Source organism: Perca fluviatilis, chromosome 23 (assembly GCF_010015445.1).
Source record: "Perca fluviatilis chromosome 23, GENO_Pfluv_1.0, whole genome shotgun sequence".
NCBI classification, from domain to species: Eukaryota; Metazoa; Chordata; class Actinopteri; order Perciformes; family Percidae; genus Perca; species Perca fluviatilis.
Window position 1 is genome coordinate 21,208,381 of NC_053134.1, and position 124,613 is coordinate 21,332,993.

Consider the following 124,613-nt stretch of genomic DNA (forward strand, 5'->3'; position numbering starts at 1 on the left):
AGCTAACATATGAAAGGGGAGAGACATGCAGGAAAAAAATCACAGGTCAGACTCGAACCCTGGACCTTCTGCTTCAAGGAATAAACCTCTACATATTTGCACCCGCTCTACCAACTGAGCTAACCCAGCCACAGAACAAGACATTTTTGGGCGACCAAAATGTTCCAATCAACTGTGAAGTGAAAACACAAAGTGAGAGGGTCAAAGTTTAAGACGAAAACACGGACAACACCCAAAAACAAGTTCAGGTCTATTTTAATGTACACAGCGCCATGGTTGGTGATTGCTAAGCCTCTGTTATGATTGACAAGTCGGTGTGTAGCCACGCCCCTAAAGCATCCTCTGCTTTATTGTCAATTTTATTGTCAAAAAAAGAAATGGGACCATAATTTACAAAATGAACATCATGCTGTACTGAAGAAGACTTGAAACTAGCAATTGAGACTATAAACTCAAAATGTTTATTGAGGTGATAAATCAAGTGAGAATTAGGGACATTTTCTCATTAGAAATGGACTTCTTTTTGCAACCAGTGGAGATTACCCCTGCTGGAAGTTAGATAGAATGCAGGTTAAAGGCACTTCCGCATTGGCTTCACTTTTCAGACCCTGAAGCTTCGGCCATTATTTTTTACAGTCTATGAACTTGACCCATAAGGCTAGAAGTCATGATATCTCAGCCTCTGCTAATTGGAATTGTTTGATAACGGCAAGGCATGAATAATGTAATGATCAGTTTATAGGATAAGGTTTTAAATTTGGGGTTCATGAAGTTGAAAAGTATATAGAGTGAATAAAGGTCTTTGCGAGTATGCCAATACTAATGTGTGTGTTAGAGCCTGGTAGCATGACACTGTACAGAACATGATGTCTTCATGTGTGCATGCCATGGGTGCATCTAGCGAGTGTGTGTTTGTTCTGTTCACTCATTCTGTGCATGAGAATGTGTATGTGTGTTTGAATCTTTAATGCAGAGAGTCTAATCTTTATTTAATCACAAACTATTCCAAGTGCTTCCCTGACAGAGACAAGTGGGAAGGGTTTTAGAGAAGAATACAGCAGAGAGGATGTTTGGTTGGTGGTGTCGGGTTGCCAGGTTTGGGGCTCCAGAAGTGTATTAGGGCTCCGCTGGCTGCTGGACGCTTTGATTGGCATCCCACAGTTTCCACGATGACAGAGAAGCTTTCTGAATGGGACCGAATCAACAGGAAAGAGCAAACAGAGCGCAGAGTCAAAACACACACACACACACACACACACACACACACACCTAATGTAGCCTCACTGTTTGTGGGATAACAACTGCATAAATTTCATACAACTACACACCTACAAATAATCTCAAAAACACAAAAACACACTTTAATTCCAGTTTTTTTTTTATTGAATCTGGGTTCCACTGGGGGGGGGCACTGGCATCATTGTTCCACCTCTCTGTTTACTATAGCGTGTCGACTCACAGGGAGGTCTGTGTTACTTCAGTGTCTCAGGATTGGAAGGGATGGCAAAAAAACACCTCAGCTAGAATCTTAAAACACACACTGTCACATAATATGTTCAATATTTTATATGCCTTTATAGAGGTAAAGGCTTTTCCTTTGGCAAGCGTGCATGCATGCGTGCGTGAGTTTAGAAAGTGCATTCCTGTAAGTTTCCAGAACACATAGGCCTACTGTGCTTGTACAGTACATATATCAGCTAACGTGCTAATGGTGTTTTAACAGGAGTTCGTTAGCTAGCTAACAAGCTAATGTACTGTAATATAAACATTAAATTATTTATATAGATGGTAAGAGAATTATCACCCAACTCTGCAATTGCCCCTCAGCCATACTGAGTGTTTTTGCATCTTCTAGCTGTTGTCGTGGTACTGCAGCACGCAACTTTACTGTTCTGGTTCATGATCACAACTCCTCAATTTGTAGCTGTAACACACAGCTGTTTTCAGTGAAAAGGTTCCAATACACCCACAGTACACTACCTGCTCAGCACCAAACAGCAAACAGACAAGGTTACTGGCTAGCTGGTGAACATATGGAGCATGTAGCAGCTAAAGAGATAGATATTATTATCAGGAGTTTGGTGGAGACCAAAACGGAGGTAAAATGAGAGTGAATATTGAACTTTGGGCGGTCAGAAATACAATGAATGCTGATGTTGCTCCATGTCGGCTGGATGTTTAAATAGACAACTGCTTGCTAGCGTGTTCGCCATAACAACTTAATAAAAATAAACATGACAATATGTTCTCCAAAAACATCAACTAATAGCCTACTGCTTTACATTTAAAGTTCAACTAAGCTTTTTACATATCTGCTCTGTAAATCACTTGTCCTGTTTTCTTCTTTGAGAAAATAATTAGGAACCAGAAGCTTAGCTATAAAGCCCAACAAAGTCTCAATAATAACGAGATTGAAAGTTAATTTACCTTACCATCTAATAATCAATATCGCCATGTATACAAATAGATAACTGGGTTATTCTGCACCATGTATAAGTCCTTATGAAAGCTCCTGCTACTAAAAATGAGGTCCAATAAATCAACCAGATGAATCTCAGATGATAATTAAAACCACCTCATTTTAATCAAATATCAAATTGCTTTCATTCAAATGCAAATTGTACTCCTTAGTATTCTTTCCCCGAGAGATTTGCATCTCTCAAACACAAATAACAGGATTATATGATTTTCAAACCGCAACAGTTTTGATGAAAACAAAGAGAGGGGTCTGGCATCGGCCAATGACATAAATTCATAGTTCTATATTCAATCCTAATTAAAAGTCCAATTTTAATTGTTCCCCTTTCTCTTGCACCGTGCAAGCCGTTTTATCATTTTGTATACATCTAGGTGTGAGCAGATGTGGTAAAAGTAAGTGACATGTAGGTGATGTCATTGTAATACATGCTTACACCAGAACTTGTGAAATAACATATTGACATGTTGTGAGAGAGACGTTTTGAATGGAATCGTATGCAGATATCAGCTACTGGTACAACTAAATCTTTCTTTAGCTTTTAGTTACGTGGTGGCCAAACACACACACACACACACACACACACACACACACACAACCCCACACACACACACACACACACACACACACACACACACACACACACACACACACACACACACAGAGTTATATCAGTAAAAGGTATCTTAGGGGAAACAGAATAGCTTTTAGTTTCCCTTTTAAAGTCAGCTTGTCCTTGTTTCCCTGTACTGTACCCATTACGTGTGTGTGTGTGTGTGTGTGTGTGTGTGTGTGTGTGTGTGTGTGCAGATGCTGTCATCATTACACAGGATCCTCTTCCTTTCTGTCTCTACTGCTGCAGAAATCCTCCCATCTGTCGTTCCTAATCAGCAGAGAGCAGCTTGCATGTTCACAGGGTCTTATTGTTGGATGACAACACACGCACGCACATACGCACGCACACACACACACACACACACACACACACACACACACTCCCAATTACTCATTTACACAAGAGTTTTCGTTCTTGAACAAAGTTTCTAATGTAATGTGTAGTGTTTTGCAGGAAGTGTGTTGCAGCATTGCAAACAAAGTTTGTACTTTTGGTGCCTTTGTTTACGACATGGTTACCAAAGGTTAGGGTTTTGATGCTTTTGTCGAACCATTCACTTTTAGTGTGTAAGCAATCGGCAAAAACTGTAACGCAGCTTAAAAACTATTCATTTTTACAACTGGAATCTGTTGTAGCATAGTGTATCTTAATAGTATCTTAATTTGTTTGGGTGATGCTTGTTTCTGTTAGTTATTCAGGTGAAGATGCATTTTTATCAAATCACTCGTTTAATTAGAAAAGGAGCAACATACTTCCTCCTGTAATGAAGCCGGTTGGGGTTTGTGTGGTTTCTATCAGGCAGCTATCTGTCGTCATTATAGCCAGTAAAAACATGACATTTCTCTGCAGTTCATTCATTCATTGTAGATAACAAATCTAATCATCTGGTATTTATTACCCTTGTGATTTTCTGGACAAGTATTTTTTTAATGTAACTTAATGTCTAACACACTGGCCATAAAGTATGAGTCAGTGAAATGAGCTTTAAAAGCCAGAAAGCCCAGCAGCTGGCCAAATAATTGCTGAGTCACCCAGCATTGATCAATACCCCTGTCAACCCACTGCATGCATCAAATGGTCATTTCGTGGTATTGTGCAGAAATAAACCATACTTATTCTCCATTTGAGTAAGATCTTTGATAAAAATATGGCCCGTTTTGTGACGTAGGTTTACACGAGATTTCCTGACAGCCTCAAAAATCCCTGCAGCACAATCTAATAATATCTGCTGTATCACGAGACCTCTCAGAGGTATTTGCGTATTGTAGCATAAGGAAGATAAAAATAGTACTTTCTCTCTCTCTCTCTCTCTCTCTCTCTCTCTCTCTCTGTCTATGTCTATCCATCTATCCAGTGGAACTGCTAATGTCAGGCTCCCCGGCTGAGATAACAGACCCATTTTGGACCGAGCTGTGTCTGTTTGACGAGAGAGTGGAGACAAAAGAGATACAAAGAGGAGGGATAGAAGTGCATCGAGGCAGACAAAGGGAAAGTTGCAGTTAGATAGAGGTACTGGGACAGAGTCAACAATCATACAAAGTCCAGGATGTGACTAAAATTAAATTAAGCAAGTTTTTTTGACTAGGGAAAGTGATTTTTGCTATTTCCGGAGTGATAAAAATGGACTGCATTTATACAGCACTTTCAAACAAAGCACTTTACACACTACAGGCACCGATTAATCAATCAGTCAATTTTACTTCAAAAAGTGATAGTGATAGTGGTAGCTCACTTGGTAGAGCGGGCGCCCATATGCAGGCTCAGTCCTTAATGCAGCGGCTCAGGGTTTGAGTCCGACCTACGGCCATTTGCTGCGTGTCTTCCCCTTCTCTCTCTCCCCTCTGTCCTGTCTATTAAAGATTAAAATGCCCCAAAAAATATCTTAGAAAAATTGAATAAAAAGGTAGCACATCTCAAGTTAAGGAGGACAACACACTGTCATTTCACTTGACATTTTACAGGATTTTGTCCAGATTTGCTACCTTTTCTTAACTTTTTGGAACATGCCTAATGGATTTTGAGTTTAGCACTCCAACAAGAATCTCCGTTGTTGAAGCGCAACCTACATTTTAAACTCAATTTTATTTGTCACATGAAATGTAATGTAACTATTCACACACACACACACACGTCGAGGCTGCCATACAAAGTGCCACGTGCTCATCAAATTCACGCACATGTCATTCATACAGTTCAGTGTCTTGCCTAAGGAAACTTTGACATGTAGACTGCAGGGGCCAGGGATCGAACTACCGACTTTCCGATTGGTAGACGACCGCGCTACGTCCTGAGCCACAGCCGTCCGCAGTCTGAGCCAGGACGTGACCAAAATTAAATGAAGCAAGTTTTTTGACTAAGGAAAGAGACATTTTCTATTTCTGGAGTGATAAAAAAAAAATGGACTGCATTTATGTAACGCTTTCCTAGTCTTAACGACCACTCAAAGCGCTTTACACACTTCTGTTTTGTCCCCTCTCTCCTCAGGTCTTTCCTGTATCCCTGTCCTGCCGCCACGTCGGGGCTCCTTCTACGTAGAGAGTGGCACAGGCGTGTCCATCGGCAGCGTGTTGGCCTTCTGGTGCAGGGAGGGATACCAGCTGGTCGGCAGCGACAAACTCTACTGCAACGTCAGGAACGGCAAAGCGCAGTGGAGCAACTACCTGCCTGTCTGCGAAGGTAAGCAGGTTGATTTGGCCAATAACTGAACACCCACAGCCATTTCATGGGGATTTGCTGATCAGATAAATCTTTTAAAATCTAATCGGTCCCCCCCCCCCCCCCACCCCCCACACTCCACAGCGATCCCCAGGCCTGAGGACCGCGGTCTGAGAGTAGCTGTGTTGGCTTCAGTGGTGAGTGGCGTAGTCATCCTCACCATGTCCCTGTCCTTCCTCATCTGCTGCCTGCAGGAACGATCCAGTCGGGACCGAGCCAAGAAAGAGGGACGGAGCAGGTAGGACTAGAGAGAGGGGCGCCAAAGCTTGTCTATATTGTCGAGGTTTCATTTCCGGGATTGTTCATGTGCCGCCGGAAATTCCGCCCGATGTCCCTCATGTCGGCCGGATGTCCGTTACCTCCCGCTTTCTTTGTGTTGTATTTCCAAACTCCGGTCGATTGATGAGGACTATGGTTAACTGCTCCTCAGATCTCAGCAGGGTAAATATGTTGCAAGACTTAAACAATCTTTGACAGTACAACACGTTACACCAAAATAATTTCCTTCCCGAGGCTATTTTGCAGCGGTGCCGCTGCTCCGTCCGGCGCTTAGTGCCACCCAAGACGATTGTATGTAAAAAAAATAAATAAATAAAAAAGAAATGCCAATAAACCTGAGCATGTTTTTCTCCCATCCCGGAAGCCAGATGTGAGACTATAACAAAGCTAACCCGCAATGCAGACTGGATCAACGGAAGTACATTTCCAGGATAAAGCCTGACATCCATGTCCCTCACCGTCCGCTCTCTGTGTGTTGCCGTTCTCAAAGAAAGCTAGATGCTGAAAATGGCAAGTTTTGAAGAAAATTTGGATCGTGCAATAAGGCAGGCCTGCTTGGCTCTTTCAGGGAATGATAGTAAAGATATGCAAAGAATGTGTTTACGGCATTTACCAACAGGGAGGTTTTGGGAGCGATTGGTGGGGATTGTTGTGGACGAAGTACACACGGCCATACACTGGTGAGAGCAAATTACGTTTAACCATGTATCCAGCTAAGTTAAATAGCTCAAGTTACTGTATTGTGTGAACAGTTAACTTCATTTAATATCGTATGTGGCATTTTCTTTTGCGGAGTGCAAATGTTTCACCAAAAGTTCCTTCCGGAGACTATTTTGCAGAGCCACCGTCACTGCATCAGGAGCTTAGCGCCGCTAGATAGCCAAGATGATAATATATGAGGACTACTAACCTGATAAAGTGGTCTCCTCCTCAGGCGCAGAGACAAGCGCTCGGCCCGTCGCAGCGAGTGTTGGCTGGAGAGAGAAGAGGGTGAATGGGAAAATTTTCCTCCTCCCAAAGTCTTCCATCTCTCCCAGAGGATGAACCCTCATCTGGCTCCAGACAGCCCCCTGTACCTGACTGGAGGGCTGAGTGGATATGAGAACAGAGGTTACCAGAGGTAAGCTGGCAGCACACTCACATCACACAGAAGCAAATACAGTACATCACCAAGGTGTGTGCTTTGATTTTAAGAAAGGCAGTAAAAATAGAAGTCATTTAGAAAGCACAAAGCTGTGCAGCCTACTGTTATCCTCAACGCATTTGACATTTCTTCCTAAAAATCTGACTGGGACCAATATCAAATGCTCAAATCCGTTCAGATCCCATCATGAATTTACCTTCAGAAGTTTTCGAGCTAAGACAGTCATCAGGGCAAATGTTTGACACAAGCTGATCCAGCACCTTATAAGGAGGGCAAATAGAGCACACCTGTGCTAAAGTCATGCAAGTGCACATGGGAAATGCAGCCCAACACATTTCTAATTAACCAGGGGCACGTTCAGCCCCGACAAAACATAGCAAAGCGTTTATTTGAACTGAAACGGTGGTGTGTTGAAAACGAGAGAAAACTAACTTCAAAGCTCGTTTCACACCGTTCCAAGGAAACATGTCATTCAACCCAGAAACGGTAGCAAAGCGATGCACGCCGTTTTGAGATTGAACATGCCCCAGATCCAAGTACAAAAACATCAACATAAAATCAGGATAACGATAAGATGGATAATTATAAGAAACAATAGAGAAATTCCTCTGTGCCATGGAGCTCCATTGTTCAATCAATCAATCACCATTTATTTATTTAGCGCTTTACAGCAACCAGCAGATATCCAAAGTGCTTTACATCCAGGACAAGAATAAAACAACATGCCCTACAATAAAAAAGAATAAAGCAAAATCTGAATAAAATATTAAAAGAAATACTCCGGGGCAAGGCCATTTAAGGCCTTGAAAAAAACGTTAAAATCTTAAAATGAAGGGGTGCCGTCAATCCAGGAGTGGGCTTGTGAGATGGCTAGGGTGGCGGCGATTGAAAGAAATGAATGTCATATAAACAGTTTGCCAGATTGGATGTCTACACTAGAAAATGGGGAAAGTACCTGAACTTTCTGGAGGACTCCTAGGAAGCTTTGTGCTGGGGAGAGACGTATACGATGGGCTATTGGTGTTGTCATTGATACAGATGTTTATTTGGTTTATGGTTAAATGTCTATTTTGTTACTATTTAGTTGCTGTCATCTTTTCTTGATTTTTGTCTGAGTGGGTGGTGATGACGGAAGCGGTGGGATTTGTTCATGTTGCGAGTTGTATGTTTTGTTTAAAGGTCCCAAGGCATGAACATTTCACTTTAGGAGGTTTTTTTTAGCATTAATATGAGTTCCCCCAGCCTGCCTATGGTCCCCCAGTGGCAGTTGGTCAAGGCCACACCCCCACCCTCCACCTTGCCCCCCCCACAGTATTAGGGGACCACTAAGGTCTATATAAAAGAGACTTCAGATACAGTATTAGGGGACCACTAAGGTCTATATAAAAGAGACTTCAGATACAGTATTAGGGGACCACTAAGGCCTATATAAAAGAGACTTCAGATACAGTATTAGGGGACCACTAAGGTCTATATAAAAGAGACTTCAGATACAGTATTAGGGGACCACTAAGGCCTATATAAAAGAGACTTCAGATACAGTATTAGGGGACCACTAAGGCCTATATAAAATCATCCAAAGAGCACCATGTCATGGGACCTTTAAGAAAAAAAAGAAAAAAAATGTTAATCACAAAAAATATATTTCTTAAAATCCATTCTAAAATGCACCAGGAGCCAATGGGGGGTGTAGAGAATGGGGGTAATACTGTATGTGTGCATTGTTGTCCAAAAAGGATTCAAAACACACTGTTGCAAGTCCTAACGTTGCTGATATGACTCTCTTCCTGTCTTTCACACAGGAGTCAGGAGAGTTTGCTGAAGGCCTCCCTGCCCGGACTCTACCGCTCCGAGTCTCAGCTTTACCCGCACGTGGTCCTGCAGAGGGTCCCGACTCCAACGGCCCCCTCCGCCCCTCTCGCTCCATCCGCCCCCCTCTACCTCCACCTCCCCTCTTCCTCTGCCTCCTCCCCCGCCCACACAACTGCCCACGCTCAGCCTCACATCATGGCGCAGTATCCCACCCCGACGTACCCACCCCACCCCAACACGGCTGTGCCCGCCTACCGCCCAACACCGGCGCCTATCTACCCCAACCCCAACCCGACACCACAGCGGCCATGGCAGTAGCTACGGCATGTTGTCCACAGTTTGGGGGCGCTGTGCCGTCCCTGCTGAAGAAGTTAAAGGGGACAGCTTCACAGGCTCGTTTTTGGAGACACATGAAGTCTTTTTCCTCATCCCTGTTTTCTCCCACCGAAGGCTGCAGATGCAAAGTTCCAAAGCAAGAAAAGGTGTCCAACTGGAGATGCAGCCAGTGTAGAAGCTCCCTCTTTTACTGCATGCTTGCTTGAACTTCTGCATTTTGGACTAAACAGGAACTGAACACATTTTTCTTGTCCTTAATTCTTGCTGAACTGCTGCTGCTGCTGCTACACTCTGCAAGAGGAGTGGAATAACTTTAGCTTTCCTTAAACCGTCAGAAATTACAAGAAAGCTTCAAGTAGTCGGTCGACAAGGGAACACAGGAAGTTCTACTTTAAGGTGTGCTAGTTCGGTTCAACCGTTGACGTTTTTTGAAGGATCTGAAGCATCATCAAGTACTCGGTCATGGCTGCCACTGTTTAGGCAGCTCAAATCTCTCAGCAGTTTGTTTTTTAATCGCTTATTGTTAAGAAAAGGATCCCTATCAGCCTTCCTGAGGTCCACATAATATACCATAATCTAATCTAGACAGATACAGTATATATAGAGATTTTAACATGAATTTCTGAATTTCTGAAATCTGATGTGTGATGTAACCAAAGGTTTCAGGTCACTTTCCAGTTCTCATTAATATGTCCTGGTATTTCCCCACACTGCATGGAGAACACGGACCGACACTGGGGCTTTAGGGGTAGCAAACACACTGTGATTAAAACGCTGCTGTTGCTGGAGCCAACTTTGTGCTGTTTGTATGGATTCAAGATACAGTGATCGTTTTAGATTGATCTTTTCTTTCTCACCAGAAGCGTTGACTGGAGTTTACTTTTCCCTGTCTGTACTGCCCATAGACTGTATGCTCCATCCGTCACAGTTATTTATGACGAAGGCTTGTTTTATGGACGGCAGTTTGACTCGAAAAGTATTTCAGCGAAGTCATTCAGGGCCCCTGATGGATTTTAGGAACATGTAGAACAGGAGCGGAGCCAGACGTTGTAAACAGTCAGGGCTCAGCACAAACTTTGGGGTTGGGGGTCCGGGGGCACTGCAGGCTTATTTGACGGCAGCTATGTGCACTATTTTTCAAGCCATTTGATAATAGAATGAGTAAAAATGTGTAAAAAAAACCTGATAGTTGCCCAGGAAAAGAATCCTAGAGCCAATTTCCTATTTTGTATGTAAATGTCTCCACAACTAATGTTGGGGATAACTACTGCCACCTAAAGAGAGGCAACAAAGTCTGATGTTTCTATTTTTAAGTTACATAACATAGATAGGGAAGGAATTTGGCGTAAACAGCATTACTAATCTTGAAACATATTGTTAGTAGGGTTCACAGAATAAATTGCCGATGTTTCCCCAGTACTATGGACCTTCCATTGTGTCCTGAATAAAGTCGTTATTATTGGCTCCATTGATTTGTCAGTCCAGTCAGAGCGACTGAGGGGGGAAATGACGCAAAGTCGAAGCTATTTTAAAACCTTAAAAGATTCCAGGCTTTTGAGAAAACATGCAGGGCTCCCAGAGCCCCAGATGCCACAACCTTGCTCCGCCCCTGATGTAGAATATACATGCCTAATATACATGACTGGATATCTGAGATGGGTCGATTAATAATTGCAAATAATTATCACAAGTTGAATTAATTAAAAGCTGGTTTGAGCTCTACATAATGTAGGTTCAAATCAGGGATGGGCAACATTGATTATAGACAGGGCCACAAAAATGTTATCCTCACTACCTGAGGGCCAGACTGTGACTGTGCACTTCCACCAGTACGATACCGTAACCCTTATCGTTCAGTTAGCCAAGTATAGCTACTAAATTAATGAAAACAACAACCAACAATTTGATATTTGGAAATTGATTCGTGCACCGCACTGAGTGAGGATGCGGGCCACATGCGGCCCAGATGATAAGTTGAAAATCATGCAAAAGTGATTTTTAATTTCAGGAAGAGCTCTTGTTGTGTTGTAACTAATGTTCTCTGTGTAAGTCATAGCAAACAGAAGGAGGGCGGACACACTGTGAGACGGCTGTTTTGTCCTCGATACACTGGACACTGCACAGAAATGCACAGATATGTCATGTTTGAGCAGCGAGATGGAGAAACTTCTGAACCATGAATAATTCCTCGTTAATATTCCCTTGGTCTACTGTATGTACATGCATTTCTATCATACACTGTGTCCAAGAGCCCCTTCACTGTTGCTTTAGTTACACTATAGCTGTGGGGCTGTCTTCATTTATAATAGAAGGACTCGAGTAGACACACTAACAAATCTGCACTTTACATTTTTGAAGGGGCTGAGTATTTCTTTTACTGTAAACTATTTGTTGTATAATAGTAAGACTGCCATAAAAGCTGAATAAAGAGACTTTTGTTTAGTTGAACAGGTCAAGGGTTCAGCATGTGATTTGTGCTATTCAGGAAGAGGAGAGCAATAGATGAAGAAAGGAAGGAAGGAAAGAAAGAAAGAGAGAAAAGATGGAGAAAGAGCGACAGTCAGGCAGCGGTGGAAGGAGTATTCAGATCCTTTACTTAAGTAAAAGTACTTATACCACACTAGAGAAAAACAAAAACTCTGTTACACGTACAAGTCCTGCATTGAAAATGTTACTTAAGCAAAAGTATGTAAGTATCATCAAGGAAATGTACTTAAAAAGTATTAAAAGTAAAATGACTTAATGCAGAAAAATCCTCACAGTATAGAAACTGGAAATTATTCTAACTGTTCTGTGTTTAATGGTCTAATCTAATCATTTCAGCAGGACTTGTAGGCCGTTATATTGTTGGGTAGTTTAATTTATAATAAGACATCAGATTTGATAAACTACACGTGTTTTGTGTGCGACAAATCTGAATTTGTAAAGTAACTAGTAACTAAAGCCGTCAGATTAATGTAGTGGCGCAAAAAGTCAGGGTTTTTCCTGCATAGTGGAATTTCTGGCACCCCCACCCCCAAAGAGGTTTTAGACAGCACCAAAAGAAAATTACCAGTGCCAAAAATGATAAGAATTAAGAATAAAAATAGCGATTCAAATCCTCTCCGAATGCGTTTCATAGAAATTTACCAAACAAACGTTGAACACATCAATTTGAATATGAGCGCTGATCTCAGTTTTACTGTCCAGAGTCAGGCTGTACCGGACTCTCCCAGTCTGTTTAAATATGAATATAAACTTGTGTAACCAGTTTTGTTAATTGTAGTTTTATTTATTCAAGCATAATATACATTTTCGCTTATCAAATTGTCAGAAATAGGAAAGCAGGGAATAAAATGTATAGATTTTTGTCAAACAAGGTAACAGACTCATGATCGGTCTGCATACACTCATCAAGTGTATGCAGACCTATCATGCTTACTGTTGTGCATAGTCACTTTTTCTCCCTGAAAATGTAGTGGAGTAGAAGTAGAAAGTGGCATGAAAAGAAAAGACTCAAGTACAAGTACCTCAACATTTGTACTTACCTCCATTCCACCACTGCAGTCAGGAAATTGAGAAGAAGATGGACCTAATTCATCACATCGTCCTGACAGGTGGAAATGAGGACACAACCTCATTTGCCTGCGGAGCGAGCGGCACCGACACATGAGGAAGAGGGAGCGTTCGTCTGTCCACACTGGACTTAAATGACAGAAAAGGGAATTTCAGATGGCATTGGCAGCCATGTCTCATATTTACACCTAAATAAAAGATGTGTGATGCTGCTCTGTGGGTTGGAAAGTTGATGTAGCAGCAAACAGATCAGTCTATAAATGATGCTGGCTTTAGTTTACCAGACAGATATGCTCATTGCATGCCACTGATCCCAAGTGAGAAACAGACACATAAACAGGCCAGGTCTAAAATCAAGTTATTTCAAAAGGAGGAGGAACTAAAGCAGGGGTCTTCAACGTTTTTTAGGCCAGGGACCCCTTAGCTGAAAGAGAGACCCCCTACTGCATACATTGTATACAATTGAGTTGCATAATAAACCGAATTAATGAAAATAAATGGTTATTATTTAAACATAATATTTTAATGTTAAACATGCATGTGGAAGGCCCAGTGAATCCTTGAGGTTAACTGTTTGGCTACCTAGCCTATAATAAGCTTATCTTCAATGCGTAAATACGTTTTTCACATATACGCCAATTTATCTTTGCTATTAATATGTTGGATTCATATTTCAGACATTTAAATTTTTGAACAAAAACTTTCAAAAAACTATTTTTTAACATCATTTGGCACTTGCACTAACTCTGAGGACCCCCTAAGGGTCACGGACCACCTGTTGAAGATCTTTGGTCTAAAGCATGCTAGACTCAGATTGGGCTCCAACTGTCTGGTATTACAGTTGAAATATGCAATCCGGCCACAGACACAATGTCAGCGAGCACTTTGTACTATGAATTCTTCAGGACAAGTAATAAGTTCAAGAATGTGAACATTTCCATTTCATGCTTAAAGCAAATGATATGACCTAATTTGATCCTATAGTGTGTTACTCTGCACTTTTGATTATTACACATAATAAAGCAAAATGATCATCTTAAAGTAGAAGATATACTGTCTCTGATGGCGATTTTAGACCCTTTTAGGGGGCTCAAAATTATAATAATAAACTTTTTTTTTTTTTTTTTTAAACAATTATAGGTTCAAACGGCTTAAAACAGTTTAATATCTTGTGTCCTTGAGTCTAGCTCTATCTAATAAATCAGAGGTAGAGCTGGAGTGCGGTTGTGTTTAACGTTGGTAGTCCCCAGAGAAGAAGTTGGTCATTTAATGGCGCAGATTAGAACCCAAATTGAAATGTAAGCAACTAAAATTGCTGAATGTTAGAACACTGTGTCAAACTGGTCGTTATTACTGTGACTTATAAAGTGTCAGGTTTAGTTCCATCATAGTGTCAAAAAACGTTAGCTGACAGTAGCTAGCTCAGAGATTATCGGCTAATGAAATTACTAACACTTTTGCAAGGCATTGTATCCGTGTCACATTCTCATTAGGGGCTGAGCCTCCCTAAAGGTCTGATCCTAGAATCGCCCCTGCTGTCTCTCACGTCACATAAATTATGAACAGGTAAGTAAGTGGTCTTGAAGTGGATTCTTTTTTTTTTTCCTTTCTCGGTCTTGACTGTCTCTCATTTGGACTCGGCCTTGACTCGTTCTCGACTAGTCCTGGTCTTGGAATTGTCTTGGACTCGACAAAGGCGGACTTGACTACAGCCCTGATTACAGCTGCCTTTAAGGAGTCACACTTTTAAACGTTGACAATGAGAACTGTCCCCATATAGAAAGAATAGGTGACCACTAGCGTGGTCTGCATGCAAAGGAAAACTGGCAGTGAAATCAGGCAGTAAACAGACTGCAGGCAATGGAAATCACCTGTACCACAAAGACATAAATGCCTCTTTGCATTCAAGGGTGTAAAAATCAACACTAAACACCTGGTCATTTGTTTTGTCTGCCCTATTGATGTATGTTTGCATGTTTCGGGGATTTCAGTCGCAAGTGAGCAAGAACTGCAAGAGAGACGAGAGAAGGAAGGAGACATACGGAGAGGTAAGTTGGAGTTTTGTGTTTAGCTTCTCACACCTTAATAATGAAAATAGAATTAAGGATAATTAAAGTGAGGAAAGGGTAAAAATCGTAAATTGTGCAGGTGAAAAATCTTACTGGCTAAAAGGGAATTTTTCCCTTAAAATTTTAACAGAAAGGAGCATTTAAGATAAGATACATAAACAGTATCTAAAATTAGTTAAAGTTGCAATGGAGTTCAGTCTATGTAGAATTCAAACCTTTAAATACCTTTATATTCAACACCCTTCCTTTTTTTATATATACGTAAATAGGACAAACTTAAAAGGTAAGTTCACCCAAATAAAACATTTCTTTCTCACCTACTTTACTTGTATCCATGCAGATGGTTGTGGTTGTATTTCTCCAGGTTTGGAGATATCACCCTCTGATATCTACAGCCTCCACACCCTAAAACACAGGAGGTAAAGTGGATTTCATTTGTGCTCATAGTTTTGAAAAATGACCTTAAAGGAACTGAACGGCAATATTTCTTTCCAGAAACAGTCTTCACTTGAATTAGTGTGCTGATTTCACCTCCGTGGTGCAAATGAGGCCCTGAGAGCAAAGAACTAAACAGGCATCTGGTGAAAGTCTGAAAATACCCTCAAAACGTAGCAGGGATGCTCCACAGTGTCTACTTCCAAAAATAATCCTCTCATTGTGTTTGATAGCCTAATGCAAATCAGAAACAATAGTCTGAGTAAGTTTTAAGGACGCATCATTTTCCACCTTCTTAATTCTACCTTCTCATTTGTAACTATTTATATACAGTTACAGGGGTCATAAGTAACAAATCTATTAAAAAACATCTTCTCTGACATTGAACCGAACACAGGATGAAGTTTCATGCTGATAATCCCTCTCTCTTTGACTTGGCAGAAATCATTTAGGTGTGACACTATCAGAGATTGCCAGCATGTCTAAACCTGGGATATTCAGCAACAACTATATTTTTGCTATCTTCGATCAGTGTCGCACTGTCGCGCAGTGGCATACAATCTTTCTGGTCACTGACGCTTTCATCCTGGTCACAGGAGTGGCGGCTAATGTTGCCCTGCTTTGGCTATTTATGAAAGAAAGGAAAGCACTGTCAGCCTCACAGGTACAGTAGATATTCATTTATTTATGTTAAGCAACAGGTAGTTTCAGCTGGGTTAGGGTTAGGGGCATCTGCTTGGCATTGGAGAAATTCTATAAGACACTGTTTTCTTGTTAAACTTTAACCTACACGTGTTGAACCTTTGTCTCTCAGGTTCTAGGTGTGAATCTTGTTGCGATGGATCTTCTCTACGTGTCTTTAAAGCCTGTCAGCTTGATTTTCGACGCTAAGAGTCCAGACAACAGAAATAATTCAGGTGAACACTGCCGGAGACTGGTTACGAGCTTACCGTTGCAGTGGCAGACGAAAATGTTTTGGAATGAAATTAATTACTTTAGTGAATTGCCACCATTTTTCTTTAAGTCTGACTCTATCTGCTCCCTCATCTGTGTTTTTCAAGTGGAAACACCCAGTCAGCCTTAGCAAAAAGCAGTGACGTGGGTTACCACAGTAAGCTAAAAAATTTAGTAAAATGCTAACACCAACATATAGGCCTGTTTGGGAACCAATATGACATCAGAAAAATTGAAGCTCCTTCGATGTCAATCCTGTCCAAATGGTTTTAGAAAGCCTTTAAATTTGTCTGCAAAAGCCAAGTTCTAACCCTGAAATCGTCTATTATTCACCATATTTTTCAGCCACTGCCTGGCAACAACCCTTCCCACCACCTCCAATAGATAGGGTGAAAGACGTCTTCAGTATGTTCAACGTGATTGGCTGCCCCCTGCTGCTAGCCTGTATGTGCATTGAGCGCTACCTGGCGGTGGTTAGACCTGTGCTGTACCTGAGAGTGAGGAAGTGGGAGTACAGAATGGCTGTTTCTGCTGTAGTGTGGGCCATCACCTTGTCCTTCTGTCTGGTTACTGGTAAGTGCTGGCTAAGAGTTCAGCACAGAAACTCTGTATTGACCTCTGCATCATGTTTGAGGATTGATGATTGATGAATTTCAGAAAGCATCTTCCCTCCCAAGTGGAATTTAAAGAGCTCCCATTATACTCCTTTTCAGCATCATATTTGTACTCTCGGGGTCTACTAGAAGAGGTTTACTGTACATGCTTTGATGTTCAACAAATGTATTATGTTTCTCACACTGCCCATTGTATTGCAGCGCCTCTGCCTGAAACACTCTGTCTGATATCTTGGCCCCGCCTACCCGAAAAGCCCAGTCTGCTCTGATTGGTCAACCAAATTCAAACTAGCCACTGGGTGGTCTGTGTGTGCTCAGGCAGCACTTATTGACCCTTTGCACGTGACGTCACACTCTGCTCCCGCGAATTATGAACGCCATGACGGACGGCGGAAGAGCTATTCTGTAGACGGATGGCAAGTCAAACGAGTACGTGTTCGCTGTTCGTGTTCTCACATACACAATCTGCAGAGTAATCCTCACCAACACAAGCATGTGTATGTATTGCCTTTCTGTTTTAAATGACTGATAAATAATAATAATAAAACTTCCTCACCCAGCTAACTGCTGTGCTAACCAGCTGTTCCTGCTAACAGGTCCCACATAACTATCATTGGTTATTCACTGACCTACATATCCCAAAAAGAAAGCCGTTCCCTTGATCATTTAACTTAACACACATACAAAAAATATTGGTTAAATTAAAGATGACATGGCACAGAAACTAGCTTCAAAAAGCGCAAACAACCAAATTAAATGCGGGTCTGCCGGTTAGCCGACCAGCTAGCTGCAGCCAGAGCCATATCACTCTGGCTGCAGCGAGCCGACCAGCTAGCTGCAGCTAGGTATGGACTGCTCGCTAGCTGCAGCTAATATAATCACAGATAAAAAGATGGCTAGATGTTACATTATGTGTGGTTACTACTGATCATATACACTCCGTGATTTACTGCATGGATTAACGTGTGATGAATGTGAATGACTGCACTTCCCAGAGCTGGGATGCGTTCAGGCATCCATTAGAAAGTTGCATTGGCTCAGCCAGTGAACAACGGTACGTGGGTAGCCACGACCGACCGTGTCCCCTAAAAACATAGACTACTTGTTATATAACTCTTTACTTAAGTAAAGAATAGATGTTAATACAAAATAAACCCTAGATTGATGTCTTATCTTTGCCATTATGAGGTACCTCCCCCCGCCGTTAGCGTATCATCGTGTCCCTGAAACTTTCCGCTCGTCTACTACACTGTTTAGCTTGTGCTTCCAGTGATTCTACCGTCCGTCATGCCGTCGTCAAGTGGTCGTGGTCACGTGTTTACAAAGGGTGAATGGGCAGCACATATAAAAAACTGGGCTGGCATTCTCAATCAGTGACATCACTAGTTGAGCAATTTCAAACAGGAATGGGGGCAAGGCGTTTCAGGCAGTTGAGAAAAAGTGCTCTCTGTAGGAGAGAAAGTTCCATTTGTCAAATGTGTTTTTTTGTACTGTATATATCTGTTACATACACAAAAACTAAATAACACACTAAAAGATGGGTTTAAAAAAAGCATAATAGGGGCTTTTTAATGTTTTAAACTGACATTTTAATTTCCTTGTGTTTTACAGGTTTAGTGAATAACGTAGCTTTCATTCTGGTGCCTGTTTCCACCATCGTCTCCTGCCTCTTCCTCCTAATGCTCGCCTGCCTTGGGAGTGTGGTGTGGTCACTGCAGCAGCAAAGTCCTGCCCACACCACATGTGGTAACCAAGCCCACTCTGCATCACCCTTAAAGAGGCGGGCAGTGGCTAATGTGTTGGTTGTGGTCGTGCCTGCAATGATGGCTTACCTCCCAGTCCTGCTGATGCTTCCCGTAGTCTTATACATAATCTATTGCGTTGATTATTTTGATCCGGGAATTTGTAATGTTCTTGAATTATCTTCGTTATTCCCCAGGTTTGGTGTATACATAGGTCCTCTGTTCTATCTCTCTAAGGCACGTCAAATGTGCTGCCTAAGTGAAACAGGAAAGACACTTAATGAATAGAGACCATAGTGAACAGTGAATGTGTGACTTAGTGTATCTTTTTGGTAGTCTTGCATTGCCAGACCTATCTACACAGCACTGCGGAGTAGTGTCTGACCCCTCCACACATACATCTCCACACATACATTTTGGGATAGGAGAAAAAAAATGCTCTAGGTTGTTTGCATTTCTTTAAACCAATCACAATCGTCTTGGGCAAAGAAGACGCCACATACGATACTAAATTAAGTTAACTTTTTATACAATACAGTAACGTGAGCTATTTAAATTAGCTGGATACATGGTTAAATCTTATTTGCTCTTACCAGTGTGTCATCGTGTGTGCGACTCCGTGCCAGTCGGTGCCAAAACGTCCCAGTTACAGAGTAAATACAGTAAAGATAATCTTTATAAAACTTTAAAGGGGTGATAGAATGATTATATAGGGTATTTCACGCTGTTCCTTGAGGTCTCCTAATAGGGTATGTAACATTGGTTGGGCTGAAAATTGCCCAAATGCTATTTTATGGGCCCATAACTACCCTGTGAATATGGCCCTATTTGTAACAAGAGCTTTTCTTCCAAATATGGTATGAACATGAATATTTAGATGAGCTGCGCGCTGATTGGTTTGAGCGAACCACATAGAAACACATTGGAGACTAGACAGCAGGTCTCATATTTCAGACATCGCAATGTTTCGTTACTAAATTCACTTCTGAGACTTTTTTATGCGAGAAATCATCTATATAAAGCTCAAAATGTTTGGCTAATTGCAAATTTGGTAAGATGTGTTGGATTTCAGGAGGTCCACACAGTCTGACGAGACAGCGGCAGCCCCGCTGCGCTCCATACCCAGGAGAAAGTCACTGTTTCTGGGTTCGCTACTGGACAACCGGGGCTCAGGGCTCCGCGGAGCTGTCCGGCTGCCGGCATAATTATAATATATTTACAGTTTGAATTTTGTCACGCCACTTATATAACAGCTACCCTAAGGTCATACAAAGCTAAAGCTTGTGTCCGATTTCAATTTAATGCATTTTTGTGAATAGGAGGGGTTTCGTTAGCTGCTAGTGTCCATTCAATCCTATGGGTGGCTAAAGATCGAGGCTAGCTACCTAACTACACTTTCGGCATAACTATAATATATTTACAGTTTGAATTTCGTCAAGCCATTTATAGAACAGCTACCCTAAGGTCTTACAAAGCTAACGCTTGTGTCTGATTTCATTTTAATGCATTTTTGCAGGCCCTGGAGCTCCGTCAGGAAGGAGATCCATCTAGCTCGCAGCGAGCTGGGGTCTATGAATGAGGACACGCCGGATGGCGAGGCAGCACCGGCCGCTGTCACATTAGCCTGCTTAGCTCCTGCTGAACTGCGACACACAGTCTGACAAAATTTACTATTAGCCATCAACTTTCATAAAACGGCCCATATTTTATTTTTATTTTTTTTAATAATTTTTTTGGGGCTTTTCCCTTTATTAAGTAGCGACAGTGGATAGACATGAAAGGGGGAGAGAGATGGGGGATGACACGCAGCAAAGGGCAGCAGGTCGGATTCGAACCCGCGCTACTGCAGGACTCAGCCAACATGGGGCGAATGCTCTTTCTGGGTGAGCTAGAGGACGCCCCAAAACGGCCCATATTTGACCTCTACATAGTTGATTTCTTGCATAAAAAAGTCTCGGAACTGAATTTAGTAATTAAATAGCTAGATTCAGAAGACTAAGCTGACTTCAGGTCAGTGGTGTAGCCTATGCAAATGTTGGGGCGTGACAAAGACTAGGAGTTGAGAAGTTGACTTTAACTTTTAGCTTTGTTGAGATTCGCCCGTTTTCAGCAGCAGTTTCAAATTGTGAGATTTGCAGAGGAAAGGGGTGTCAATGGGATTTTGAGGTTCTATGTATACTATTTTCCCTCCAAACTGTCGTTTTTCAACTATGACAAGGTAAAATCGGTTTTGCATTCCATCACCCCTTTAAAATCATTCCCAGAAAGAGCCAAGCAGGCCTGTCTTGTTGTACAATCAAAATGTTCTTCAAAACTTGCCATTATTTACCGTGTAGTTTGCTAGCTCAAAGTTTGTTGTTGTTTCCCGAAGCAAGAGTTAGATAACAGCCAAACACATTGCTGGAACACCTGGTGCCAATTATCCTGGAAATGAACTGTCGTTGATCCAGACTATCTTTTTGCAAGCTGTTATATTATCAACATGCATTAAATAAGGAAATCCAAATTTACAATCAGTGTCCAATTTCATCAGGCCAACGTTTCAAATAATGATATAAATGTATGTAAAAGTAACAGGCATTTCTGTCTTGTGTCTTGTGTTGCATTGTAAACTTTACACCTATATGTGTAAATATGTTTTTCATATATTAAATATTGTGAGTACAAATGGTTTCAACCTTTAGGAGAAGGATAGTAGATTTGGTTTAATCAATTTTCATTTCATTCATTTGTAAGTGGCAACGCACATTTATCACTATTTCTGTAAACTTGCCCGGCTGGCTCATTTTCAATGTAAATCCTTTAGCAAGATGTTTTGAAACCAATGAGGTTATTTTAGGTATTAGAAGTATGGAGCATTTTAAATCTGAGGAAATTAGTAGAATATCCTCAGCATAATGTCAAATCTTAGACTCAAAAACTGGTATTATGACCAATTTAGATTATTCCTAATGGCTATGGCTTTTATATTGTTAGTACAAATATTAGCCCCTTGAGAAGATAGGTACTTTCTTGTTTGCAATGAATCCAAAATGCTTGGTCTCTTAAGGCACAAGGCAACATTGTGGAACAGCCTGCAAGCTGACACGGTTCAGTGACTTCTTTAACAGATTTGCTTTAAAAGCATTTACTTACGTGTTCTGATCCTGCTTTGTTGCCTTCATTTTCTGTGAGTTTGTATAATAAGAAATAAAGAATGACTATTCCTATTTATTCCAGGATTTAACACACCATATAGTGATACCAATATGGATGGACATGAAAATCATTAATTTACATTAAAATAAAAAGTTGCAAATGCATCGTAGCATTTAAATGTTCTTCGTTTCATTTCCTTCTTTCCTGTGATGGTCCTGCCCCAGTATCAGCCATAACTACAGCAGATAGCTTCTAAAATAACATTAGAATACAATTAGGCCTACATAAAGAAATCTCCTGCTTCCTTTTACCTGGCTGGATACAATAACACTGTCTTTTCCGGTGTTACGCCAAAATCTGTGACCCTTCAGAGTGTGTGCTCTGTAGCGCCGTCTACCTGGCGAAAATCATTTTGTGACTTCACGGGGAATATCGGAGCTGGGCCAAGGCATTAATAAAAACTATATAAAACTAGCGTTCTTTTCACTGTTAGTCTCGTTTGCTGTTACTAGTCATTTATGATCATCAAATGAAAAATTACACAGTTTCCGAAACATTTAAAAGTTACATATAGTTAATTCATGTATTTAGTTGATTCGAAAATGAGTTATGCGTGAGATTCCTGCCTCTGGCTAATTTAACAGCTACTCACAAGGACATAACAAAATTTAAATTAGACAAAATAGAATAGGAGACCATTTATGAAAATTTGTTTTACTTTCAAAGACCTCCGTTCCTTGTTACAGCAGATACACCAACGACAATGTGCACATACATATATCAGACATTTTGTCTTTCGATAGCAGGACATGTTCAACACGCTTTAGTGTCCATTTCAAATGGCACTGATGGCAACAGCAAATATTGTCCAACAGTTTTGCTCATAAAGCGAGAGCACACAACGGTTGATTTACAATTGCACCTGTTCAGAAACAGCATGTGTTCAAGGCAACACAAGCACACAATGTGCTTTCAAGATTAGAGGAACCAGTGATATAACTTTACAGGTGCAGTACGAAGGCCAGTCTAAAAGTCACTCTTCAGTACATTTCAGGGGTTATTCTGGAATAAAATGTCTTTTACTTTTTTAATGAACTCACTTTCCCCTCAGCCTGCCAACCCAAGATGATTAACATGTTCTAATTAATCTGTTCATATGTGGTCATTCACGATCGTGGCCACACATGCTCAGACCTCAACCTGTCTTGTGGCAGCATTGCATTCTGGACTTTCTTTTTGGCTAATTAGGGCATTAAAATTGGTCTCTCAATTTGCCTCTCCACTGATGAGTTTTAATCTAGGCGCTTTGATTTTGGAATGACACCAAATCTAAAAAGCCACCAAAAAAATTAATTAATTCAGAATAGCTGTTGAGATGCTTCCAGGTTATTTTTTTCCTTTTTAAGAGGCTGCTGTGGTAATGGGACATTCAGAAATAGATAAACTACAAAAGTACTGTCTCCCTACCAAGACGCACACTATGGCTAATTTCTGTGCAGTGTTAAGTGCGATTTATGCTTCTGCATTAAATCAACGCCGTGGCTACGTAAGTGGGTACGTGGAGATACTGCGTAGCCTGACGTGCCCCTCTTAAAAAATGTTACACATTTACACGTCGCTCGGCCGTGGCTTGGTAGCATTGCATTTCCCCCGACTCATTTCCTGGTTCTCCTTCTCCATAAACCAAATCAAGGAGAGGGTTAACTTTTCCTGGTACAGGTTTCCCAGCTTGGTCAGAAAGTCACAGGGGAGACACTTTGTTTCTCCCACTATGACTCTAGAGTCGACAAATACACACACATGGTTCTCTGCTATTCTCTTAAAGAGATCGACACACACACACACACACCAACGCACAAGTATAAACTTCAGGCCACCTACGTAGGCTACGGCAAAAGCTCTGTGTAAAGCCTCCGCAGAACCATAAATCACTCTTTAGGCTGTTCAAATACTATTTTGGGGCAACAGGAAGGATAAGAAGAAGAGGTATGCTGTATAAGACATGACAAAACAGTAATACATTGGCCTAAATACATGATGGCTTGTCCCTTGTCCACTGGAAAACATTCTCCCATCCGCGGTGGGCCTTCCATATTGTCCCAAGAGTTCAGTATACAGTGGAGTACCTTCACAGAACTCTCTGGAGTCCAATAAAATACTGTTTGTGGAGGCACAGCAGACACAGTATAGGCATACTGGGGCTCAGTTCGTTAGTACACATTCAATATGAAAACAGACACTTTAGAAAGACCCGCTCTGCTCAAAGATGTGTTTTCTCTACTGATATTGATAGCATGATTTGTGACATCACAACTGAAAAACCCTTCGATATACAGTATAAACAAAAAAAATGACTTTTCAGTGAAGGTTGCATCGAGTGGTTAAACTTTTGAAACTAGAGATGTATTGTTCAGTTTCAGCTTCATTGATTCTATTTTCCGAGGAACCTCACGGACAGAATTTGGTTGTATTTATGTTGGTTTTTATTTTTTTAAGTTGAATGTAGAGCCTGTTTTCTTAAATAGACAGTCCCAAAGGAAAGCTTTCGCCATGAAACACAATTCCATGGTAGTATTTTAATAGCGTTAGCTCTAATTGCTAATAGCTGTTATTAGCTAGCTTGTAAAATTGGACATTGTTTGTTGGTGGTGCCAGATGTTGGTCTCTTGTAATTTAGTTGTAAAAACATTTGCCCACATCATTCTCTAATGGTTCAAAGTCTAATAATTCTTTCATAATTTATTCTGAGCGTGCACGTATTGTTAGACTCAGTTGGGCTGATGTTCTCAGATCATATGGTAATTCAACACGGTCTCACGGCAGTTCGTGAAATGGTCACGTTATTTTTAATCTATTGATTCGTGTACCCGGACACGTTTCTCTCGTTTTTTACGTGGTGGTGAGTACGTAATGTGAAGCATCTATATGGAGGTTGGGTTTAGGAAAAGAAGAACGGGGAAAAGGACACGCCACACGTCGGGACACGAGCCGGGGTCTCTGGGGGACTCGCGGAAAAGAACAACGGGGAAATTAAACGTCACACGCCAGGACACGATCCCCGGTCTCCGGGGTGCAAGTCCTGTGTTGTTTGACCCACACACCACCCCAACCAATCTCCCTGTGCGGATTTTCGGCATTTCATACTACTCGCTACCGTAGTCGTGCTGTGATCACAAAAGAGGCTCTCATTTAGTTTAAAAATCATGTAAAAAACAATAGAAACGTGTCCGGGTACACGAATCAATAGATTTAAATAATGTGACCATTTCACAAACTGCCGTGAGACTGGGTTGGATAATTCTACACCACTCAGTGGCGTATGAGAGTTGTAATAGTACCCAGGGTACGATTTGTTGATCATGCACAACAAAACAAAACATGCAAGAATTAAATCCCCACTTTCAATACCATGGATATAGAGCCACTCGGCCAGCCATGCCGAAACACTTATTAATGCACTTCAATACCCAATGGAATATAATCTCAGAATGAAATAGCACATAAAATACAGGTCTTTCAAGCCGGAGAGCAGAGTTCACTTTGCAGCGAAAACAAAGTACTTTCACCCAGGAAACGCTCGTTTGTTCTGCGGGAGTTTTTTAATCCAAACCACGATCTTTTTCCTAAACTTAACTAGTCGTTTTGGTGCCTAAACTTAACTGTCAGCACTGCATGACGCTCCCTTTTTCTGGCTAAACTCCACGACCACGATCCCTGAAAGGAGCGTCATCTGGCGATGCCTGTAGCCGGCTCGCAGTCACCTATTGGCGGCTAAACAAGTGCTGCAGGTAGCCGGCGTCCTGGAGCTCTGTAGTGGCTAAATACAACCAGCAACTGCTGCTCGGATTTTATCGTTCACGTTACAGCGCTTTACTTAGTTAAAAATACTTCAATTTTAGGTATATAATATATGGTCTATTGGTGAAGTAGCATTGATTACTTTGAGGGGGTACATTTTGTTGTAAAAATAATTCAGCAGAGGCAAGGATATGTAGACCAGAAAGGGGAAATATAATATAAAAATACCAGTATAATGCAATTCTCAATTAAGGGAGGAAAGCATTGACGTTCTTTTTAGCCTTCTTCAGTACTTACTGGAAACAATATCGGCACAACACTTCTCAACAGAGTATTTTTTACATGACTTAAAATGGGTCTGGAGGGGATCTTCTAAAAACTGAGTAAAAAAAACAAAAAAAACATGGAACAATCACACCGTGTTATGAAAAACATGTATGTCATCACCGGGTACCGAAGGTTTTAGTAGTCTCTCTAGCAACACTGCACATGGCAGGAGTCTGATTCCCCCCCCGGGGCCTCGGTCACTCATTGGGGGACCGAGCAGAGCGAATAGCTCAATCGTTCTGCAGTGGAAAGTCTGGGTTTAAGAGGAAGTGTCACAGAGGAAGACACTGAATCTCCACAGGCTCCGGGGAACCCTTGAACCTCACATTCAGGTGCCTGGGTAGCTCACCTGGCAGAGCACGCGCCAATGTGCAGAGAGGCTCGGTCCTGGACGCAGCAGCCACGGGTTTGGTTCTGAACTGCGGCCCTTTGCTGCATGTCATTCCCCCTCTCTCTCCCCTTTCATGTCTAAGCTGTCCTGTCACAAATAAAAGGCCTAAAATGGCAAAAAAAAATGTATCTTAAATAAAACAAACTTGAACCTAACAGTCCTTCATGCGAGAGCCAGGGGGGACCAACAAGTTAATCACAGTAACAATTATTTCTATTAACTTTTTCTATTTGTCCGGCTTCCTCAAGTACGACTTGTTCATTGGGTTCAAATGTGTAAGGGCAGCTCAGCCGGCCACAGAGCAAACCAGTGAACGAGTTCTCTGCGTGAGAGCTTAATGTCTGCGCGTCCTCTAGAAAGGCCAGTGTAAGTCTTCAAAGTCCCCCGACTGACCCATGTTCACATCCGTCTCCAGCAAGCTCATGATGACCGCCATGGCTGCCTCGTCGCTGCTGAAGCTGCTCAGGCCCGGCACCAAGTCCAAGTCCAGCTGGGACGTCTCGCCTGGATGACACACAGCAAAGAAAAAAAAAAAAAGACCTTTTTTATTGGGAAATAACTGACGTTGTGGAATATCGGGACTGTCCTTCTCCATAAGGCTGCATTCACACAGCCTGTGTTGGCCGTCCGACGGTTGGGCAAAAATGCAGGTCTTTACATTCAGGCAAAACAAAAAAAAAAACCACAACAGGCCTGCGGCAAAAAGTTGAGACTGACTAAACTTTTGGAGAATCGCAACCCCACGTCATGCTGCGCTGGCTTATCATGTAACCGGCGATCAGACTTGTCAGTGTGTTTGGAGCTCTGGTTTGAGGCGGTGTGAGAAACGTGTACAGTAAACGGGACGTATCACGGCCTTTATCGCTTCCACAAGAAAGTTTGAAAACACTACGAGGGTAAAAAAAGACGAAACGTCTCTCTCTCTCTCTCTCCCTATACATATATATATACATATATATATATATATATATATATATATATATATATATATATATATATATATATATATTATATATAAAAATAAAGCTGCCTTCAAGTGCGGTCGGAAAAGTCGAGGTCTATAAACGATCTGATGGAAAACAGTCGTTGTGAAATATGAAGTCTGCTTGTGCTACGTTGGGGGGTTAAAGAACACAACAGGACGTTACACAAATGGGCCTGCGTCAAATCGTTGGATCTCTTCTTTTGGTCTGAAGTAAAACGACCCCATAGGTTGTTTGTACATGCTATTAGGACCCATATTTACGTTTATAGTTGCGGCGACCTCTAGTGCCCGTAGTACTTATGACAGAAGCAAAGTAGGAAGTCAGGTGACGTAGTTTAAAGAGCGAGAAAGTCCGCGTAGGGAGGTGGTCAGAGTGGGCAGTGGTGGAAAAGTATTCAGATCCTTTACTTAAGTAAAAGTACTAATACCACACTGTAAAAATATTCTGTTATAAGTAAGAGTCCTGCACTGAAAATAAATTTAAGTAAAAGTATGTACGTATTCATATCAGGAAAATGTACTTAAAAGTATTAAAAGTAAAAGTACTCAATGCTGTACAGTTGTGTGTTTAATGGTCTAATCATTTGAGCTGGACTTGTAGGCCGTTAGGGGTTGGGTTAGTTTAATTTATAATAAAACCTTGTCTTTTTTAAACTACATGTGTTTTGTGTACCAAAAATCTTAAGCTGTAAAGTAATTAGTACATTGTTCATTGATGGAATCGGATTGATTTGTACAGGATTGTGTTTTATTAGATTTTTTTTCTCTTAAAGTGTGTTGATTGTTGACATAAATTAAAAATTAAAAAAGAAACTATTTGGGTGTAGCTACGATGTACCCTACATTTTGCTCCCGCATACCACAATGCAACGCGGCCGTGTTTTCCCGGAGGGGAGGAAGAAGCAGAAGCAACCGCGAAAACTGAAAGAGGAAAAATGGAGCGGACTTTCGTTTCTAAACATTGGAAATGTAACACATATACAACCTTTGGTTACACTTTACTTGAAGGTAGCTACATAAGAGTGACGTGACACTGTCATATACGTGTCATAAACATTATAAACAAGTCATAAACGTTTATGACATAACGCTTCTGTCATTAAGTGTCATTCGGTTTTTGTTATGACAAGTTAGGGTTAGGGTTAGGGGGTTTATGTGTCATGACTGTGTCATGTGTTCATGACAGTGTCATGTCACTCTTATGTAGATACCTTCAAGTAAAGTGTTACCCAACCTAGAAGTATTTTTGTTTCGGTTTGTTGATGATGATGATGCTGCTGGGCGCTATATGGGGAATAGTGAGTGAGTGAATGAGGGAACGGATTCCGACACAGCTAAAGACTGCTGTGAGTTCTTTGTCAATATAACTTGTCAAAAGCTTTTTTTGAAGCCTTTGGACAGAGTTTTGTGAGTGTGGCTCATTTCCTCTTCTTTTTGCAGAGAAGTAGAGAAAAAACTGATAATACCTTGGATTGGGTTAATGTTTATCCTGCTGACAGCAGCCAAGCTTTCAGAAGTTGCACTGCTCGCGCCCGCTGCTGTCCTCGAGTCACACTGGGACTGGGATGAACTGCCTGATGCCTCCTCTCTGCTGGACGCCTGCAACAAGTCACGGTCAACGTTAAAACACCACACATGACCTCATGTTTCATATTTCCTCCACCGAAGTGGAGTAATTAAACTCAGGAAGACAAGTTGCTGAAGTGTCTTAATATACACATTTGTCTTCAGAGGGTGATAAAGAATAATATAAGTACCTGCCTGTCAATGACAAAGAAGTATCACAGGTCACGTTTGAATAAAACTTACATTGGAATGAGACTTACACACTATAAGGACGTGTGAGCATGCTGTCGTGGAAATACAAGTCAATATAAGTCAAGTTGTGACTTTAGTTAAATGTGATGGAATCATTCTATTACAAGTAACACTACTTTATATTTTTGTAACATGAGGTTGTGAATTCATTGAATTGTCTGGTCACGACCTGCGCGAGCTGCTTCCAAATGGTGTGCCCACATCACCACAACTTCCCATGTCACCATTCAGTTGCTTGAAAAGGTGCTGTATGCTAGAGACACGCTTTCATTTGCATACATGCATATGACATTTGGCAAGATACATTCCCATATAAACTCCCTAGACATGCATTAGAATTAAACCTTCATTTGTGGCATAATTGAAATTCAAAATTGAAAATAAAAGACGAAAAAGCTAAGACCAGGTAAAAGTTTTGAAATCTCAAAAAAAGTGTAACTAAATATTACAGTTAAGTTTATACTAGAGCTGGGCGATATGGAGAAAATCAAATATCACGATATTTTTGACCAAATACCTCGATGTCGATACCGCAACGATATTGTAGTGTTGACTATTGGTGCTTTCACAAAATATTTACACAATGAGATTTTTGATAAATAATCATCAGTTATGTGGATATAATGAATAAGTGGGTAAAGGCAAATAATAGAACAGTTACAACAGTCTGGTAAGTTCAGAAAATGACATCACTTTACTATAATGCAGCCTTTAAAACCAGGAAAAGACACTTATGCTATATTACGATATCCAAAATCTAAGACGATATCTAGTCTCATATCACGATATTGATATAATATCGATATATTGCCCAGCTCTAGTTTATACCTCGATCAGAAGGTCAACAAGCACACTGATTGACTGACTGTGACATCCTGCAGTGCCTTGCTACACCATGAACTACTAGGACTACTATTTCTAGTCACTGATCCATTATCTTTATTGTGACTATTATTGCCACTGTTCATCACACCCCCAACAGGCACCGTCAGACACCGCCTACCAAGAGCCTGGGTCTGCCGAGGTTTCTTCCTGAGAGGGAGTTTTTCCTCGCCACTGTCGCACTGCTTGCTCTTGGGTGGTCTAGACCTACTCTATCTGTAAAGTGTCTTGAGATAACTCTTGTTATGATTTGATACTATAACATTGAATTGAATTGAATTGATTATGGCTTGACTTCATAAATGCTAAGAAAAAGAATTGAATTTGCCTCCAAGTAAATAATGATACGTAACGATGAGGTCACCCACACTGGTGCTGGTTAGTGGGGAAACCACTGGACACTTCTCCTGGGCCGGGCCAAACGGACTGCAAGCCCCGCTGGATGGAGACGAGTTCATCCTGCTTAAAAAGGAACACAGCAGGAGATAAAATGACTTGAAAACATTTGAATTATCATAAATATTCTTATAGGCTTGTTATAAATGTTTATATGTGTATCCTATTTGATGTGTCCCACCCCTACATGGTACTGCATTTACAAATGGCACTTTTTTTTTTTACCCATTTCTCCGGAGGGTCTACATAATCTAAGGGTGCGTTCCAATCGCCTAGCAGTTCCCTGCCCAGTAGACTGCACGGGGTATTCAGCCACGTTACGTAAGATTCCAAACTGTAATCAGCGGTGATCAGCGGTAAAAACGCTTTGCGCTGGCCATTCCATTGTTTTCCTATGGGGAGAGCGGTGACGCCTAACTAGGCGAAGCGCTACCCTTGGCCACTGAGTTCAAATTATTTCAACTTTGACGTTGTTGCCGGGCACCTTTCAAGGCACAAACAATTCCAGAAGGTTCCTGCGCTGCGCTTTGCCTCTCTGCTCTGCGCCATACCTCGCGGTTTTGCCAGGGATCATAGGCCGCTTAAGGAGCAAAAATGCTCAGTTTCAAAGGGAACCGTGTAGGAAAGAACTGAACAACGGTTCATCACTTCGTCAGAAGTGGACAAGCAAGATTACCCATAAAGTCATTGCGCCTCGCTGGAATGACTAGTAACATCTGGTAAATTTATTAAATGACATTTATTCACTCAAGTTACAGACATTTCAGTAGAATACGTTTTGTATTGGTATCAGTTTTTGTTTCAACATTTCGACAGTAGCAGCAACGTATCCAAGGTGTTACCAGGGTAACGGATAGAGGAAGTGATATCTGTGTTGGTGACATCGCAGGGTGTTCCGAATGGAGGAATTTTGTCAAGGGAAGTTTACTTAATTAACCGACATTCCCTGAACAGGGAGGAGGGAGTGCTGTTTATGTACACATAAGTGTTACACTTAGCTTAATACATATACACACACACACAACGCACCTGTAGGAGTCCATGAGCTCGTTTGCGATCTGGGTCCCTATGCTGCCTGCGTAGATCATTGTGCCCAAACCACTGGAAAGGCCAGGAATTATGGGTATTTGCTTTGTGTCTTCTGTGAAAGCAGAGTAGAGTAAAATCAATATTCAAAAATCCCACACAAGAGATGAATGCCTATATGAATACACAGCGTGTTTTTCTTACCCTGAAGTGCTTTTGAGTTGCCTGCCTCCTCATCTTTTGTGTGACCAGGCCCCCTGCTGGTGCAAAGGAGTATTTATGCTGCTATATTCATGGTGAAACTGTATATTTTTAAAGCTGTGTTATGGCACAATACGAAATCAACACAGTAACAGAAACATTTTGGATCAGATTCTGGTGCTGTAAAACATGAGTGAATGGGTTTGTAACACCTCCTAATAGCGACATTGTATCTGACACAGGTAACTAAGGTCCTATAATATGCTGCTTTTTGGATGCTTTTATATAGGCCTCAGAGGTCACCTAATACTGTATCTGAAGTCTCTTTTATATAGACCTTAGTGGTCCCCTAATACTGTATCTGAAGTCTCTTTTATATAGACCTTAGTGGCCCCCTAATACTGTATCTGAAGTCTCTTTTATATAGACCTCAGTGGTCCCCTAATACTGTATCTGAAGTCTCTTTTATATAGACCTTAGTGGTCCCCTAATACTGTATCTGAAGTCTCTTTTATATAGACCTTAGTGGTCCCCTAATACTGTATCTGAATTCTCTTTTATATAGACCTTAGTGGTCCCCTAATACTGTATCTGAATTCTCTTTTATATAGACCTTAGTGGTCCCCTAATACTGTATCTGAAGTCTCTTTTATATAGACCTTAGTGGTCCCCTAATACTGTATCTGAAGTCTCTTTTATATAGGCCTTAGTGGTCCCCTAATACTGTATCTGAAGTCTCTTTTATATAGGCCTTAGTGGTCCCCTAATACTGTATCTGAAGTCTCTTTTATATAGGCCTTAGTGGTCCCCTAATACTGTATCTGAAGTCTCTTTCCCGAAATTCAGCCTTGGTGCAGAATTACAGCCACTAGAGCCAGTCCCACAATGAGCTTTCCTTAGGATGTGCCATTTCTGTGTCTGTAGCTATTGAGGAGGAGTGACTGGGGGACCATAGGCAGGCTGGAGGAACTAATATTAATGTTAAAAAACCTCATAAAGTGAAATCTTTATGCCATGGGACCTTTAATATCCACATCTTCATAAATGAATCAATACTTACGAGATAACCTGGTTTGAAGACACGATGAACTCGACTTCTTTGGTCCATGGATTTGTGAAACTAAACCACTGACTTTGGAGTGAAACGTAGGAGCCGTATTTTGTCTTGAACTTGTAGCACCGTGTCTCGATCTTCTCTTTGCTTCGCAGAACTGCCAAGAGATTGGACACCAGTGTTATCACAGAGCTCAGTTGAAAAGTCAAATTTCTTGAACTTCTACTCAACACAAGTGTTGCATTTTGGAAACATAGATATCTTGATTTGGGGTTCAAATGTCTCAGTTAAGTTCTTGATTTAATCAGATAAAGGGTTAACGTTTCCATCCGTGGCTGCTTTGCTCCATCACCTTGCCTGTGTTTGTCTGCGAGGTGCAGCAGGTCGTCCTGGTGGAAGTACTCATAGCACGACGTGCCGAGAACTTCCTGCGGCAAGTAACCGATAATTGTCGTGGCTCTGGGAAAAGAGAGAGGATGCAAAAGGAGTTTAGTTACTCTGGTGTCTTTCGCCGTCTCTCGGGATGCATAGGTCCTTCTGAGAACCAATGGCAAAGACAGAAAGGATTGTCTAAACTGATAGTTGAAGAGAATAAAACTGTGCTCAGAGGCCTCCTCCCATCAACTTTACCATTTATTTTCAGCTAAACTATGTGCTAGGGCTGCTCGATTATGGAAAAAATCTTAATCACGATTATTTAACCCGATTACGCATTGACTTTTGGAAAGATGTTGCATTTAGTGAACTTAAAAAAACAGTGAAACCGTTAAACAAATCAACAGTGAAAACACCTTGAACTGTGAAATGAACACTTTTCCCGTTTGAGAACGCAGGACAGAATAAGAGTTTACTTGCAAAACGTAATGTGCAAAATCATTTTTCAGTGTCTTGCAGATAGGAGTTGAAATCAGGAAACTCACTGCTGTTCTACAAAAGTGAACTTGCCGTCGATGGCCCAGCGGGTCACAAACTCAGAGGGCCTGATGGTGAGCTCTTTGGGAGGCTGGTGGGACACGGGAGTGAGCAGGCGGCACACCGTCACCAGGCAGCTTAGGTCAGAGCTTTCCATCTCGCCGTCGCACTCTGAGTCCAGCTGGCTGCTCGGACAACTGCGCATGTATCCAGTGCAGTGGAGGGTACAGTATCTGGAAGAGTCTGCGGGCACAAAAAGTAGTTTGTAATTTTTTTTTTAAACAATTTCTTTAATAAATTGGGAAACCTCTGTATGTGTTTGTGTGCGTATGTCTTTGAAATATCTCGTGAATCGTTCACCCAATCTACTTCACACTTGGTTTCCTGGGTACCAAATGAACTTGGGGTTTGGAGCAGTTTGGACAGCATTTGATATTGGTTATTAATAAAGCTTTTTGCTGATTGGCTCTCATAACAGCCTGGAGGGATGGCGCACTGCCATGAGTCCATGAGGCAAATGTCTGATTACTCCACATTTTAATTGGGATATTTTGTGATTAAATTCGGAATCGCCAACGTTCTCTGTCAGGTAAATGTAGTAGTAGCCTACATGTAGTAGTAGCCTACAATGTTTTCCTAGTGACTTAAGTACACTGTAAGTCAGTAGTAGGCTGGTTGCGTATTAAGAGCGTTGGGTTCCTTCTGTAAGTAATTTTGGGGTACACTTTGGTTCTGGAGAATGCTACAAGAAGCAATACCACAAACCAAGCAGTCAGCCCATTCCAAACTGACACATTATGAACCAGGGGCGATTCTAGGATCAGACCTTTAGGGGGGCTCAGCCCCTAATAAGAACGTGACAGGGATACAGTGCCTTGCAAAAGTGTTAACCCCTGCTAAATCAGTAATTTCCTTATCCTAACCCTCTTAGTCTGGACTCCGGTCTGTACTGACCTTTCTTTTTGGAAGTACAGGGCAGAAAGTGTTTGTCCTGCTTCCCCACCACCCGACTGTGCTTCAACCGGCAGAAGAAGGATCTCCGGGCTCCGGTGGACAAGAGGGGCGGCCTGGCGGGGGCGTCCACCTGCACCTGAACCCCGGCTGCACACAGAAAGACAGCATTGGTGGCGTTTACATATAAGTGTTAATTGTCAGCTTGCTTGATTTTCATTTCAGATATAGCCACAATTAGGCCTGTAACAATTATTTAATAATTGTCTAATTGCAATCCTTTTGAAGTAATTGCCGTTTCTTTGTTTAACCCTGATTAATTGCTAACATTAGCTAAGGTCTTAAGGGGTATGACTGTCGATGGTAACTATCAATTTTATGTTCATTTAAGAAAAAAAAAGCGTTTCATGATTTTTTTAAAAGAGGTGTGGTTTACTTCATAAGCTGTGTACTTGAATTATTACATCATCTGCATCACATAACAGTCATAAAACCAAAAGATGTACCCCGGGATTCATTCAAAACTTTATTTTTTTGAAAAATACATAAATACATAGTTTTTTTATATTGACTGAAAGAGACAATTATATCATTGATCACAATTATTTCTGAAACAATCAATTGTGTAGCAAAAATTTGAATTGTTACAGCTCTAGCTACAATGTGGATCAGTTGTCTTCTACTTCCATGTTAGGTTACAATTTAAAGGTGCTGTAGGTAGGATTGTGAAGATCCAGGACTTAGCCACAAAAAAAAAATTACATCGACAACTTCTCAGTCCCTCCCCCTTTTCCGCCAAAGCCCAAAAGTGTCTCCTAAGCCCCTCCCCCCGCAAGGGAGAATGAATGCGAATGCATGGGCAGCGATTGACACGCAGTTAGACACCCCCCCTGGCCGTGATTGGTGCATCTGAACAGAGAGCGGAGGATTTTTGCAAATCGCACTACAGGCTGTAGGTGGTGCCAGAGGAGCCGGATTTTTTTTTTTTTTTTTAATGACCTGCTTCATGTAGTTCTACTGGAACATAGGGTCAGTTTCAGCAAATTTGACAGAAAGTTAGTTTTATAAGTCTTACCTACTGTACCTTTAAGTTGTTTCTCAGATCTGACATCTCTCCAATGTTTGGTAGGAAAAGGGTTGTTGAGGCAGTGTTCATGTCGGTCCTGGACTACGGTGATGCGATTTATAGACACGCATCATCTTCAACTCAGTCTACCACTCTGCCTTGAGATTCATAACCGGTCATGTCTATGGTACGCATCATTGTGTTTTATATGAAAGTGTTGGGTGGTCTTCTCTCCAAGAGAGACATGATACTCACTGGTATCTCTTTATCTATAAGGTTCTTATTGGAAAACTACCACACTACCTTACGGAACTTCTCTGTTACTCAGAGGGACATTATCAGCCTCCCTCTGCTGACGGGCTTTTGCTTCATGTTCCACGAGCTCGCTCTGAACTTGGAAAAACTGTTTTTTAACTTTAGTGCACCGGACTCCTGGAACAAATTCCAACACTTCCTCAAAATCAACTCAATTGTGGCTTTTGGACAATTTAGAAATCAGAGGAAAGGGAAGTTTGGGGTCCCCTGCTGCAGAGGCACGTTCAATATCAAAAACGGTGTGTACCGTTTTGCTACGGTTTCCTGGTTGAATGAGTGTGGAACTCGGTGTCCCACTCGTTTGGTGGGTGTGTCTGTCGTTAATTGGCTGTGTTACAGGTGATAACCAATCAGCAGAGACATGTCTGTAAACTCGTGGTAATAAAAAGGCAGAGCGCATGCGCACACGACAATGTTTTCAACACACCCGTTTCAGGTTTTTTTTAAACGTGTTGCTACATACGTTGTGTCGGGGCTGAACATGGCCCTGGTTTTAAACCTGCAAACTTCTACTTGTAATTGCTTTACATATTTGTACTTGCTTTTGCATCCTTATTATCCTGATTTATTTATCAAATCATTTTTCCAACTCAGAAGGTTTTAGTGTCTTTCTATTTTTCTTATGATGGTATTGTTATTTGGTTTTTGTCTTTGTAATTTTACTCAATGTCATTGTAAATGAGGGTCACCCCTCAATGATTTCTCAAGTATAAATATTGAATGAATGAATAAATGATTGAACGAACATGGCTACAGACTTACTTGCAGCGTCAATGAGGCACTGGCGAGGATACTCCGAAGACGACAGCTGTTCCTTCACCTTGTTGATGTCTTTGGGATGGATGAAATCGAACAAGCTCTGCCCAGTCAGCTCCAACTATGAACCCATATGACATACATCCATTTATTCAAATTTACTATCTTTGTTTTATTCAACTCACTTTGTTCATAAACTGCAACCTGATGCTTGATTGTTGTGTTGTTTGTTCAGTTGTGTATCCTTTCCGGTCCTTCTACGGCCCTGATCATGCAGCTCATTGGATCAAAACTTGTATAGGAAGACATCAGCTCACTGTTTGCAGCTCTACATACAGTCAATGTATCTGGTTTATAAGAGAATTGCTGCAGCATGTATCTAGTCATGGTTTACTGGTTATCCCCAAAATAACACATGCTGCCCTGCAGACATGGTGTCAGATTACTTTAGAAGCTTTTGTTTACATCCCTCCTAATCTCCATTCCTTTCTGCTTGCCCACAGTCTGTGTCAAAGCTGGAAAATGTGGTCAAGAATGTAGAGCAGGTGTGGTTGTCACTCTGGATGCCAAGCCCTATAAACAGACTTTCATTTTTATATATATATATATATATATATATATATAAAGCTCAGAGATTGCTGGCCCTGCAGAAAAAAAATTGGTTTGGCCTTAATTATGAAGTTTAACTTGTGTGTTTTTGTTTGCTCATTTTGTGTTGTAGACTTCGGTTGTAAAGATCCGGTTCCTCCACTATATGAGGAATATATATATATAATATAATATGGCGGCAGCACAAATCCAGCATGCTGAGAGTAGATGAAGTTGAGACCTTTACATGGGGGCCCAAACTGACACAATGCTGTGCAATTTTCCCACCAATCGGTTAGTAAAAAGGTATAATGCTTCTTTACTTTAACATCAACAATTTGATTAAAGGCTCTGAACATCTACACAGGTGTATTCAGTTCATCTGTCTGTTTTAGTCTCGCCTTGCCAGACCTTCCTCCACAGCACTGCGGAGGAGAGTCTGGCTAGTCCACACAGCATTCCAGGATGGGAGGAAAACATGCTCTGGTTTATTGGCATTTCTTTAAACAAATCCCAATGGTCTAAGTGCTGCACGGAGCCCCAGTCCCGCTGCAAAATGGCCTCGGGAAGGAACTTGTTTTGGTGGAACATGTGTACGTTCAAAAGTAGTTTTACTCGTGAAACAGAAAACTCCGATTGGACAGATAGTCTAGCTAGCTGTCTGGATTTACCCTGCAGAGATCTGAGGAGCAGTTAACCATAGTCCTCATGAATGTATTTAAAATGCCAACACAAAGGTTCATAATTGTATTTAGAGGTTGTACCAGAATAGGTTTACGTGGTTTAATTTTCAGAAAACACCATATTTTTGTTGTACTGCACATTGCTGCAGCTCCTCTTTTCGCCCTGTGTGTTGAGCTCTCTGTTTTAGCTACAGAGTGAGGCATCTCACTTCTGTTCCATCTTTGTTTGGAGTCGCACATGAGCAGTAAGTACTGCTAGCTAGTCAGTTGCAGAGTATGAGGGCGTGCCATGCTAGCAGCTAGGCGAGCATTATAACGTGTGTTACAAAGTGATGCACGTTTGTCTCTGAAGTAAATGCTGGACTACAATAGAGCTGTTTGGAGCAGGTTGTGAACAGTGTTTTCTGTTGGAGATGGTAAGTCCCTTTGGGGTGGACTTTGGGCTTTTTCACCAAGATATATACCACAATAAAGGGAAAAAGCCAAAAAGCATAATATGAGCACTTTAATATATAAAAAATACAAATGGTTTAAGTATAAAGCTATAATTGATTTTTTTCACTTACTGTTATTTGATATTTTCAGTTAGACTGTTGACTACTCTGGTAAAATGTTACTACATTTTGTCACTTTTGTGGCTCCGTATTTTTATGCTATTTTGCCTCATTTTGACAACATAAAAAAAAAACAAAGCAAAAAGAAAAGGTACGTTAAATGTTGAGCATCTAAGCCAGCTGAACCAGCAGAATGACCTGCAACGTTTAATATTTAAAGCTGATGGCTACAGCAAAATGAGTGTGTGGTGTAGAAGTGCCACACCCACCCGGCTAAGGTTGAGGATCTTGGAGACGGACTCGGAGATGAACAGGATTTTGGCCCGGTCACAACTTACAACTAACAGGAAACCGTCCACAGCCTGATAGAAAGAGATAAAAAGACATAGATAGATAGATAGATAGATAGATAGATAGATAGATAGATAGATAGATAGATAGATAGATAGGTAGGTAGGTAGGTAGGTAGGTAGGTAGGTAGGTAGGTAGGTAGGTAGGTAGGTAGGTAGATAGATAGATAGATAGATAGATAGATAGAGTGCTAGCATTAGTCAACTCGGTCAAAGACGTGACGTGCCGACGTGTAAGGTGAGCGTATTGTGTCACTTCCGGTGTTCCCGTGTTACAAACGCTAGTTTGCTGCTCCGGCAAAAACTTACTGAACTCTGCTTCACTGTTTAAATTAGCAGCTATTTGCCTGGATTGCATTTGAATTACAATTGTTTTACTCAAGCACTTATACTTAGCTTCACTTACAGCGACTGACTCGCTGAATTTACAATTGTTAAAACACTGTTAGCTACTTTAGCTTAGCCATTAGCAATGGCTAATTCCTCTCCCTCTCCTGCTCTCTCTTGCTCTGTGTGTCAAATGTTTAGCTATTCCTCTGCCTCCTTTAGTGATAACGATACATGTAATAAATGTAGTATATTCGCTGTTTTGGAGGCAAGGCTTAGTGAATTTGAGTCACGGCTCCGCACCATGGAATCAGAATCGTATGCTTCCGTAGCTAGCCAGCACCATGTAGTTAATGCGGGCCAACATACTGTAGCTTCTGTAGCTTCTGCTAGCTGTCCCCCGGCAGACCCCGAGCAGCCGGGCGAGTGGGTGACTGTCCGAGGGAAGCGTAGCGTTAGATCTAGACCAGGGAGTGCACATGATGACGGTCGCTCTAAACCGGAGCGTCTTCGCCTCTCTAACAGGTTCTCCCTACTCAGCGATACACCCGCTGAGAAGCCAGTTCTGGTTATTGGGAGCTCTATACTGCGATATGTGAAGCCAGCGGCCCCGGCGGCTACAGTAGGCCTACCTACGGTCATATGTGCCCCCGGGGCTGGAGCGGGCGATATAGAAACCCATCTAAAGCTGCTGGCAAAAAAGAACCGTAAATACAGTAAGATCATACTTCACGTAGGTGGTAATGGTCGTAAATCGGAGATCACTAAAATGAATGTTGAGTCACTTTGTGCATACGCAAAGACAATGTCGGACTCAGTAGTTTTCTCTGGACCCCTGCCAAACCTGACCAATGATGAAATGTACAGCCGTACGTCATCCTTCCACCGCTGGTTGTCGGGGTGGTGCCCAGCTAATGATGTGGGCTATGTGAATAACTGGAGGGCGTTCTGGGGAAAGCCTGGTCTGATTGAGAGAGACGGCATTCATCCCACCTGGGACGGTGCCGCTCTCATATCAAAAAATCTGAACGAGTTTATCAGACATAAACCATGACAACCCAAGTTTGATATTAGTAATCAGAGGTGCAGTGCTACGCGCCCCTCTGTGCTTCCGTTGGAGCAGTCGCCCACTCATAGTCTAATAAGCACGGTGTCTGTCCCCCGGCTCAGATCGGTTAAATCAAAGGTAAACAAAAGATGCGCTATACTTAACAACCTAATTGGAATTAAAACTACTGCAATAGAACAAAATAGGAAAATTAGATGTGGACTATTAAATATTAGATCTCTGTCTTCTAAAGCAGTACTGGTAAACGAGTTGATATCAGACAATAAAATTGATTTATTTTGTCTTACTGAAACCTGGCTGGGCCATGAAGACTATGTTAGTCTAAATGAAGCCACTCCTCCCAGCCATATTAATACTCAAATTCCTAGAGGCTCAGGCCGAGGAGGGGGAGTTGCAGCCATCTTTGATGCAAGCCTGCTAATTACTCCTAAACCTAAATTACATTATAACTCATTTGAAAGTCTTGTTCTTAATCTTCAACATCCAAAATGGAAAACATTACAGCCAATTATATTCGTTGTTATTTACAGGGCTCCAGGTCCCGTATTCTGAATTTTTATCTGAATTCTCAGAGTTTTTATCATGTTTAGTCCTTAAATCAGACCAAGTACTTCTTGTAGGTGATTTTAATATCCATGTGGACGTTGACAATGACAGCCTTAGTACTGCTTTCAACTCATTACTGGATTCAATCGGTTTCAGTCAGAGTGTGCACAAGGCGGCGCACTGTTTTAACCACACCCTCGACCTTGTGCTGGCATATGGTATTGAAATTGAGGATTTAATAATATTTTCGCAAAATTCGGTATTATCAGATCATTCTTTAATCACTTCGAATTCTTACTACCTGATTATATTAAATTAGGATAAGCTCCTACACCAGATGCTTATCTGACAGTGCTATAGCTAAATTTAAAGAAGATATTCCAACAGCATTCGACTCTATGTCATGCCTTAACATAACAGAGGACCTGTATGTTAACCTCAGTCCCTCTCAAATTGATGCATTTGTAGACGGTGTTACGACATGCCTACGGACCGACCTTAGACTCCGTGGCTCCCTGAAAAGAAGATGATGAAGCAAAGGAAACTAGCACCTTGGTATAACTCCCAAACTCGCGAATTAAAACAAATCTCGCAAACCTCGAATGGGTGTAGGCGTTCCACCAAGGTGGAAGAATCTCGTTTTGGATTGGCAAGAAAGTCTCAAAACCTATAGGAAGGCCCTAAGAAAGGCCAGATCAGACTATTACTCATCACTAATAGAAGAAAACAAGAACAACCGTTTCTCTTTTTCAGCACTGTCGCCAGGCTGACAGATAGCCACAGCTCTACTGAGCCATCTATTCCTCTAGCTCTGAGTAGTGATGACTTCATGAGCTTCTTCAATGATAAAATTACAACAATTAGAGATAAAATTCATCACCTTTTACACTCAACTTCTAACGGTTCACCTTTAAACGCAGAGTCGTTGAAATAAAGACTAGTCTCGACATATACTTAGACTGCTTTTATCCTATAGATCTTCAACAATTATTGTTAAAGATATCCTCAGCTAAGCCATCTACCTGTCTCTTGGACCCCATCCCAACGGAGACTACTCAAAGAAGCATTACCTGTGGTTAACACCTCATTACTAGATATGATCAATATGTCTCTATTAACAGGTTATGTACCACAGTCATTTAAAGTAGCTGTGATAAAACCTCTTCTGAAAAAACCCCACCCTGGATCCTGAGGTCTTAGCAAACTTTAGACCTATATCTAACCTTCCTTTTCTATCCAAGATCCTTGAGAAAGTGGTTGCTAATCAGTTATGTGATTTTCTACATAGCAACAGTTTATTTGATGACTTTCAATCAGGATTTAGAAAGAATCATAGCACAGAGATGGCACTGGTGAAAATTACTAACGACCTTTTAACTGCTGCAGACAAAGGTCTTGTCTCCATTCTTGTTTTACTAGATCTTAGTGCTGCATTTGACACAATTGACCATTCAATCCTGTTACAGAGATTGGAACACTTGGTTGGCATTAAAGGAATTGCTCTGAGTTGGTTTAGGTCCTATTTCTCTGATCGATCTCAATTTGTGAATGTTAATGATAAATCCTCCAAGCTAAAGTTAGCCATGGGGTTCCTTAAGGCTCAGTGCTTGGACCAATTCTATTCTCCTTATATATGCTTCCTCTAGGCAATATTATTAGAAAACACTCAATTAACTTTCACTGTTATGCGGATGACACCCAATTATACTTGTCAATCAAACCAGACGAAACCAGTCAGCTAGCAAAATTTCAAGAGTGCATTAAGGATATAAAATCCTGGATGACCTATAATTTTCTGATGTTAAACCCTAACAAAACTGAAGTTATTGTGCTGGGCCCTAAACACCTCGAACTTCATTATCTAGAGATATAGCTACTCTGGATGGTGTTGCCCTGGCCTCCAGCACCACTGTTAGAAATTTAGGAGTTATCTTTGATCAGGATATATCCTTTAATGCCAATCTAAAACAAACCTCAAGAACAGCCTTTTTTCATCTTCGTAACATTGCCAAAATTAGGAATATCCTGTCTCAAAACGACGCTGAAAAACTAGTCCATGCATTTGTTACTTCCAGGCTGGACTATTGTAATTCCCTACTGTCAGGTTGCTCAAATAAGTCTCTTAAGACGAGCCCGCTTGCTGATCCAGAATGCTGCAGCGTGTTCTCACAAGAACTAAGAAAAGAGATCATATTTCTCCTGTATTGGCTTCTCTGCATTGGCTTCCTGTTGAATCCAGGATTGAGTTTAAAGTCCTTCTCTTGACCTACAAAGCTCTAAATGGTCTAGCACCATCATATCTAGAAGAGCTCCTAATACCCTATTGTCCTACTAGAGCACTGCGCGTCCCAGAATGCAGAGTTACTGGTGGTACCTAGAGTCTCTAAAAGTAGAATGGGAGCTAGAGCCTTCAGTTATCAGGCTGCTCTCCTATGGAACCAGCTTCCGATCTGGGTTCGGGGCAGAAACTGTCACCTCATTCAAGAATGAACTTAAAACTCTCCCTATTTGATAAAGCTTATAGTTAGGGAGTTGAGGAGTTGCAGTGTTCACCTAACTGGCCCAACTGCTTCTCTTCATAATTGTTAGATTAATAATACATAACAAAGTAGAGGGAGGCAGGCCAGCCAAGCCAGATCCGCAGGGGAGAGTTCTAAGCCCGAAAAAGCTACCTCTCCTTATGACCTGTCTCTCTTAGTTACCTGTTATAGTTACGCTGTTATGCTTTAGTCCTAGACTGCCGGGGACTTCCTTCCTTTGACACACTGAGCTGCTCTCTCTTCTCCTTCTCTTTCCTGTTTCTATTACTGTTACTATTACTATTACTATTTGTGTGCAGCCCGTCCCAGAAATGCTTGTTACTAATCCTAGCTTCTGGGGAGTTTACTCCCCGGAGTCCTTATGCTTTTTTTTCCCCCAGCGTATTTCCTTGGAGAACGTTGGTACCAAGACCCTGGTTGCAGCTGTCGCCGTGGTCCTGCTGCACTCCCTGCTGAGCTCAGCGATGCCCTGCAATGTCATGCTGCATCCTGCTGAACCCTGCAGCTTCCCGCTACATCCAGTCACTGTTCCATTATTAATGTGACTACTATCGCCACTGTTCATCACACCCCCAACCGGCTCGTCAGACACCGCCTACCAAGAGCCTGGGTCTGTCCGAGGTTTCTTCCCAAGAGGGAGTTTTTCCTCGCCACTGTCGCACTGCTTGCTCTTGAGGGAATTACTGGAATTGTTGGAATTGTTGGGTCTTTGTAAAATATAGAGTGTGGTCTAGACCTACTCTATCTGTAAAGTGTCTCGAGATAACTTATGTTATGATTTGATACTATAAATAAAATTGAATTGAATTGAATTGAATAGATAGATAGATAGATAGATAGATAGATAGATAGATAGATAGATAGATAGCTGTAATAATGAAATAGGAACTGGTTGGGGTCTTACATGAGTACCTACCCTGAGGAGAAGGTGCTTGAGGTCATCGTGAGACAGGATTGAAGGCTTGGAGGTGGTGTCTGTAAAGGCGCTGCCTGTCCCAACTGGAAACACAGCAGACACCATTTTTTAAATGGAACAGAATAGACGTCGCTGGCATTCTAAGTTACCACGTGGGTTCAGATCAGCGGTGGAAGAAGTATTCAGATCCTTTTCTTAAGTAAGTAAGTACTCATACCACATTGTAAAAAAACACTCTGTTACAAGTAAAAGCCTGGCATTGAAAATGTTACTTAAGTAAAAGTATGTACGTATCATCAGGTAAATGTACTTAAAGTATTAAAACTAAAAGTAGAAGAAAAATCCTCACATTTTCGAAAATGGAGGCGATCAAAACAGTCAATCAACTAAGTCTTTAAACAGCTAATCATTTCAGCTGGACTTGTAGGTCTATATATTGTTGGGTAGTTTGATCTATAAAAAAAACATTGTATTTTATAAACTACATGTGTTTTGTGTGCAAAAATCTTCATTTGCAAGGTAACTACTGTAGTATCTTAAGCCATCAGATGAATGTAGTGGAGTAAAAAGTACAATATTTCTCTCTGAAATGTAGTGGAGTAGAAGTAGAAAGTTGCACGAAAAGAAGAGACTCAGGTAAAGTACAAGTACCTGAAATTAGTACTTAAGTAGAGCACTTGAGTAAATGTACTTAGTTACATTCCACTCGGTTTCAGAGTTACCTTTGAGGGCTTTCAGGTGTTGCACAGCCTTCCGCAGCACAGTGAGTTTGTCGAGTTTTCGTGCCATGGGCTGACAGGCGGGGATCATGGCCGCCAGCTCGTCAATGAGGGTGTTCATTTTATCCCTCCGCCGCTTCTCAATCTGTCGGTGAGGCTCCCTGCAGACGCAGTCAGAAAGACATCTCTATCTATAGTATTTTATTTTGGGTAGAGATCATTATTTGGAGTTCATAATGCAATTATTTAAAAAAAATGGTGACATGAGACCAATCAAAGCCACAAACGGCTTTACAAGACACAGATTACCCCACTGTAATTTGCTATGAAAAAATAGGTTCACCTGAAGCATTTCATTTTGACTTGCTGATCCTCTCCTTCAGATCTGCAAATAAAAGGGAACAACAAATTCAATTCTTTGCCAGTGTTCTCCTATAAAACGTGTGTGAACAAAGCCAACAAGTCTGTGTACCTGCTGAGGTCATCGTCCATTTGAAAGTCAACACTTTGCCTGTAAGATCGAATGGACATACTGTGGGTCGTTTGCTAATGAAATGAGAATATAGGGCTGGGCGATATGGAGAAAACCAGATGTTCTTGACCAAATACATGGATGTCGATATTGTAGGGGTTGACAATTGGTGCTTTCACAAAATATTTTGTACAATGAGATTTTAGATAAATAATCACTAAAATGTGGTAAACAGTTTCATGTGAAATTATAGAGAACATTTCTTTTTTCCCAGCTGTATACTGACTATGTTTCCATGCATGCACTAAAAATAGTGTGATGTTAAAACTAATCTGCAATTCTTCAAATGACATTCCCTCAAAATGTTTCACAACAGATTTTCGGAGAAAGTGGAGTTAGTATGTGCTTGTTATGATCAATTTAGACAACGTAATAGTGAATCACGGTTAGAGCCGGACCGATATATCGGCGCGGACGATTTTATTGGCTGATATTAGGCATTTTCCAAACAATCGGTATCAGCATTTATAATGGCCGATAAATGAATATTTAAAAAATAAAATAAAAACGGACGAAACCCCCTTCCACCATGTTCTGAGTGTTGGCGTTGCATAGTGTGTCCATCAGAGGACGCTCTACAACGCCCCTGTTGGCAGCACTCGTGTTTAACCCTTTAAGTTTCATATCTTAAGTTTGTATTTTTATACATTTTATTCATCAGAACTTTAATATATTTTGATGTCCCTCTGTTCTGTTGTGACAATAAAACAAGTTTATTTTTAAACTGCATTATCATATTATTTTAGTGAGGACTCATAAATAACTACAAATAGCTAATGTTAGGGAAATCGGTTTATGTTTTGTTACACGTTTCTGGATTTTTAAAAGAGATATATATATATATATATATATATATCGGCCGATAAATCGGAATATCGGATTTTCTATGTCACAATAGAAACAGAAAAAAAAAGTATAGAAAGTAAAAAAATAAATCAAAGGTAGCCTACATAAACTAACATAGAATAAAAAAGAAACTACACAGAGTATTTGGAGACAAATGTTCTGCTTTTTTGACCTAATTGTGAATCACCAAATATTTGTATTGATATCGGCCTTAAAAATCCTTTATTGGTCGGGCTCTAATCATGATATCTCGATATGTGATTTCATCACGGTATGATTCCACTGAAAGACAATAAATGATGATAAAGAATTATTGCCCAGCCCTATGAGAATACATGCATTGTGCAGTACAGTGTGTTTTCATATAATCAACATAACACTCCTCTTACTGTCCATGGGTGCCTGACCTCTCCTCCACGTCTCCCTTTCGTTTCCTCGGCAGCTCGGCAGCTGGCAGCGAGGAGCCTGCTTGCTCTGGGCATTCCCCGTCTGCAGCGAGATCTGTAACATGGAATCAAGACTGCAAATGAGAACGTAAAACCCTTGAAAGCTCTGTAGGGCTGGCTTGTCAGATGCCCTATTAATAATTCACCATTAATGGATGACTAAGACTCTGCCACTAGGGTTTGTTGGGTTTTTGTGGTTCATATCAAGCATAGCAGCGAATAAAAATAATCAATCAAGAAGATTGAAGCTGATTAGACTCCATTATGAGGTTTAGGTGCAACACCCGGGGGTGTTTTGGGCAGCACCCAATTCATGAATGTACCTAAAAGACTTTTCTCAGATATAATGATTGTAGTTGGACTTCTTTAGCAAGTTTTGTCTTTAAGCATTTTGGAGTGTTATTTATTTATTATCTGCTTTAGCTTTTCCAACATTTTGCACACAGATATGGTTATAATAATGCTACAAAATGATCTAAAAAAAAGAGACGCAAAACTACCACAAAGGGATACAAACAGACTACAAAGAGACGCCAAAGAGATAGAAAATGTATGGGGGAATTCTTTTTTTTTTTTTTTATTACTGAAAAACGTCACATTTTCTTGAGGAAGGACGCCTAAACCCCCTAATTTTGATTGGTTGACATCAAATATTTTAATTGCCAGTTACAAACGCAGTTGTGGGAGCGCCTCGGTAGCCGAGTGGTTACAGCGCATGCCACATTACCGCCGCGCCCCAGGTCCTTTGTTGCATGTAATAACCCTCATGTCATCTATCGAATAAAGGTGTAAAATGCAGTGAAGTGAATGAAAAGACATAAAATGACTATTGATACAAATCAACAAGGCGGCACCTGGATTGGATAACAGAACGCTAACATGGGAAACTGTTTGACAATGCACCTATGGGCTATGCAAGGTATATTGGGACAATTACTGGCAGTTCAGCTGTATTTACATATGCCTTTATCCACAAGTTAAGTATTTGCAAAGAAAGGCCAGAGTAATTTTAACTATGACCGATAATAATTGTGAAATTTAACTATGACTGAAATGCTTTATTTTAATCTTATAAGCAACCGAATACCTGTCTAAGTCTCAGTTGGTATTTCTTTTAGTTTTGTCCAACAGACCTGTGTTTTTGTTTTTTACTATTGACAATTACCTTAGCATTGACCATACTACTATTATCTATTATGGCCTTTCTTTGCTTCCATAAAAGTCCTACACAGCAGACATGTAGATCTGTATTTGGCAACCATAAAGTAGCCCATCTTGTGAGTTTGTGTATTCTTGATGTTACCGTTTTTTCTTATTTTGAAATTGAAGTTATTGCGGTAGCACAGCTTTGCTACAACCTAAAAAATAATCCACCAATATTTTTAAACCATTTATGTCCTCAAAAGGCAGACAGGCAGACTTTTTTTGTGAGCAAACAATGACTCATACATGTGTTGCAGTAGTGGGTGGCAATTTTTTTATTAAAAGGCTTGTTTGCCTAAAAGCATTAAAAGCTGACCCATGCCTGCCAAAAACATTTCTGAGTACAGGATTGACAAAATTCCATTTCGACACACCGACACACCGACACACACGGCTCAGTCCGGCTCCGTTGTCATCGGTTTCTCTCAGAGCACTGGCTGGAGGTTGCCAGGTGGCGCCAAACATCCAGCTATGCTCACAGTGTGTCAGTTTAAAAGGCACACAAGAGTAAATGGGGTTTGGGCCATCACCTTACCTAACGCTTATATAATGCTGTAACGATGACCTACTTCCCTCTCAGGACTATATACTTTAAATTGCGGACATTTATTTGGGGGGGGGGAACATTTTAACAAAATGAAGAAAGCTTTTCAAGCGTGACTGTTGTTCCACAACTCAATCAGCAGTGGAGTGAAGTTTAGTGGATCATCACTGACGCTAAAGTGGAATGTGGGAGCCAACACTTGCCAGCGCTCACTTCCAGCAATCACACCTCTTCACCACTCATGCTGCACAACACCCCGCCTCTAACATCACAGTTTTTTTTTCCTGTTCCCTTATTAGTCAGGAACATTTCCCCCTGGGTACTTGGGTGAGCTCTGCCAGCTGACTGGCCAAAATGCCATCTAGGAAGCGACAGGAGTGAGAGGCCGAGCCTGCAGGGCCCGAGGTGACAGACCATATTACTGAAACACAGAAACATAGACTGCCAACCCCAGGGGAAATGCACATGAGTGGAGCAAACTCAGTAGGCCCAACAGTACAAGAGTACGCACTATACGACCTACATGCATTTCTTTACGGCTGTACATCTTCCAACAAGTGTACATTTCATCCCACTTTAATAACTTTAAGGTATTTGGTAGTGGAAAGTAGATGACCTGATTTGAATTCAACATGATATATAGCCAGGGATAAGTCTAACAGAACACCAGTGAATTCAATACCCTAATTTGATGCCCAATACAAACCAGTACACAGCCAGCTAATCCAGCAGTAAAAAGCCAGATGTTAGTACAGCAACAAAAAGCAAGGGGCGGTAAAATGGCCAATTAATGGCATACAGAGCCACAAGTGCCTAACAACCATCACGGTGGAAAGCAAAAACAATGGGTCAATCTCTTCTTGGCTTTTGACACATTTTTTAGGATGTTAAGACAATAGAAAAAAAACAGAATATATTTATGCAGACAGCTAATTGCAGTGCTTTGCTCAAGCAAAATATTCCACAAAAGCCAAACAAGTGCTGCTATGTTTCCTCCAACACGGAGCCCAGTCATAACAGAAAAAAAATGAATTACAATGGCAGTTTGTGCTAAACAGCCAGAGCAAAGATATGTGGATACAAGCTGCGTTTAAGGGTTGACTTCTCGTGTGCAAATGTAGGACTACTTTTCAATAAAAAAAAAAATAAAATACAACAAAAGATTTGTAAGGATTTTTTAAAGGATGGATACTCTGTATTTACACAGCTTTTTTAACAAAAGCGTCCAACTCAAGCAGACGAGAGCACTTTCTTTTGTTGATATTCAACACCGGATGTTGTTTCAAGGCCACAGTTTCAAGATCCATCAAGAGCGCCGGGATCGCCGCCCTTTGCAGTTGTATTAATCCGTCAGTGCTTCATGTTCAGACTGCTGATGTGTATCTCTGGATGTAAGCAGTGACCTGCTTGCTCTGTAGTCACTGCACCTTCATATAATAGAATAGAATAGAATGCCTTATTCATTCCCACAGGGAAATTCAGATGTTCAGCTGTTCAAAGAAGCAACCACATTTCCCCAATAAAACCATATGGATAAATAAATAGCATTAAAATAATTGTAAAAAAAAAAAAACAGAATAAAAACCGAGCACAAATGTATTGTAATGCGTTCTTCAGGAGGTTTTAAAGAGTCTTATAGCAGTGAGGACAAAGGATCTCCTGAACCGCTCAGTTCTGCAGCACAATGAGAGGAGCCTTCTGCTGCCTCTCTGCTACTGTCCATGATAGCTTCCAGTTTGTTTAAAGTGCTCATATTGTGCTTTTTGGCATTTTCCCTTTCCTTTATTGTGTTATATATTTTTTTTTTGTGCATGTTATAGGTTTACAAAGTGAAAAAGCCCAAAGTCCACCCCAAAGGGACTTACCATCTCCAACAGAAAACACTGTTCACAAACTGCTCCAAACAGCTCTAACGTTGTAACACACGTTATAATGCTCGCCTAGCTGCTAGCGTGGTACGCGCCCTCATACTCTGCTTCTGACTGGCTAGTAGTCCTTACCTAGCTACTGCTCATGTGCGACTCCCAACAAAGATGGAACAGAAGTGAGATGCCTCACTCTGTAGCTAAAACAGAAAGCTCAACACACAGGGTGAAAAGAGGAGCTGCAGCAGTGTGTAGTACAACAAAAATATGGAATATGGAAATTAAACCATGTAAACCTATTCTGATATAACCTCTAAATACAATTATGAACCTGAAAATTAGCATAATATGAGCGCTTTAAATAATTGTGATTATGATTTTTTTTTGTGATTATGATTTTTTTTTATAATATATATATATATATATATATATATATATATATATATATATATATATATGGGCACTTTAATGTGCTCCCATCAACCACAGTTTTCAAAGAGTGCAGCCTCCTGCCAAGCACAGAGCTATCCTTTTTCACCAGCTTGTCCATCCATTTGATGTTTGTGTCCATCAGGGTGCCCCCCCTACCCCCACCACACTGCTGCATAGAAGAGTGCACTGGTGATAACAGCGTGATAACGTGCAGCATCAAATGACCTCAGCCTCAGAGCCGCCATTTTCACTGTCAAAATGTTATGGGGACGGCCCCCAGACCCTCCGGTTTTAATGTGTACCCCACCAATGTTGAAACAAAGCCTACGCCCTGGTCTCCGCCCATCTATCCACCTGCACTCTATCCCCTCATCCCCATCAGATAAGTTTACATCTGAGGTTTTCAGTTCAAGCTTAGCTGGATCCTAGGTTTGGTTCAGTTGTGATCAGTTTTGCCTTGCCTGCATGAACCGTAAATAAAAGGTTATTTCTTCAAGTTCCTCTCCATGCTTTCAAATAAATAAACTGCAGATGTTGTCTGTTAATAGTTAATTTACAGGATTTTACGTGGAAAAAATTCCACAAACATGATGGCAATGTTAAAGTGTCAAAAGCCAAAAGCATTTTGGATTAGATAGACCTGCTACAATATTGTTATAGCCTATTTACACATGTGTGCAACAAGAATTTTAGATTAGATAAGAAAGGCTACACCTTTATTGTTCCCCAGTGGGGGAAATCCGGTTGTTGCAGCAGTACAATAGAAACAGAAACAGAAGAAAAAAAGTATAGAAAGTAAAAAAATAAATAAAAGGTAGCCTACATAAACTAACGTATTTGGAGACAAATGTTCTGCTTTTTTGACCTAATTGTGAAATACACTTTCAGGGTTCTTGTATAGACTGCTGTCCTGCTGAAGAAAATCTAAGTAATATAGAACATACTTCGTGGAGTTTACATTAAATAGCCTAATACATTTGTGGGGAGGGACTGTAAATGTTGTGGGGACTAATTATGTATTTATGGTGACCCTACTGCACTTGTATAGCCTACTATATTTCCTAAGTCTATCCGGTGGATATGAATGGCTATAATTCATTTAATATTCAAATATAGTGTTAAAGTCTGTGACTGGAACTGAAGAATTGTTTTTATAACATTAACACACCTCATAATGATTCACTAAGTTCCTGTATTAAACAGTCGCTGCAGATCCTTTCGAATGCTAATGGCTAAATGAATATGCTCCGTTGCTGTAGCTATAGGGTTTAGTTTAGATGGGTTTTATTTTTAACTAATGTGATGTGGCGTTGGCTTCAAAAAGTTTTGACAGCTAACCCACTGTATTGCTCCTCGGTCGGTATTTCGAAGCGTCAGGGAGCGAATAGCTCCCTCCGCTGCACAGTGAAGGCAGCGCTGCTCTACTGATCTACTGACCCAGTTTAGAAAGGAGCTGCACGAGAGGGAACGCACGCGCAAACCTTGTGGAACCACGTGATAGACTAAGCTCCCCGGGGATAGTTTTGTGAGTGAAGGGGAGGTTAGGGAAAGGGAAATATGGTGGTAGTGACATAAGCTTTGCTTAATAAAATATATTAAATCGTCGCCATGGTTACATCCACGTGGTTCCATGAGGTTTATTGCCCTCTAGAAATGGAACAAAGCCAAAGCCCCCCCCCCCCTCCGCTTTTCCCCTCGGCTTCCACCGGTGACTGCCGCAGTCGTCACCGGTTGCCATTCGGTATTCTGGCTAGGCTAGTAGGCACTAGGCAGGCTGCCTGGCTGCTCCATCACCGGTGCGGCAGCTAGTAACCACAGAATGTATATTTGAGATAAGTAACGCGTTCGGCTAGGTGGTGTCCTTACAGTCCGAGTCGCTACTGGCAAAAGTAGCTAACTCGCTTCTTTAATCACCTCCTCTTAATGTCACCATTAGGGTCGAATTAACAAAAACCTAACCATGAACATTACTCATCACACAACCTATCGCTGTCTACCGTAAAACAACCGTATTAGTCACATGACTATAGGGACTAAAGAAGTTCTGAAGTACTTTCTGGAAGTATTAGCCTACCTCTGTTTTTTGTTTGCGGCCAAATGACGGGAAAGAAGCAACACAAACATTGGTCCCGTCGGACACACACTGATGATACAACTAGCGAGCTGAATTACACACAATTAATACAGTTGTCGTCCCCAAGTAACCCGTCCCTGAGCCCCTACCTGCTGGCCTGTCCGCTGTCCCGTCAGAGCCACCGGCCGACATGCCTATAGACTGGAGCCGGTGACGGATACGGAGCGCTGCATGTGGAGCCAGCCACCAGCTGTAGTAGTAACAGAGGAGAGGAGGGGAGCTACATGCAGATAGCAGGGTGTTGTATAATTGACTTCATTTTTTTCCTCTCACCCTCCTCCCGTATATTTTTTTCTTTTCTTTTTTTTTCAACAAAGGGTTGTGGATGAGGGAGGGGGGGGGGGGGCTGAAACGTGAGGGATATGTACGGAACACTTCATGTCCTCTAGGAAACAGAATAGTTCACACTTGTCTCCTCCTTCATCGCTTTTTAGTTCATTCATGGCATGCCCGTGTTGAGGCTGCTGGGATTACACGGCGTTTTACAATCCATTCATTTCAGTCTCATTCATGAATCAACAACCCTATAATAAAAAGAAAAGGCATCTAACTTGCGTGGGTCTGCATTAAGCTGAGTGACACATGCTATTAAATCAATGTATGGTGTGGAAATGACCCATCATTTGTGTTTCAGAGTTGGCATCTGCTGTTAAAATACAATCCATTTGTAGTCCTGTATTATTTCATTTGACGTAATAAAACGTATAGCATGTGCAAGTGAGTGACTTGCATTTTAGCTGCAGAGAAAAACATGTTCTATAAAGCCTATATTGCATTACGATGATAATTGTCTGAGAGTGGACGGTCTAACAGGATTCCAACATAATGAGATTGTGACAACGCCAAAACAAATATTCGATTAATTTCAAACAGAGCCAGCCCAGCCCTGAAAACGCCGTTGAGCTTCATCGGGTTGAAACACATTGATGTACTAAAAAAAACAAGTGTCGTGCGCGCGTCCCCCCCGAACACAGTGGCTGCAGGGAGGAGAACAAGGAGGTCTCACTCTGTTCTCGTTTTCAACGGACGATATGATCCTGACAATCACAAAGCCAGGGCATAAAAACAACCACTTGGAAATTAAACGCACTGTGATTTTCCGTATTTACAAGATCCATATGACGACACTATTAGAATGTGATTCTGTCTGAATAGCATATCTACAATACTATTCGACTCTGATAAGGGGGTCATTAAGGGTGGCAACACCGAACAGTGCCATATTATAATTTTTAATTGCTACATGTCATTCTCAAACACAATGGCAATCTATGTGAAAAACGACTAAACAAAAAAGTAGGCTACTCAATATAGTTGGTAATTATTCCAATGGTGTCCCCACCCTCGCCCCCTCCCCAGTAAAAAAACCGACAAAAGTGATACGTCTCCCCTAATTTCGACGATCTTCGGCCCTCACCTACATAGTGTAATTCGAGACCTTTGCATGCGACTTTACGTAAGACAGAAGGCTACACGTGCCAACGAGAAACGTGTTGACCTATATATTTCATAACGCGACGGTCACGTGACGGCGCTTTCGTTAACCCATTTAAAGCCATATGTCAATGTTTAAAGCCCGTCTGCGGAGGAAGATCCCCGTGAACCTTACCAACACGGAAACTTTCTAAGTGGACAACAAACACGAAAAACACATCACATTATTACAAACACAGATAGTGATCATATCATAGACTGAGAAACTACCATGAAGTCATATAGCAGCTCTTACAGATAAATGTGTAGGCCTAGGCTATGGGGATTTATTTATTTTTTTAGCCCAAATGCAGCTCTTTAGTGTCATAGCCTACACATGTAGGGGTTTGTTTGTCTTTAGCGTCAAATTTGACAACTATTTTAGATTAAATGTATTCATATATTACTTTACATCCATCGTGTTAACTTGCTTGGAGTGGAAACCCCCGCTTTTGTAGGCTACTTTCTTGCCTTTACAGCCTTCAAATATAGCCTCAAATGATCCAGAGAATGAAGAACATGACTAAAATAATTAAAAAGTAGTGTTAATAAAAAGAAAAAGAAAATGTGGATAAATAATACAAAGCTATGATACAAAACATCATTATTTTTATACAGGCTTTTTTTTTTTAGTATAAGCTTGAGTCTTAATAAATTCGTATTCACTTTAAAAAAGTGCAAAAAAATGCATGTAGGTTAGTACAATTTACTAAATTAAACCATTACGTTTACAATGAATTCAATGTTATATTTCTCATCTTCAAAATGAAAAATATTTCTTACACTCAATTTAATTTCAAATGTGGCATCACGTCACTATCTCTGTCCACAGGGACGCATTTAATCCTTTATTGTAAATGATCAGCCACCCTTTGGGGATGAAAGGTTTGACGACATACTATACATCTATGAGTCACAGTCCCATTCACAAGATCGTCTGTACCAAGAGCTCCCTCTAGCGACCTCAGTACATCACAGCAACAACCTGTGCTGACTTTAAAATTCCATTCAGTCCCAAATATTTGCTCAATCGCAGCTCTGTTTTGGAGCTGTGACTGAGCTGTGATTCGGATTCCTTTTTTTTCTTCCTTCTTTAGTTTTTGCATTTTTGTTTGATGGCCAAGCGAGTGGCGGCCAACAGGAAACCATAGAGGAGAAATGGAAACATCTATCAAATTTCGGAATAGGTTTATCAGACCACCACCACAACATTGGACACGGTTATCACAGAATTGTAATCATAGTTGCATTTAAAATGTAATTGTCATCAAAATAATGCTGTGAAACTAATCATTTCAGATCACATCGCAATGGTCATTTTCCCAGGACAGTGAAAGTTACACAGTATTTGCGATGATTCAGAGTAAAGAATATTGAATACGCTGTATATATGTATATATATATATATATATATATATATATATATATATATATATATACACACACACACACACAAGTTTATGAACCCATGCTAAAGTTGACTAAAAAGAGGAATAAAAAAAATCATCTTAATGCCTTAATTAAAAAAAAATGAGGAAAAAAATCCAACCTTTAAGGACACCAATTTTCTAGAGATTGGCATGGTTTTATGTCAGTTAGCCTAATAGCTGGTTTGATTTGCATTGAGAGATGATTTTATGGAAAGTACCCCATGCCAATCTCTAGGTATGGTGAAGGGTATGTGATGATGTGGGGCTATTTTAATTCCAAAGGCCAAGGGAACTTTATCAGGATGCATATTATCCTGGATCCATGAAATAACTGGCCTTTAAAAATAAACATCTGCCTGCCTCTATGGGAATTTAACATAGGGGTGTACTTACTTATGCCCCCTGTATTTTAAGGAAGAACATTTATTTATTTACGATACATGATTCATTCACAAAGAAAATTTGTGTCCTTAAAGTTTGGATTTTTCTTATTCCTCTTTTCAGTCAACTTTAGCATGAAAGTTCATAAACTTATGAGTGCCACTGTGTGTGTCTATATATAGATAGATAGATAGATATAGATAGATTTGTAAGTATGATCATTAAGCTAAAGTAATACATTATAGCTTTAACTGCTTTTGAATGACAATGTTTAGATACCCACTCTCATTCTTTGCTAATTGAGCAGCTCCAGGTTACATTTCATCATCACATATACATTATAGTCAGTTTGGGACTGAATGGATTCTATTTTTTAATAATATGCTGTAAAAGATAGTTGAATTAACTATTGATAATCTCCAATCTCACTTTTTACAATATATTGGACCTTTAAAGACCCACCTGCTCCCCATCCCCCAACAACAACAAAAAGAAAGACTTTGTGTTTAATTTTATTATTTTCAGCATTTTAATGACTGACTATATCAATGGACATGTCCTCCCTAGTTCACAGACAGTTTCCTTCAAGTGTCTACAACAATATGTACACAGCATTACACAAACTACCTCACAACATAGTCCTGGCCTGTGGGGTGGGGTGGGGGGACTCTTGAGACTCAATTCTTGCTGGGGGATACATATTATTAGCTAATTCACGGAGCGCTGGGCTAGCCGAGGCAGAGACCACTTGCATCTAAAACTAGATTCTAGATGTGATCTGCTTTTATTCTTTAGGTTTGTGTCAACAGCTTTTTTTTTTTCTTCTTTTTTTCAAAGGATAAATACACATTTACCTACTCTCCCACCGAGGGAAGCAACGCCTCTCAACATCAATTATGAAATATTATGCGACACTGATCCGAACAACACAAAGGTGGAGTCAGTGAGCTGGTTTGGTCCATCAGAAATGACTTGTCTAGCTTAACTCGTGATGAAAGGGAAACATTTGCTGCACTCTTCTCAACCTCGCGCCGAAATTAAGTCCCAACCATTGAGCTCCCTTTAGATAAAGTGACACAGTAATGGATTTCAAGTCATCTTGGACATATACAGGATTATAGAATTGTATGGATCCCAAATACAGAATTAACCCTACTTTTTTTTTTAAATCTCATGTGCACCTACTTCTGAAGGAAATAAAAGTGTAATCATTACAACACAGAACATGAGTTTGACATCACCTCACAACAAAAAGCACTGAGTATCGACTTCCTGGTTTTGTCCCTAGCGGTGGCACTCACACACTAGTTTCTCATGAACAATCTTAACTATTTGGCTGTGAAACCGTGTGAATACAGCAGTTTGGCTTTTCTCAGGTTTGTGTTCCAGTGATTGCACACAACCAGGAATCTGCAGCGGTAACCATAAAAAAACAAAATCACCCCCCCATCATGCATCTGTCCTGCTGCGGTCTACTAGCAGTAGCAGGTAGGAAGTAGGATCTTTCTTGCAGACTGGTCTTAGATTCGATGGCGTTTGTATTTGGGTTAGAATCACACATTTGTATTTTCATTATGGGCAAAATACTGGCCTATCAAGATTGTCCATCTGATGTGATGCTTACTGTTTGACTATTATCTTCTGTTTGTAACTAAAGGGGCACTCCACTGTTTTTTTCACAGCTCAGTTCACTCATCATGTCACGCCCACATATCATGGGGCGTACTACTCAGCCCGTGAAAATAGTTGAATGGCTTCTTCTGTCGCTCTGGATGGAGTGCTCTTAACTCAAAAATAAAAAAAAATAAAAAAAATGACCCTGATGAGATCATAGTGATGTCATAAGGGTTAACTCTGCTTGGGTTGAGAGACTATTTTTAACAGAAAGCCTGCATTATATATGGGTATAAGAGTTTGAAAGACAAAAGGCATTTACTAGACAGAAAGGGGTATTGAGAGGCGTAGTCCCTCCCCTTCTGGTGGACCACCAGGGGATCTTATTTTGGGAAAAACATGTATGGTTGTGAGCAGTGTGTGTGTGTGTGTGTGTGTGTGTGTGTGTGTGTGTGTGTGTGTGTTTCGTACCAGGACATACTCACACGAGCAATGGGCCCACTCGTTCTTTGGCTTCCCGGCTGATAAAAAGACGCTGGATGAAACTAATCAGTAAGATAACGTTACATTTGTGCGTGGAACATAGCTAAGTTACCTAGCTAGCTAGCTAGCTAGCAAACAATGATCTGTCACTTGCTGTTCACTATCGTACATGTTTTTTCCTAAATAACCTCCCATGGTGGACGCCGGAAGAGAAGGGACTTTGCCTCTCGATCAAAAAAAAAACGCTATCGAGTTGCATTATGGGAAATGTAGGATTCACCGTTTTTGGAACTTTGGCCATGCTAAGGAAAAGTTCATTGGGTATCTCAGCCTCTGCTGCACACACAACAATTTGCACCATTCTTTTTTTTAGATTTGTCTCTGCTTTACAGAGGTGCTATACTAAATCACTGGAGTGCCCCTTTAAATTCTAGGGAAACCAATTGAGATATAAAAAAATCATCCAATTTAAATATACTCAATATTAGCACAAAATCTCTTCTCATCTATTAACAAACATAATAAATAATGCAAAAATATACACATCAGTCAACCCTCATTTGTACATTGCTTATGCAACTCTTACAAGTCTTACAGGTGCGTTCTTGGCCAACTGTATCAGGACTACGTGGATGAATTACAGTTAAACAGTTAAACAGATCAAAAATAAGAAGAGAGACTGGCCCAGGTCTATTATAATACACCGCTCTAACTGAACAAACTGCAAGACCCTTACTTTCTCTATCAATTCCTCAGAAAATAGCACCAACATCAGTTTAACATGGGAACATGGGACGGCTACAGCTAAACTAGTCCGGTTATGGTAAAGTCCTCAGTGTATTTCCTTTCCCTGCATGTACATACATTTATAGCTTGCATTTTGACACTTAACAGATGTGCTAACTGACAAACATCTGTCTCTGGCTCACTCATTTTCTTGACAAGTGTAGGAACAGAAATTGCAAATCATTCCATAACCAAGTTTAGCTCTCTTGGAAAGGTGATTATTATTATTATTTTTTTTTTTAAAAGGTAGTTTGAAGTTAAGTGCAGTAAGCGACAGCTACATCTGAAGGTGTTCAGATCACGACGTGTGATGATCAGAGTTCTTTGGTAACTATGTTGAGCGCTGTGTGTAGTCACAACTCTGAGCAGACATGGTGGTTAAATGGTTTGTTTTGTTGAGTAAGACAGGCACGGCATTAGCTTTTTAGGGTCGGGGGAATAAACACGTTGAATGGTTACTTAATTCAAAATGAACAAAGACATTTTAAGCACGTCGAGGACAAAAAGCATACACGTCTAGGATATCCACCATGTTAATCTATTCTTATTTACCTTCCATTTCAGTTTAATCTTTTACTTGACAAACCGAGACACGGTTCATTGCTTTTGCCTTGACCCGTTCTTTTTATGAGGCCCAGCTATAAAAACCTGCCATTTGTTTATACTGCCTTTGTGAAGTCACAGTTTTATCACACTTATCACTCCACACGTTTTACACACCAAATACAACCGACCCATCAGGGCTTTCTATTTGCTTTAGGAGACAAGAGCTGCTTTAATAAAGCTTAACATTTTTCCCTTCCCTTTTTTTCTTTTATGTCCCATTCTTCAAACAGCGTTATTATTTCTAATCATTATGATTACCTTGTGATTAACATCTCTAAAATATATGCTTCAGTATCTATCAGCTATTTTAAAAAAGGCACTTTGCATGTTTTGTCCATCTACTGTAAGGAGGAAGTGATTGGCCCTCTGGCTCATTAGAATAAAAATCAGGGGGAATTATCCATTTACTGTAGCACTGATCTGAACACAACAACTGGCTCTGAAGGGAAGTGACACACTCTGCAGTCGGTTTGGCAAACAGGCAACGCTCCACAGTAACGGATGCCAAGTACGGGGCAAACTGCATTCCCATGTTTCCTGGCAACAAGTTGTTCCTCTGTGAGAAAAGCCGTGGCGCTGAGGCAAGGCCGCAGGAAGCGTTGTCCCACAGAGCTGACAAAAAAGTCACCCCCCGTGACGGTTGAAGGACGGTTCCTGCATGATTTCAAGTTTTGCTCATTTGTTTTCACATATTTTCTATCCCTTTCAATGCTGTTACTGAAAACAACCAGACATGCTCAAATCAATCTCCCAGCACTGTGAATAAGAGGGAAGAAATAATAATGCTATTATTAAGAAGAATCTCACACCTTGAAAGAATTCCTTCTTTTTTTATAGAAATGGACCAGTAACTCCGCCTTCACACTGGCAGTTGAAATCAGCTCCGCAATACACCCCCAGCGGACGTTGTACTACACCGTTGAAAAGCTTCGGAAGCGACTCACAAAAATGGCGGAGAGACTAGAACGAGTGATAAGTGTCTGAATGTCCGATTCTCTCGGACCTCTCTTATACAGCTATAAATAGAAAGGCTGCTGCGTGGAGAGAAGTTGCCCAGGACGTTGACATGTCAGGTCGGTTAAATGTGATCTAGCTAGCGGTATAATGTCAATAGTTCGGTGTCTGTTGCTAGCTAACCAATTAGCATTAGCAGGTTTGTTTATCAGTACCATAGCAACGCTAACTTCCGTCGGATAGGAACCGTCCGTAGCCTTTCGCGAGAGTTCAATTTTTTGAACGCATCCGGATGACCAACTGACACGATTTTTTCCGCACCGCATTCGTTCGGATCCATTCGCATGCGGTCTGCGAATCTCCATAGGAAATGAATGACTTCCGGTCGTTTCGAAGCCGTATCGGAGCTGATTTCAACTGCCAATGTGAAGGCGGCGTAAGACACAGCAGTGCTTTAAAAAGGTCCCATGGCATGAAAATTTGACTTTATGAGGTTTTTTTAACATTAATATGCGTTCCCCCAACCTGCCTATGGTCCCCCAGTGGCTAGAAATGGTGATAGGTGTAAACCGAGCCCTGGGTATCCTGCTCTGCCTGCGAAAAAAATTAAAATGAAAGCTCAGATGGGCCGATCTGGAATCTTCTCCTTATGAGGTCATAAGGAGCAAGGTTACCTCCCCTTTCTCTGCTTTGCCCGCCCAGAGAATTTGGCCCACCCATGAGAGAGAGAAAGACATCATGGCTTGCATATATTTGGTCACAAACCAAAGTATTGGACATTATGACCCGCTGGTGGTGCTAGAGGATCACCAAAGTTATTACATTTCATCTTGGCGGGTACATGAATGCGGGTACCAAACGCCATGGCGATCCATCCAATATTAATAGCTTCACCGCTAGCATGGCTAAACATTGGTCTACAAGCCTAGTCTTTAAACCTAAGGCATAGCAATACAATGCTGTCACCCTTCACTTTCTCAACTTTTTCTCTACAAATGTGATGCCAATTGAGCTTCCATTGGGATCCGCTAGCATTGTGCTAACTAGCACCACCACAATCCCCAGCAGTTGTCTCTTTTCACATAAAGAAAAGCTGATGCTGAGGTTTCACCGGGCTCTACTGCCATAACAAGATGCTTCTCACTGCTAGAAAGAAATTGAAATGAAAGATTTTCACACGTTGCGCTTTTAAATGGATGCTATCTTTGTTAGTGGGAGCAACTCTTGAATACAAAGCCAAAAGTGAGCCAAAACCCTAAAAATCATGCTGGAACTTTCCTTCAAAATCCACAGAGTATAACAGTATGGGCGAGAACAAGTGAGCGATACCTGTTCTTACTCACTAATCTTTCTGACTACAGTGTATAGAGCTTGTCTTCAGTATTTGAAATGATGTTTGCATCAGAGCTAATTTAGCCACAAGGGTGCTGTAGAAACTATCGCTGTGAAGATGTTCAAGCAGGGATTTGTACTTAATCCTCATTCCAACAGTTGCCTTTGGGCAGTAGAAAGTCCTCTCCAGAAGCAATATGCTGTTGAACATGCAGGTATGCTGATTTAGTGCCCTAGTTAGTGAGCTGGCCTGAGAGCTATGGCTAAAGACGTCACGTGTATACGATACGAACAACCGAGGTAATGCGGTAACGCTCCTTAATTTTCCAAGCACTTGGCGTTCTTGCGGCGGCTGAGCAGACCTAAATAACTTGTGATGAGGGTTAAATTTATACTGAGAGGCTGACAGCGCAGCCTTCAGCGCCAGCGGGGCTCCACGGCCCGACCCTGTGTCCGTAAACGTCTGTTTTTTTTCCTCCGCAACCCTGTCTCCCCGTGTCAGGCCTTCCCTGCCTTCATGTATGTGGGGATGGTGCCTCGCTGAGTCAGACCCTCAAAGCGTTTGTACGTGTAGTTGAGGAACACCCAATCCTTCGATTTGAAATCTGGCTCCGTTGCATTGGCTGTTAATAAACACAAAAACACACATACCAAAAGGAGGGGTTATTATTTTGCTACTTGCAGGCACTGCAGATCATATAATGAAAATTGGGGCCGTTCAAAGCCATTCTATTATTAATCATTAGCATTGTTGAGACTCCATTTCAATCATCTATCGTGATGTCTCATCTGTGGTCATGCTCTGTCTGAATCGGAGCAGAGGCTAATGTTTCCCCAGTAAGGGATGTTTGCTGCAGTGCGGCTAGCAAAATATCCCATGAGACGAACCTGGCTGAAGGATGTCGGATTCGGGGAAGTCGTCAAAGTTTGAGGTGTCGTCGATACTCTTGATTTCAATGGAGATGGCTGCTGGCCGCTCCCTGCGGAGGCAAGACGGACAGAAACATGGAGGGTTGAGAAGGACATAAGAACACAGAAATAAGAAGTATAAAATGAGGCATGTGCGCCTATCCATTTTAGCTGAATAATGGCATTTTCATCATACTGCTTTGTGCATGAGCAGGGTCACCTTTAATGTGAGAGGAGCCCATTTCAGACATGTAATATGTAACATATATTGCTGCATTTCCGCTGCATGGTACGGCACAGCATGGCTCGACTCAACTCGCTTGGAACTGCTCTTTTTTTTGGTTTTCTATTAGCACCTGGTACTTTTTTTTGGTAGCAGCTCGGTCACTGACCGTCACTAGCGCGACATGCAACATCCCGCACAAAGCCCCGATATTTAAATAGCCAAGCTACTGTCAATAGCGACCGCAATTTTTTTTTATTTAGGGATTACAAAATGTCAGCCTGCCTACTGTGCAAAGTACAAAGTGCAGACGTTCCTCTGGTTGCTGATTAAAGTACCAGCGGGTGACGCGTTTAAGATGACGTTATGGCAGTAGGGTACTATCTGCAATGGAAAACGGGTGAGAAAAAAAAAAATAAATAAATAAAAAAGTACTGGTACAGAAAGTGAGTTGAATCAAGCCAAACCATGCAGCGGAAATGAGGCATACTGTACGTCTTAAAGTGAAGTTTTGTTTTTTTCATTTGCGTCAAGTCGTTGACTTTAACGTAAAAGTATTATTCAAACATGAGACCAACATGTTAAATTGCCAACACATTTATGTCTAAAAGGGGCTTCGGGTTCACGTACCTGATGTGCTCCCAGTCCACAGACTCAAAAAACTGGTGATTCTTGATCTCGTCCACACTCACAGCTCCAACCCTGTTCTCAGCGTCGGTGCAATACCTGAAATACACAAACAGCAGACGGATGATACAACTGTCCAACAAACCTTTACACACACACACACACACACACACACACACACACACACACACACACACACACACACACACACACACACACACACACACACACACACACTTTCAACACCTATGTGTTCAGCATGTGGCTGTCATGTGAGTTTGTAATAAAAAATATATACAACTAAAAATAAAAATGCATCTTTACATACTTTAATATTAAGTCTTTAGCCCTCTCTGAGATGGGGACTTCAGGGGGGAAGACGAGGGTTTCCTTCCAGTTCATCACCTTCCTGTATGTCTCCTGCGGCGTCTCAGAGCAGAAGGGTGGGTAACCTGAACACAGCCAATAAGCATTAACAAAAAAAACAAAAGAAACAAAACACTGGTGGTATACAGCAATACTACATGCAAAAATCCACTGACTTTTGGTTTACTATGGTGTCTACATCTGCCATGTAACGTGTCAAATAAATTTTGCAAATCATCTACTGTAACTGACAAACTTGTACTGTTCCTGTGTACAGTAGAGCGAACATTCAGTCATTTCACACATTACTTAAATTTTTGACATCTACATTGTTTAATATTTGTAAATGTATTAACATTTGAACAACTAGGTCAAATATCTGTGATTTCCATTTTCCATATGTATTTCATTCAATTCTCGGTGTCTGTCTTACACAAAGACAAATGCATGCTTACCGATGAGCATTTCATACATGATGACACCCAGAGACCACCAGTCACACAGCTTGTTGTATCCCGTCTGCATGAAGACTTCCGGAGCAATGTAGTCTGGCGTTCCAACAGTAGAATAAGCCTGCGAGTCACACAGAAAGATGAAAGGTGAGGGCCAGAGAAATAAAATGGTGAGGGCTCTGGGTTGGAATATATATATATTCAAAATTATTAAATTCAACCAGTAAAACTGATTAGTCAAACTTGCTTCATTCAGATTGATAATTTACATAAAGTTACGTTACGTACATTAGCCAGGATGTAGAGGCTGCTGTGTCAATTTTTGCAGCTAAATTAGGGATTTTTCTTCTGCATGTTGCAGCCATTACAATTCCATCTTTCTTACTCGTACACATTCCTTTCGTGAAATGCAACCCTGCTTTGCCTTACCAGCTGCCTCCGGTTCTTCTTCCAGGTTTCTGCTTTCCTCTTGGAGTTCATATTTTGAAAGGCTACAAGATGCAGGAAAGTAAAGAGAGGAAAAGAGAGTGATTAGGTAAACAGTTACAGTTTTAACAGTTACAGTAAGAATGTATGTATGAATGTTTTTTTCAAAAGTCTCCATGTAAAAATCTATTTTGGTGAAAGTTACCACATATTATAGTGCACATTAAGGTCAAATTTTCAGGTTCATACTTGTATTTTGGGTTCCTCTCTGTACCGTCACTGCAGACGGGGAATGACTCTTACTTCACTGTAGCGGCACTTTGTACTAATATATAGTATAGTTGTGACCTCACAACCATACGGAAGTCCAGACGGCTCGTTTAAAAAGGCACAGTTTCTGAATACAGGCTGTGTGCATTTCTCTGTGGATTTAGCATTTTTGTACTTTCACAGTAGTTATATAGCACCACAAGCTTTATAATAAATAAAAAAAGACATGGAAATCTCACTTTTTACAATATGGGACCTTTATTATAGCCTGGTCCTACCAGACTCTCGTACCTTTCATTTGTCCAGAGAGTCTGGCCACTCACAAGTGTTAACTTCCTTGAAGGCGGGTACTCTGTTGAAGTTTAAAACTATTGGATCTGCCCAGAGCCACTCTGGATGTGGTAGTGACGTCGGCAAATGGCGCGTTCATGCCACCTGGGAATAACAGGGACCGCCCCCGTGATTACGTTGTTTTTCCAACTGCCACATGGTCGGGATGCATGTTCTTCTTCTTCTGTTATATTGGTGTTTGGCATAACAACTTTTTGCTTGACTGCCACCAACGGTTGGCCGTAGCCTAGAGCAGCAGGTGTGTGAAAACATGGAGGCCACAATAACAAAAGATTTGCTGCGGTTTCCTTATGCGAGCATCCAAACAGCACATGGACAGGTGTTTGTTTGGGTTATCTGCAGGACAACCAACGGGAAAGGACACGGATAATGTGTTTTTTTTATACATGGGCCTATTTATGAATAATTTGAAACATATGTCTGTGTATGTTTCTTGGCAGAGGCGTTCGTCCACAATAAACAGTTTGTTGTGATTGAAATATGTTCAGTGAACCAAAGTCGCCTCCATCAAACGTCAGTTGTCAACAATGCGTCACCAACTGGGGAACTCGGTTAGCAAACTCGAGCCCGAGTTTCCCACCTCTGATTCCCACAGGAAGTGACGCCAATGATGACGTTTTCACTCGGAAAAATGTTTTTCCGATGTCCATGAACGCACGGTTAGCATCGCTAGCGTTCGCCTTAGCCAACTCCTTCACCACTAACGGAGCGAGCTGGAAAATCTACCTTTTCACGAACCCCGTGGGGAGGAGGGCCACGACATCATGGCCACCAACAAAACTCAGCAAAGACGGTTCTTGCTCGGGCTTTAACTTCTGGATATTCTGCAGCGTTGCCACAACGGCCCGAATGGCTTCGCTCGCATCTTTCTCCACCGCCATTACGGAAATACAACTCAAACTAGCGCACGACCTCAACGTCATCGTTCTCAGCCGCTCCCTCTGTTCACAGATTGGACCGGTAAAGATTTGGCCAGAGAAAACCCAAGATTATACCGCAAACCCAGACCACGTACTGAAGGTATATGAAAATGCGGAAGTACGTAGGAGGGCGGAGCCAGGCTACCTTTATTACGCATTTGGGTATGAATCTGGTTTCATTAATGTTTGCCGTTTTTAGTGAATATCAGATTTTTTACTCACAGAAATCACTGGGCGGGTTGTGCGTCAGGTTCCTGTAAAACTCTGTGCGATGAGCCTTCTTCAGTCCCGTACACAGGCCAAAATCGGACAGCTTCACATGTCCCTGTGATCAAATAAACATCTGATAAGACACCCGCAGAGAGCCGGCATGCACACGCGCACCACGCTGTATGCTTTTACTGACAGTCAGAGCAACTTCAGTCTGCGAGTCTCACCCTGGAGTCCAGCAGCAGGTTGTCTGGTTTAATGTCTCTGTGGATGAAGCCCAGCTGGTGGATGGAGTCGATGGCCAGAACTGTCTCTGCGATGTAGAACTGGGTGGCCTCCTCAGACAGAGTGTCTTTCTTCATCAGCAGGGTCATCATGTCGCCTGGCAACAAGGTCAGAACAGAAACATAATACACAACAGGTTCAACACATCTCTCTTTCGGTCCGTCAGTCTGTCTGTCCTGCTCACATCTAGCAGGTCACAGAATGGCGATTCAAAACACTCAATAACTGCAAGAAACACTCGACATAAAGGAGAGTAAACACACTAAGAACCGATGACCTCAAATGCAAATCCATCTTAAGTTGTCAGTGCAGTGTTTCCTCTAGGATTTTTTTTTTAGCTGTGGGGGCAGATCTGTCGGACCCCCCCCTCCCTGCAAATGATTTACTTATTAAACAGAACTGACACTTCGCTGCAACACAAACAAATATATTTATTCACCTCTATTCACACACAATGAGGCATATTTAGATTTTGTTTTGATTGAACTGTATTTTTGAGGAACTGTAGGTCTACAAAATTAATTTTACAAGAACTTCTTCATAGGGAAACCAAAACCCAAAGTAGGCTATAGTATGAAACCATTCATAATGAAACTAATTGCATATTTGCTTCAGCGGCAAAGTTGGCAGCCTTGCAGTGTGCATTTGATTTTTCTTGGCTTTTGGAAAAATAACTCCAAGGCTGGGTTACACTAGAACGGCCAGGACGGTCATTTTGACCGTTTTGAAATTTATATGTGTAATAACTTTGCTTAATAAAAAAATACAATCCTGCTGGTAACTGACTTCTCCTAAAAGAGTCTGTATTTTCATTTAAAATAGTTTTTATATACTGTACATTACACAAAAGGCAAAGAAAATACAATCACTTTGACCTATTTTGGCCATACTGTCATATTGACCGCTCGGATTTTCGCGGTTTTGTTTTTAATCTTTTGCGTGGTTGAAGATGCATCTTGGTTGCTTAGTAATAATCATAGCCTCTGTCAGAGAAACGTAACTAGCGGTCTCGAGTAACAAATGTGTGCGAACATGCATCACCGTGGGCGAAGGCAAAGCCAGAGTCGGTAACATAGGCTACAGCGTGGATGGTTCTGAATCAGAAGAAAAGCACCGGGCGATCGCTCTGTGAAAGGCGCAGTACACGTAGACGGTAGCTGTCTACGTGTTCATATAACTTTATACATGCTACAACTGGCTGGAATCATTGCACACAGCTGAGAGCGGAGTTTATGGAGGAAAAAAAAGGCAGCGGCTCACGGTCCGAGCTGCGCTGCGTACCGCAGGCGGACACCAAATCGGAGGCAGTGCCTGCCAGGTTAGGTTAGGTTATAAATGTTCAAATAACATACTTTTAATTGTTATTTGGCTGTGAATTATGTTGAATGAATTTCCCCCAATATGTTTCATGAATGTATGAAATAAACATGGTTTAGCCTACTAGGCCATGATATGATATCAAGGGCGTTGTATTGAATCAACAGCCACGTGCAATTTAGCTAGCAGGTGAAGGTGAAACTAAAATGTGCGAGAACTATAGACTAATACAGGCTTAAATGAACTGACAATATAAGTTATACGACTTACAGTTGTCAAGAATGCACACATGCCATCTCAACCGGTCCTCCGGACAGCCTGTCTCTTTTTTCTTTCTCCCTTTTCTCCGAGTAGGATAGATAGAGAATATATAATATATATATATATATATATATATATATATATATATATATATATATATATATGTGTGTGTGTGTGTGTGTGTGTGTGTGTGTGTATGTATATGTGTATATTTCTGATACCGTGGCGGGAGAAATCTAACCCCCACTTGCCAATCAACATAGAGGACACACTGCAGTGCAAACCTCCAGGAAGGAACTCCATGATGAGGTAGAGGTTCCTCTTGTCCTGGAAGCTGTAGAACATCTTGACCACCCAGGCGCCGTCCGCCTCCACCAGAATATCCCTCTCCGCCCGGATATGAGCCACCTGCAGTGAGGCAGCAGGCAACGTAAACGTAAGACACTTACAATACAAGAGCATGAGATCAGCAGCAGCAGCTCTTACAGGATGTCTTAACATCCGGGAGAACTGTGGTGCAGGCAAATACTCTCACCTGTTCTTTCTCCAGCATGTCCGCTTTTCTCAAAATCTTCATGGCGTAAATGTGCCCCGTGTCTTTTTTCTGCACCAAGCGGACCTGAAGGAGACAACGTCACGGTTCAATTCAGAAGGAGTGCGAATGAAAATGTAACATGTGTGTGTCAATGTGTGGTCATCACACACATTCTCAATTAAAATGTGCAAGGGTTTCAGCCGTTCTTTGTATGTACCTCTCCAAAAGCACCCCGTCCGATAACTTTAAGGGACTCAAAGTCATCCAAGCCAAGTCGCGTCCTCTTCAGTCGAAGAAACTCAGTCTCCTTACGGGCATGCTGCGAGCGGCGCATTACTTTCTGCAAAACACAGACAGACGGTAAGACATCTGAAGAAGTCGGAGAGGAAGAGAAAGAAAAAAGACACAACACCTTTTTCTTGTAATATGTTGAGGTCTGTAAACCAGGAGACAAAGCCTACTTTACCTCCTCATCTGGCAAGCCCTCTTCGTCCATGGCCTTCTCCAGCTTCTTCTGCCTATGAACAATACAATGTATTACATACAATGAAAACATTGTGCTTTGAAAAATGCATACAAATCTGACTAAGGGCAGCGAAAAAGCAAAAATGTTGTACTCCGAGTGACTTCACAAATATACGAGTGACACGGAGGGATTAGATCACCCAAAATCGGTCAGCTCTTGAAAGTGAATCCCGTGTCAGTTTATACTGGCGTGTAAACAGTGAGCCAGCTGCCAAACCAAACCATGTTACCCGGACTAGAGATCAGCTCTCGGGTAATGTGAGAACACAATGTTGTGCTTTGTCGTGCTCACACCTGAGATGGAACACCGCTGGGTTTCCTTTTTTCAGCAGATGGTGGGACACTTGATGCTTCAAACAACAGCTCCATTTACACCCAGAGAGTAGCTGAGGTAACTAACTCATGCGCAAGGGTAAAGGTTGTATAAGGCATGCATGAGGCAAGTGTTAAAGCGCCCATATTATGCTCATTTTCAGGTTCATAACTGTATTTTAAGGTTTTACCAGAATAGGTTTACTTTTCAAAAAACACCATATTGTTGTTGTACTGCACAGCTCTCTCTCCCTGCTGCAGATCCTCTTTTCACCTGGTTTCTGTTGTAGCTACAGAGTGAGACCTCTTTTCATCTTCTTCTTCTGTACTATCTTTGATTGCACTCGCACATGCGCAGTAGCTCAGATGTAGAGCATGTCAGCTAGCTAACTCTAGAGACAGTAAAAGAGAGCCTGTTTCTCCAACTTTGGTCAGTTACAAGGCAGGAATAGCTGGGAGACTTCTAAATGAGGGCGCACATGTAAGTAGTTCTTTTGTAGATTATGGTGAACTTGTGTGTGTTGTAGCAGTGCTTTGCTATTGAGAACGACGTAGCATGCTAGCGGTTAGCGTTAGCCGGCTAACGGGAGTTGTGGTTGCCACGGTTTTTGTTAGTACTTCATTTCGGATTTGACGGGACGTCACAGTCCGAGGCCGATTTTGAACAGCTCACTAGGAGACTGAAAGCAGGACACATTCAGAAACCAGATCTCACTCAAAACACCATGGATGGATTTTTTTCAAAGTTTGTATGTGTGTGGAAGCACCAGAGACACAAAAGAACACCCCAAATCCCAGAAAAAGTGTTTTTTTCATAATATGGGCACTTTAAAAGTACGACGTCCAGTAAGTAAGAGGTAAAAAAGCTTTTGTTACATAGCGAATCCAACATGGCCTGGAATATTACTGATGAAGAGCAACAGGCGCAACACGGCGGGTGTGTTTTCTATACATTTGTGTGAAGAAAAAGGCTGCTGGCCTCATATCGACAGGTATACTGCGGGCTATAGAACCACTGCGGCAGTTTCACCTCATCTCCCGCTCCTCGTGCTGGGTGAGTAGAGTGCTGTAGAAGTTCTCCAGTGTCAGCTTGGCCACAGTCACCCTCTCTCGGGTGTGATTGCTCATGGGAAGTGCAGCTGCAGTCTCCACCGTCATGGCCATACTATCCTGGAAGACAAACATCAAAAACAACATCAGGTTGTGCACAGCATTCCAGTCACTGCTTCTACTAGTGTGGGAAGTGTCCACTGGTCAGTGATTTTACCATCAATTCAGTCCTCTACAAAATATTTTAACCGGCCAGAGAGGAGTTTTACCTGAAGGACTTAAAGCGTGCTGGCTCCCCAACTGACCAGTAAAAATCAGTAGTGCAAGGACCACCCACCAAGACAGACAGCTACACCTGTGTGTCTGCCCTCTACAATCTCTAAAGTGTGTCAATAATCACAGGAATCAACACTGACTAACTGTACAACACAGATCATGTCCAATATGATATAATATCCTATTTAAAAGGAGTACTAGCAAGGACAAGCAAAAGTTAAAAACAATAATGGCCAAAATAGAAGCAGCAAAGCCCAAGATATTCTGACTTTTATTACTGTGTGTGCGTGTGTGTGCGTGCGTGCGTGTGTGTGTGTGTGTACGCACTAGGGTTGCTTGATTATGGGGAAAAATATAATCATGATTATTTCGGTCAATATTGAAATCACGATAATTTAACACGATTACTCGACTTCTGGAAAGATGTTGCAATTATTGAACTTAAAAAACTGTGGAAAACGTTAAATAAATCAAGAGTAAAAAAAACAAAACGTAATGAGCTAAATAATTGTTTTTCTGGATTATTCTGTTTTTGTGATCATTGGGAGCAGAAATCATAGTCACGATTAAATTTCGATTAATTGCACAGCCCTACTGTGTGTGTGTGTGTGTGTGTGTGTGTGTGTGTCTCAAGCACCAAAAACGCTAAATCCTACACTTCCCATAATGCAATTTGATAGTGTCTTTCACTAGAGCCTCCACTCGTGGCAGATATCCATGTCTTTCAAACTGTGACGACATCATCAGGGTTATTTTTTTCTCATTTTAAAAAGTGCTGTCCAGAAATATTAGTACAACTTTTGAGCTTGAGCTGAGTAGTGCTATGTATGATGAATTACCGGATTTTAAATGTGTAAAATCGGTTGAGTGGCCCTTTAAATGTAAAGTCCTTAAGACTTTCAAATCCAAAGGAATATCTACTTGTTTGACTTTTTCCCCTTCAGTGTACAAGATAACCAGGTACCCAAGTGCTATCAAGGTTTACATTTCAACGCGTGCAGCTCTCAAACCTTGACCACAGACTAACGGGAGTCGGATCCTTGGTTCTAAAATAGCCCTGTGACTGGAATCCTGTGCTGGTCTGCAGGGTTTCATTCCAGGAACTAATCAGTGAAATCTTATTAATCAGATCTTTCTCCAGTGTTTCCTCTAGGATTTTTTTTTAGCAGTGGGGGCAGATCTGTCGGACCCCCCCGCGCGCCCCCCCGGCAAATGTTTTACGTATTACACAGAACTGACACTTCGCTGCAACACAAACAAATATATTTATTCACCTCTATTCACACACAATGAGGCATATTTTGATTTCATTTTGATTGAACTGTATTTTTGAGGAACTGTAGGTCTACAAAATTAATTTTACAAGAACTTCTTCATAGGGAAACCGAAACCCAAAGTAGGCTATAGTATGAAACCATTTATAATAAATCTAATTGCATATTTGCCTCAGCGGCAAAGTTGTCAGCCTTGCAGTGTGCATTTGATTTTTCTTGGCTTTTGGAAAAATAACTCCAATGCTGGGTTACACTAGAACGGCCAGGACGGTCATTTTGAACTGTTTTGAAATTTATATGTGTAATAACGTTGCTTAATAAAAAAATACAATCCTGCTGGTACCTGACTTTTCCTAAAAGAGTCTGTATTTTCATTTAAAATAGTTTTTATATACTGGTCATTACACAAAAGGCAAAGAAAATACAATCACTTTGACCTATTTTGGCCATACACTGTCATATTGACCGCTCGGATTTTCGCGGTTTTGTTTTTAATCTTTTGCGTGGTTGAAGGTGCATTTTGGTTGCTTAGTAATAATCATAGCCTCTGTCAGAGAAACGTAACTAGCGGTCTCGAGTAACAAGTGTGGGCAATGCATCACCGATGGGCCGAAGGCAAAGCCAGAGTCGGTAACGTAGGCTACAGCGTGGATGGTTCTGAATCAGAAGAAAAGCACCGGGCGATCGCTCTGTGAAAGGCGCAGTACACCTACACATAGACGGTAGCTGTCTACGTGTTTATATAACTTTATACATGCTAACTGGCTGGAATCATTGCACACAGCTGAGAGCGGAGTTTATGGAGGAAAAAAAGGGCAGCGGCGCACGGTCCGAGCTGCGCACCACTGCGGTCAAGCCAGCCGACACTCAGATCTCCGTGGTCAAATCAGCCGACACTAAATTTGTACTGCGCTCTTATAACGGTACGCGTGGTCAATGCATTCAAACGGCCCAGATCGAGTAGCGAAGTTAGGGAGATGATACACATGGGACTACTTCCGGTTTTCAAAATAAGGTGTTAATACAACGTACATTTAAAAACTAGATTAATGGATTATATTCACCTTAAGTAAAATATATGTAACCTGTGCCTGCCCTTTATACAAAACAAATAAGTAAATTGTGAAAGGAATGTATATTTTGAGTTTTACAAGAATACAACATTATCAAGGAATAATTCCAGACAATGATTTTTGTCAGGGGACACCTCTGACTGCACCCATATTTAAAATCAAGCAATTAAACGGTATAAATTTGGAGATTTTAGGAAGTAAAAGTCCCATATTTCTAGGGTAAAACGAGTCAAAATATGAAATTTGAGGTGCCATAAAAAGACTTTGGTCCATAGTTCCAGGAAATGACTGACATATTTGAGTAGAGGACATCTTTGACTACACCCATACTGAAAATCAAACATTTTTGATAGTCATAATATGAAATTGGAGGTGCCATAAAAAGACTTTGGTCCATAGTTCCAGGAAATGACTGACATATTTGAGTAGAGGACATCTTTGACTACACCCATACTGAAAATCAAACATTTTTACTGTATAATTTTGGAGATTTTTGGAAGCAAAGTCCAATACTTCTGTTGTAAATGAGTCAAAATATGAAATTGGAGGTGCCATAAAATGACTTTGGTCCATAGTTCCAGGAAATGACTGACATATTTGAGTAGAGGACATCTTTGACTACACACATACTACAAAATAAAACAATATTACTGTATAATGTTGGAGTTTTTTTGAAGCAAAGTCCCATACTTTCATCTGTCAGCTGTAAGTCGTTTCAGACCATCCCACCAACCGTTGGCCCACGCCTCCTCATTTAAATTGACACCTGTCACTTCTAAATGAAAAGCTTAATATTAAATAGAAATCTATAAGGTGAATTTTAAAAATGTCAATATCAAATGTAAAACATAAAATTAAAAAGATAAAATGTCAAATTTAAAATTATAAAAGGGGAATGGCTAAAATAATTTTTTTTTTCTATTTGAGATTTTAATTTTAGTATTTCCATTAAGCTTTTACATTTCGCATTTAATTATGGCATGATTTTTCCTAGTAGCGTAGTAAAATAATACTATTTTGAATTAAAATGACACTATTTTTTATTTGATCTTGCTTCATTTTGTCTTTGTACTTTCAATTTGAATTATGAATAAATATTCCCCCCATATTTTTTACTGTAAACAAAAACAGTGTGACCAAGTTCAATAAATCACTTAAAATTCAAAGAAAGTAGCCTAGTCAAAATGAATCTTCTAATGCCTTTTGTGAAGGATATCATAAGGTCTTGAGGCAATCTGACAAAAATGCCATATTTATGTATAAATCTGTAATTTTTTACTGTTAGAAGGTTAAAGAATTTAATCTGGAGACAAATATCTTCCAACAGAGTGTTGTTGTACCTTTCGTCAACTTTAAATAAAACCAGAACTCACAGACAGCAGTATTTATTCATTTATTTCAATTAACAGCTTTCATATTTGCAAATGCGGATATGCAGATTGCAGTTCAGATAAAGATATTTTATAAAACTTTTCAGAGAATCACAACTAATGAGATGGCATTTAATCAAATATATCATTCCTTGAATTATGGAGCAGTGTTATGATTTTTCTGTAGCAAATCATTTTAAGCAGTACAAATGTTTGGTTTGGGTTTAGTCCCACATTTCCTGTACTCAACTATGTGCCTGGAACTATGGACCAAAGTCTATTTATGGCACCTCCAATTTCATATTATGACTCGTTTTACAACAGAAGTATCAGACTTTGCTTCCAAAAATCTCCAAAAGTATACAGTAAAATTGTTTGATTTTCAGTATGGGTGTAGTCAAGGATGTCCTCTACTCAAATATGTCAGTCATTTCCTGGAACTATGGACCAAAGTCTTTTTATGGCACCTCCAATTTCATATTATGACTCGTTTTACAACAGAAGTATCAGACTTTGCTTCCAAAAATCTCCAAAATTATACAGTAAAATTGTATGATTTTCAGTATGATAGTATTAAGTGATGCCCTGTACTCAAATATATCTGTCATTGCCTGGAACTATGGACCAAAGTCTTTTTATGGCACCTCCAATTTCGTATTATGACTCGGTTTACAACAGAAGTATCAGACTTTGCTTCCAAAAATCTCCAAAATTATACAGTAATATTGTTTGATTTTCAGTATGGGTGTAGTCAAAGATGTCCTCTACTCAAATATGTCAGTCATTGCCTGGAACTATGGACCAAAGTCTTTTTATGGCACCTTAAGTTTCAGATTTGACGTCATTTTACCCTAGAAATATGGGACTTTTACAGGTGTCCCCTGACAAAAATCATTGTCTGGAATTATTCCTTGATAATGTTGTATTCTTGTGAAACTCAAAATATACATTCCTGTCACAATTTACTTATTTGTTTTGTATAAAGGGCAGGCACAGGTTACATATATTTTACTTAAGGTGAATATAATCCATTAATCTAGTTTTGAAATGTACGTTGTATTAACACCTTATTTTGAAAACCGGAAGTAGTCCCATGTGTATCATCTCCCTAACTTCGCTACTCGATCTGGGCCGTTTGAATGCATTGACCACGCGTACCGTTATAAGAGCGCAGTACAAATTTAGTGTCGGCTGATTTGACCACGGAGATCTGAGTGTCGGCTGGCTTGACCGCAGTTGCGCACCGCAGCAGACACCAAATCGGAGGCAGTGCCTGCCAGGTTAGGTTAGGTTATAAATGTTCAAATAACATAATTTTAATTGTTATTTGGCTGTGAATTATGTTGAATGAATTTCCCCCAAAATGTTTCATGAATGTATGAAATAAACACGGTTTAGCCAGCCTACTAGGCCATGATATGATATCAAGGGCGTTGTATTGAATCAACAGCCACGTGCAATTTAGCTAGCAGGTGAAGGTGAAACTAAAATTTGCGAACTATAGACTAATACAGGCTTAAATGAACTGACAATATAAGTTATACGACTTAAAGTTGTCAAGAATGCACACATGCCATCTCAACCGGGTCCTCCGGACAGCCTGTCTCTTTTTTCTTTCTCCCTTTTCTCCGAGTGGCGCGCGTGCCCACTCGCGTTGTGAAGCGCTTGTCTGCGCTATTCTCCGTCGACTCGCTCTTTACAATCACTGCTGATAGACGGCTTTTTGTATGTATGTATGTATGTATGTATGTATGTATGTATGTATGTATGTATGTATGTACAGTGCCTTGCGAAAGTATTCGGCCCCCTTGAACGTTTCGACCTTTTGCCACATTTCAGGCCTCAAACATAAAGATATAAAACTGTAATTTTTTGTGAAGAATCAACAACAAGTGGGTCCCAATTATGAAGTGGAACGAAATTCATTGGCTATTTCAAACTTTTTTAACAAATAAAAAACTGAAAAAGTGGGCGTGCAAAATTATTCAGCCCCTTTACTTTCAGTGCAGCAAACTCTCTCCAGAAGTTCAGTGAGGATCTCTGAATGATCCAATGTTGACCTAAATGACTAATGATGATAAATAGAATCCAGCTGTGTGTAATCAAGTCTCCGTATAAATGCACCTGCTCTGTGATAGTCTCAGAGGTCCGTGTAAAGCGCAGAGAGCATCATGAAGAACAAGGAACACACCAGGCAGGTCCGAGATACTGTTGTGGAGAAGTTTAAAGCCGGATTTGGATACAAAAAGATTTCCCAAGCTTTAAACATCCCAAGGAGCACTGTGCAAGCGATAATATTGAAATGGAAGGAGTATCAGACCACTACAAATCTACGAAGACCCGGCCGTCCCTCTAAACTTTCAGCTCATACAATGAGAAGACTGATCAGAGATGCAGCCAAGAGGCCCATGATCACTCTGGATGAACTGCAGAGATCTACAGCTGAGGTGAGAGACTCTGTCCATAGGACAACAATCAGTCGTATACTGCACAAATCTGGCCTTTATGGAAGAGTGGCAAGAAGAAAGCCATTTCTTAAAGATATCCATAAAAGTGTCGTTTAAAGTTTGCCAAAAGCCACCTGGGAGACACACCAAACATGTGGAAGAAGGTGCTGTGGTCAGATGAAACCAAAATCAAACTTTTTGGCAACAATGCAAAACGTTATGTTTGGCGTAAAAGCAACACAGCTCATCACCCTGAACACACCATCCCCACTGTCAAACATGGTGGTGGCAGCATCATGGTTTGGGCCTGCTTTTCTTCAGCAGGGACAGGGAAGATGGTTAAAATTGATGGGAAGATGGATGGAGCCAAATACAGGACCATTCTGGAAGAAAACCTGATGGAGTCTGCAAAAGACCTGAGACTGGAGACCGGAGATTTGTCTTCCAACAAGACAATGATCCAAAACATAAAGCAAAATCTACAATGGAATGGTTCAACAATAAACATATCCAGGTGTTAGAATGGCCAAGTCAAAGTCCAGACCTGAATCCAATCGAGAATCTGTGGAAAGAACTGAAAACTGCTGTTCACAAACGCTCTCCATCCAACCTCACTGAGCTCGAGCTGTTTTGCAAGGAGGAATGGGCAAAAATGTCAGTCTCCGATGTGCAAAACTGATAGAGACATACCCCAAGCGACTTACAGCTGTATCGCAGCAAAAGGTGGCGCTACAAAGTATTAACTTAAGGGGGCTGAATAATTTTGCGCCCAATATTTTAGTTTTTATTTGTTTAAAAGGTTTGAAATATCCAATAAATTTTGTTCCACTTCATGATTGTGTCCCACTTGTTGTTGATTCTTCACAAAAAATTACAGTTTTATATCTTTATGTTTGAGGCCTGAAATGTGGCAAAAGGTCGAAAAGTTCAAGGGGGCCGAATACTTTCGCAAGGCACTGTATGTATGTATGTATGTATGTATGTATGTATGTGTATATATATATATATATATATATATATATATATATATATATATATATATATTTCTGATACCGTGGCGGGAGAAATCTAACCGTGGCGGACCGCCACTTGCCAATCAACATAGAGGAAACTGTTCTCAGTATGCATTCATTTTGCATCTTTACACATCTCTGATATCAAACTGATCTAAGGATCATTCATTTTCAAGAACCCAACACATAGGAACAGCACTTTAGTGAAAGGATTGATCTCTCCCAGGCAATTTGGGAACTACTTTCCAATCCCTCCAGAAAAACGCGATTATGCGATCGCATAATTCAATACATAATCAGCCAAAGTCTGCATATTTATGCGGGGGCCGCATTTTTTCAAATACGCCGCACTTTCTCCGCATAAATTGCCAATTTCCGCGCAAAATATGCGGGGCTTGCATGATTTCATAATCCCCGCATTTTCGTTGCAAAAAAGTCACGTAATATATCTTAGCAGAAAGTTGAAAAAAATGTTGAATTTACTTCACACAAGAGCAGCCATTGTCCCCTGTTGCCATGGGAACGTTATGAAGTGACGTAATTATGCGACGTGAACATCATCGAAAAGCAGGAGGTTGAATTTGACATGTACTTTAATATATATGTCAATGACTTTAGCAGAGTCTGTCTATGGAGAGCCTGTTCACTCCCTATCTCACTCCCTATTAGCCCCATTGTACCAACCCGGAATTTTCCCGAGAGTGGAAGTTCTACCCTTATTAGACATTCTCTGACTTTAGTCTCTTAAGTTGGTATCCAATAAGAAAGCTATCTTAATATCTGATGTCTACTCAAATTTCTTTAAGTGCTCCTGCTGTCTATATTAACGATTTTTGAAAGTCTGTCTCTTTTGTATCTTTTGTTTACCTCTGTTTAGACTATTACTTTTATTTGTACTTTCATATTATATTATTTGTATATATTTTTGTATCTTATTTGTTTACGTATTGCGATGACTGAATATCTGTAAACTATTTTTTGAAATAAAGTAAAAAAAAAAAAAATCAAACCGCAGTTTTTGAAAGTTCCCGCAGTTTTTTGCAAGTTCCCACAATTTCATTGCATAAAAATTGCATAAATATCCCGTATATTCCATCGCAATTTTTAAGAAAACGCGTGCTGCACTTCCAATCGGTAGGGCGTTTTTCACAGTATGTTGTGCGGCAGGTAGATGGCTCTACAGTTACACATTCTGAAGGGTCACAGATTTCTGCGTAACACTGGAAAAGCCTGTGTTAGTGTATCCAGCCAGGTAAAGGGTAGCAGGAGATTTCTTTATACTGGGGTAGGGCCATCACAGAAAAGAAGGAAATTAAACAAAGAACTAAAAAGCTAAAAAAAAAAAAGGGAAAGGGGCAGACGATGGGCAATAATGCGAGTCAACTTCGGTTGGGCTTTTAACAGATGGGAGACAATTACGGGATCGTAAATGATTAAAAACCCACCCCGAATTGGTCCTCAGGTATGTAATATGTCTACTTCATTCATGAAATAACTTTAGATTGCGCAATGTGGTTGTAGACAGTAGCCGACATTAAATGACGTCCCCCTTCCAGATGTTTTATTCCTTTTAGTTTGTGTTGGCCTACTATTTTCCTCCCCCGTGTCCCCCTGTACTTCTTGGGTTTCCTGAAATGCGCCATATAAATCTGAGTTATTACGTTGGTTGCTACAACAAACTCTTAATGCTTTGGCTGGTGACACAGTGACTGACAGTGATACCCGATTTAGCTCACGAGACATCCAAAGTAGGCTAATTTACCGTATGCAACACTTGAAATGCAACGATGCATCTGTAACGTATTCTCTTGTTGTAAATTAATGAGGGGAAGTTTAATTATCTTCTTCCTAAATTAATAAAATATCAACATGACCATGTTGTGTTAATAGAGGGCAAGAGGAAGAGGGTGGATGTGTACATCACACTATTCCAGCAGTACGCCATCAGAATGGACTTGATTAGCCCACACAGAGATAAAACAGCCCTGCAGCCCAGAGATAGGACCCATGTTTCGTCTAGCCACCGGCCCTTTTCCATCCCAGTCCCAACAATCCCACAACAACAGGACACTTCCTGACTTCTGAGAAAAATCAATGAATCATTGCTGCAAACTGCTTGGTTTGGGAGGTTTCTGTGAAGTGGAAAACAGTGACGCTGGCAAATCACGGTGTAGAGTTACCGAGGACTGCGCAGATTTACCTGAGCACAAAACTCACAGGAAGCTCCGCGTAAATAGGGTAGACACCACTGATGATGATCGCCAATAAAATGACAAACACAAAGCCGACTTACTACAGTTCTCTGTGATCTCACGTAAGATAAAGCACATAAGCTATGTACCTCTATGTACAGTACCTTTGAAGCCAGCGAACATACTGTAGCTACCACAGCAGCCTGACACAGATGAACAATTCATCCGTGGTCTGTGACGGGTGTTCTTTATGGTCAACAAAGTGCAAATTTAGGTCACTTCAGGGTTTCCCCCGGAAAAGTGGCAGGTATCTTTTTTTCGACAAGGGCCCGTCTGGGGCCAGTCCCAGACTGATGGCAGCATTAATGTAAATCCCAAAAGTTTCAGTGATACCAAATAAGGGCTGGAATCACGAAATTAAGAATTAAAAAAAAAAAAAACGCTACAAGACAGACTCCATAGGGCTACATTAGGTCAGTGCTAAAAGCTAACTGGAGATTTCCAACCGAGCAGTCCCACTGTAACTGTAGATTAAAATACTTAACTTAAAAATAAATTTCAGAAAAGAGCAGTCCTATACAGACATTTAGCCAGAACCTAATATTGTGAGTTGTAAATATTGAAAATGCTCAAAACATGAATTTGGAGTCTTATTTATGGCTGCCTGAGAATTCCATGTTCCCTCTCCTTCTGTTCTGTTTTCGCCTCTACCGACCCCTGAGGAAAATATCTTGCTCTTCAGTTGCTAAGTGCTAACTTTGTCTGTCTGTCCTTTGGTAGCATACAGTGGACCGAGAAAGTGAGCCAAAACGGTAAAGTTGTGGGCCGTGAAATCACAAACAGTGATTGGACAGTGGTCATTCTCTGGGTTCGTCAATACAAGCGCCCGTGTCATATAATTACAAATAGTTATCGATTTGTCACAGAATAGGTTCAGTGGTACGTGCAGATCTAATGACATTTAAAGGCTATGGACTCTGAATGACATCTTGGAAAGCCATTTAATCAAAGCTTACAATATCATTATTATCATCCTCCCACCCCCGGTCTACTAGTTTGCTGTATGGAGCTGAGAATTGAGCAATGGAAATAATGTGCACCCTTGAGAGCCTGGATGGGTTTTGTGCTTGTGTACCCACCTAGGTGGAAAATGCCAGGCCTCTAGCTCAGTCTGAAGGGTTCAGTTTGGCTTGAAGTTAATCAGATCCACCCCATAGCTATACAAGGCTACAACACTCTGGCACATACTGTATAAGGAAAGAATTATAAAAGCAGGCTCACTATTTGGAGACTAAAGCATGCGGTCTAAAACAGGGGACAGGGGCCAAATCTGGCTGGCCAAGACTATACTCTATACAAATAAAGTAAAGGATTTGGTCACATTGAATAAAACACGGTTTTAAAACTCAGATGATGTTGCCTCATCTCGCTAAAACTGAAGGATCAGTCCACCACATTGTGTAAAAATGTGTGTGTGTATGTGTGTCACAAAAGACACACTCCACCCTTCAAGGACTGAACAGGAAGCCCTTTCCGTCCTGAATGAAAGGGCTCAGTCATGACGCCAGAGAGAGCAATGGAGCGCTCAAAAAACACCCAAAAAACAACTTGTTCTGGTATTTTAAGCTTCAAGTCACCATAACATTCTAATAATGGAAAATGAATGGTATAAATTATTCAGTAATATCCCTTACAGTACATTGTGCAGTTTCATCGTTTGTCATATGGCATTATATACCCTTATTCTAGAGCTGCAACGATTAGTCGACTAATCCATTAGTCGATCGACAAATCAAAAGATAAATCGCCAACTATTTTGATAGTCAATTAATCGTTAAAGGAATTTTTCATGCAGAAATGGCAGAAAATGCTGTTTCAGCCTCTCAAATATGGAGATCTCCTGCTTTTCTCTGTTTTATAAATCATATTAAACTGTTTTGGAGTGAAAAGTATCAGGACATTTAAAAGACATCATCTTTAGACATTGAGAACCTGGGATGGAAATTTTTTTCACTATTTTATGACATTTTATCGACCAAACGATTAATCTAGAAAATAAATCGATAATGAAAATAATCGTTAGTTGCAATCCTACCTAATTCACAGTGTTTGTTTTTCCAGTAATAATATATAGCCTACTTCAGAATATGCTTCAAAATTGAAAAGAAATGCTAAAAAATACTTTTATTTCAAATATTCTGGCAGATGTGTTTTGTCAATGTATTTCAAATTAAAAAGTGGACAAAATAAATGTCAAATGTATAACTTATTTTTATGTTTAACGTGCATCGTAATTAGGGTTGGGAACCGAAACCGTGTTCCAAATTAGAACCGATTCCAGAATGCTAAGAACCAGGTAAATTTTGGTTCTGCTTATCGGTTCCTCAACTACACAAGGCACACTTACTGGACGGGATGACACTGCGCAAAGCGATACATTTTGTTTTGTTTAGGTAGTACGGAGAAAGACGAACAAACGCCAGGGACACACTGGCCTCGCAAGAGCTGCAAAGCGGTGCCAATTTCATTCCAGCGCCCATGTTATCCAATCCGTTTGTTCACATCGGCGCCATCAGGAGCGGATCGCTGGCCGCGCGCTGCACCGATCACTGCTATGGTTTCCGCGTTTCCTCTATTTCGCAACGGCGACACACTCGCTACAAACAGGGTAACTATGCACATATCATTCTCAACTCAATAGTAGGTTTTTCTCAGAGACGTAATGTACCGTATGTTCTTTTGCGTTTTAACTTGTATGTTGTTTAATATTGACCGCTATTTCATGTATGAAGTTGACAAGCCTGCCTGTGTCGGTCTCCGTGCAGCGTGCTAAGAGACATGGGCAGAGTAGAGCCAAGTCTCGGAGAGAAGTGTAGACGTAGTAACGTTTTTCGGGCAACGGACTGATTGTATATGGCCTGACATATATGGGTCCCTGTGTCATTTTGGCGGGTTACAGTTACAGTGAATGAAAAAAAAGAAGAAAAAAAAAGATTATTAAACCAAATTGAACTGTATGAAATTAATTTACAGTTCCCATAAACAAAATGTATTGAAGTAAATTGTGAACATGAATGGTGTTAGTTTTTACAAATATTTTTTTCTGTGTATTAGCATGTGATCAGTTTTCAACCTGCCCCTCAAAGGATCGGAATCAACAATTGGTAAAAACCGGAATCGATAAGCAGAAACGATACCCCACCGTAATCGTAATTGTCACGCTTTTAATTCAAGGTTGCTGGATTAACGTTACACTTCCTTCATCCACCTGCAGAGATCGCGTGTACCTGCATGGAGTAACGTGAACGTTATTTGAACAAGCTACGTAACGTTAACGTTACACACAACTCACCTAAATTGAAACTTTTTGTGCAACCCTGTCAAACCTACCTTCCACCTACTATCCATCACTGCTGCCTGGCACATGATGGCTGATACTTGAGAATATTCATTTTTTTCAGATACCAATAAGCTTTAATAATGTAAGGTTAGCTACTTACACAATACAAACATTGGCATAGTTTGTTGCTGTGTGGCGTTAGCTAGCTATTCGTCCGTTATATTCCCTTTTGCGTCTCTGTCTGGCAGGGTCTCTGAAAAACCCGACAGCACAAAAATATAGAGCATTATGTGGGAAACATTTTCACCTACCTCCGTGTCCTGCTCCAGAGTCAATTACTGGCTTGGCGCCACCACACGATATATGAGAAATAATGTGAATTTTCGTATTTTTCTGCCTAATATTTAGGCAGTCGAAGGCTAAAGGCTCCACTTAACGTTACTGTGCCACCCTTCAGAGGAACTTAACGGGCTGCACGGTAAACATCGCCGATATCAACGCCAAATCATAACAAAAGCGCTCTGACGTTGACAACAAGCTAACCTGAAATTATTTGACATTATTTCACTTTCTTCATTTGTACCCCCTGACCTCGAAATGCAACGCTTTCCCCCGTCTTTATCGCTATAAAACATAAAATAAGCAGCGCTGCTTCCTGGGACCATCGGTCTCATCAAACGCTCCGGGCACGCTACGGCGTTAGCGTTTGATTGACGTTGGCAAGAACCAATCACCGATGAAGAAAGGAACCAGTGGTTTCTAATTGCCAATCATATGTGCAATACACATGAGAAGGACATGTGCGTCAGCCAATGAGAAGATCTAAACCGCCCCGCAAGGGTTGTGTTCCGAGGCATGGATGTATTAAGGAACGGTTCCAGGACGCAGGTTCATTTTGCTAGCAAGCATTTGCAGCTATGAAAGACTGGATTCTAGCTGTAGTCTAGTTGTAAGCTGTGTTACATAATGTCATTGGTAATGCTTAGTTCTAACCCTTACTAAAAGAAAACTAATATTACTTCCTATTACACACTGTAAAATAATTATTTCCTTCATACATAAATAGCAAATGCCATAAAATCTACAAGAGGGTATCTAAGGTCCATAAAAGGTCACATTGTGATCAAAACTAAAAATTGTGTGCTTTTATTTGCTATGACATTTACAGAAAAAAAGCATAGAAATGGTTTACATAAAATTATCACTATTATAAAAATACAAAACTGTAATCTATAACCATAAACATGTTATACAATTACTTCTGCCTACTGACAATACAGGAAATAAGACACCATAAAAACAATAAAATTGTGATAAGCGTGCCTGCCACAGATACAGACAACAGCTATATGCTGGGAAAATTTATTATTATTAGATATATTATATTAGATATTTAAGATCTGAAACTTTTGGTGCAACATTCACCCTATCTGGACTCTTTCATGTCCTTGTTCACTTGTGTCTATATAAGCCAAAGGTCTGTAGAACAAAGAACAGGTGAATGCAGTAAAGGAAAAAAGAAACAAAAAGCAGATAAAACTTTAACACCAACAACAGACTTTTGTTGACAGGGAAAAGCGGTTCAGGCTTCTTTCTCTGCCATAATTCTCCTTATTTGGAATGGGATGAATGTTTTTACTGTAAGAGTCATGATGTCAACATGCACAGAGGTGGGTGTACCCTGCTAACACGTCTGGGTGTGGTGTCCAGCAGACAAGGCTGTTTTTATATTTCTCGCATCAATGGGGCCAACTGAGCTGTGACACAGCACCTATATTTAGATTTGGGCTATAAACTCTCTGGCCTGCAGCCTAAGCTTCGCAAAAGGACTCGAGACCACTGAGCCCCATTTTGATTTGAATGTAATTAAGACCACGTGCCACATGACTGCAGTTGTGTGAAAACTTTGTTAAGTACAACTATGGCGATTTTCAGATATTAACAGTTCAACCAAAGAATTATTTATCTGCCTAAGGTTCCCAAATAAGTAGAGCTTATCTTTAAGTCATCTGCAGCTCTCTTCCCTATTGCCCCCAACCCCCCATGCTATTTGTCAAACATCATGAAATACACTTAAACGAGAGCTTAGTTCCTCAAATATTTTGACCATTTGAAGAGTGTGGTCACATTGAAAATGACATCATTTCAACAAAGTTTAACAAAAGCAATGAGCGCATCATTCAGATTTTCTGCCAAGTCGTGGTTTATCATCTGGGATTTTTTGATGAAATATGTGGAGCTATTGCAGCATTTTAAACTAACATCAATTTAGGACAGTTACTGTGCAATAAGGCACCAGAGCTGTTTATGATTAATGACTGACAAGGACTTTATAATATAAACAAAAGTTGCACTCATTTTGGAACTGAATTGTCAGTTTTTCAAATAAATGAGAGGGGAACATCCTTTGCGAGCAGTAAGGGCAACAATAAACATCCTTTATTCTTCTTGTAGGTGTTTTCCCAAGAAAAACCTATTCTATCAAACTAAAACTCTGTTGTAAAGAAACGAATGGTTTGAACAAATGACAAATGGAAAAAGTGTTTGTTCAAGCTTTATTTATAAAAAAAAAAAAAAAAAGACTTCAGAGTAACAGTAAGCTGAGTGGGTTTGTTAACTGGTCTGAAGAGTGTTGTGCATACAAATAAACTATTTTATTTCTATGGTGTTGAGGTTTTTCAGTGAAGATGCTCCAAAATGAAAATTTCAATCATTTCTTTCATAAATATCTACAAAAACAGACTTCAATCAATATACAACATAGTAGGGCTGTGCTCGATTAAAGAAATTCTTTGTCGACTAACACTCATTCAATTGTATCGATTAATTGATTTAATCGACAGATCTGTAAATCTGAGTTTCTCCGCAAAGAGTCATGCAAAAAGCACCACTTTAATTCTTGTGTTTACCAGAGATGTGCTTGTACGTTTCTTGGAAAGAAGTCATTCAGCATGAAAAAAAGCATAAAACATGACTAATCGACTAAAGAAATCTAAGTTGACTAAGACCAAAACGACCGATTAGTCGACTAATCGTCTAAGAGGGAGCAGCCCTACAACATAAAAAAAAAAAAAACAAACATGAGACGTCGTCAACAGGCATCTAGTGTTTTTACACATTTTTCTGCGTTTGCCTGGAGACCGGTGGCTGCTGTGTAGAAGAACATTGCAGTTAAGCAACCAAATGATGTTTCGCTAACTGTATGGCACCTTGCGTTACCTTCACAGAAAAATTCAGCATTGCGAGTGTTCTGAGGCTTACAGCTGATGTCTGAGGGTAAAAACCAAGAGTCAAAATGGGGAGAAGGGAAATGGCTGAAAATTGTCCAGAAGTGCGTTTTGCACACTGCCGGGTCAGGATTCGGCTGGTGAGGGCTGGTGAGGTGGTCCGTTGCGGGTGCGGAGCTGAGACTGGGCGATGTCAGCCAGGGCGCTCTGGATCTTCTCCAGCAGCATATCGCCGCGGTAAACCACCTCCTCCAGACGGGCGGCGGCATCGTGGTTCTCCTCCTCCAGCTGCCGCAGACTGGCCGCCTGGCGAGAGGGCACAGCCGGTCACACTCACTTACAATCAAAAGAGGCGGGATATTATGGGGGCTTGTGAATGAAATGACTGATGGGAGTTTTATGCAAATACATTTGTAGTGCAAACAGTACAAACTGTGAGCTTCAGCCCTTTCATTAATCCAATTGGTGGATTGTAATTTGTTATGTGCAATACACTCATGTTATCGTCTTTATTCAGTTCTTACTTCAAATATTTTTCTTGTTGTATATTTCTGGATCTTGCCCTTTCCCATATGCCTTTTTATTGTGCTCCCTTGGTCATTGATGACTGGCAGTATGAGTGTGTGTGTGTGTGTGTGTGTGTGTGTGTGTGTGTGTGTGTGTGGGTGTGTGTGTGTGTGTGTATATATATATATATATATAAATGTATATGTTTGGGTGGACTGTAGGAACTGAATTGCCTTTCAGGGATAAATAAAGCTGTATCAAATATGCAACATCTTTTATTCTAAAGCCTCATTATCTAGGACAGGAGGCTCTGTGATTGATGACCCTCTCTCTTTCTAACTTGCCTGATGCACTGGTGACAACAGACATTATGAATAGCAAAGCTATATGCAACGTCTTAAAGCCACAATAGCTTAAAAGGTCCCATGACACGGTGCTCTTTGGATGCTTTTATATAGACCTTAGTGGTCCCCTAATACTGTATCTGAAGTCTCTTTCCCAAAATTCAGCCTTGGTGCAGAACTACAGCCACTAGAGCCAGTCCCACAATGAGCTTTCCTTAGGATGTGCCATTTCTGTGTCTGTAGCTATTGAGGAGGAGAGAGCATTGACATTATATAATGGACCAACAGAGCCCGTTGCTCTGGACAGAGACCAATGAAGGCTATTAGAAGCACTTTTCCGGTGATGGCCAGCTTTACTGCGCAGCCTCCAACTGAGAGAAACAGCGTAAATGTGACGTGAGCAACGTGTCTGAAAGTTTTAAGTCTTCTGGTAGCTGTGCCAAGAGAAATCTCAATCATTCCCAATCTTACAGAGAAGGAGAGTGTAGGTATATGTATGGAGATAACATGGGCACAGGCTAATTATTGCTAACTAAAATGCTAGTTAACATTAGTAATTAATCCTAAACAGCTCATGTAAGTCGAAACTGCCTGCAAGCTTATCCTGTACTATACGGTAATTCCTCTACTATGTGACACAATAGTTAGCCTATTTTTACAAAAACGTTTGCTACAGAGCCATAACGTGAGGTACAAGGTAATGGAGCCTTTTATACATTGTCGTGTTTCTTTAGAACTAAAGAATGGACAAATAGAGTCTTTAAACGCTTCAGATGTAAAGTTATTCGCTGTCAAGTGGCGCCAAAATGAATGCTAGTCAGTGGAATGCTAACGGGAGGTGATGGCCAGGTAGCAACAAAATGGCGCCATAGGAGGTTCGAGTTCTGAAGCGAAGCTTACCCCCTTGGGAGAGAGGGGGGGCAAGGTGGAGGGTGGGGGTGTGGCCTTGACCAACTGCCACTTTGCTCGTTTGAAAGCCATGATGTCTCTCTCTCTCATGGGTGGGCCAAATTCTCTGGGCGGGCAAAGCAGAGAAAGGGGAGGTAACCTTGCTCCTTATGACCTCATAAGGAGAAGATTCCAGATCGGCATATTTCATGAAGCCCAGCAAATGAAACTGAATGGCCAGATATTACTAGAATAAATAAGGTAACCCTTTCACTCCGTTACTGCATCATACTCTGTTTTACTCATCAAAAGATGTATGTTGGTGCTGTAGAGAAAGCTGCCAGTTAGCTGTAAGTGACTGATCACAGAGTGACGGCTCAAGGTGGAAAACTTTGATTTTTAAAAGAAAAAAGTAAACCGATGTAAGAGAAGTGATTTACGGGGGTGTCTCTTGGGATATTCCCCTGCAGTTGATGAATTCCACTTGTTAAATATTTTACTGACAGTGACCTGTGAGTTCATCTTTGTTTATATACACCACAGGCATCTAAAATGGGATTTTGCACTGGGCCGCTACAGTTACGTCAATCGTGCTTATGAGCTTCAGTAATGTGGAGATGTTGGTGCAGGTCATTTACATTGTCTTTTACATTCACCTAAACCGATACATACCCATCATGCAATATTGCAAAATCAGTAGAGCTTCATTAGGCTTTACATATAGGGCTACAGTATGCAACCCCCTTACATTAATTATGTGATTTTAAAGCACCTCAGATAATGAGGATGAGATATTAAAGTGTCCAAGCTTATAAGACTGTTGAATTGTGGCATTAAAATTTTAAGGGCATTTTTCACTGAAGTCATTTCGACATGTCCCAGTAATAAAAAGCAAAAAGGTGTAAATAATAAAAACAATGCTGGCTAAATTCCCTTTAGCTGCTTCAGTTTCAGGGTCCTGGTATCGTGCATGCTGGCTCACTGTCACGGCTTACTGTGACATTTGAAATGTGAAAACACTAAAAGTATATATTGCCATTTTGTGTTGGTTGTACTTATGATTTTGCTTTATTGACTAATGATGGCCTAGATGCTAGGAATCGGCCATTCCAGATATACTGTACATTGGTTACTCACTCATTTAAGTTTCATCTAAAATAGCCTTCTATTTTCAGAAAAGGAATCAAGACCAAAATAGCAGCATTCTTCCCACTCTTTTTACATTGTAGAGAAAGTAAGAAAATTAACTTAAAAGGCTGCTCATATAAACTCATTGACCCTGAAAAACTTATTAAATAGTCGTCTGAGAATTTGATGCATCGGAATTTCAGGGCTAATCAGATGTATGCTCATTTGCCATTCAACACACACACACACACACACACGTTTTAAAGGCTGCATTACAGTAAAGTGATGTCATTTTCTGAACTTATCATTCTATTCTATTATTTGCCTTTACCTACTTAGTCATTACATCCACATTACTGATGATAATTTATCTAAAGATATTTTGTTAAAGCACCAATTGTCAACTCTACAATATTGTCGCAACATGACATTGAGGTATTTGGTCAAAAATATGGTGATATCCGATTTTCTCCGTATCGCCCAGCCCTAATATATAGTATACGATACTGTTTGATAGGATTCGGCATTGGAACCGGTTCAAAAGTTACGATTCCAATGGAATCATTATTTTATTGTAGTTTTTTTTTTTTTATTAAAATTTTGTTTCGGACGTGATCATCAGTTCCAAATTTAACGTGCGCAAGTTTCAGTTTCCGTAGAGGCCACCACGCTTCCAGAAAAAAAATCGGAATTGGAATCAAAATTGTTAAAAATGCCCGGCCCTACTGTTTGATTGGTGTGTATGTGTCAGTAAATAAAAAATGTTTATCCAAGAGTATATTATCATCTTCTAGGCTTCGTACAATTAATAACCAGAAGAGCGGCCTGAAAACATCATTTATGATTTACAATCATTTTTGCTTTTATACCCACAAGCAGACATCATTTTCATGGTCAGAGTCTTGATCTGTCAATGTAGAAAGCAGCTGTACAAGTGGTCACCTGGCTCCCTCTGCTGACTGAAAACTAGAAATACTAACCAGGCTTTTGTATGCGTTTATTGTGATATCTGTAACTGAAAAGCATGTTTTAAAAAGGAACTTGGGAATGCGCTGACCTGCAGAGCTGCCGTGGACTCCTCACTGGGCAGAGAGTCGATGAGTACATCCACATCTTTGGCTGTTCTGGCGATCAGAGCTGCAAACAGCTGGGCATACTCTGGGTAGAGGTTTAAAAAAAAATTATATTTTTATATTTATATATTTATATAAAAAACCCTATTGTTACACAAATCATGTTTCTCTATCTTGTAGTAAGTCACTGTCATTGTCTTCTTCCCACATATATCTCCCATAAATTTTGTTTGTCTTATGCTATTAAGACAAACAAAATGAAGGGAGGGAAAGAGAGAGAGAGATGTGGGAAGAAGACAATGTTGAGTGTTGATTCAAATGTGTTGTTGCAAATGATGCAGGCAGTAGTATATTATGTGTTACAGACAGTGGTGGAAGAAGTATCCAGATCCTTTACTTAACTAAAAGTACTCATACCACACTCTGTTACAAGTAAAAGTCCTGAATTGGAAACATTACTTGAGTAAAAGTATGTAAGTATCATCAGGAAAATGTACTTAAAGTATTAAAAGCAGTAAGTGCTCAATGCATTAAAGTCAACTAAGTGTTTAATGGTATAATCATTTCAGCTGTACATGTAGGCCAATACATTGTTGGGCAGTTTAATTTATAATAAACCATCACATTTTATAAACTACATGTGTTTTGCGTGCAAAAAGTAACTAAAGCTGTCAGATTTATGTAGTGGACTAAAAAGTACAAGTAGTATAAGTAGAAAGTGGCATGAAAAGAAAAGACTCAAGAAAAAGTACAAATACCTCTAATATGTACTTAAATACAGCACTTGAGTAAATGTACTTAGTTACATTCCACCACTGGTTATGGATTAATCACATCTGGCAATACCCCATCAATTTAATTAGGCCGATATCGGATTGGTAGATCGATAGTGTAAATCGTTAAGTGTTGAGAGGAGAGGTATATTAACTGAGAAGACAGAGAAGTGAATACAGATAAGGAACCAAAACAAACCGATCACCTTCGGTTGGGTTTGCTGGCTGGTCTCTGTTGATAGCCGTCTGGATGTTACTGAAGGAGGCAGGAGGCGCACATTGTTGCAGGACGCCGATGGCATTACAAAACTGATCTGCAAGCTGGACACACAAACCAACACCATTTGGATTGCATTTTCTTTCAATCAAGGAGCTATGTATAAGCTGTGTAGTCGTTGACGCTGGCAGTCAGCCACCCACTTGCGACTTAGCTCGTAAATATGAGTCACTTTGAGGTTCCAGTGTTCTAACACTGCAGGACTGTAGCAAATGTTTCTGTGTACAATATAACATGAAGCTAGACTTGTTCGTGGTATAGGCCCCTAGTTGTTTGCTACACACTGTGATGTAGCCATGTTAACAAGTTACTGGAATAAACATGAATATTGCTTCGCACTAGCTAGGCATTCAGGTGAAATAACCAGCCAAAATGTACTTATTTTTTTGTTAGTTGACGTATAAAAACTTCGAAATTAGGCTTACCGAATTGACTGCGTCTTGGAGTTGCGTTAGCCGGTCCGCCATATTTTTCTGTAATTTAACTAAATCCCGCTGTCATTGTCGCGAGAATGTCCTGACATGCGAATCTCGCGGTATTTGCGGTGTTTTGGAAGCTTTGGTTAGCATACTGTCGTTTAGGTTAGCTGTAGCCATTTAAATCATCTCAAGACTGACTTTACAGCAAAACGAGTAACGTTAAAGTGTTTAACGCAAGTTCGTAGTTCATGTCCGCTGCTTCAGAACCTTGTGTACGTGTTGCTCCTTAATGGGGACTAATGTTAGCCTGTAGGTAAAATGAGCTACTAAACATCAACAGGAAGTAACGTTAACGGACTAAGTTAGCTATACTCCAATGTCGTGCACTTTGAGTTCTTCAGGTACGACAGTTTCACCTCAACTATTTTCTAACTTTAATAAGAAACTACTTGCAATGTCAGTCGACCAGTTAGAACGATACTTTTGGAATATGTATGTACCTTAAGTTGATTTGCATGACAGCTTAAGCGTGGGTACTAAGTCAGCTAACGTTAATAAGTTAATAAAGACTTGTGTTTGTGCTGCTGGTAATATTATGTTACTCTGTTAACTGAAGCTGAAATATTGAGTGCGTTACTGCCTTTACGCTTACTGCGGCTACGATAAATTTGGCGTACCAGTAACTAAATATATCATTTACAAAAAGGTTACGTTAGCTTGAGCGAATTAGCTGACCCAGCAGCTGTCATCCAAGGTGTGACGAGAACAAGGAAGGTAGAGTAGGGTTAGCAACGAGCTAATTACATGGTGTTTTTTTCTTTTCTGAAGTCATGGCTTTTTACTTTATTCTGGTCATTGTCCTGAGCAACTAATGCTAGTTTTATTTACCTTAGTGACTCAAATTGGACATAATCTAAAGATGTACACATGGGGAGTTTCAGTTTCTGTTACTGTGACTTTTTACTTGAGGTCAATAAGTGATGTAATGAATAGCTTGGTGAGGCATAATGTGCTTTATCTGGCCCAATTTATTACCTGAGATAAAAGCCTGATTAAAATGCAAAGTACAGACCTGTAAATGGCTTGTAAGACTTGTAAATTCAACCTATTGTTTCCTTCACAAGATATATTTACATGGAATAATTTTGAACCAATCATCAGGTAGAGGCATTCCTTAAGACAAGAGACGGATTAGTTTATGGGCTTGCCTGGTATTTATTACACTGAAATATATATCATCCCTTAATGGCAACATTATCAATTATAAAGTAAAGAATCTACTCTTTTCTATCAAAACTACAAAGCTGTAGACCTTAACCCTTCATAGTTCCTAGTAATGATGACTTATATTTCCTCAGGCATGAACTGTACCTTAGAGAAGGTCCTGGCAGATGCCAAATCATTAGTGGAGAGGCTTCGTAACCATGACAACGCAGCTGAGATGTTGATCGAACAGACAACGTCGCTCAATAAGCGAGTGGAGTCCATGCAGCAGGTATGGTGTCGTATTATACTGGTGCTAATTAAATATGAATGTTCTTTTTAATACTAAACTTACTAAAAGCTAACATTGACCAATTAATGAAAATAAGTGTAAGACAGCGATGTAAATCACTAAGAGACATCTTTAGTTTGAAATACTAGCAACCAGAGAAACAGTTGTAACATTTTATACTGACATTTTCCAGTTGTTTTAATGGGAGTGGGTTTGGTAATCTCCTGTTTGCAGTACCAAGAGGAGATTGACTCATTGAACCAGGTAGCACGCCATCGTCCTCGTTCTAGTCTGGTCCTGGGAATCCAACAGGAAAACCGTCAGATCAGAGATCTTCAGCAGGAAAACAAAGGTAGGCAGGTGATATGTAATGCAATTCTTATTGCGGGAGGAAAACATGACAAAGGAAATTGTTTTTATTTTTTATTCATCATGCAATGTTTGGAGTGGACTCCTGTTCGGTCACAACCACAGAGAGGTGTGATTGCTGCACACAGCAAAGTGCAGCAATATGAAGCAGACAGATGTTCTCGTAGGGGGTTTTGTCGCAGCGTTGTCCCCTACAACAAGCCCGTGTTCACTCCTGTGTTGTTCTCTTCTTCCTGCAGAGCTACGGACGTCGTTAGAGGAACACCAGTCTGCATTAGAGCTCATCATGACCAAATACAGGGAGCAGGTGTTCAGGCTCCTCATGACCAGCAAGAGGGACGACCCCACCATCGTGACCCAGCTGAAGGAGCAGCACACCACGGTCAGTGAGGCCTACTTGTTTCTTGAAGTTCCTGGTAATAGAGGGAATGTCACATATTACACGTGAGACCCTTTTTTCCCCCACCTTGACTGTAAACTGAAAAAAAAAAAAATGTGTCCGCTGTTTTGATAAAGAGTAACTAAAGGCATAACACCTAACGGGTGTCATCATATTTTAAGTATTTTTTAATATGTATTAACAAACTTTTCCAACTTCCACTGCCTTGTATTTATAAATTTGTTTTTTATCTTTACTAGGAAATGCAAGCACACATAGACAAGATCAATGAGATGGCCTCTGTGATGAGGAAAGCGATAGAGGTGGACGAGGGACGAATATGTGAAGAAGAGGAGAGGATTAAACAGCTAGAGGTAAAACAAAATGTCCTACCCTAGCTAGACTATCTGTCAAATCTGAGTTTTCTGTCGCACGACTAAAACAACCTTTGAATGTACACGTTCCACCAAAACAAGTTCCTTCCCAAGGCTATTTTGCAGAGGCGCCGATGCTCCTTACAGCGCCTAGCGCCGTCCCAAGATGAATGTGATTGGTTTAAAGAAATGCCAATAAACCAGAGCACGTTTTTCTCCCGGAATGCTGTGTGGACTCGCCAGACCCTCCTTCGCAGCGCTGTGGAGGAAGGTCTGGCAATGCGAGACTACTAAGCAACAGACAGTAGATAACTAAGAATACCTGCATCTGTTACGTCTACTCTGTACTCAAATGTTATTAAAACTGTCCGGTGGCAACTTGAGTTTCAGAAGCTTGGTTTAAAAATCCTGTGATAATCACAGACCATGACTAAGATGATTATGTAAACCACTCCATACACTTTTCACCATAAAGAACCATCATTTAAAATATGTGCAAGGCTGATTGTATGTGTGGTGACGTGACTGATTTGGTGCCACCATCGTGCAAATATTCCAGATGCAGCTTTAAATGAAAAGCCAGATACACATTAGTAGTAATAGTGGTGATATTATTACATCTGAATGTATGGCTGTACATTTCTGTTTGTGTATTTTTTAGCTGGAGAACATTGGACTCCGAGAGCTGCTGGGAATCAGTCGCGAGGCTTTCCTGGTTCTGAAGAGAGAAGACGCATCAGAGAACACGTCACTGTCGCCATTGCTGACCAGCGCCGACGTCAGCTTGCGAAAGAGTTAGAGAGCCCGTGGTGACTGCCCCCCCCCCCTCCCGATCCCCCATGCCGCTGCCACTACTGTGTACAGTTTATTGCCACAAACCACTTCCTCTTTCACCCTCCAGATTCTTTCAGCGATCCTCTCTCTTCTCCTGGAGCATTTACAGCATGATGCTGCAGAGCTGCATCGCCAGCCTGGGGGTTCAGACACAAGCAGTATGAACACACATTCTTCACTTTTCTTTGTTGGTTACGTGTGTTATGTTTGCTAATGTTGCCAGCATGCATCTGTGGTGCCGTGGTGCCTGCAAGGTTTTAATGTGCGAATGGGTAAAAGAAAGATTTGAGTTGAAATAAATCTGGAAACAAGAAATTGTCTCTGCTGGGTTTCGTTTTACTTTGAATTGTAAAATTCCCTTGTTTTTGGTTCTGTTTGGTGGCCTGTGGAGGTACTCAACTTCTCACTTTCACTGTTCATGTTGTTGTTGTTGTAGTAGTAGTATATATATATATATATATATCAGCAGTTTAAAAGCAGGAATAGAAACATTATCCAACACACAGGATCTGCTGTAACGCCCGACTACCCCTTCTGCTGCGGAACTGCAACAAGCCAGGAAAGTAATGTTGGAAAGCATTCCTCCAACATGTTTATTTTAATAGCTGATTAATATAGCTGTACATGTAATAAATCAAGAACAGCAGCCCTTTTTTACTGCTTTGAAATATATTTTGTGCACATAAAACGGTGCATAAATTACTTTGATGTTGTGATAAGCTATGGTCTGAGAGTAGATGTTATCAAAGAGTCACTATTTCCGAGATCCACAGTCCACAAACTCTTTTGTCAAGTTTGTATGGGAGTTTGCCATTGATGACACGCCGTTACAAAAGACAACCCTTCTGTTATGAATGGACATCAACACACAGATATAAACGTAGTGAAGAGTAAAACGCTCTTAATTTCAATCAACCTTTTAAAAAAAAAAAAAAAACAGTTTGGAGTGGGATGGGGTGCTGTTATCGCGGGACCGAGGGCGTGATTCTCGCGGAAGTTTGGTTCAGCCGTCAGAGCGGCAGAGGGAGAAGGGCTGGCAGTACCGCTCTGCTAAAATCTCTCAGTTCGGTCAAGCATGTCGCTTTTCTGTTTGCAGGGACCTCTACTCTACCCAAATACAATGATTATACTGACCGGTAGATAGAAGCGTTTTGTTGAAGCCGAGGAAATGTCTCGTTGGATTTGGTGCCCGTTTCTGCTGCTGCTGCTGCTGCTTCCCCTGGGTTGTGAAGTCCAAGCTCAAGTAGAAAGTGAGTAAACGTTGCACGGCATCAACAGTTTGATAGCTGATGCACTTTCAGTTTTAGCAACGTTATTTATCAACCAACCAACCTTTATAAACCATTAAATATAGGGTTATATATTGGCTAACGTTGTAGAATGGGTATCGTTAAGTTAGGTTAAAGGCCGCTTTGTAATTCCTTGAGACTGTATGTATGTCGCTAAATCACTGGAGTCTTACTCGGCTGAACTTGTTATTGTTGGGTAGCTTTAGCTAACGTTAGCTAGCAGTTTAATGTCGTATTTATTTATTTTTTAGTTAACATATTCATATTGTGAATTTAATTCAGTCATATATGGGGTTACACATGTTTTAACAGGATATTTAAAATGTCAGTGTAAGATGTTGTCATCACAGAGTAATTCTAACTCGAAAATGGTGATAATATTCCTGTGAGATTAATATTGGGATGTTAATAGACTATCATAGTTTTTTTTTACTTCATATTACGTCTTACAGTAACGTTATAACAACAGTAGCATTACATGAGCTGTTTACAGATTTGTGATTTATCTGGCAAAGTTAAATAGAAAAAAAAACAAGAATATTTCAGCTAACACTGTCAAACCTTTGGGACCTTTGAATTCAAACAAATGGTGGCAGTGGTAAGAAAATGGAGTAGTGAAACCAAGTGGAGTCTGAGTATTTACTCTGACAGGTAAATAAACACTTTGTTAGGTATGAGAATACCAGCAGCAGCAAGCTGAGACGAAATAACAAGCAGACTTGAATGCTCTGCCATCTTTCTCATCGCTGTAGTTTGACAAGATGTGGAAAAAGTCACATATTACAGCTTTAGGACTTCAAGTGGTTAATGTCAGTATTAAGTTATTTAGAATTTGATCAAATATTCAGTGTTTTTCCCCCCTCCTAATTTTCATAATGTCAGGGTGGAGAAGCCTCTGAAATAGAATGTGTCTTCCCTCGTGGGACACTGAGCTCTCCACTGGAACTAAAGAAATACTTTCAGTGTTAGTAGCTCTTAAAGGAACCAAACGCACCAATTCAAGAGGGAAACTCTAACATGCATCACTGTCACTAACTTTGAATTAGACATAAATTTGTTAAAAAAAAATCAGTTTAAAGAATAAGTGAAACGTGCAAAGTTATAAGATCTGAATAGATCTAATTACATCAAACATCTAGATCGAATAGAGCTAGATTTTTCAGTGTGTTTTTCTGTAGTCCACATCATACAGTAGGTGGACATCGGTTGGTGGATATCTCTTATTTAATATTTTTTATCTATAGGACAGTATATAGATTTCTTTTTTTTACCAAAAATAAACTCATATATGTATTTATCCTGGATTAAGGTTTCTGCCAAACCCAAGCCAGAGGCTCACATTTCCCCTCCATGTCCAAGGCAGCACGTGTAAGCTGCAACAAATCTAGACAGCTTTAGTTTTCATACTTGACATTCCTCCTCTCTGTATGAGACATATCAGCAAACATACAAATACAACAAGGCCGTACATATGATAGCACTAACTATTATATTACGGAATTATACGTAGATTTGTTTATAAGTCTTCAGACAGATACCCTAATACAGTACAAGTGATGTGTGAATCGGCTAGAAGTCGGCGGTGAAAGAGATAACTGGTGAGGAAGGTGCCGTGTCACGGATTTGAGTCCTGTCTGCACGCTACCCTTCAACTCAACTCAAATTGCTAAAATGATAGCGTGGGAAAGTGTCTTCCAGACTTCTGTTAAAGTCGCTATGGTGACAGATGTTTTAGAATGACACTGTCAGTTTAATAGCAAATAATCGCAAAACCACTTGCCATGGGGTTTTAAAATTGAATTTATTGGTCAAACTGCATGCGCGTCACCGATCACATGAGTGGAGCGTTGCTGTTGCAGCGTGGTCATTTAAAGTGGTCAAGTGTCAGTGCTTTTCTGCACAGCTAATGGACAGTTAATGGTTACTTAAGAGTTAATACAGCCAGAGTTGGTTAATTATTACTGCTTTATTTGAATAGGGAAAAAAACAGCATTGACGCAGGCAAGTGATCAGAGGATGTTATGCTTTACTAAAACTGGCCAGTCCAAAGGTTTCAGATCAACAGTTAAAGATCATGTTTATATATCCCAAAGGACTGACAAATAAAAAAATCTAATTATTTTACTGAATGTCACACTTGTATTATATTTTTTTTGCATGCATATTTTAAGGTGTTTTGGGATTTCTAAGCCAACAAGAAACGTCTTAAACTAGAAAGGCACTCGGAGAGTGCAGACCTCTGCCAAAGCGTGACCATTCTCACATTGTTAATACAGGGTGAATTTTTTTTTCCAGCCGGGAACCCATTTTTCCGATTATTCCGACACCACACAAATGCAGCACAAACATCAATACAAAAAACAGTGTATCAGCCCTGTGATTCTGATCCGCTCTGACATTTAATGGGTTCTTTCTTGGCCCATGCTACACCCTTCCATCAACTCTCATGGAAATCAGTGCATGTTCCTTAAAGTGTTCATATTAAGCCTTTTGGCTTTTTCCCTTTCCTTTATTGTGTTATATGTTTTTTTGTGCACGTTTATAGGTTTACTAAGTGAAAAAGTCCAAAGTCCACCCCAAAGGGACTTACCATCTCCAACAGAAAACACTGTTCACAAACTGCTCCAAATAGCTCTATTGTAGTCCAGCCTTTACTTCCGTGACCAGCGTGCATCACTTTGTAACACACGTTATAATGCTCACCTAGCTGCTAGCGTGGCACGCCCTCATACTCTGCAACTGACTAGCTAGCAGTACTTACTGCTCATGTGCGACTCCCAGCAAAGCTGGAACAGAAGTGAGATGCCTCACTCTGTAGCTAAAACGGAGAGCTCAACACACAGGGTGAAAAGAGGAGCTGCAGCAATGTGCACTACAACAAATGGTGTTTTCTGAAAATTAAACCACATAAACCTATTCTGGTACAACCTCTAAATACAATTATGAACCTGAAAATGAGCATAATATGAGCACTTTAAAGGCCAGTCGCTTTACAATAGGTAAAATAGTAAAGGTAAAATAATTGTAGCCCACTGCAATCCTGAAATGAAAGAAGAAGTGCATTGTTAGATTTCTCCCAGGCTGTTATGGTGACAGCATACTTCACTATTTCGATACCTCCTCATTACTCAACACAGCGTACTTCTTCATTCAACCTTTTCTGTATGAAGAACCCTCCTGCTGACCTGGTTTTAGGTCACCCACTTGGCTGAGCACCAACTGTTAAAGCTGCTCTCTCAGATATGAGGGAATTTGCAGTTTACTGGCGTCCATCAAAGTCAAGTCGTCCTTCTTCTCCACCGTAACTTATACTGACCGAAACAGGAAAACAATCTTAATGTCTAGGGCTGGGTTAAAATAATTGATTCTCCAATTATAATTGATTTATAGATCTAGATAAAAAGATATTTTAATACCGTGGATGTATCTGTCATGTTAGTCCTGCTAAGTAAAAAGTACTGCAAACAAACTTTTTGGGGGGTCAATTCCTAATGTAAACATTAACCTGGTGCATTATAAAAAATATTTGCGGGTCGCTTCTTACTTGTACAATTTATGGCATATGTTCTCTGAGTATCTCTATTTTTTTTTTTTTAAGATATTTTTTTTGGGGAGCATTTAAGGCTTTTATTTTGATAGGACAGCTGAAGACATGAAAGGAAAGAGAGAGCGGGGGAATGACATGCAGCAAAGGGCCGCAGGTCGGAGTAAAACCCGCGGCCGCTGCGTCGAGAAGTAAACCTCTATACATGGGCGCGCGCTCTACCAGGTGAGCTGCCCGGGCACCTAGGATCTCATTTTATATCCATCCCAAATTGGTATTGTAACTGAAATTTCAATTAACGTAATTTATATTGAATTAATTTGAAATGTTTTAATGGAATCGGGACCTTGCAAATCAATTTGGGAAGTCATTGGTGATGCCCAGCCCTATTCATGTCTTTAACTACATCCATAGGCTGAGTAATGGTGTGACAGTGCTCTTGTAAACGTGGAAGGACTCATGAGAGATTGATTGTTGCCACAAAAATTTATGAACTTACTTGCTTGTAGTATTTGTGATTTAAAGAATTCCAACCATTATACAGAGCATACACAGTACCGTAATGCTCCCGGAGCCTCGGGGTATATGGGGACACTGTAGCAGAGCGGTTTATAGGCAGCACACCACTATTAATCTAAACCAATAAAATCATGTGTGATTAATCAGACTTTTCCCCTGTCTGTCCCAGACCGGGTGGTTTTCCTGCCGGGAGCGTTCCAGAACGTGAGCATCTCCCAGAATGAGACGGTGCAGGCCGTGGTGTCCCGGATCCCCCCGGAGGTCGCTTTCATCACTCTGCAGTTCCACACGCAGCACCGCAACGCCACGCTCTCCTACGCCCGGGTGAGAAAGTGCTGACGTGTACACTTTTCAGCTTGACAACTGACAGACATATCTCTCCCCACACTTATCTCGACAGGACACATATAGACTGAACTGCAAAGATTCATCGAGTCAACGATTAGTTGTCAACTATTTAATTGACCGCCAACTATTTTCAGGGTTTTCCCCCTCCCTTTGAAAGGCTTGGGCATGACTTTTCTCAGATCTAATGGTTGTAGTTGGTCCCCACTGGACTTCTTTAGCAAGTTTTGTCTTGAACCTTTATTCGCTTTAACGTTTTAGACACAGATATGGTAATAATAGCGGTCCAAAATGATGTGAAATTGCCTTTTTTATTGAAGAACTTAAACGTTTTCTTGAGGGAGGAGTCCTAAAAATAGGCAAGTGGCTGGTAGTTTTTGCTTCACTCACCAGCCCCCCCAAAAAATAAGGGTAATCTATTGAGTGGCTGGGTAAAATTTGAACATTCACTAGCCATTTGGCTGGTGGAGGAAAAAAAGTTCATTTTGAACCCTGACTGCAAGCTGTAGAGGCAGCAAAGTCAGTTAACGGGATGAAAGCTCAGTGATATTAAGAGTTGAAAGATGAAAAATCTTCTGTTAAATCAGCAAATCAAATGCCCAATGTTTGTTTTTCTCGAGTTGCTCTCCACATCCTTAATCGAGCGATCCCCGTTAGCGGTTACGCAATCTGTGACATTGAAGGTTTGCTTCGTAGCGTGTGAGCAGGCAGTTAGTTCTAGCTCTGATTAATGAATGGGGCTCTGTAAGCCTGGTCGTCTGACCCGCTGAGAGACGGGGCCAGTCAGCTGACGTGCAGTCCGCTGGTCATGAGCGGCCCTGAGGGAAAACCTTCTGGCCTCGCTCCCAGAAGTCTCGGGGGGGTGGATCGCTTCGCTGCTCCACGCTGCACCCAGCCACATTTAGTTTTAGCTTTATTTTTCCTTGGTGATGGAAAAAGAAAGAAAACAAATCCACGAGGTTCTCGGTGCCGGACATTTTCTCCCGTTGACGCAAATGAACGGCAACCAAAATGAGAAAAAGAATGTTATTTCAAACACAAACAGACCGGGTTAAATGTAAACATGCATACTACGCACTTCCTTTTATGTTGTTATCTATTTTTCACTCATTTCCTTTTTCCCTTTTATTTCTATCACTCACTCACTCACATTTGTTTTATCAGCCAGTGTGGTTATTGCTGTCCATTTCGTCTTCAGTTTTATCTATAACAGAGGAGAAATTATATTAAGTCATAAGCTGTTAATCCTTTATACACTCGCGATTATATAATGGTTTGAAGTTGCTCTACGTCCGTGGCGTATTAGATCAATTTGTTGAAAACCACATCAAATGGAGTATCTCTACCCACTCCAGCACTGTCTGACAGCAACAATAAGACGATTGTCGTACAATGGAGGGGGGGGCACACTATGGGGGCACAGTGCTAAGATGCCGACAGGCTTGTAACACGGCACTTATTCAGCATTTGCTCACAGAAAAACATGGGGCTAAATATATATATATATATATATACGGTTTGTTCCCTGAAAATGATATCTTGCCTATGGCTGCACCACATGAGGAAAAAATGCGCTATGCGATAACGTTGTTTAATCGTGATAATGATATTACTTGCCATAAATACAGATATTAAATTGTACTCAGTTCTGCATTTCTGCTGCTTTTCTGCTAAAATACAACAAATTGCTTGTTGGGTTAGGGGTTTTCAAAGGAAATCATTTCCAACATTCTTTTATTGAACAAATTGAACATTGAATTGAATAAAAAAGGCACCACTAAAAACATTTTGATTGATATTTCCTTTCAATTATCTCTGTCTCTGTGAGTGTCTTTGGCAATAGGTCACAGCCTGACACAAAATGAAAAAAAAACAACAATATATTGTGCAGCCCTAATCTTGCCCTCTGATGTCTGTAACAATATCACAATTCGGACTTTGATGCTGATCCTAAGTATAATTTCTTAACAGTCCAATGTAACAGTTGTTCCATGGTACACACCATTTAGCCACGATGTCCTGGTCAGATCTTAGCCACAAACACCCCTTCATCTCTCAAACCTTTCCTGTCTGTGTAATCTCTTGACAGAAGAAAACAAGCACCATGCTATGATACCATGCAAAGCAAGAAAACCCATCAGTGTGGGTAACCACAACCTTTGCACACGGATATATTTGGATATGTCAGGTCATATCACGTCAGTGAAGTGTTTCCATGGAAAAGCAAAATACAGATGAGTTGATCCCCCGACAGGTGCACTATTGTAACACTCAAGATAAAAATCCATACCGTCTATGGATAAAATGAAAGAACCATGGGATGTGTACTAGCACCAAAGTAAAAACCCACTCGGTCTTCATTAGGGTCCGTTGACCTAGCGGTGATAAACGTTATACATGATAAACAGGTTGAATTAGAGCTGCTAGGATTGTGGAAAAAAATCATAATCACGATTATTTTTGGTCAATATTGAAACCACAGTTATTTAACACGATTGCTCATTGTCTTTTGGAAAGACGTTGCATTTTTTTCCATTTGGTTAGCAGTAGTTGTAGTAAATTGAGGGGTCTGAGGGTTCAGGATGTGGTGGACTGTGACTCATTCTTCTGTCAAGAAGACACATTTGGTTGAATTGCTTAACATTATTTAAGAACGGTTTTATTTTTATTATTTTATTGACTTTGGTTGGTTTCTGACCAAATACATGCAAGAGCAGTGGTGTAGTCTAATGTATTGTAGTGGGTATACTGTCGTGTGTGTGTGTGTGTGTGTGTGTGTGTATATATATATATATATATATATATATATATATATATATATATATATATATATATATATATATATATATATAGGCCAGAATCTGCCTTTGGGGGAGGGGGGGGGCATATCATAGTGTGGGGGTCTAGGTGTCCCCCCAGGAAAGATTTGACAATTCAAAATATAATGGAAAGTATGTTTTTGTGGGTATATATAAATACTGGAGCATTCTTAGTGTGTATACCTGTGTATCACGTAGACTACACCACTGGGCAAGAGCCTCAGCTGTACTTTGAGTGATAAAATAATTATTATATTTGATATGGCACCTTTTACAGACAGAGTCACAAAGTGCTTCACACAATAAACATTTGGATGCCAATTAGCAGATGTTAGCATGCTAACATGCTCAACAAAGATGGTGAACATGCCTGATAAACGTCTGCATGTTAGCATTTAGCTCAAAGCATCCCATGTGCACCTAAACACAGCGTCTTCCATCTGTTTAAAGTCATTCGCTGCTCCCTCACTGCGAGGGACACCCAATCACTCAACGAAATCCCGACTGTTTGCTGTCCCGGCCCCTAAAATGGTGGAACGAGCTCCCCATAGACATCAGGACGGATGAAAGTCCAAAGCTCTGCCGCCGCAGGCTAAAAAACACATCTCTTCCGACGGCCCTTGGATGAAAAAAAAGAAGAAAAAAAGAATTGCAATTACAGTTGCACTTACTAGGGCTGCAATACATAGTTTTTTTAAATTGTCATCGCGATATCAACTGGCGAAAGGCTGCAACATATCGCAAAAGACACTTTTGAGATTTATACAGTATATCAGTAGAAAACTGCACTTTAAAATGTAACTGTCACTTTTATGTTTAATTCAATCTTCAATTTGTTCAATAAAAAGAATTTGTTTTAAATTCAACAAGCAATTCGTTGTATTTTAGCAGAATATTGAAAGCAGCAGAACTGAGTACACATTAATATCTGTTTATTTATCGCAAGTAATATTGCTATCGCAATATTCAACACTGTTATCGCATCTTTTCCTCACATCGTGCAGCCCTAGCACTTACTTACATGTGACTCTTTTCAGTTTGGCTTATTTGAAGTTAATGTCCTTGCACTTGATTCTTGCTACATTTAATTGGAAGTTGACTTGGATAAAAGCGTCAGCTAAATGACATGTGATGTCATGATTGTAATCGTACTGTTTCTTTCCTTTTGTGTATTCCGCTGACAAGCTGCTGTTTGTGTTTGGTGCAGATGCCAGGCCTGGGTCTCTCCCTGACTGCAGTGGACTCGGGGCTCCTGTCGGCTCTGCAGCCAGGCCAAGCGTCCCTCTCCCTGTTTCTGTCTTCTCCTGACGGGGGCACCGTGGCAGGCACCGGGGTCATCCTCCAGTACTCCAGCACCGGTACTTCTTCTTCTTCTTTTTTTTCTTCGTAAACACTCCTCTGGGCGATCACGTTCTGGTCTTCTTTTCTGATTCGTGCCACTCAATTTTGAGTCTTGCATAAGGAGTCGAAACAAGGAAGTCGCAGCTAGAGTTCAAGGAAACTGTTTTTGCACAGTAACTCTCACCACAGGCTAGAAAAAAGAAAAGAAATGTTCTCAGTTTATTGTGAATTTTGATTTTGACTTGAGGAAGTTTGTGCAGACCATGAGCGAGCACCAGCATTGATTGTGCGTGACGCTCATGTGCCTTTCTGGTGTGTTGAAACATTCAAGTCAATTTATTGAACATGTTGGAAAAAAAATACAAAGTCAAACTCATAAGCAATAATAAAAGCAAAAAACAAACAACAAACAAGATCATCAGCAACATACAGTATAAGCAACAAATAAGCAACTCAAATAATATTGTTCAAAAGGGGTAGGGTTGAGAACTTTTCTAGTCTTAATTTCATTATCCCTAATAGAAATTCAGTTTGCATCCATCAGTGTGTGCATGTTTAACTCAGTAGGCTTGAACAAAAAAAAAACCACACAAGAAATCACTGATCCGGCTCATGGCCATTCAATATTTAGTTTCTGGAAGGAGTTCTCCTGACATGGCAGGGGGCCACTAAAGCCCTCAAGGGAGTGGTGTTTGTCTAAACGTGCCCGATGAAGCAGCTATAGTTGAATTTGTTTTCCCTTTTTTAGATCCGGTCCCTGGAGCTTGCAACATGGAGTTCAACCTGGACATCGACCCAAACGTCTACATCCACTACAACCTCTACGAGACCACGATCCGCTTTGCACCGGCGAACCTAGGATACGAGAGGTAACGCGCTCGACTGATTGGCATCGCCTGCTCGACTTCCTGTTCAGCCTGTTTAACCGCAGGCAGAAGCAACTCGCTGCTCAAATCACATCTGCCAGGACCTGCAGTCAAACCGACGCATATATGTCTTGTGCTCTCTGCAACACACACACACACACACACACACACACACACCCCCACCCACCCTCCACTGTGGCTTACACATAGTACTCGCTTCAATTCTCAAGAATGTCTGTTAACGTGCCACAAAGCCGTCTTGGTGCAGACAAACAGAGGTCTCCTTCACTTGTTGAGTCGTTTCCTGTTGTGTCATTACCTGCCAGGGCTGTAGCAGCACAGACTCCACTGTTTTTAAAACTCGAGGCAGGTTTTGTTTCTCTGAGTGTGTTCATGCTTTTGAGGAAGAGAATCGTTCTGCTTTCAGCTCTTTATCACTATTGGCTGTCGTGGTTTGGGGAGGAATCTCTCGAAGGGCTGTGTCATCGTGGGACGATTTGGGAAATAGCAAACCGCGTGCCTAAAAATGTGGCAAATTTAGTTTTCAGCCCATTGACCAACATTGGTTTGGACAAACACTTAGTGGCTTTGTTTGACCGTCTTATGATGCCATTCAGTTCACTTCAGTTAAAAGTCGACTTGTTTAACGTGTGTGACTGGTGTCATTTGTTATTATGTTATTTTATCTATGACCACACCTGCCACACTTTCTAATATCCGCAGCATGCTCAAAAAGCTTTTTGAGAATGCATTTAGTTTTTGAGTGTATATATCAGTTGCTAACACATTCCAAACCTGCTTAGGATTAGTTTGTAGTCTAGAATGGGGACACAGCCAAGTCTACTATGCAGATAAGTGCGGTGTGAAGGCACAGTCTGCGATTCAAAAGTCAGGATTGAGTTTGCCGCCATTTTGTACGGTGACACAGACGTATACCAGGGTCCTGTCTCAGTTCAGCTTCTACCCCCTGCAGCAGACGTGTGTATGAAATCAGTGTACTCAATACACCCCTGCAGTCACAGCGAACTCTGTGGCTATCAGCATTCACACTTTGATTCACAATTGCAGTTCACAAAGTGTGCCTATAAACCACAGGATTACAAAGAATGATGTACACACGTACAAACTTGTTTCAGTTTTAGTGTCCTCACTCACTCGCTCACTCACTCTTTCTCTCTCGCTCTGCCTCTGTTCAGTGTGTCGGTAAGGGCTGCTCGATTATGGAAAAAAATCATAACCACGATTATTTTTGATCAATGCTGGATTCGCGATTATTTAACACAATTACATGTTGACTTTTGGAAAGATGTTGCAGTTATTAAAGTTAAAAAACCCTGATAGAGTTAAACAAACCAAATATGAACACCTTGGACTGGGAAATTTCCCTTAATACTTTTCCCCTTGAACTTTTTGAATTCCCCTTCAGAACACAAAATATGAGTTTAATGCAAAATGTAATGTGAGAAATAATACTTTTTCTCGATTATATTGTATTTTGTGATCGTTAGGAGCCAGATTCGAATTCGGGATTCAAATGTGATGAATTTCACAGCCCTAGTGTCGGTTAAATTGCATTTAAACATAAATATGTCCATGCATTATAGAGCCAGGACTATTGTTGTTATTTTTTGTCACAAAGTTGAAGTGCACATGAGCAGTGCACTATTAATGTGTACTCAGTTCTGCTGCTTTCAGTATTCTGCTAAAATACAACGAATTTAAAACAAATGAAAGGAAATCCTTTCCAACATTCTCAATCACATTCTCAATTTCAAACTCATTGTCAATCACAGTAGAGGAGAGCCTCAGACAAAAAGCTACATAACAAGTTATGATTATAACCGAAGCCAACTTCACAGATAGGCAGTCTGATGTTTCCTGTCTGTCCTTGCTCTCCATCAGGGGAGAAACTCCGCTGGCCTGCGACAAATCGACAGAAAGCACCACGCGCTGGCGGCTGCAGTATGACATCTACCAGTATTTCCTGCCGGAGAACGACCTATCAGAGCGCAGCCTGTTCAATGGCATTCACGCTGTGGCTGACGTCCAGGGCATGATGGAGAACGGCAAACGGGTAGGGCAGCGAGAACATGATTATTTACCTTTTTTCTTTTTTAAAGTGCTTAAGTTTCATATTTTAGCTGCTATATATGAAGCTTTAAAGGTCCCATATTATTAAAAAGTGAGATTTTCATGGATTTTTTTATTGTAAAGCAGGCCAAGGTGCTATATAAATACTGTAAATACAGTATCAAAACACTGAACTGCACACAGCCTTTAAACGAGCCATCAGGACTTCCGTACTGTTGTGATGTCACAACTATACTATATATATGTAGAAAGTGCCGCAACATTGCTGTTAAAGTCATTCCCCGGCTGCAATGACCCAGAAAAGCTGACCAATCAGAGCAGACAGGTGCTAAAACGGAGCGTTTCAGACAGAGGGTGAACTCCGGTATATACAGACAGACAGTATGAGAAAAATAATGGAATGTAAATAAAAAAAATTTAACATTAAAGCATGTAAACATGTTCTAGTAGAAAGCCAAAATACAAGTATGAACCACAAAATGAGCATGATATGGGACCTTTAATAAGAACATGATTAACAATAGCTATTGACAAATGTCAGAAGTACAACAGCTGAGGCGCTGCTTGTCTTCATCCCCCCCCCCGTCTCGCTGCAGGTCTTGACGGTGTTATCATCAGATATGAGCATGGCCGTGTTCAACTCCATCCCCGGTCAGGGCGTCATCTTCTCAGTGGTGGTCAGAGACCCGCTGCTGAACACCTCGGCCTCCTACGTCCCCGCCCACACCTACGCCTGCAGCTTCACCTCCACCCTGGACGGCTGTCAAACACTCGGTGAGCTCCGGCGTGGTTCATACACTGAATGTGTCGCTCTCCGGTAGGGCTGCACGATATGAGGAAAACGTGCGATAACGTTGTTGAATATCACGATAACGATATTACTTGCAATAAACCGATAATAAAGTGTACTCAGTTCTGCTGCTTTCTCCCCCTCCCTTCCGTGCTTCCTGAAACAGTCATGAATGTACATTGTGGAAGTAGCCTACGTGCTAACGCTGCTGCAGTGATGGCTCAACCAGCTCCTTCTTGTCAGTTATTGGCTGGAACTGTGTTTGTTATGTTTGGTGGTGCAGGTTGGCGCAGTTTGTTTTTGTTGCCGTTTGCGGAGCCTGGGCTGTCTACAGAGACCTCATTTTTTGGGGGGGGGTTTTTACAGTGTGTTCAGGGGACAGGCAGCTAGCGGATAGTAAGGAGAGGTTTGCTGTATGTGACAAAAAAATGTCATAGCCTAAAAAAACGCGTGACATCGCTTAGAGCATCTTTTTAAGAAAAGCCCCAAATCCCCCCAAAATGGTGGAGTTAAGGTAGGATGTCAGCAGCAAGAGGGTTCCAGGTGAAATGCAAAACGTCTTACTCCCTCAGAAGTAGCAGGAGGCTTAGGCACAGGCAAGGAACACATTTAATGATTTAATATTGTTATTATTTCATTTTCAGGAAAGATATCTACCAAGTTTTTCTTCACGGGGGGGGGGGGGGGGGGGGGTGTTTTTTTTTTTTTGGGGGGGGTTTTTTTTTTTTTTTTGTGGGTAGTTTGACATTGCTTTATGTGACTTCAGTATTGTGTCATCATATTGTATATTACAGTTTTCTTAAAATTCCATTGCAGAGCATTCATATTCCAGGGGACATCTTAGTGAGTTCAGTAAACAGAGACCGAGGTCCCCTCATTATACTAAACCAGAGTTAATTAATAATTCATTCAAATCTTGGTGATTTTAGCCGTACTTAATTTGTGGTGTAGTAAAACATGGAGGCGGTTGTGGACTCTATAAATGAAGGTTCCAGCCAGTTCATTAAGCCTGTGTATGTGAGTCATTAGGAAGTCATTTGAAGTCCAAGAATCAAGCACTTTATCTTAAAGTCTGAGAAAACCGAGTTTCTCTACAACAGGACTGTTTCTACTCCAAACTGAAAGAGTTTGTCTCTCCTTGTCTCGCATAGCCAGACCTATCTCCACAGCGAAACGCTCCGGCTTGTTTGTATTCCTCTAAACCAATCACAACTGTTCCTGCGCGGCGCCAAGCCCCCATAGCGGAGTTAGCGAGGTGGGAGGGCCGGGCGTCATGCTTTATCCAACCAATGTACATCTATTGAGCCAGATTATGTTTCTCCTGAACTAATTACTATAGTCAGGTATTATTGCAGTTGCTGTGCATCTCTGTCTGAGGTTTCTGCCTGTTGAAAGGACGTTTGTCCTCGCCGCTGTCGCACCAAATGCTTGCTCTGTGGGGGGAATTGTTGGCTCTTGGTAAATTAGAGTGTGGTCTAGACCTACGCTATCCTTAAAGTGTCCTGAGATCAGTGTTGTAGTCGAGACCACCTAAACCGAGACCAAGTCATCACCAAGACCAGAGTGTATCGAGACCGAGACTTTGAGGGGTTGAGAACGAGACAAGACCGAGACTTTGAGGGGTTGAGACCGAGACAAATCCGAGACTTTGAGGGGTTGAGACCAAGACAAGACCAAGACTTTGAGGGGCTGAGACCGAGACTTTGAGGGGCTGAGACCGAGACTTTGAGGGGCTGAGACCGAGACTTTGAGGGGCTGAGACCGAGACTTTGAGGGGCTGAGACCGAGACTTTGAGGGGTTGAGACCGAGACAAGACAGAGATTTTGAGGGGTTGAGACCGAGACAAGTCCGAGACTTTAAGGGGTTGAGACTGAGTTTAGAACATTTTACATCCAGTCACAGTAATGATGTTAACACATAAATCAGACAATGCACAGGCAAAGTAGTGATATCCCTGCAGCTGTGGTCTTGACCAGTCCTCTTCATACAAATTGAATTTGGCTTTTTCCAGCCACAGTTCACTTCAGGGCCAATAGAATCTATCTGTGGTTAGTCGGTCATCATGTTTGCGAGTCTTAAACTTCCTCATAGGGACGTAGAAAACCACTCAAACGGAAGCTGAGCTCTGGTGTGGTGCTGACACAGTACAGTAAAGAGGTGGGGGTACTTTTACTTAATCACATGAAGTCTTTTTATTTGCAAGTACTGGGTGCGGTGGTGCCGGCATGCCTCTCATGTGCTCTCCCACGCATGTGATGCAGCAATGTATTTGTTCCAAACTGAACCCGTGTTTGGGATCGGCCCCTGCTGCTGCCAGTAGCTCTCATAGATCTATAAGAGACAGAGTTAGAGGGTGGGATGCAGTGTGTTTTTCCAGCAGCTGGATTCTCAGGAGCATTAGTGATATTTGTGGAGAGAGATCAGAGACATGTGTGTCCCAGGCCCCCAGAAGGTGCTTTGAAGGAAATTATACATAGGGGGCCAAACAGACAAAACAAACTCCCGGCCCGTCATGTGACGCCATGGGGCCCATAAAGACTTTTTTTTTTTTTTCCATAGACTTACATGGCAAAAGATATTTCTGTAAATCGGATACTTTTTTTTTTGGACTGTCACCACCGCAAAATGACTGTAGTTTCACTAATTTGATTCATTCGGTCCGATTTAAGATGTAGAAAGTCTAGAAGAGCCGCAGGATTTAATCATTGAATCCCCATTCAAGTTAGCGGAGTGCTAGTCTTGCATTGCCAGACCTGTCTCCACAGCGCTGAGGAGTACATTCTGGGAAAGGAGAAAAAAACGCTCTTGTTTGCATTTCTTTAATTTTCAGCCCTAGTGGCGAGCCTCCGGGTCATGTTTGACTCCCATGATGGCTCCATGCGCCACAAAGCAACTCTCATAGGAATGAACGGGGCTCAGCCTCCAACGCTGTATCCAGGTCACATATAGTTAAGGTAGCTTTATTCAAAGCATTATGTACACTGCCCACTGAATGTAGCGTATAATGATGGCGTGAGACTGCTTCTATAACAACCAAGATGGTGTAGTGCTAGTCAAATGTTTGTTAGTGTTGGTGTGCCTATACCTGCTCTGCCTTAATAAGAAACCTTATTTATCAATACATGTGTAGTAGAATGTCTGTCTTAGAAAACAGAATTATACAAGCTTTAGCCCACATAGATTTTTAGCTCTGTCAGGTACGCATCTAGACTGTGGAGACATTGGTGCTCCGGTTTGCATGTTACAGGTGAAGGTTGTTGACCTTTTTATTAATTTATATGAATTGTACTGTATATTTATTGCTATATGTTTGTAAATATTGTCATTTTGAATGTACTATGGACCTTCCATTTGTGTCCTGAATAAAGTTATCATTATTAGTATTATTATAGGTCTTCCCTAGGTGTATGTATGAACTACTGTGATGTGTAAAGTCTCTCTCTCTCTTGTTTCTTCTCTGTTCCTGCAGAGTTGTTCTGCATGGGATTTAGCTTTGCGACGTTTTTCTTCTTTGTGCTGATCACAAGGACCACAGGACTGGACTATGACAGTGAGTTCTTTTTCTCCACTTTGATCATTTGCACTCCACTATGTAGCAGAGCCCGACCGATATATCGGCGGGCCGATATTAGGCATTTTCCAAACTATCGGTATCGGCATTTATAGTGGCTGATAAATGATTATTTAAAAAATAAAAATAACGAACGAAACCCCCTTCAACCATGTTCTGAGTGTTGGCGTTGCATAGTGTGTCCATCAGAGGGCGCTCTACAACGTCCCTGTTGGCAGCACTCGTGTTTAACCCTTTAAGTTTCATATCTTAAGTTTGTATTTTTATACATTTTATTTATCAGAACTTTAATATATTTTGATGTTCCTCTGTTCTCTGTTGAGTTTATTTTATTTTTTAAACTCACTAATACCTACAAATAACTAATGTTAGAGAAATCTGTTTATGTTTTGTTACACGTTTCTGGATTTAAAAAAAATCGATATATATCGGCCGATATATCGGAATATTGGATTTTTAAATTACCAAATATTTGTATCGATATCGGCCTTAAAAATCCTTTATCGGTCAGGCTCTACTATGTAGGAATGAGAACATCCCACAGTAAGAGCCGTGTGTGTGTGTGTGTGTGTGTGTGTGTGTGTGTGTGTGTGTGTGTGTGTGTGTGTGTGTGTGTGTGTGTGTGTGTGTGTGTGTGTGTGTGTGTCTGTGTCTGTGTCTGTGTGTCTGTGTGTCTGTGCGTAGTCTGTCTGACCCTGTCGGCAGTGATCGGCGTGGTGGGCGGCGTCCTCCTGGTGATGAGCTGGTGGCGCTTCGGTTCGGTCATGGCCTGCATCGTCGTGGTTGGACTGATGCTTGGCTTCCTCATCGCCTCCACCGTCCTCTTCACTCCTCTTGGTAGGACAAAAAAACAATGCTGTCTGGTCCCCAAACATTTATCCTCTGTCCTCCTTGGCTACTAGCAACTGCGCAATCACTGAAGGCTTGTATCGTTCATGAACCGGTATCGGATGTCCCAGTATTGGTATCGGTACCGGTATCGGACATTTTTGAACGATTTACCAACCAGAGTGTGTTCCATGTGTGTTTGTGTGTGTCTTTGTTCAGGTGACCTGGATTTGTTCAGGCGTTCAGACGCGGTTTTCTGGGTGACGTTCTGCTGCATAATGCTCATTGTTCCGCTCTTCTTCGTGCGCTGGCCCAGAGAGGTAAACCCACGGCAGCACATGTAGGATTTAAGATTGTTACTCTGGCGACATCTAGCGGTGGTGTTTGGAATTACTTGTTGGAGTCGGAACAAAACAAAAGACACAAGTACAATAACATGAAACTGAAACAGTATTTTCACTAAAGAAATAACATGAGATGAGTGAAACCCAGTCACAACATGGTCAGATACACACTACATGAAGTATTCCTTGGAAAAAAAAGCTCAAATTCCCGTCATTATTTGTTTGTTTTGTATATAACCGCTCGCTTACTTGTCCTCAGGGTTCCTTTGAATATTTTTCATCAGTAATCGATGCAATTCATTGTGAAAAATAGAGTTGCAGACATGAGTCGGAAGGAGGGTGGCAGTAGCTCAGTCAGTAGGGTTGGGAACCGGAGGGTCGCTGGTTCAAGTCCCCATACGGACCAAAGTATGGTGGTGGACTGGTAGCTGGAGAGGCACCAAGGCACCGAACCCCCTACTTGCTCGGGGCGCCTTTCCACGGGCAGCCCCTTCACTCTGATGTCTCTCCATTAGTACATGTATAGATACTGAGGTACTGAGCATGGGTGTGTATTTCAGGCCTGTGTGTAATAACAACAGAGTGAAAACATTGTAATTTCCCCTGGAGGGATTAATAAAGTATACATTATTATTATTATTATTATTATTATTATTACATTAAACTCAAAATCATTTTTTTTAAGATCTCATTTTGCCGCCAAAAAGCCAAATTTCCAGTTTTTTTAGCAGAGATCCTTCACAGCAAACTAAATATCTAGTTCTAAATATAAAATAGTAAGAATAAAGTGTGTAGAAGTGTGTCTCGTTTAACTTAAACTGTAATGTAATGTTGGCGATCAATAAAGTGTCGTCTTCTTCTTCTTGACTTAGTGTGATGTTTTTTTTGTTTCTTTGTCGCCAGGGCAACATCGTGACGTGCGGCATCGTCGGGGCGTACGCCGTCATCCTGGCCGTCAACGCCTACGTTTACACCAGCCTGTCCTACATCACGCTCAACATCCTCAAGCGCTTCCTCAACAACAACTTCAGCGCCGCGTTCACTGACGTGCCCTTCCAAGCCATCGGTGAGTCCCCGACTCGAGTCCCACTGAATCGTGCCGTTTTTTCTGAATGGTGCGCCCCTAATTTCAGTCGCTAGTGGGGTGTTTTCATTCTGAGGGTATTTGTACTATGGCTATTAATCATCTCATCTTGATCCAGGGCTGAACGACGAGTCCTTTTCAAATCAAAGTCGCCATTCGAAAGAATGCGATTAACTAATCGCGAGGACCGCCATTGATCGGATGTGCAATATTTATTTAAATGTGTGTTGTAACATTGGAGTTAACATTTGTTATTCCTCTCTTTTATTATTATATTTACTGTGTTTTCATAAGATAAATGCTGGAATAATGTTACATATCAGAGTGTTTACAGAAATGTCCTATAGTCAGTGGATTTTTTTACATTTGTTTTTTATTCCGTTATTTGACGCGATGGTAGAAGGTGCGATATTTGCATTTTGCATTTTTGTATTTATTATAAGGATCCCCGTTAGCCGACGCCCAGACGACCAGCTAGTCTTCCTGGGGTCCAAAACAACAATATTAAAACATTAAAAACATGATATACACAGAAAAAAAAGAAAAGAAATACAACAATATGTGCTTACAGAACTAAATAACAAAGAAGACTCCAAAAAAATTCAAAATTAAAATTAAATAAAAACAATAACAAACCAAGGAAATAGAGAAATATCTTGAAAACAAAGTTATATATTACAGTATATTACATGGCTAACATTAAGGCAGCTCACATAGACAAAGAAGAAAATCTAATATTTTTAACCACACAATAAGATAAAATATATATATATATATATATATATATATATATATAAAAATATGTGTAGATGCTGCTGTTGAACTGAGGCATATCAGACATTTCAGTTTACAAGAAAGTACTGATATTTTTTATTGGAATTGTTTATTATTATTATAACTTTAGCTTTTGTTTGACTGTTCGATGTTCCATGCTTATTAAAAGAAAGACACTTATTGCTGGCAATTCATATCCATGTTCTCATCCTTGCATAAGAACATAGAATCAGTAGTAGTCAGTAGTAGTAGTAGTATCAGTAGTAGTTCCAGTGTCTCATGTTATAATGCTCCATGACATGTTTTATCTCTTACATAGTGAATACTGAACTTTAGCTAAACATTTGAAAAACAAAATCCTAATCGCAATATCTGGCAGAAAAATTGCAATATTTCAGCCCCATCTTAATTCTTATCTTTTTCGTCTCTTCCCTCTCCCCCAGACTACGTCCTGATCACGGTGTGGGTGGTGCTGGGCGTGTGCGGCATCGTGCTGCAGCTGTACCGCGAGCGCTCCCGCCCGTTCTTCCCGCCCAGCCCGTACCTCATGTGGCTGCAGGAACGCGAGCGCCGCAAGACCAACGTGCTGGACCCGAGCCACCACTTCCCGCCGCTGGCCAACCGCCTCCTGGCCCGTGCGCGCCAGCTCACCAAGAGGATGGAGCCGGCCGGAGAACACACGCCTCTGCTCCTGTGAAGCGCCCACGCACGCCATCGCCGTCTAAAAGGCCCATTCAGGGTTCAAAGTTAGCGCCATCTACCGGCCAAATGCTGGGGCTGGTACATCTGCTTCACAAACAATGGCAGCCTGTTGAGTGGCTGGTCAAATCTAAACATTCACTCGCCCATTTGGCTGGTAGACGAAAAAACTTTATTTTTGAACCCCTGGTACACAGGCCTGAACACACGGAGGGAAAGATCCCTGCGGTCCCGGGGAGACCTCTTAGTGATCTGGAGGAAAAACTGTCCCTCGTGACAGTCGTGACTCAGCACCAAGCGGGATCTAAAGCACTGACACTCTTTACAAAATGTATACAAAGACTGTGACCTTTTCTTTCCCCCTGAACGCCACTTTTATTTAACTCTTAAATGACATTTTAACAAACCACTGAAACTGTTCAAGAAGAACTGAAGAATTCTCTTTGGAATGTCTCAAATGTAGCCGCTGATGCGTTTTATGGCGTCCGCTGCTTCTTGCACTAAAGGCCCAAACTACTAACGGTTAACAAAAGCTGCGCGGCATTTCACCGGTGCCGTCAAAGCAACAAGGCATCTGACGTCGGCTTTTTGTCGTCGCTCAGCTGGCTTCTAAAACTACGGGCGTCCGCTCGGAACGGGACGTTTGTTGTCATTTGGCTTTCAAAGGTGCTCTTAAGCGATGTGACGCGTTTTTTTTTTTTTAGGCTACGACATTTTTGTTGTTGTCACATACAGCAAACATCTCCTCGCTATCCGCTAGCTGCCTGTCCCTAGCCTAGAAATCTAGACGTACCCTAGCGGCAGCAAATGTAATTTGCAGCCGGGGGGGGGGGGGGTCTAGACAGCGGTCTTCTGGAGGACTTGGAGTTCAGCTTTTCTTTGAGAAAAGAACAAAGAACGGCACTGAAGTCATTCTTAAAAAAGGAAGATGTGTTCGGAGTTTTGCCGACCGGATACGGCAAAATTTCTTCTACCAACTAGCGTTGCTCTGCCTGGTTGTAGCGCTATCCTATTGCGTGCAGAGGGAATTTGAAAGACAACCGTTTATCCCGCCCCCTCGGATTGAGCCCTGCCAATGGGGAGTTCCCAGACCCAACATCCTGTCCCCTGAACACATGGGAGGGGGACGGGATGATGATGAGGAGGAGGGAGTGGCGAGCTAGCCTCCGTTTTGTTTGACAGTACTTTCGAACGTCAACAAGAAGTGACGTCACCCGACATCGCTGAGAGCACCTTTTTAAAGCACGCTGTCAGTACCCGATCCGTTCCACCTGCACAATCCGTTCTAGCGGTCCGCCGAATTAGCTATTAGCTAACTAACGTTAGCTGGAGGCTAGCGTGTGAACATCTTGCGCATGCGCAGAACGGATCGTGCAGGTGGAAGCGGTGCCGTTATTCACAGGTGGTGGTGGAATGAACGCAGCATTATCATCTGCGCCTACGTCATGGCATACGTGTCATCTTGCACATGCGCAGAACGGATTGTGCAGGTGGAACGGATCGGGTACTGACACACGCCCTCTCAGGCCAGACTTTAATTAAGAATAGTGTGGACCCTAAAAGTTGAAATTGAACTGATAATGTTCCACGTTGATGATTTGATGACTACGTTCTAAATGTGCCATTCCGCCCCCGGGAAGTCGTGCCGCGGGTCAGTAAACGGAGGATGAATGTCGCAAACGAGCAACAAAAACCAAAACTGACGGCGGCGAACCGACATAAAGACCTCGCACAGCGTTCCTGTTTTAGCCTGTAATGACGGTTTGGTTCTCTGCATTCAGTGGGTCGCAACAGGTTGGTTTTAACCTCTCGCTCACTTGTCTGGCTTTTGATTTGACTGAACTTCGCAATCCGCGGTCCTTCTTTTTGTTTTTTTGTCGTTTGCACACTGGATTTTAATGTATTTAAGATATCCGGCGCCGCACATTATTCATCTGTTGATGTTTTTAAACTGCCGCCTGTGTGCCATGACTTTTCTCTCAGGGTTTTCACGCTCCGGTTTATTTTTTTATTTTTTTTAAGACCACAACGCACTGAGACAAGTGACGGAACCCGCCGACTTTGGTCTGTAAGCCTGGGAAATGCCTTGTCAGGATTTTATTAAGTTACTCTCTCTCCGTATGACTTTTTTTTTTTAAATAAAAATCCAAAACAGCAGACATGTTTATGAGAAATGAGGTCAATGGTAATAATTTCTAATTTAACATTTTTTTGATATTTAATAAATAAAAAAATAAAAAAGAAGCTTTCTGATCTTTCCTGGTTATGCTAAAATGTGAATAGTCAAATATATATAGACCGTCGTCATGGAGCTCTCTGCTGTGCTGACATGAAGAAATCCATTTCAAACTTCTATCCTCCACTTTTTTTTTTTTTTTTTTTTTTACTTTAGTTTATACTTTATTACTTTTTTTTTTACTTTACTTTATACTTTAATAGTCCCATCACTGGGAAATTTGTCTTGGACACCGTGCGTAGTCTAGTCCTGCAAAGCAACATGATCGAAGTACATAAAACACATGATCGAAATACATAAAACACAATAATAGATCATTCACACAATACAGCATCCATTTTTTTCCCCCCCTTCCTATCCAGGGAACAAAAATAGCACCATCCAGCGGCCAAATGCTGGTATAACAGGATTAGATAAGATTAAATAAAATAGAGACTTTATTGATCCCAAATTGGGACATTTCATTTTATTTTCAGGTTTATTTATCAGGGACAATGCACACTAATAATACATAGAAGTAAAACGTGCCAGAGTTAGCCTGGAGGCTATTTGACATCCGCTGTCCCTGGACTGGTGGTGAGAGGTCAAAATATCAGACACACAGCACCCACATACAAGAAATAAGAAATACAAGAACAGCTATTGAAAAAATAAAGATACAAAAAAAAAAAATACAAAAAGGAAAGAATGTACAAACGTATTTATAAGTTGGGAATAAAAATGTGCAACCTACTTAACCCTCGTATTGTCCTTTTCAAAGTTTCTATATCATCAATTTTGGGTTTCTTTTAACCAAATTGCCCCAAAATAACTTGGATGGTTCCATAAGACGCTCTTCACAAAAGGAAATTAAGGATGAGATCTCTATTTTCATAGAATTTTGGGTGCTGTATTCAATTTTATAGCATTATCCTGACTAAACTTTGACAGCTCTGGGATTATCCGTTACCTTCACTCCTCTGATCTTAACCATTAGTCAAAATCATTCATAACTTCTGCTTTTTTCTTACACAAAAATTAGAAAATTTCATATAAATGAGGTTTATTGACCACGCTTGTGTGTGTATCAAGCACTGTGCTACATTTTTTATGTATGGAAAGTGCTATATAAATAAAGTCTGATTGATTGGTTGATTGAAATCAATGGTAATCTATAGAGTGGCTGGACTAGCCATTTAGCCAGTGGACACAACATGTTCCCTTTGCACCCTGCTGCTATCTCTTTATAGTCCAACATAAATCACAGCATCAAGCACCCAGAGCAACTCCCCCCTGGTGTAGTGTTGCTTCAGAGCCACTGGGGGGGGGGGGCAGCAGAGCACAGCAGGACTTTTTAACCCTTGTGTTGTATTCCCATCGACTATGCATGCATCCAACTTCTTTTTTTTTCTGGGTCAAAATTTCAAATTAAAACCTTTTTTGTTTTTGTCACTTTTTTCCAGATTTTTTGTTGTTCCGATGTTATAGACCTTTTTCATGGCAGACATGTTGACGTGTCACAGGCAGAGGTGTCAAAAGTAATCACATTCATTACTCAAGTAGAAGTATAGCTACTAGGGTTTGAAAAGACTTCTGTAGAAGTTGAAGAATCAACTCAAGCTTTTTACTCAAGTCAAAGTGTAAAAGTACTGGTTTCAAAACTACTTAAAGTGTAAAAGTAAAAGTAATGTAAGGGAGGGAAAAAATGCCATTAAGGACAAAAGCTTAGGCCGCCCCACAGGGGCCTATAGTGCACTACCCCCACCTCCACAAAAAAACATTTTTCTAATGGCCATCATGACTATAAGGTTATATTAAAATGTTAATGTTGAAAAATGTGGGATGCACCTGATTCACTCGCATTCATGCCCATTGAAAACGAACACATTTTAGTACAACGCAAATACATTAAAGAACCATATATGTACTACTGAACATTAACATGTGTTTCATGGAGCGGAAGATATGATGACTAGTTGCCTATAAATATTGTAATGGTGCAAAAAGTCAAACTTCAGAGTGTACATCTGCCACAGACATCTTGGTACTAGGCCACATACGTCTGCTATTATATGTCAATGGCTATTTCCTTGCTGGAGCGTGACGTGTCATGTGCAGGTGCGATGGATGGTTTATACGGTATGGTATATGTTTATACTGTCGGAACGGATGCCGTCTTCAAAAGTGTGATGATTTTCTTTAAGGGAGACACTAAAATCATCTGTTGTTCGTTGTTTCTCATCTTTGAATAAAAGCACAGTAGAAAAAGTCTGCTTTCCATCCGACTCAACGAGCTGCAACCCAAGGATCAGATCAGGTCACTCTGGTCATGATTCCATTATGTAATCCTTACTCATTCCTGGAGATGGTTTGTGTCAAATAACCAGTGGGGTGGGGTTGGGGGAATATGTTGTCTTCAAGATAGTTTTATCTTGATAATTTGCACACACAAAAAAACATAAGAAAAGGAAATGACATTAGCGTCTCTTTCTGTGGACTTGACAGTAAAACAACCTTACACTTGATTACAGCTCATGTTTCATTACACAAAGGTGCTCTAAGCGATGTCACACTTTTTGTAGGCTACACATTTTTTTTTTGTCACATACAGCAAACATTTCCTCAATATCCGCTAGCTGCCGGTTCCCTAAACACACTGTAAAAAAAAAAAAAACGCGGTCTCTGTAGACAGCCCAGGCTCCACAAACGGCAACAAAAACAAACCTGCGCCAACCTGCACCACCAAACATAGCAAACAGTGTTCCAGCCAATAACCGACCAGAAGGATTTGGGGGTTGGGGGGGGAGGGGGTTGGGGTTTGGTGCGCGGAAGGGAGGGGGAGGGGAGGGGATGAGGATGAGGAGGAGGAGGAGGAGGAGGAGGGAGGGGCGAGCCAGCCTCCGTTTTGTTTGACAATTACCTCGAACGTCAACAAGAAGTGACGTCACCCGACATCGCTTAGAGCACCATTAAAGTGCCGTTTTTTTTTTGTCTACATAGAAAAACATATGTTTTTTTTTATACAAATTTGTAAACGCTCTATTTGAAATGTTCATAAATGACACAAGCAACTAATTAGCAGTCTAACAAACCCCAAAATTAAGATTTGAATTGCTTCATTCACTTTTCTTCAGGATTTATTTACACTTCAACCCCCTGGCTCATTTCCACTCAGACTGTCTGTCTGTCTGTCTGTCTATAGACTCTTTTTCACAGCCGACATGTTGACATGTCATAGTAGGAAAGGCACAGGTGTATTCCAAACCATTACTGATGGCTACATTCCACTTAGGAGAGGCCCTGGTATTGTGCATGCTGACTCACTGAAATAGTTTACTGGGACACTTGATGGAACTGAGCCATCGTTAAGGTTATCAGTTTCAGCTGTGAAACTATGAAAAGTCAAAAATGTCTGCTGTGAAAAAGGTCCATTGCACACATTGTTAGCCCGGGAACCAGACGGCTCGGCGAGCTCATGTTTCGTCTGCTCTGGCAGATGCGAATTCGCATTTGGGTCTGGCGGCGTCAGCCGAATTAAAAAAAAAAAACGATAAGAGGTGCAGCTCTTCCTGCCCCAACCCAACAGAGCCGCCGAGATGGGAGATGGGAGACGGGAGCGTGCACACGTCGACACACTCCTCAGGTCTGAGCCCGAATCATCCGAGGCCGGCAAGAGGCCTTTAAATCAACTTTGCACAGGTGTAACCGATGACGTTAATTGGCTGGGACTGCTCCATCGTTAACTAGAGTTGTTCCACCTGTGCTTCTCCTGTAACTCGAGTCAAAATGGCTGCTGTGAAAAAGGACTGGTATTTGTCTACAAAAAGTCACTAGTATAGTTATAATTAGGGCTGGGTAATATGTCGTAATGGCCGGCAGGATGCCGTTGTGTTGACTGTTCTGCACTGCACCGCAAAGGGTCGTGGGAGTATGTCATTAACGGTTCCTGTTCTAGTTTTAAAGTGCTCATATTATGCTTTTTGTCTTTTTCCCTTTCCTTTATTGTGTTATATATCCTTTTTGTGCATGTTATAGGTTTACAAAGTGAAAAAGCCCAAAGTCCACCCCAAAGGGACTTACCATCTCCAACAGAAAACACTGTTCACAACCTGCTCCAAACAGCTCTGTTGTAGTCCAGCCTTTTGCTACGTTTACGTGTGGTCGGCTATTTTCATAAACGGACATTTCAACCTCTCCGTTTTCAAAAATAACATTGTGCGCAGCTGTCAGTTTTCAGAAAAGTATTCGTTTACACGTACCCGGATATATATGGCGTCAGTGCAGCCAAGAGCATGCATAACCTGTAGGTGGCGGTGTAACGAGAAGCTCAAGCCCACGTTAGCCAATCAGAATCCCAACAACAAAATAGCAACAACAGCAACCAATCACTTCCTCTTTCTCTCTCTCTCTCGGCTGCCTAAACCTCCGTTTGTCTCAGTTTACATGCAAACGTGCAAACGAAGATTTCTCCACTCTGGCCGGAGTTTTTAGAAAGACTCGGTTTCAGAGGCGAATTCTCCGTTTGCGTGTAAACGAAGGGCACAAACGAAGGGAAATGTCTCCGTTTGTAAAAATAACCATGTACGTGTAAACGGGGTCTTTACTTCAGAGACAAACGTGCGTCACTTTGTAACACACGTTATAATTCTCGCCTAGCTGCTAGCATGGCACGCCCTCATACTCTGCTTCTGACTGGCTAGTAGTCCTTACCTAGCTACAGCTGGAACAGAAGTGAGATGCCTCACTCTGTAGCTAAAACAGAGAGCTCAACACACAGGGTGAAAAGAGGAGCTGCAGCAATGTGCAGTACAACAAACATATGTTTTCTGAAAATTAAACCATGTAAACCTATTCTGATATAACCTCTAAATACAATTATGAACCTGAAAATGAGCATAATATGAGCACTTTAAGTGTGTAAATGATGTTCTGTTAGTGTTTTCGTTATGCATTTCTGTTACCTGTCTTTGAGTTCCATGTAAAGCGCTATATAAAACTTATGTATTATTATTATTATTACCTGGGTTTTAGTCTTGATTTAGTGTTCCTGTTCATTTCCATTTGTTGGGTTACCATGACAGACGCTGGGGTAGGTTGATGACCTCTGTTGTGAACTAATATAAACTACCTTAGATTTCAGAAGTTCTGGTTCTCGGACTTCTTCCACGTAGCTCGCTACAGTATTGATATTTTATCGATATCGTGACGAGACCAGATATCGTTTTAGATTTTCGAAAATGTAATATATAATATACATAAGTGTTGA

General features: G+C 41.0%; 6 protein-coding genes across 15 annotated transcripts in view; 3 read left to right on the forward strand and 3 right to left on the reverse strand.

The window, feature by feature from the left end:
• Positions 1 to 10,846, forward strand: part of zgc:162331 (uncharacterized protein LOC793007 homolog) — a 35,341-nt gene extending 24,495 nt beyond the window's left edge. For 2 of the 3 annotated variants that reach the window (XM_039791076.1, XM_039791075.1), the window contains exons 3-6: positions 5,577 to 5,768; positions 5,892 to 6,045; positions 7,006 to 7,206; positions 9,033 to 10,846. In XM_039791076.1, coding sequence (XP_039647010.1) covers positions 5,577 to 5,768; positions 5,892 to 6,045; positions 7,006 to 7,206; positions 9,033 to 9,360 — 875 coding nt within the window. In that variant the 3' untranslated portion in view covers positions 9,361 to 10,846. The remainder of the gene's footprint in view (positions 1 to 5,576; positions 5,769 to 5,891; positions 6,046 to 7,005; positions 7,207 to 9,032) is intronic. The other variant, XM_039791078.1, reaches the window with a different exon arrangement.
• A 15,027-nt stretch (positions 10,847 to 25,873) lies between these two features.
• On the reverse strand, positions 25,874 to 53,322 carry LOC120553569 (aryl hydrocarbon receptor nuclear translocator-like protein 2). Of its 8 annotated transcripts, none has more exons than XM_039792115.1 (17): positions 53,147 to 53,322; positions 46,823 to 46,934; positions 45,528 to 45,566; positions 45,399 to 45,440; positions 45,059 to 45,216; positions 44,337 to 44,419; positions 38,858 to 38,950; positions 36,770 to 36,884; positions 34,630 to 34,776; positions 33,684 to 33,918; positions 33,116 to 33,222; positions 32,770 to 32,920; positions 31,713 to 31,765; positions 31,512 to 31,623; positions 30,455 to 30,545; positions 28,853 to 28,985; positions 25,874 to 26,905 (listed from the first exon to the last, which is right to left on the reverse strand). In XM_039792115.1, exons 1-17 carry the CDS (start codon positions 53,187 to 53,189, stop codon positions 26,754 to 26,756), a joined length of 1,866 nt encoding a protein of 621 aa, XP_039648049.1. In that variant the 5' UTR covers positions 53,190 to 53,322; the 3' UTR covers positions 25,874 to 26,753. The 8 variants fall into 8 exon arrangements, with proteins under 8 accessions (XP_039648049.1, XP_039648048.1, XP_039648047.1 ...); XM_039792114.1 differs by having other exon boundaries at positions 30,455 to 30,548; XM_039792113.1 differs by having other exon boundaries at positions 31,713 to 31,768.
• An 8,171-nt stretch (positions 53,323 to 61,493) lies between these two features.
• LOC120553384 (serine/threonine-protein kinase 38-like) lies at positions 61,494 to 84,856 on the reverse strand. Its single transcript, XM_039791727.1, has 14 exons — positions 84,452 to 84,856; positions 71,136 to 71,275; positions 69,735 to 69,786; positions 69,486 to 69,608; positions 69,269 to 69,352; positions 69,018 to 69,141; positions 67,098 to 67,252; positions 66,883 to 66,985; positions 65,123 to 65,184; positions 64,697 to 64,814; positions 64,204 to 64,327; positions 63,879 to 63,974; positions 63,005 to 63,096; positions 61,494 to 62,739 (listed from the first exon to the last, which is right to left on the reverse strand). The coding sequence occupies exons 2-14, from the start codon at positions 71,267 to 71,269 to the stop codon at positions 62,615 to 62,617; spliced, it is 1,392 nt and encodes a 463-aa protein (XP_039647661.1). The 5' UTR covers positions 71,270 to 71,275; positions 84,452 to 84,856; the 3' UTR covers positions 61,494 to 62,614.
• A 2,276-nt stretch (positions 84,857 to 87,132) lies between these two features.
• Positions 87,133 to 92,876, reverse strand: med21 (mediator complex subunit 21). Its single transcript, XM_039791881.1, has 4 exons — positions 92,783 to 92,876; positions 92,287 to 92,401; positions 91,292 to 91,392; positions 87,133 to 87,673 (listed from the first exon to the last, which is right to left on the reverse strand). The coding sequence occupies exons 1-4, from the start codon at positions 92,822 to 92,824 to the stop codon at positions 87,494 to 87,496; spliced, it is 438 nt and encodes a 145-aa protein (XP_039647815.1). The 5' UTR covers positions 92,825 to 92,876; the 3' UTR covers positions 87,133 to 87,493.
• Positions 92,877 to 93,039: 163 nt separating this feature from the next.
• On the forward strand, positions 93,040 to 96,542 carry fgfr1op2 (FGFR1 oncogene partner 2). Its single transcript, XM_039791879.1, has 6 exons — positions 93,040 to 93,177; positions 94,135 to 94,271; positions 94,506 to 94,623; positions 94,880 to 95,022; positions 95,280 to 95,393; positions 96,055 to 96,542. Exons 1-6 carry the CDS (start codon positions 93,153 to 93,155, stop codon positions 96,190 to 96,192), a joined length of 675 nt encoding a protein of 224 aa, XP_039647813.1. The 5' UTR covers positions 93,040 to 93,152; the 3' UTR covers positions 96,193 to 96,542.
• Positions 96,543 to 97,233: 691 nt separating this feature from the next.
• tm7sf3 (transmembrane 7 superfamily member 3) lies at positions 97,234 to 117,902 on the forward strand. Its single transcript, XM_039792450.1, has 13 exons — positions 97,234 to 97,477; positions 101,749 to 101,903; positions 105,951 to 106,101; positions 106,833 to 106,953; positions 108,853 to 109,024; positions 109,638 to 109,815; positions 110,476 to 110,523; positions 112,663 to 112,770; positions 113,302 to 113,382; positions 114,088 to 114,240; positions 114,451 to 114,551; positions 115,479 to 115,641; positions 116,877 to 117,902. Exons 1-13 carry the CDS (start codon positions 97,396 to 97,398, stop codon positions 117,128 to 117,130), a joined length of 1,767 nt encoding a protein of 588 aa, XP_039648384.1. The 5' UTR covers positions 97,234 to 97,395; the 3' UTR covers positions 117,131 to 117,902.
• Positions 117,903 to 124,613: the final 6,711 nt, after the last annotated feature.

What these genes read in the sequence shown, in the direction of transcription:
- LOC120553569 (XM_039792109.1), bottom strand. Translation starts at nt 53,189, where the DNA reads ATGTCGGCCGGTGGCTCTGACGGGACAGCGGACAGGCCAGCAG. An exon ending in TTCACTTTTGTAGAACAGCA is followed by an intron (nt 33,223 to 33,683) that starts GTGAGTTTCCTG and finishes CTCTTTTCCCAG; the next exon opens with AGCCACGACAATTATCGGTT. An exon ending in CGCAGACAAACACAGGCAAG is followed by an intron (nt 32,921 to 33,115) that starts GTGATGGAGCAA and finishes ATCTCTTGGCAG; the next exon opens with TTCTGCGAAGCAAAGAGAAG.
- LOC120553384 (XM_039791727.1), bottom strand. Translation starts at nt 71,269, where the DNA reads ATGGCCATGACGGTGGAGACTGCAGCTGCACTTCCCATGAGCAATCAC. An exon ending in GACGGGGTGCTTTTGGAGAG is followed by an intron (nt 69,353 to 69,485) that starts GTACATACAAAG and finishes TGTCTCCTTCAG; the next exon opens with GTCCGCTTGGTGCAGAAAAA. An exon ending in GCTAAAGACTTAATATTAAA is followed by an intron (nt 63,975 to 64,203) that starts GTATGTAAAGAT and finishes TGTGTATTTCAG; the next exon opens with GTATTGCACCGACGCTGAGA.
- med21 (XM_039791881.1), bottom strand. Translation starts at nt 92,824, where the DNA reads ATGGCGGACCGGCTAACGCAACTCCAAGACGCAGTCAATTCG. An exon ending in TCCAAGACGCAGTCAATTCG is followed by an intron (nt 92,402 to 92,782) that starts GTAAGCCTAATT and finishes TTGTGTGTCCAG; the next exon opens with CTTGCAGATCAGTTTTGTAA. An exon ending in GCCAGCAAACCCAACCGAAG is followed by an intron (nt 91,393 to 92,286) that starts GTGATCGGTTTG and finishes ACCTCTACCCAG; the next exon opens with AGTATGCCCAGCTGTTTGCA.
- fgfr1op2 (XM_039791879.1), top strand. Translation starts at nt 93,153, where the DNA reads ATGTCGTGCACTTTGAGTTCTTCAG. An exon ending in TCTTCAGCAGGAAAACAAAG is followed by an intron (nt 94,624 to 94,879) that starts GTAGGCAGGTGA and finishes TTCTTCCTGCAG; the next exon opens with AGCTACGGACGTCGTTAGAG. An exon ending in TGAAGGAGCAGCACACCACG is followed by an intron (nt 95,023 to 95,279) that starts GTCAGTGAGGCC and finishes TATCTTTACTAG; the next exon opens with GAAATGCAAGCACACATAGA.
- tm7sf3 (XM_039792450.1), top strand. Translation starts at nt 97,396, where the DNA reads ATGTCTCGTTGGATTTGGTGCCCGTTTCTGCTGCTGCTGCTGCTGCTT. An exon ending in AGTCCAAGCTCAAGTAGAAA is followed by an intron (nt 97,478 to 101,748) that starts GTGAGTAAACGT and finishes TGTCTGTCCCAG; the next exon opens with ACCGGGTGGTTTTCCTGCCG. An exon ending in GGGGGGGGGGGGGGGGGGGG is followed by an intron (nt 110,524 to 112,662) that starts GTGTTTTTTTTT and finishes TTTAATTTTCAG; the next exon opens with CCCTAGTGGCGAGCCTCCGG.